The sequence below is a fragment of the Bufo gargarizans genome, chromosome 3 (assembly GCF_014858855.1).
Source record: "Bufo gargarizans isolate SCDJY-AF-19 chromosome 3, ASM1485885v1, whole genome shotgun sequence".
Lineage (NCBI taxonomy): Eukaryota > Metazoa > Chordata > Amphibia > Anura > Bufonidae > Bufo > Bufo gargarizans.
The window spans coordinates 316911767-317055945 of NC_058082.1; the positions used below are offsets into that span (position 1 = coordinate 316911767).

The 144179-nt window shown below is 44.5% G+C and overlaps 2 protein-coding genes across 3 annotated transcripts; one reads left to right on the forward strand and one right to left on the reverse strand.

Moving 5' to 3' along the window:
* Positions 1–6712: 6712 nt before the first annotated feature.
* On the reverse strand, positions 6713–51391 carry UTP11 (UTP11 small subunit processome component). Of its 2 annotated transcripts, none has more exons than XM_044287041.1 (9): positions 51293–51391; positions 24206–24399; positions 24067–24128; positions 18491–18593; positions 17175–17288; positions 12245–12338; positions 7944–8074; positions 7053–7163; positions 6713–6901 (listed from the first exon to the last, which is right to left on the reverse strand). In XM_044287041.1, exons 2-9 carry the CDS (start codon positions 24266–24268, stop codon positions 6818–6820), a joined length of 762 nt encoding a protein of 253 aa, XP_044142976.1. In that variant the 5' UTR covers positions 24269–24399; positions 51293–51391; the 3' UTR covers positions 6713–6817. The 2 variants fall into 2 exon arrangements, with proteins under 2 accessions (XP_044142976.1, XP_044142977.1); XM_044287042.1 differs by lacking the exon at positions 51293–51391 and adding an exon at positions 30340–30441.
* On the forward strand, positions 46184–105549 carry MANEAL (mannosidase endo-alpha like). The gene is made up of 5 exons (XM_044287040.1): positions 46184–46414; positions 86504–87071; positions 87497–87606; positions 99894–99970; positions 104697–105549. The coding sequence occupies exons 2-5, from the start codon at positions 86597–86599 to the stop codon at positions 105331–105333; spliced, it is 1299 nt and encodes a 432-aa protein (XP_044142975.1). The 5' UTR covers positions 46184–46414; positions 86504–86596; the 3' UTR covers positions 105334–105549.
* The last annotated feature ends 38630 nt before the right edge of the window (positions 105550–144179 follow it).

The following is a 144179-nucleotide window of genomic DNA, read 5'->3' on the forward strand; positions in this document are numbered from 1 at the left end:
CCCCCCCTCCCCTGTTAACTCGTTGGTGGCCAGTGTGCGCACCCCCCTCCCTCCCTCTATTGTTTTAATACATTGGGGCCAGTGTGCGTGCGCCCCCCCAACCCCCCCTCCCTCCCTCTATTGTTTTAATACATTGGGGCCAGTGTGCGCGGGCCCCCCCAACCCCCCCTCCCTCCCTCTATTGTTTTAATACATTGGGGCCAGTGTGCGCACCCCCCCAACCCCAACCCCCCCCCCTCCCTCCCTCTATTGTAATCATCATCGGTGGCAGCGGAGTAGAAGATTTTCATACTTACCTGGCTGCTGGCTGCTGCGATCTCTGTGTCCGGCCGGGAGCTCCTCCTACTGGTAAGTGACAGGTCTGTGCGGCGCATTGCTGTCACTTACCAGTAGGAGGAGCTCCCGGCCGGACGCAGACATCGCAGCAGCCAGCAGCCAGGTAAGTATGAAAATCTTCTACTCCGCTGCCACCGATGATGATTACAATAGAGGGAGGGAGGGGGGGGGGGGGGGGGGGGTTGGGGGGGGTGCGCACACTGGCCCCAATGTATTAAAACAATAGAGGGAGGGAGGGGGGGTTGGGTGGGCGCGCGCACACTGGCCCCAATGTATTAAAACAATAGAGGGAGGGAGGGAGGGGGGTGCGCACACTGGCCACCAACGAGTTAACAACAGGGGGGGGGGGGCCGCACAATGATATTCAAACTGGGGAGGGGGGGGGGGGGTGTCTGCCCCCTGCTGCCTGGCAGCCCTGATCTCTTACAGGGGGATATGATGGGGTTAATTGTACTATCATATCCCCCTGTAAGAGATCGGGTGCTGCCAGGCAGCAGGGGGCAGTCTTGTACAAAGTTTGCAGTGTATTCTAACTAGAAGCGTCCCCATCACCATGGGAACGCTTCTGTGTTAGAATATACTGTCGGAAATGAGTTTTCACGAAGTGAAAACTTAGATCAGAAAAAGCTTTTATGCAGACGGATCTTCGGATCCGTCTGTATGAAAGCAACCTACGGCCACGGATCACGGACACGGATGCCAATCTTGTGTGCATCCGTGTTCTTTCACGGACCCATTGACTTGAATGGGCCCGTGAACCGTTGGCCGTGAAAAAAATAGGACAGGTCATATTTTTTTCACGGCCAGGAAACACGGCTCACGGATGCGGCTGCCAAACGGTGCATTTTCCGATTTTTCCACGGACCCATTGAAAGTCAATGGGTCCGTGAAAAAAAACGGAAAACGGCACAACGGCCACGGATGCACACAACGGTCGTGTGCATGAGGCCTTAGGATACAGAACAGGGAAAACTGGGTGGGGGGGGAAAAAAAAAAAAGAAAAAAAAAAGAAAAAACATACGCTAACTTAGATAAAGCATAAAAGTGCATTTTGGGAATGATTTTAACGTTCATATTAAAGCAGAAACACTAGGACACACCACTGTTCACATAAAATGAACTTAGATAAACTACAGATATGGTGATCTTCGTTCAGTTAAACCAGGCATGCTCAACATGTGGCCCTCCAGCTGTTGCAAAACTACAACTCACAGCATAAACAGTCTACAGCAGTACAGTTGTTTTCCTTTCCTGGCGGAGACTCAGAGCTGTACTGGGCATTCACCAATATGTGACTGACCAGTGCATGTTCAAGAATACAGACCAGGCAAGATTATGTACCTACTGCCTGGCTCCGCCACCAGTCCATGCGAGGAGTTGGGCAGAGAAAGGAGAGGAGCTTGGGTGCAACAGCACTGCCTTTACTGCATAATTTGCATTTCTCTGCGGGGAGCCACAGATCAACAAAACAAAAAGACACCACTGTAATCAGGTAAGTCTATTTGGCCCCGGACATGGTTACAATAGGGATGTCACTGGTGACACACTCCATTTAGGGCCCCATGCACACGACCATATTTTTTTATCTGCATTCGTTCCGCTTGTGGATCGGATGCGGACTGATTCAACAGGGCCGCAGAAGATGAGGACAGCACACCACGTTGTTTCCACGTCTGTATGTCTGTTCCACTGCTGCGCAACATAGATATGACATTTCTGCAGGAGTAAAAATAAATAAAAAGCTGTAGCATGCGGATCACAGAATCGATACGGTCATGTGTATTAGGTCTGAGAGTTACTGTCCCACATGTTTGATTTATGTACCAAAATTATCTGTTTGCAGTGGATTCCCCTGGATCAAAAGGCCCAGGCAAATTCTGAATATGTTATTCTTACAAACCCTAAAACAGACAGCAGAGGTACCAGAAACTGATTGCAAGAAAAATATACACGGGGACCTATGGTCTTAGAATGTGCCCTCTCAGAAATGCATTTTTTTTTTTTTTGCAGTGATTAACCCCTTACAAACAACTTTATAGTGGAGAAAAATTTAGAAAAGTTTTGAAAAAACTACACATACTGTATTTTTGGCTTTACAAGGCTTATATCTTAACAGGGCTAATAGTTATTACTAAATCTCCTGCACAATGGAAATGTGACGGATACGTTATGCAGGCCATAGACTTCTATTATGACGTTATGCATTCCGTCATAGAATTGCGTTATGGTCCGTGGCAACGGAATCCATAACGCAATTCTGCTTTTACCACCAACAAAGCGTGAACTAATTTCATAACATGAAATTTACTCATCTCTATTAATAACTACACAGGTCTGCGACAAAAAAAACGGTTTATTTTCATCTAATTTCCATGTATTTTGGTGTGCTGAAAACAAATAAAATATTGAAAAAACTCCTAGACGTTATGATTTGCCACAAAATGCTAAATTGTCTTCAAATGTATCAATTTTTTTAAATTTTTGGTATTTTTTTTATATTATGGGTTTTTAACCAAATGTAAAGTCCAAATTACTATTAATGAATTCACATAAGTGAATTTAAGATATAAAATGCCCAAACAACTTAAAAGGTGTTGTCCAAGTTATGTAAAAAAAAAACGGTAAATCTGATGGTCAGCAATATATACATAAGCTAAGCAAGTTTTAGGGGGGGGAAAAAATTCTATTCATTTCCCTGGTTCTCTTCTTGGCCCTTTGTTGTTATTTGCAGGTAAACAATCTGCCCCTTCCCACCTGCAAAACGGGTGAATACAAGTGCTGCTCTGAGTAACATGTCTGAATACTGGGATACTCAGCAGCATGCTGTATGTGTAAGTCTCAGCCCCGAGTCTGTGCTTGTAATGTTAGAAGGGGTTAATCTTTCCTGAAGAACCCAGTGGGAGGGAGACACAGGGCAGATAGCAGCAGCTCCGGTCAGTGCAGGGGGGCGTGGCCAGCACTGTGACATCTCGTGTACAGACACAGAGCTGCTTTCTCCTGCAGTCCACACTTGTGCACAAATTATCCTCAGGTTCTTGGTTCTAGGCTGTTCATCGCAGTTAGTGTTAGCTCATCATTCTTCAACCGTTATGTTTCCACGAAAGTGAATTAATTCGCCAGATAGTTTCTGTTTCATCTGTGGCGAATATACAGTGTTGAAGCAACAGCAGAATATTACAGACTTTTTCACAAAGTATACTTCGCATACTTTTGACAAAAAATTGGAGATCAAGATAAAGTTTGGGCGCCTCAAAGTGTGCAAACTGTGTGTTGAGAACCTCCGAAACTGGTTCAAGGGTAAGAAAAAATCTTTCCTTTATGGGATTCTTATGGTATGGCGAGAGCAAAAGAACCATACTGACGACTGTTACTTTTGTTCATGCAATGTGAAAGGGTTTAATTCCAAATGGAAACATTCCATTTCATACCCCAATCTTCACTCAGCAATTCATCCCATCCCCCATGGAACAGATGCACCAGTACCCAAGCCCCCTGCTACCTTGGAAGAGATACCTAGCTCCGATGAAGGTGAAGTCATACCTGAACCAGATGACGAATCAAGTTCTGACTTTGAAGATGATACATGACCAAAATAGTTTTCTCAGGAGGAGATAAATGATTTGGTAAGAGACTTGAATCTTCCCAAAGATGCCGCTGAGTTACTCGGATCAAGGTTGAAAAGCAGGAATTTATTGTTGCCAGGAGTGTCATCTTCATGGTTTAGACATTGAGAAAAGGAGTTTGTTCCTTACTTTGCCCAGGAAGACAAGTTGGTTTATTGCATCGATGTCGAAGGTCTGAAGAAAAAATCCAATATGATTCAGCGCAATGGCGTCTTTTTAAAGATTCTTAAAAAATAGGTCTCAAAGCAGTTTTAATCCATAACGGTGGTTTTTACGCTTCCATACCTGTAGGTAATTCCGTACACTTGAAGGAAACCTACAAGAACTTGGAATTGGTTCTCCGTAAACTTAAATATGAAGACCATGGTGGGCAAGTGTGTGGGGACTTGAAGGTCTTGTGCATGCTGCTCGGGCAACAAGCTGGGTATACCAAATACCCTTGTTTTCTGTGTCTATGGGACAGACGAGACCGACAAAATCACTGGACCAAGAAGAGTTGGCAGCCGAGGGTGCTAACAGTCGGTGAAAAAAAATGTCCTCTTAGAAACTTTGGTACCTTCCCATAAAGTTCTTCTAACACCTCTCCACATAAAATTGGGATTGATAAAGCAATTCGTAAAAAACCTTCCAAGAGATGGAGAATGCTTCAAATACTTGGTCACTAAGTTTTCAGGCCTGTCGGAGGCAAAATTGAAGGAAGGCGTGTTCGTCGGACCAGACATTAGAAGGCTTATAGTTGATCAAGAGTTTGTCAGTACCATGATGGATCCTCAAAAAGAAGGGTGGATTGCATTTAAAGAAGTCATACAGAAATTTTTAGGCAATAACAAAGATCCTCACTACAAAAAGATCATCGGACGAATGCTGAAAGCATTTCAAGCTTTAGGTTGCCTGATGAGTTTGAAAGTGCATTTCCTCCAGTCCCACCTTGACTACTTTCCTGAATATTTGGGAGCTGTGACTGAGGAACAAGGTGAACGATTCCACCAAGACATTAAAGAGATGGAAAGGAGATACTAGGGAAAATGGAGCATTACAATGATGGCAGACTACTGTTGGATGCTTCAGAGAGACATTCCAGATGCTACTCACAAGCGTAAATGCACCAAGAGGAGCCTCACAGGGAGGAAGAATCGAGTTTAGTGTGTGTAGATGAGCTCATTTCAGTTCAAAAAAGGATTTTCATGAAAAAAATTGCAATAAAAAACGAATTTTAGAAGTCTATTTCCATTTATTTTGAGGTATTGCCTTATTTAACAGTTACCTAAATGGTCAGGAAACGTGATGTCCTATGACAAAATGGATATCATTTTCGGATTCAGCACACCAAAAAACATAAAGATTACGTGAAATAACCAAAACAGCTCTTGAATATTTTTTTTGCCATTAGCCCCGTTAAGGGGCTAGAACCTGGGATCTTTTGATCCCTGGTCCCATTCAACCTAATAGAGATCTATTAGGGCAGTGATGGCTAACCTTGGCACTCCAGCTGTGTTGAAACTACGACTCCCAGCATGCTCCATTTATGTCTATAGAGTTCTGAGAGCAGCCAAGCAAGGGGAGCATCTTGGGAGTTGTAGTTTTACCACAGCTGGAGTGCCAAGGTTAGCCATCACTGTATTAGAGTGAACAGGATTTGACGCACTCCATGCTGAATTGTGTCTCACGTACAGCTTAGCAGGGAAGTTACTATGACAGCCCTGAGAAGCCTCAGCAAGGCCCAAGCTGTCATCATAATCTATCAGAGCCCCGAAATTTCACTATAAGGGCTCTGACTGGAAGGCAAAGGAGCTGCATCCCTCTCCCTTTCCTCACAGATGCCGCAGTCGCTGTTGATCAAAGCATCTTAGGGGTTAAACGACAGAGTTTGGCAAGTCCATGTCATTGCAGCTGAGGGCCTGCCATATTATACAGCTGGCACCTACCGCGTATGGAGCGGGCTCACTGCAGCAGTCCACTCCATACAATTATGGGCGCATAATACCATACATGTCCTGCATTATGTGTTAAGGGGTTAAAAATGTGCTGTCCCCTCCTGACATGTAAGTTTTAATAACTGCTTGTATACCCCATGTAATACAAATTCTGCAGCAATTATTCTTGGGACTGTGTTGTTCAATTCCGTTTATTCCTGCTAGAAGTTATGAATGAATTGCTGATTATGGTAGCACTGATTGCATAATAGACTATGAAAGGACACGCACCCCTCTGGTAACACCCATCTGCACCTTCATTGCAAACTGCTAGTAATTCAGACTTCTAAAAAGAATAATAAAGGAATGGTACAGCACAGAGTCATAAGAAAAGATGCTCCAAAATTGCTATTACAAAAAGGGATGCAAGTAGTTGGTAAACATGTCAGGAGAGGTTACAGGTCCTCTTTCATGCCCAAAATAGGGTTAAACATAATCTGGAACAGGAGTCGCAAACCCCTGAAGTACTTATCTGCAGTCTGCAACCCCATAAGTTTATGGCAGGCCACGTAAGCTTATGGCTTTCGTCCCCACTGTCTAGTCTGATAGGCCACTAGGCCTGAAGCTTATGGGGCAGTAGAATGGCGCTGGAGGCTGCAATGACATCGTGACCACCTTTGCCATGCCTCAGGCAGCACAAGGATGGGGACACAGGCTTTTCTGATTGTTGGTACCACCTGCACTGGGACACAGCAACTTAGGCCACAGGCCAGAAGAGAAATATATACAAATGGTCATGATTATATAAGTCAATTGCAATGGGACAAACTGTACAGCAAATTAAAGTATACAGTGGCTGAACCACAGCTTTAATTTTTGTCTGAAATTTAACCCAAAAAAAATAAAAACAATTCACGTTCAGCGGCTATCTAGTCACTGCAGCAGCTATCTCGTTCGCTGACTTTTGAATTTATAAATAGGTGCGGAATTCACAGTTTCTTTCTTCACTTTAACTTTTTCTCTTTTTTCCTATTTAATAAAAAAAAAAAAAGACAATGGTATTAATAAACTTCCACAAAGATGCAAACAATGGCTGGTGTCATTTTTGGTAGTTGCACACTAATCGAGCACTCAACCCCACTAGATGCGTGAACCAGAAATAAATAGGACGACTCCTCACCATAATATCTTTACGCGCCTGTATTTTCTGAGAGATGACAAACATTTTCTTTTCTCTTTCGATTCTTTGATTTAACATTTCATACTGCCGTTGCCTTTGTTTAGCCAGTTTCTGTAGATGGAAAAGACCACGCGTCAAAACATGGAGGGTCATTTATCTGGATGAAGTTAAATACAAAAATACATGCCAGAAATACTGAAAGGCCATAAGAATAAAGCTTTGAAATATACAATGAATCCCTTCCTGACCGTTCTACATAAATATATGTGACAGGTGCAGGAGTGGTGAATACTGTACATTCAAAACTGTCCACAGCCTCTGAAAGGATAGTCAAAGACAGTGGGCATCCTCTGACATCCTGGTGCCACTCCAGCTGCAAAATTATGGGGTACCAATTGCTTGCTATGGCGGCCTGGGGTCTTGGTAAGGCTTCCAGGTCTGCTTCACACGAGCAGATGCCGTGCGTGTCATCCGCAGCGTGAATGACAGCCAAGCCCCACACTGGACAGCAGAGACACGGAGCATTAACATGATTGACAATGCTCCGTGCCTCTCTGTGACCTTTTTACTACAAAATCACGGTGAAAACTTTATCTCACTGTAATTTTGTAGAAAAAAGATGACAGAGAGGCACGGAGCATTGTCAATCATGCTGTCCAGAGCACGCCTTGGCTGTCTTTCACACAGTGGATGACACACACGGCATCCGCTCGTGTGAAACAGCCCTCAGGAAACTGCCTGTTAAGCCCTGCCTCCCCATTAGGAGCCTCAGTCACAGATTCATTAAAAAACACCTGAATCATTTTGTGCAGAGATTTCAGATGTGAACAGAGCCTAATACTGTTTTACAAAAAGATAAAATGGCAAAATCTATGCATAAAAATGACTTACTTTTAACACATTCATATTAGTGGGACCCGTTATTCTCTGCTTGTGTAAGGTTTCTAAGGTAGGTCTGTTATACACTCTGTTAACCAACTCCGGAGCGGTGTTCAATCGTTCTGCCAGGTCAAAGTTGAGCACTACATAGAAAACCAAAAAAGGACATAAAATAAACAAGACTGATAAGGGAGTCTGCCAGCAGAACTGACCATGCTATATTGCTGACAGTACTAGGTAGGGGCTGGGGAGTGCAGTACAAATATTTTTTTTGTTGTAGAGCTTTTGTTATCAGAAGTTGTGTGAATATGAAGATTTATTATTCCAGATTCTGGTCCAGCAAGTAAGTGCCCAGGAAGCAGATCTGTACTATGAAGTGCTTTCTGTTATGGGTCGTATCACAATCCATTGCTTCTGCTGAGTCACAGTGGTAGCATCCAACCAAGACAGAGAGATGGAGTTGGGAAACGGGTCAATTAAGGGTTGTTTCACATTAGCGTTAAGCAGATCCGGGCAGGTTGTTCCGGCCTGGAAGAGCCTGCCGGATCGGTGAACCACAGGCGCTGCTGTGATACCATCCGGCCCCATTCACTATAATGGGGACCAGCGAAGATCTGGCCACAACCCAGCAAACGTGCAGATGAGTGGCTCAATAAATACTGTTGCGTGTTGCAGTTTTCATCCGGCCGCCTATGTCCATATTTGCCAGGTAGAGGTCGAATCGCCGCTGGTCACCATTATAGTGATTGGGGACGGATGGTATCTCGGATGTGCATGGTAACACCCGGTATTAATGCAGATGTAAAAAAGCCCTAAGAGAGCATAATGCACCTCAATGGCACTCCTCCTCCAGTGCACTTAAATAGAGTTTGTCAATAGTTTCGACCATGCTAAACTGCTGAGATCGCTAAGTAGGGAATGTTGAGAGCAGTGCAATCATAACTTTGTAAAGCTTTTACACACAACGGACACTGAAACAAAATACGTTTGTGTGAATGTAGCCTTAGGCCTCATGTACACGACAGTATTTTTTCACGGTCCGCAAAACGGGGTTCCGTTGTTCCGTGATCTGTCTCCGTTTTTTCTTCAGTGTGTGTTCCGTGATTTTTGGAGGATCACCAGACATGAAGGAAAGTTAAAAAAAAAAAAAAAGTCGTTTTGGTGTCCGCCTGGCCGTGTGGAGCCAAACGGATCCGTCCTGACTTACAATGCAAGTCAATGGGGACGGATCCGTTTGACGTTGACACAATATGGTGCAATTGCAAACAGATCCGTCCCCCATTGACTTTCAATGTAAAGTCAGGAGTCCCTATCGGAGTTTCCTCCAATCCGATGGTATATTTTAACTTGAAGCGTCCCCATCACCATGGGAACGCCTCTATGTTAGAATATACCATCGGATTTGAGTTACATCGTGAAAACTCAGATCCGACAGTATATTCTAACACAGAGGCGTTCCCATGTATTAAATTAATTGGTGCGGCACCTGAGGGGTTAATTGTGTGGATCACAGGCCCCTGTAAGAGATCGGGTGCTGCCAGGCAGCAGGGGGCGGTCATGTACACAGTTCTTAGAATATTCTAACTTGAAGTGTCCCCATCACTATGGGAACGCCTCTGTGTTAGAATATACTATCGGATCTGTTTTTTCACGATGTGAAAACTCAGCTCTGAAAAAGCTGTATGCAGACGGATTTGCAGATCCGTCTGTGCTAAAGTAGCCTACGGATACGGATCACAGACGCGGATGGCAATCTTGTGTGCCTCCGTGTTTTTTCATAGACCCATTGACTTTAATGGGTCTGTGAACAGTTGTCCATCAAAAAAAATAGGACAGGTCTTAAGTTTTTGACGGACAGGAAACACGGATGCGGATGACAAATGGTGCATTTTCCGAGTTTTCAACTGACCCATTGAAAGTCAATGGGTCCGCAGAAAATCACGGAAAACGGAACAGACACGGAGGCACACAACGGTCGCGTGCATGAGGACTTAGGCTGCTTCACAGCCCTTTCCCCTCAGCTCTAAGCAACAGCTGTAGTATCCAACCAGAAGACCGCTATATCTGTCATTGAGAGGAAAGGGACTGGGCTGTGAAGCAGCTCAATTCAAAGAGCAGACCACCTTTCACAGCAAACCACATTCTGGGCACTTACAAGAGCAGAATTTCGCAAAATAAAACTTTATATTCTCACTACTCCTGATGAGAAAAGCACCACAAAAAGGCATGTTTGTACTGCTGACTGACTCCCTTTAAACGTGTTGTCCGGGTTCAGAGCTGAACCTGGACATATCCATAATTTCACCCAGGCAGCCCCCCAGATGTTAGCATCGGAGAATTTCATGCTCTGAAGCGCTCTCTTGCCCTGCGCAGGCCAAAGGCTCTTTTATTTACCATAACACACTGCCGGGCGGAGGCTTCCGGCCAGCGGTGTGTGCGGTGACGTTTTACAGGCTAGGGCAGCGCTAAAGCCCGCCCTTCAGTGCCGGTGACATCACCGGGCTCACTGCTGGGCGGAAGCCTCCGCCTGGTAGACCTAAGCAGAGCCCAGTACGTCACCGGAACTCTCGAAAATACCTTTGCCCTGCACGATTTAGCGCAGGGCAAAGGAGAGCATCGGAGCATGAACTGCTCCGATGCTCAAGTCAGGAGGGCTACCTAGGTGAAAATGGGGATATGTCTGGGCTCAACCCCTTTAAAAAGCAGAAATTGCCAGACTAAAACGTCAACTTCACACCACTCCTGATACCTACTGCCGAACTTATGTTTGCACTGCTGCCCCCTAGATAATGCTGTCAATAGTTTGTCAGCAGTTGTGACCATGCCGGATTCCTCTATGTGACTGTCTAGTCAGGAGCTTTTAGAAATAAATCATGACCATAATATGGTTTCATGCTGGATTAAAAGGTCTCGTCTCACTTTAGTAATTAACCTCAGCGGTGGCCGCGCAGGCGCACAGAAACACTCAGCAGCTCGGCGGGCTGCTCTGGTGGCCAGGAGCGCGCGCGCACATATTCTAGTGCATGCGCATTTACTCCCAGCCCCGGCCACCTAGTGAGTGCTGAGCAGTCTCTGCCCAGAGCTTAGGATGTATAGCACAGTTACAGGGCACGAGCTACAGCCATGTAGATGTGCTATACAGAGACTCTCCAACACAAAACAGATTTTAGGACTATCACAGCTGTGCTGGAACACTATACTGTCATCTCCTTATGCAAACACATAAGTAGATAAGAGAAAACCAGAGTAAACTGAATCCTGAAAGGAGGGGAAACTTTCACACATCACAGAGAGCAGATTGTGACAAGCAACTTATCATTAGATGTGAGGATCTGCTCTGCTCTCCCAGAGGCCGATACAGAATCTCCTACTGAGACAGCCTCGGGAGCGAGCACACACAAGTACGGCTGAATTGATTAGGCTAGTTTCACACTAGCGTTCGGCTGTCCGCTCGTGAGCTCCGTTTGAAGGGGCTCACGAGCGGACCCGAACGCTTCCGTCCAGCCCTGATGCAGTCTGAATGGATGCGGATCCGCTCAGACTGCATCAGTCTGGCAGCGTTCAGCCTCCGCTCAGCAGGCGGACACCTGAACACTGCTTGCAGCGTTCGGGTGTCCGCCTGGCCGTGCGGAGTCATGCGGATCCGTCCAGACTTACAATGTAAGTCAATGGGGACGGATCCGTTTGAAGATGCCACAATATGGCTCAATCTTCAAACGGATCCGTCCCCCATTGACTTTCAATGTAAAAGTCTGGACGGATCCGCTCAGGCTAATTTCACACTAGCTTTTTTTTTGCCAATATAATGCAGACGGATCCGTACTGAACGGAGCCTCCGTCTGCATTAATATGATCGGATCCGTTCAGAACGGATCCGATCAAACGCTAGTGTGAAAGTAGCCTAACTTGATTGAATCGAGTAATTCGACACCAAAAAAAATCCTCAATGCTCAATTTTTTGTCATGTGACATCAGAGCTGGAGTGAAGCGCTTGCTATTACTCACCGATCCGTGGTCACCCGCCGGCCCGCAGCACCTTTCTCCTGACAGATCATCAGAACATAGTGCACATAAGAGTGTCTAAAATGAGACCAAGTGGAGGAAAATACCCTACAGTCAAGGAGACCCATTTGAAGACAGATGTTTTCTGGGTGCTTACTCTGATCAATACAGAGTAGGGTGCTTGTGTAGTTGAGAGGTCTGCAACATGGGTTTTGGAGCCACAACGCGCACAACATAACAGTGGTGTAATACTATACAGCAATACGAATAGTGAATACAGTCATTGCATTACTGATGAAAGGTCGACTTGCCTTCTTTCTTGGTGTCACAGAAGAAAGTATGTTTATTCTTAGGCTTTCCTTTAGCATCCAGCAGATGGAGCTCAGACTTGAGGCGTTCAATTTTCTGTAACAAAAACACCATGCTTTGAGGCAGTACACTAGGAGAAGGTGCATTCATCGGCATGTACATATTCTATAACTGTCATAGCTACTCCAGCAGCATTAGGCTCAAGCTAAACTAGGTTAGCAACGGGTATCGAACTGTTGATATTTTTACACCCAGATCGATACGATACCGGGATTTGCTAGTTTCCAATAACAGGCTGCGCTACTGCACAGCCTAGTATATGTTAGAGAACATGGCGCGCGCCGCCCTCGGCACACTCCATGTTCTCCTGAGCCAGCACAGTGGAGAAGGAGGAAGGGCTGTGACGCTGCCACCAATGAAGATAATTAACATGATTATAATACTGAGGGGGGAGGTCACTGCTTCACCAATGCATAACCCTTAAATACAAATGTAGGCTGCGGGTGCCGGTGCAACGTTACATTACCCTACTTCGTGAGATTTCCCTACCTCGTAACTTCTGGTCGCACCGGAAATAACGTGAGGAGGCGTGCCGATCTGCACATGCGCAAAACGACGGTTTAGGGAAATCTCACAGCGGAGTTCAGCTGGACACCGGGACACTGCGCATGCGCCGGAGTGCCTGACCAGCCTTAGAGTAGTATATATTTAACAGAAAAAAATCTGATCTCCCTACCCCCACACAGTGCAGGTGCGGAGATCAGATGGATATTCTGTAGTTAGCCGCGCTTGCGCACTAGGCCGTAATTTTTCCCTACTCTAAGGCTGGTGAGGCTCTCCTGCGCATGTGCAGTGTCCCGGTGTCCAGCTGAACTCCGCTGTGAGATTTCCTTAAACCGTCGTTTTGCGCATATCGGCACAACTCCGGCACGCCTCCTCGCGTCATTTCCGGTGCGACCGGAAGTTACGAGGTAGGGAAATGTCACGAAGTAGGGTAATGTAACGTTACACCGGCCGTATCACACATGCACCTGAGGAGTTAATTGACGGGGATCACAGCGCCCTGCAGGGGCGGATTGGCCATAAACCTTACAGGGAAATTTCCCGGTGAGCCAATGCCCAGAGGGCTGTCTGAGCCCTCCGCGTGGCCAGCCAGTGGAAGCTTTTGGGGGTGTATTTTGTGATGGACTGTGGTATTTGGCTCTGTTGGGGTGGTATAAATGTGCCACAATATGGTATTGCTAGCCTTGCCTTCCATCAATTTGGACCCAACTACAAAACAAGGCCACTTTTAGTATTTTTTCCAGGGCCGCTTTAGTACATCCCTGGCACCCTGTCATAGAGGCCGGGTATGTGATACGGCTGGCACCCGCAGCCTACATTTGTATTTAAAAGGGACACTGACAGGCCCAAAAAGCGTGTGTGCGTGTGCGTGTGTGTGTGTGCGCGTGCGTGTGTGCGTGTGTGTGTGTGTATATATATATATGACAGTACAGGTCATATAAAGTGTATTATCCCCCCTGTCCACCAGTAAAAAAAAAAAAAAAAGTTTTATAACCTGCTTTCATCGTGTTCAATCTGCCCAAGAGGCGGTGTTTCATCTCAACTTGCGCCCAGCCAGCCTCGCCACAACTGCCGTTTGAAGCGCCGCCCAGCTAATCAATATTTACTTCGCTGGGCGGCTACTCTGAAGCGCTGCTGTGCCCGGCGCATGCGCATTAAGCAGAGGCTTCATCGGCCTCTGGGAATCAGACTGTGCGCAGGCGCGATGCGATCCCGGCCAGTGAGGGTGCCGGGCGCATGCGCTGAAGATGGCCGGGGACACTAGTAGCCGCCCAGCGAAGTGAATATTGAATAGCTGGGCGGCGCTTCAAACGGCAGTTGTGGCGAGGCTGGCTGGGCGCAAGTTGAGATGAAACACCGCCCCTTGGGCAGATTGAACGCGATGAAAGCAGGTTATAAAACTTATTTTTACTGTATTTAAAAGGTGGACAGGGGGGATACTTAGATGATTCTAATACACTTTATATGACCTGTGCTGTCATATATATACCTAAATATGCTTTTTGGGCCTGTCAGTGTCCCTTTAAGGGTTAATCATATGCATTGGTGGCGCAGTGGCCTCTCCCTTCTGTATTATAATCATGTCAATTATCTTCATTGGTGACACAGTGGCAACAGGCGCCCCCCCTCCTCATTGTTATATTCATTGGTGGCAGTGGCAGCTTCCGATCGAAGCCACAGCAGTGAAATCGCAGGGTTCCGATCGGTTACCATGGCTACTGAAGCCCTCCCTGTCACGGTAAGCTCCCTCTCTGCTGCTGTTGTCACAAAGCCCAGAGCAGCAGGGAGAGTGTGAAGTCTCTATTAGGGTGAATAGCACAATGGATCAAAAGATCCAAGGTTCTAGTCGCTTAAGGGGGGATAATAGTTAATAAAAAAAAAAAAAAAAAAAAAACCACACACATTTTTAGATCATCCCCTCTTTCCAAATTTAACCTATAAAAATATATAAACAATAAAAAAAAAAAGCATATTAGGTATCAATGCGTACGAAAGTTCAAACCATAAAAAAAAGTCATTTTTTACTCACCTCACACTACCCTTGATAATAGAAGCTCCACAAAAGGTATGTTTATCCTGCTCTCCCCAGCCCCTACCTACTGCTGGCAGCAGTTTAACATGGTCAGAACTGCTGACAGACCCCATTTAAAAAGGAATTACCACCTCTTGCATTCCACTTGTAATAACAATTTTGGAGCATCTATGCTTACAACTGTGCCGAGTCGTTCCTCGTTTATTCATACTAGAAGTTCATGAATTGATTGCCAGCAGTCTACAATAAAAGCCCCTCTGGATGCTACCAGTGGGGAGGGTATCCCCACACAGTACACCACTGCCAGCAGCAGCTGAATGATGTCAGACTGTGCAGGGACACACAGATGGAATTTTATTGTAGACTGCTGGCAAATCATTCATAGATATCTAACAGGAATAGAATGGCATAACGGTTCTATGAAAAGAGGCTTCAGAATTGTTATTACACAGAGGATGCAGGTAGTTACTAAAACAGACATCAGAAGATGTGACTGGTCTTCAAAATCGGCAGCTGCACCCTCCATCTGCTGTGGTTTGTCGAGCGGCACAGATTCAGATTGCACAGGCGCCGACAACCTCATTCTACTCTGAAGCGTACATCCTGTCTCTGAACAGGAGTACCTGGAATGACATTGCTGCACACTGTGAACCTGTACTGCGCAGGCACCGAGTATGTGAAAACAGAGCAGGCACAAGAAGACAAGTACTGGATGTGAGGTTTGGAGTTGATAAAGGGGGGAGAGAAGGGAGCACTAGGGGCATAGCTTTATTGGTGCTCAAAGAGCTAAAGCCAGCCCCTCTCTACTTCAACTGCCTAATTTAAATAAAAGATAAAAGTCAGCATAAAGCCTCATTCACACGTCAGTGATTTTTGGCCAAAACCAGGAGTGGAGCCTCCTCAGAGATAAGGTATAATGGAAAGATCTGCATCTGTTCTGCGTTTAGAGCTACACCTGCTTTTGGCTCAAAATCACTGACCGAATGCTGATGTGTGAATGAGGCCTAACTCAGCAATACTGCAGGCTAGAGAATAGAAATATATTGTTTCAATCAACATGATCAACCCTACCAAGCAATTTGCCTGGTTTAATAGGGTTGATCATGCTGACAGTTTATGCAATTAAAAGGTCTGTGCCACAAACTTTTCACCAATTACTCTAACGCCTCTAGGTGTAATGACAACGCCCCTGTTGCTCCTAGAGGCTCATTTGCATTTATTAAAACATCATATTTCTCAGCAGTGCAGGCACATATGAACATGGGACCAACACAGATGCCTTCAGCTAACAAAGTGCATGTGTAACAGGTCAGCCAGTGTCATAGGGACAGATCTGCTGATGCCCTTTAAAGCTGGTTCACTGTATAAAAAAAAATAATCTTATGGAACTTTCCGAATTTACATTGTGTTTTAATCTTCACCATTTTAAATATCTCTGTTGGAGGTCAGTGAATAGAAACACTGTTTACAAACCAGTCCCAACCGTGTTTAAATAACATTTGATGAAAAGTTCAACAAATGTATAAGAGCGCAATAAGCCCCGTTTCCAAACAATGAAAGCAAGCAGAGACCCGATTTGGTCAGAAATCTGTGTGTACATGCCCCTAGCCAGCATTAGCACATTTCACAACGCTGAATACAGTACACATAAATTCAAAGGGGACCTGTCATCGCTCCTGACATGCCAGTTTTAATAGCGTCATGCATTCCCCATGTAATAACAATTCTGGAACACCTATTCTTATAGCTCTATGTTGTGCCATTCCTGTGTTATTTCTACTAGAAGTTATGATGAAATGCTAGTAGTCTGCAGTAAGGGTACAGAGGGGAGGTAACCAGTTGGGGGGGGGGGGGTGAACTCACTCTATTCAATCAGTGCTGCCATTGTCAGACTGTGCAGGTACACCCCCCCCCCCCCCCCCCCCCAACTGGTTACCTCCCCTCTGTACCCTTACTGCAGACTGCTAGCAATTCATTCATTACTTCTAGTAGAAATAATAAAGGAATGGCACAACATACAGACATAATAGATGCTCCAGAATTGTTATTACATTGGATATGTATGAAGTTATGAAAACAGACATGTCAGGACAGGTGACAGGTCCTCTTCAAAGGGAAGAGACAAAAAAAAAAGCTGTGATTATTCTGTGATTACACAGGCAAGTTTTAACTTTAACGGCTGAGTAAGGTGGACAGTGGCCTGTACGCTAAAATGACATTTTTATACAATAGTCCGCGTGCATCCAGAGTGAGAATACAATTTACAGTTATGCAATTGTGTAAAAGAATTGTATTTTGTTAGTATAAAATACACTGCAGTATATGCAGATCCTTACCTTAGCCTCTGCTACTCTCTTCATCTCCACATACTTGATGTCCTGCGTCCTCATTATTTTCATCTGCTCATCAGTGACTTCTTCTGGCTTCTGCTTTATCACGTGGACCCCATCCTTCAGAAAACAGTAGAGACAATAAGCACACCATACATTTCAGGAAATATCAAGTGATAATTATATATAAACAGTCAAAATGAGCATCAGTGATAGTCCTCAGGATGTAAACACACATGCAAATCAGCTGATCACTGAGGGTGCACAGATTTCTGCAGGGGAAACGTAGCCTCACATGGTATCCACAGGAATGAAAGGGCAACTATGGCATCTGCAGGCGAGCCAAAGTCAGCCACATTGGGAGCAGCTCCATGATGTTGCTTAGGGGGTCAACTTTTTAAAACTATCTGCACTTTTATGACTTTTCCAACATGCCATAGGGGTGGATGACAGAAGTCACATGTGTATTTTATAGCATGAGACTTTCCCTGCGCTGAGGAGCACTCCAACCACCACAGCAATGTCCAACATAGCCAATGAAAAGGCTACCTTACCAAAGCCAACAATAGGTGGCGACAAGGAGCTAGTGTTACTAAGGAGGCTGTATCCGAGTGGGCTATTTGGATGGGGTTGCAAGACCAGAGGAAATAAGACAGCGATGGCCAACCTGCGGCCCTCCAGCTGTTGCAAAGCTACAACTCCCAGCATGCTCACACTGCCTACAGCTGGGCATAGTGGCAGTTGTAGTTTTACAACAAATGTGGAGCCGCAGGTTGGCTATCCCGACATAAGACATTGTACCAGTGGCAGATAGTTGTGGAGGAGGGGGGACACCGAGTATGGTCACACAACGGATTTAAAAAATTTGCCTACAAAATTCAGCATGAAATCCACGTTTTATTCAGCAGGTTTTTGTGTTTTTTATGCTTTATTTAACCAGTGGGTTTTTACTTCAATAAACTTGTGGTTTTTGGTGTGGATCAGCACCAAAAACTATGCAGAAAACATGTAAATAACGCATGGACATGTACGGAGCTGTTTTTTTATGCTTCCCATTCATTTCGATGGGAGATTCTGCAGGGATTCCTCCCCAAGATAGGTCATGCTGCTTCTTTTTTCCACGTTGAAAAATAAAAAAAATCTAAGTGCCACTTCCCATTGAAATGAATGGGAGGATGTTGAGGCATTTTTTTAAACCTGATTTTGAGGCGGAAACTCCCCAAAATGTGCACATAAACTCAGTGTGAACTGGACCTAAACGTAAATGCTAACGATTCTAAATCTAGAGCTAAAGGAACACTGCTCCAGACATTGTCAATCACCTGGAGTTTTGTTGAGGTCATTTTAAAGTAGAATTCATCGGGATTCTTTTCAAGGGCTTTCTTCCGCAAGGCATTGAGGGTTGTTCTTTTCTTCTTATAGTCCCTGGGTTAAGTATAAAAACATAAACACATCAACCTGTGTCCCATACATGAAAAAATAAAAAAAAATAAAAAAAAATACACAAAGCCAGAGTGGTCAACAATCTGTAAATTCACAACCAATATGCAGGACTTTTTAGTCCGGCGGCTTTCGCCGTGCACCGCCGTGCTGCGCCGGAGCTCAGCCCCCGTCCCCATTATAGTCAATGGGGACAGAGCGGCGGTCCAGCGAAACAGCGGAAGGACGAATCCGACAGGGAGACCAGCCTGTCGGATCCGTCCTGCCGCAAGTGTGAAAGAGTCCTTAGGAGCTTCAGCAGACTGGAGGCATCTGTGGCATCACAGACCCATCCCATAACAATCAGACGTTTTCATTCACCTGTCTCTGGGAAAGCTGGGTGACGACAACCAATATAGCGGCCATCGCAGCTCCCACCAGGGTATCTAGTGATCTAAGTACCATTACATAACAAGGCTGATTGTCATTCAGGGCTGTAGTAAAGCAGGGTAGCACTGCAGCCATATTTAATGTCACCCAGCTTTCCCAGAAACGGATAGAGCTAAGAAACTGATTATTTTGAATAACCTGACGTGAGAGGATGACTTACAGGATACATTGCTTGCCCTGTAGTGTTACTGCAGCTCTTTTTTCTTGTTTTAATTTGCCCCAATCAATCAGTGACCATACAGGGCAATTTACCACGCCCCAATGGTAATGACATTCTTATGTACGTGTATTCTCCCTGCTCCTCATGTTATTTATACCACACAGTCGAGTAGCCAAAACGGAAACAATTACAGATATACTGTAAAAACACTGACAGCAGGTCAGAGATCACAGGATCAGCTTAAAGTAGATCTACACAGTCCATAGGAGACATTTAGGAAACTGCCTAAGGGTACTTTCACACTTGCGGCAGAGGATTCCGGCAGGCAGTTCCGTCGCAGGCAATTCGGACGCAAACTGATGGCATTTGTCAGATGGATCCGGATGCGGATCCGTCTGACAAATGCATTGAAATACAGGATCAGTCCCTCCAGTGTCATCCGGAAAAACGAATCCGGTATTTATTTATTTTTTCATTATTAACCACTTCAGCCCCGCTAGCTGAAACCCCCTTCATGACCAGAGCACTTTTTACACTTCGGCACTACACTCCTTTCACCGTTTATCGCTCGGTCATGCAACTTACCACCCAAATGAATTTTACCTCCTTTTCTTCTCACTAATAGAGCTTTCATTTGGTGGTATTTTATTGCTGCTGACATTTTTACTTTTTTTGTTATTAATCGAAATGTAACGATTTTTTTGCAAAAAAATGACATTTTTCACTTTCAGCTGTAAAATTTTGCAAAAAAAACGACATCCATATATAAATTTTTCGCTAAATTTATAGTTCTACATGTCTTTGATAAAAAAAAATGTTTGGGCAAAAAAAAAAAATGGTTTGGGTAAAAGTTATAGCGTTTACAAACTATGGTACAAAAATGTGAATTTCCGCTTTTTGAAGCAGCTCTGACTTTCTGAGCACCTGTCATGTTTCCTGAGGTTCTACAATGCCCAGACAGTAGAAAAACCCCACAAATGACCCCATTTCGGAAAGTAGACACCCTAAGGTATTCGCTGATGGGCATAGTGAGTTCATAGAACTTTTTATTTTTTGTCACAAGTTAGCGGAAAATAATGATGATTTTTTATTTTTATTTTTTTCTTACAAAGTCTCATATTCCACTAACTTGCGACAAAAAATAAAAAATTCTAGGAACTCGCCATGCCCCTCACGGAATACCTTGGGGTGTCTTCTTTCCAAAATGGGGTCACTTGTGGGGTAGTTATACTGCCCTGGCAATTTAGGGGCCCAAATGTGTGAGAAGAACTTTGCAATCAAAATGTGTAAAAAATGACCGGTGAAATCCGAAAGGTGCACTTTGGAATATGTGCCCCTTTGCCCACCTTGGCTGCAAAAAAGTGTCACACATGTGGTATCGCCGTACTCAGGAGAAGTTGGGCAATGTGTTTTGGGGTGTCATTTTACATATACCCATGCTGGGTGAGAAAAATATCTTGGTCAAATGCCAACTTTGTATAAAAAAAATTGGAAAAGTTGTCTTTTGCCAAGATATTTCTCTCACCCAGCATGGGTATATGTAAAATGACACCCCAAAACACATTCCCCAACTTCTCCTGAGTACGGCGATACCACATGTGTGACACTTTTTTGCAGCCAAGGTGGGCAAAGGGGCACATATTCCAAAGTGCACCTTTCGGATTTCACCGGTCATTTTTTACACATTTTGATTGCAAAGTTCTTCTCACACATTTGGGCCCCTAAATTGCCAGGGCAGTATAACTACCCCACAAGTGACCCCATTTTGGAAAGAAGACACCCCAAGGTATTCCGTGAGGGGCACGGCGAGTTCCTAGAATTTGTTATTTTTTGTCGCAAGTTAGTGGAAGATGAGACTTTGTAAGGAAAAAAGAAAAATCATCATTTTCCGCTAACTTGTGACAAAAAATAAAAAATTCTAGGAACTCGCCGTGCCCCTCACGGAATACCTTGGGGTGTCTTCTTTCCAAAATGGGGTCACTTGTGGCGTAGTTATACTGCCCTGGTAATTTAGGGGCCCAAATGTGTAAGAAGTACCTTGCAATCAAAATCTGTAAAAAATGGCCTGTGAAATCCGAAAGGTGCACTTTGGAATATGTGCCCCTTTGCCCACCTTGGCTGCAAAAAAGTGTCAAACATCTGGTATCGCCGTACTCAGGAGAAGTTGGGGAAGGTGTTTTGGGGTGCCATTTTACATATAACCATGCTGGGTGAGAGAAATATCTTGGCAAAAGATAACTTTTCCCATTTTTTTTATACAAAGTTGGCATTTGACCAAGATATTTTTCTCACCCAGCATGGGTATATGTAAAATGACACCCCAAAACACATTCCCCAACTTCTCCTGAGTACGGCGATACCACATGTGTGACACTTTTTTGCAGCCTAGATGCGCAAAGGGGCCCAAATTCCTTTTAGGAGGGCATTTTTAGACATTTGGATCCCAGACTTCTTCTCACACTTTCGGGCCCCTAAAAAGCCAGGGCAGTATAAATACCCCACATGTGACCCCACTTTGGAAAGAAGACACCCCAAGGTATTCAATGAGGGGCCTGGCGAGTTCCTAGAAATTTTTTTTTTTTTTGCATAAGTTAGCGGATATTGATTTTTTTTGTTTTTTTCTCACAAAGTCTCACTTTCCGCTAACTTAGGACAAAAATTTCAATCTTTCATGGACTCAATATGCCCCTCACGGAATACCTTGGGGTGTCTTCTTTCCGAAATGGGGTCACATGTGGGGTATTTATACTGCCCTGGCTTTTTAGGGGCCCTAAAGCGTGAGAAGAAGTCTGGAATATAAATGTCTAAAAATGTTTACGCATTTGGATTCCGTGAGGGGTATGGCGAGTTCATGTGAGATTTTATTTTTTGACACAAGTTAGAGGAATATGAGACTTAGTAAGAAAAAAACAAAAACAAAAAATTTCCGCTAACTTGGGCCAAAAAAATGTCTGAATGGAGCCTTACAGGGGGGGTGATCAATGACAGGGGGGTGATCAATGACAGGGGGGTGATCACCCATATAGACTCCCTGATCACCCCCCTGTCATTGATCACCCCCCTGGTAAGGCTCCATTCAGACGCCCGTATAATTTTTACGGATCCATGGATCGGATCCGCAAAACACATGCGGACGTCTGAATGGAGCCTTACAGGGGGGTGATCAGGGTGATCACCCCCCTGTCACTGATCACCCCCCCCCTGTAAGGCTCCATTCAGACGTCCGCATGATTTTTACGGATCCATGGATACATGGATCGGATCCACAAAACACATGCGGACGTCTGAATGGAGCCTTACAGGGGGGTGATCAATGACAGGGGGTGATCACCCTCCTGTCACTGATCACCCCCCCTGTAAGGCTCCATTCAGACGTCTGCATGATTTTGACGGATCCATGGATACATGGATCGGATCCACAAAACACATGCGGACGTCTGAATGGAGCCTTACAGGGGGGTGATCAATGACAGGGGGTGATCAGGGTGATCACCCCCCTGTCACTGATCACCCCCCCCCCCCGTAAGGCTCCATTCAGATGTCCGCATGATTTTTACGGATCCATGGATACATGGATCGGATCCACAAAACACATGCGGACGTCTGAATGGAGCCTTACAGGGGGGTGATCAATGACAGGGGGGTGATCAGGGAGTGTATATGGGTGATCACCCGCCTGTCATTGATCACCCCCCTGTAAGGCTCCATTCAGACGTCCGCATGTGTTTTGCGGATCCGATCCATGTATCCATGGATCCGTAAAAATCATGCGGACGTCTGAATGGAGCCTTACAGGGGAGTGTTTAATGACAGGGGGTGATCAGGGAGTGTATATGGGTGATCACCCGCCTGTCATTGATCACCCCCCTGTAAGGCTCCATTCAGACGTCCGTATGCGTTTTGCGGATCCGATCAATGTATCCGTGGATCCGTAAAAATCATACGGACGTCTGAACGGAGCCTGACAGGGGGGTGATCAATGACAGGGGGGTGATCAATGACAGGGGGGTGATCAGGGAGTTTATATGGGGTGATCATGGGTTCATAAAGGGTTAATAAGTGACGGGGGGGGTGTAGTGTAGTGTAGTGTTTGGTGCGACTTTACTGACCTACCTGTGTCCTCTGGTGGTCGATCCTAACAAAAGGGACCACCAGAGGACCAGGTAGGAGGTATATTAGACGCTGTTATGAAAACAGCGTCTAATATACCTGTTAGGGGTTAAAAAATTCGGATCTCCAGCCTGCCAGCGAGCGATCGCCGCTGGCAGGCTGGAGATCCACTCGCTTACCTTCCGTTCCTGTGAGCGCACGCGCCTGTGTGCGCGCGTTCACAGGAAATCTCGCGTCTCGCGAGATGACACGTATATGCGTCCAGGAGGAGTAAAGCAACCACCTCCCGGACGCATATCTGCGTTAGGCGGTCGGGAGGTGGTTAAAGGTCTGCGCATTTTTAAAGAAAAACCGGATCCGTTTTGCCAGAACACTTAATACATTTCAATGGAAATTAATGCCAGGATTTTTGGCAGCAGCATGCTGCGGTATTTTCTCCAGCCAAAAAACGTAAGAGGGACTGAACTGATGCTTCCTGAACGGATTGCTCTCCATTCAGAATGCATTAGGATAACTGATCAGTTCTTTTCCAGTATAGAGCCCCCTAGGACGGAACTCAATACAGGAAAAGAATAACGCTAGTGTGAAAGTGCCCTAACAGAAAACTGTCTTTGTTGCCCATAACAACCAATCATAGCACACCTTTCATTTCCTGCTGTTAAGAAATGCACGCTGTGCTGTGATGGGTTGCCATGAGCAACAAAGCCAGTAATGTACAGCTCTCTATAATGACATCACATAGGAGTCTGGAATACTCACTCTGCTCTGAGCTTGTAGTCCTTCTTCTTCTCCAGAACCCCTAGGTTTTTACGGAAGCCCGGCTAGACAAAAAGAGACACGTTATTATGTTCTGGCCTACCACGTGTCACTAGATAGGCCAATAACAGCGCTGCCTCACCTGTGACCTCTCCTTATGGTCCTTTTGCCGGGACTTCAACGCTTTCCTAAAAGCTGCAGCCATTTTCACTTCGGGATTTCACAGCTAATCCACAGTCAACAGGAGAGCCACGCTTGCGTCTGCACTTCCGGCGTTTAGTGTGACGTTCATTAGTTACTTCCGGTCATACGTCTCGCGTTGCGTTTCACGGCTGCCTACAAAGTACAGAGTCTCTGTAGTTATAGTGAAGTGCCAACAGGTGGCGCTAGCGGCTGTAGGCGAGTTTTCTGACCTCTCTCCATTCAGGTCTTCACAGTAAAATATACTTATTTAGTAGCATAACTAGCATTTCCCTCATTGGAATGTACTATTGGAATTTCTGCAGGGGGAGTAATGGATGAGTTGAAACCAGCTCTGCTGATGGGAATGGGAATTGTCCCTCATTCCTGGGCGCTTATCGTAAGACAACTTGGAGAATACCATTCAGAGAGACATTAGGCATGGCGCACACAACACCCTTTTCTAATCTGCCCAGGGTTGCCACTAGAGATGAGCGAATTTCACATTTTGAAATTCGTTCACACTTCGTTTACTGGTAAAAGGTGAATTGCGTTATGGACCATAACGCAATTCTATGACGGAATTCATAATGGAATGCTTTTAGAGGCATGCCGTTATTTATTTCGTCATAATAGAAGTCTATGGGCTGCAAAGCCGTCCCGTTTCCATTATGCAGGGGAGGCATGTATTCCGTCACAGAATTGCATTATGGTCCATAGTAACGGAATCCATAACGCAATTTACCTTTTACCTGGAAACGAAGCGTGAACTAATTTCATAACCTTAAATTCGCTCATCTCTAGTTACCACCTTTCCCAACATATGGCCAAGTTAAGCCAAAACCCAAAGGGGGTGTGGTTGGGGCGTGGCTTAACACAGGGAATTAATAATGCCTCCATTAGTGCCCCCAGTAATAGTAATGCCCCATTAGTGCCCCCCAGAATTAATAATTACCCCATTAGTGCCCCCTAATAATATTAATGCCCCCATTAGCGCTCCCCAGAATAAATGCCCCCCCCATTAGTGCCCCCAATAAGAGTAATGCCCCCATTAGTACCTCCCAGTAAGAATAATGTCCCCATCAATTCCCCCAGTAAGAATAATGCCCCCATTAGTGCCTCCCAGTAAGAATAATTCCCCAATTAGTGCCCCCCCCAGTAAGATTAATGCCCCTATTAGTGCCCCCAGTAAGAATAATGCCCCCTCTAGTGCCGGCAGTAAGAATAATGCCCCCATTAGTGTCCCCCAGTAAGAATAATGCCCCCATTAGTGCCCCCAGTAAGAATAATGCCCCCCATAACTGCCCCCCAGTACGAATAATGCCCTATTAGTGCGCCCCAGTAAGAATAATGTCCCCATTAGTGCCTCCCAGTAAGAATAATGCCCCATTAGTGCGCCCCAGTAAGAATAATGCCACCCATTAGTGCCCCCATAAGAATAATGCCCCCCATTAGTGCCCCTTTCTCTGTCCTCCATTCAGCAGTGAGTGTTCCCTACAGCACGATCAAATGGTATATTGCCACTAAAATGCCGGCCTTGTTGGTGAGATACTGGCTGGGAGGCAACCCTAATTCTACCATGAGAGACAGAGATCACCATCAATAGATCCAGGCAGTGCCTGACAACAAGTGCCCTAACAAATCCTGCAGGCTGGAGAGTGTCCCCTCTGTGGTACTGTGTATAGGGCCATTAGCTGGCTGTGTATGGGGGCACTCTGGCTAGCATGACGTATGGTGGTAGACTAGCTGGCACTGCATACGGAAACCTGGGAGCCCCTGGCATGCACTTTTGTGGACATAGCTAGCAGGCACTATTTATGGGCGGTCAGGTGGTGCAGCTTGGCTGACTGGGTTGGATGGAGAAGACAAGTACAATTAGAGAAGAAGGTAAAGAGTTTATGAGAATTGCGAGTGCACCAGATTAATACTGAGCTGCCAACCAATTTCTGTATTTTTAGTTCAGCCAAGGTGGTTATTGGCTGCTCTGCACAGGAGATCCATCCCCTCATCCAGTCCAGACATTCTTGATGAGGAGAGATCTGGTGATCAGCTGGCCAGGAGAGCTGCTGGATACCCTAAGGAGAATGCGCACACCTCATCATAAATTCAGCGTATCCTTCTGCAGTCTGCCTAAACAAAAATCTACGACAGCTAAGAGCTGCTGAAGATTTATGGCTTCATTTACGCCAGTGTCCCTCAATAAGGCCTCATGCACACGACAGTATTTTTTCACGGTCCGCAAAACGGGGTTCCGTTGTTCCGTGATCCGTGTCTGTTTTTTCTTCCGTGTGTCTTCCGTGATTTTTGGAGGATCATCACACATGAAGGAAAGTTAAAAAAAATGTTGTTTTGGTGTCCGCCTGGCCGTGTGGAGCCAAACGGATCCGTCCTGACTTACAATGCAAGTCAATGGGGACGGATCCGTTTGACGTTGACACAATATGGTGCAATTGCAAACGGATCCGTCCCCTATTGACTTTCAATGTAAAGTCAGGAGTCACTATCGGAGTTTTCTCCAATCCGATGGTATATTTTAACTTGAAGCATCCCCATCACCATGGGAACGCCTCTATGTTAGAATATACCATCGGATTTGAGTTACATCGTGAAAACTCAGATCCGACAGTATATTCTAACACAGAGGCGTTCCCATGGTGATGGGGACGCTTCAAGTTAGAATATACTAAGAACTGTGGACATGACTGCCCCCTGCTGCCTGGCAGCACCTGATCTCTTACACGGGGCTATGATATGCACAATTAACCCCTCAGGTGCCGCACCTGAGGGGTTAATTGTGCATATCATAGCCCCGTGTAAGAGATCAGGTGCTGCCAGGCAGCAGGGGGCAGACCCCCCTCCCTCCCCAGTTTTAAATTCATTGGTGGCCAGTGCGGCCCCCCCTCCCCTGTATTAAATTCATTGGTGGCCAGTGCGGCCTCCCCTCTCCCCCCCATCATTGGTGGCAGCGGAGAGTTCCGATCGGATTCCCAGTTTAATCGCTAGGGCTCCGATCGATAACCATGGCAACCAGGACGCTACTGCAGTTCTGGCTGCCATGGTTACTTAGCAATTTTAGAAGCATTATACTTACCTGCGCTGTCTGTGACCGGCCAGGAGCTCCTCCTACTGGTAAGTGAAAGGTCTGTGCGGCGCATTGCTTATAGCACAGACCTGTCACTTACCAGTAGGAGGAGCGCCCGGCCGGTCACAGACAGCGCAGAAAAAAAATAAACAAAACGGAAGGAGGATTAAATAGTATTACTGTTTAGTAGCTTTTAGGGCACAGAAAACTTGCTGCCTGCCATACAAAAGGTTAGGAGTTTGATTCCTAGCAGAGACCTGATACCATAGCCCCCTGTAAGAGATCAGGTGCTGCCAGGCAGCAGGGGGAAGACCCCTCTCCCTCCCCACCTCCCCAGTTTTTAATTCATTGGTGGCCAGTGCGGCCCCTCCTCCCTTCCTCCCCAGTTTTTAATTCATTGGTGGCCAGTGCGGCCCCCCCTCCCCTGTATGAAATTCATTGGTGGCCAGTGCGGCTCCCCTTCCCTGTATTAAATTCATTGGTGGCCAGTGAGGCCCCCCCCCCATCATTGGTGGCAGTTTAATCGCTGGGGCTCCGATCGGTAACCATGGCAACCAGGACGCTACTGCAGTTCTGGCTGCCATGTTACTTAGCAATTTTAGAAGCATTATACTTACCTGCGCTGTCTGTGACCGGCCGGGCGCTCCTCCTACTGGTAAGTGACAGGTCTGTGCTATAAGCAATGCGCCGCACAGACCTTTCACTTACCAGTAGGAGGAGCTCCCGGCCGGTCACAGACAGTGCAGGTAAGTATAATGCTTCTAAAATTGCTAAGTAACCATGGCAGCCAGAACTGCAGTAGCGTCCTGGTTGCCATGGTTATCGATCGGAGCCCTAGCGATTAAACTGGGAATCCGATCGGAACTCTCCGCTGCCACCAATGATGGGGGGGAGAGGGGAGGCCGCACTGGCCACCAATGAATTTAATACAGGGGAGGAGGGGCCGGGGGGGCCGCACTGGCCACCAATGAATTTAAAACTGGGGAGGGAGGGGTGTCTGCCCCCTGCTGCCTGGCAGCACCTGATCTCTTACACGGGGCTATGATATGCACAATTAACCCCTCAGGTGCGGCACCTGAGGGGTTAATTGTGCGGATCACAGCCCCCTGTAAGAGATCGGATGCTGCCAGGCAGCAGAGGGCAGTCATGTCCACAGTTCTTAGTATATTCTAACTTGAAGCGTCCCCATTGTGTCAACGTCAAACGGATCCGTCCCCATTGACTTGCATTGTAAGTCAGGATGGATCCGTTTGGCTTCGCACGGCCAGGCGGACACCAAAACAACTTTTTTTTTTACTTTCCTTCATGTCTGGTGATCCTCCAAAAAACACACGGAAGAAAAAACGGACACGGATCACGGAACAACGGAACCCCGTTTTGCGGACCGTGAAAAAATACTGTCGTGTGCATGAGGCCTTACTCTTACTCCCCCTTCCTTTCCCTTATGTGTTCCCTTCCCTTGTGTTTCGTTGGTTGTCTTGTCCTTTGTCATGGGTGTTTGTATTGAGTTTTTGGTCATAGATATAGGATTTGTACTGCTGTATAGGCTGATTTTGTATTTCTTCCCATCCCAGAGGTCCTCTGGGTGGCACTGCTCATGCTTTAATGTACCATTTTTGTTCTCGTTTCTGTATTATTGAAAATATAGACAATTGTACTAATAAAAATCTACAGTTTAAAAAAAAAGATCGTAGTCAGGGACAGCCCGAGGTTCAGGCAGACAACAAAGGGTCAATATGGAAGTCAGGCACAAGGCAGGTCAGGCATTGGAGGGTCTGAATCCAGAAAACAAGCAGAGGTCAGTACACAGTCAGACAATGAGATATAGCACACTTTCACAGTGTATTGCACAGGCACCCTCCAAATGGATGAAGGCACCTTAAATACCCACAAATAACAAGCCTGTTGTTGGTGTGAACTAGAACGTCCACACTTTAGCCCTTTAAGAGTTGTGCATGTCCTATGGGCTGAGAAGGAGAGGTTTTGCCAGCAGAAAGCAGTCTGCAAGGGAAAGACACAGAGCTGGGAGGCAGAAGAAGGCCTGTGGGTCCAGAGAGACAGAAGGGTGAGTGGAGTGGCGCCTATGCCCACTTAGGAGAGTGGGACCGCGGGGAGCATGAGCTGCTGATGTAAAATGTGGATGTACATTTTATTCCTCATATAACGCATTTCGAGACCGTTCCGGTTCCCTCGTCAGATAGACACAACAATCATAGGTCAGTGGTACCAGTATGAGGTAGTAAGTTAATATTCTAGCTGTCTTGTTGGGAATTGAACCCCAGACCTTCTGCATGGCAGGTACCAAGTTTACCACTACACTATACACTAAATAGTATTATTGTTTATAGAGGCATAATATTAAATTCATAATGAAGGGGACAAAGTGCGCCATGTTTTATTTACAATGTTTGCTGATTATTATACAGTATATAACGTGTTCGCTATATTGCATGGGTTACTGTTTTGCAACATTTATTAGTAAGTATGTTACAAAAAGGTATTTATTGTAACAGTTTTTGCTCCATTATTTCTTTTAGTCACATTAACTTTGCTGAAAAATTTAACTTACCATTAAAGAATAGCTGGAAAGTGAAAGTGCCATGACTTTCACTTAGATTATTTTTCAGGTCTCTGCTAGGAATCAAACTCCTAACCTTTTGTATGGCAGACAGCAAGTTTTCTGTGCCCTAAAAGCTACTAAATAGTAATACTATTTAATCCTCCTTCCGTTTTGTTTATTTTTTTTCGTCTTAGTTTTTATTATTCGCTGCCTTCCCGGAGCCATAACTTTTTTATCATTATTTGTTTTTATTCACATAGCCATATGAGGTCTTGTTTTTGCCTGTATGAGGCTCTGAAATTCTTAAGTTCTGGTCTTATCCCTCTTGTCTAACTTTTTCATGATGTATCACAGCGAGGAGAGATGCCACCCAGTATTAAAATCAAAAACAATAGGGGGTGCACCCTTGTGAAATACCTTAGGGTTCACAGATAAGGACTCAAGGTGAGAATACCTTGCTGAATAATGTTGTGCAAATCCAGGCACAACACTAGGAAATAGCATGGTCTCGCCTGTACAGAGGATAGATCAGGCTGCTGCGCTTGTTCGCCGGGATCCTCCAGATGGAGTCTGGAATACACATAGGAACACGTTCGCTCAACAAGGAGCAGAAAAAGAAAAGCAAAAGTGTGCTGCTCTGCTATCTATAACATTATTTATTAAAAAAACATACCTAAAACACTATAAGTAAAAGGCTAGGTATGCCAGGCATGGCCAACCTGAGGCTCTCCAGCTGTTGTAAAACTACAACTCCCACCATGCCTTCTGTAGGCTGATAGCTGTAGGTAGCCTCGGCATGCTGGGAGTTGTAGTTTTGCAACAGCTGGAGAGCCTCAGGTTGGCCATCCCTGAGGTATGCGTTTCAGTGGCCGGCTGCCACCTTCATCAGGCTGTAAGGTCAGAAGAAAATATATACATTTAACCCCTTCAGGACCCTGCCATTTTTCACCTTAAGTACCAGGCGTTTTATGGAAATTTGACATGTGTCACTTTATGTGGTAATAACTTTGGAACGCTTTTACTTATGCAAGCCCTTCTGAAACAGTTTTCTCGTGACACATTGTACTTTATGATAGTGGTAAATTTCAGTCAATATTTTTCATTTTTATTTTAAAAAAATACCAAATTTACAAAACAATTGGAAAAATTCGCAACTTTCCAAATTTTAATTTCTCTGCTTTTAAAACAGATTGTGATACCTCATATAATAGCTATTACTTTACATTTCCAATATGTCTACTTTATGTTTGGATTATTTTGTGAATGCCATTTTATTTTTTGGGGACGTTAGAGAAGGCTTAGAAGTTTAGAAGCAAACCTTGAAATTTTTCAGAAAATTTTCGAAACCAACTTTTAAAGGACCAGTTCAGGTCTGAAGCCACTTTGTGGGGCTTACATAATAGAAACCACCTATAAATTACCCCATTTTAGAAACTACACCCCTCAAGGTATTCAAAACTGATTAACTTTGTTAACCCTTTAGGTGTTCCACAAGAATTAAAGGAAAATGGAGATGAAATTTCCAAATTAAATTTTTTTGACAGATTTTCCATTTTAATCAGTGTTTTCCAGTAACAAAGCAAGAGTTAACAGCCACATAAAACTCATAATTTATTATGATTCTGTAGTTTACAGAAACACCCCATATGTGGTTGTAAACTGCTGTATGGGCACATGGCAGGACGCAGAAAGAAAAGAAACGCCATGTGGTTTTTGGAAGGCAGATTTCACTGGGATAATTTTAAGTTGCCATGTCATATTTGAAGACCCCCTGATGCACTCCTAGAGTAGAAACTCAAAAAAGTGACCTCATTTTGGAAACTACACCCCTCAAGGTATTCAAAATTGATTTTACAAACTTTGTTAACCCTTTAGGTGTTCCACAAGAATTAAAGGAAAATGTAGAATACATTTCAGAATTTCACTTTTTTGGCAGATTTTCCATTTTAATCCATTTTTTCCCGGTAACAAAGCAAGGGTTAACAGCCAAACAAAATGTAATATTTATTACCCTGATTCTGTAGTTTACAGAAACACCCCACTTATGATCGTAAACTGCTGTACGGGCACACGGCAGAGCGGAGAAGGAAAGGAACGTCATATGGCTTTTGTAGGGCACATTTCACTGGGATAATTTTAAGTTGCCATGTCACATTTGAAGACCCCCTGATGCACCCCTAGAGTAGAAACTACAAAAAGTTACCCCATTTTTGAAACTACAGGATAAGATGGCAGTTTTGTTGGTACTATTTTAGGGTACATATGATTTTTGGTTGCTCTATATTACACTTTTTGTGAGGCAAGGTAAAAAATAGCTGTTTTGGTGTCGTTTTTAATTTTTGTTATTTACAGTGTTCATCTGATAGGTTAGATCATGAGCTATTTTTATAGAGCAGGTTGTTACAGACGCGACAATACCATATATGACTACTTTTTTTGGTTGTTTGTTTCAGTTTTACATAATAAAGCATTTTTTAAAATAAAAAGATTTTTAGTATCTCCATATTCTAAAAGCCAATTGTCTTAGGTAGGGTCTCATTTTTTGCGGGATAAGATGACAGTTTATTGGGTAGTATTTTAGGGTGCATATGACTTTTTGATCGCTTGGTATTACACTCTTTTGTGATGTAAGGTGACCAAAAATGACATTTTTTTTTTTTTTTTACGGTGTTCACCTGAGGGGTTAGATCTGGATCATGTGATATTTTAATAGACCAGATTGTTACGGACGTGGCAATACCTAATATCAACTTTTTTTCACTTTTAACACAATAAAAACATTTTGAAAAATCATGTTTCAGTGTCTCCATATTTTGAGAGCCGTAGTTTTTTTAATTTTTTGCACGATTGTTTTATATAGGGGCTTATTTTTTGCGGGAGGAGGTGACGGTTTGGTTGGTACTATTTTGGGGGGCATACGCCTTGGTGTTGCACTTTTTGCGATGTAAGTTGACAAACAAATGATTGTTTTAGCACAGTTTTTATTTAATTTTAATTAATGGAATTTTTATAGAGCCGGTCGTTACGGACGCGGCAATACCCAATATGTTTTTTTTTTTTTTTTTTTACAATTTTATGTGTTTTATGTTGGGATTTTTTTTCTTTTACGCGAAACTTTATTTTTTTCAATTATGAAAAACACTTTTATTAACTTTTTTTACTTTTTACTTTTGCTCCACTCTGGGACTTCAACAACTTCTGGGGTCTGATCCCCTCTGCCACCTAGCCTAAAGGCTCGATCTCACAGGCTTCCATAGAACACAAGCCCCAATGCCTATGGAAGGCCTCGGGCTTGCCTTCTCTGCCATCAGGTCCCCGCCACTGCAGCGCAGGGACCCGATGGAGATGTAGAGGGCACCCGTACCCTCCACAACCCTCTGCATGCCGCGGTCAGCTTTAAACGCAGCATACAAGGGGTTAATATGCCGGAATCTGTGTTTTCACCGATGCCGGTGTATGCAACTGGGGCCCGGTTGTCAATAACAGCTCCTGCAAATCAGAGGCCGGCTATGTACGGCGCTGGTCCTTAAGTCACGTCCACCAGCGGCGTACATGTACGTTGAGTGTCCTCTACGTGTTAAATATGGCTAACCACAACAGACGGTAATCAGGGCAATCAAAATGTAAAGACTTCCAGAATACATAGAGTCGACTCAAATGGATTGAAACAGAACAAAATATAAAGACATTTCATAATACAAGGAGTGGACTCAAATACATTGGGGAAAAAAATAGAGAAAAAGCATGATCCAAAATAGTAAAAACATAATCAGACCATACTTTTATATACCATAATTCATGTTGATGTTGGTTCATATAAATGCAAATATATAATTTGTGTGGATCCAGATATCCACAAATATACCTGTACATCTGCGCATAAATACATTCTCTACAATAATACATCTAGAAACAGTGGAACACTACTAATGTGTAAACATTTGTAATCAGTGGCGTCTCTAGCTTTCAAATTTTGGGGGGGCACACTGGGGGCCAGGACAAAAGTAGGGGGGGCAGCTATAACAACGATACATTTACACAAGTACACTTAGAAATGCTGCGATACTTTACCCAATACCTAAAACCGCAACAGGGAAGAAAAGTCCAGCTGTCTGTGGATGACACTGCTATGGGGGGGGATCTGTGGATGCCACATACCGTGTAATGTATAGCATCTTATGCTATATGTGTCATCCACAGATCCACCCCATGACAGTGTCATCCCCATTTCCCCCTCCATAACAGTGTCATCCACAGATCCCCCTCCTTTTAACAGTGTCATCCACAGATCCCCCTCCTTTTAACAGTGTCATCCACAGATCCCCCTCCTTTTAACAGTGTCATCCACAGATCCCCCTCCTTTTAACAGTGTCATCCACAGATCCCCCTCCCTATAACAGTGTCATCCACAGATCCCCCTTCCTATAACAGTGTCATCCACAGATCCCCCTCCCTATAACAGTGTCATCCACAGATCCCCCTTCCTATAACAGTGTCATCCACAGATCCCCCTTCCTATAACAGTGTCATCCACAGATCCCCCTCCCTATAACAGTGTCATCCACAGATCCCCCTTCCTATAACAGTGTCATCCACAGATCCCCCTTCCTATAACAGTGTCATCCACAGATCCCCCTTCCTATAACAGTGTCATCCACAGATCCCCCTCCCTATAACAGTGTCATCCACAGATCCCCCTTCCTATAACAGTGTCATCCACAGATCCCCCTTCCTATAACAGTGTCATCCACAGATCCCCCTTCCTATAACAGTGTCATCCACAGATCCCCCTCCCTATAACAGTGTCATCCACAGATCCCCCTTCCTATAACAGTGTCATCCACAGATCCCCCTCCCCGCCACTCACAGGAGTGTACATTTGACATTTCTAAACCGTAATCCATATCCTGCAGTAACTTTAACTTTAAATCAGGATTAAGCGGCCGCTCATCTCTACTAGTACCTTAACCTTACACCACTCGGCTAGCTTCGGAAACAGGGCCAGGCTACAGCCTACAGGTACTGCGTGTTAGTTCTTATCGAGCGAGTGCTGATTTCTGCAGGTCAGAGCATACGGATTACAGTTTAGAAGAAATGTACACTCCTGGGAGCGGCCCAGACCAGCGGCGGATCCAGAGCCTGGTCTCGGAAGGGGCGCTTCCAGATTAATTTCTGTCCACCGCCACAGAACAAGGGTGCTTATAGAACAGACTGCACAGTGTACCGGTATACTATATATTGTGGGGCACAGCGTGGCGGTATACTGTATATTGTGGGGCACAGTGTAGGCTATATGTGTATAACAAACATATTTGACATGAAGACTTACAGTTACTTGGCTTGGCCCTTGGGGGTCTCGGACGCCACTTCCACACTTTGGCCGGGGGCTCGGCGGAGCTGATGTGTTTTATCCTAATGAGAAAGATTTCATAATAAGGATTTGGAGAAGAGGCAGAGGAATAGCAGAGCAGGGAGAGGCTGGTGCTGCTACTAGGGGTCATACCATGGGGGAGTAATAACGCCCACCATAATGCCCCCCGGTAGTAATAATTCTCCTTATAATGTGACAATGCAAAAAATACCCCCTTATGCCCCCAGTTGAGCTAATGTCCCCCATAATGTGCCAGTATAAAATACCCCTATATAGTGCCCCCAGTAAATGCCCCATAGTGCTCCTCTCCCCCTTCCTCCTAGTGCCCCCATAATGTACCAGTATAAAATGCCCCAGTAGATGCCCTCAATGTCCCCCATAATTTTGCAAGTATAAATTACCCCTTCTTAGTGCCCCCGTAGATGACTCCACGTACCAGTAATAAGACCCACATTACGTGCCAGTAATAAGCCCCCCATCATGTGCCAGTAATAAGCCCCCCATCATGTGCCAGTATTAGGTCCCCCCATCATGTGCCAGTATTAGGTCCCCCCCATCATGTGCCAGTATTAAGCCCCCCCATCATGTGCCAGTATTAAGGCCCCCCCATCATGTGCCATTATTAAGTAAGTACCCCCCCCCTTCATGTGCCATTATTAAGTAAGTCCCCCCCAATGTGCCATTATTAAGTAAGCCCCCCCATCATGTGCCATTATTAGGTAAGTCCCCCCCCCCCCCAAGTATCACTATTGTAAAAAATAAATAAATAATTATACTTACCTCAGTGTCAGCGATGCGATGCAGGCCTCTTCTGGCCTGTGTCCCACGCTGTATGGCTCAGGCGGCGTGATGACGTCATCGCGCGCCTGCGCCGGCCTCTGATAGGCTGCCGGTCTAGTGCCTGCAGCCTATCAGAGCAAGGGGAAGGGACACGCCTCTCCCTCCCCTGCACCGCCGCTTAGTGATGGGAAGTTCGGATCTTTTAGGTGAATCGGTTCATTTGAATCAGCTCATTCAAATGAACCAATTCATGAATCGGATATTCGGTTCACTTGGTGAGTCAGACTGCTGAGCTGACTCGCAAGTGAACCGAAGACTCTAGGTGCCGGTGCGCATGCGCAGATGCTTGATACATTCGATTCACTCACTACTTGCTGCGCTGCTGACTCAGTGCAGTCGGCTCGTCTTCTTCAGCTCTCTCTGAACTCTGATTACTAGTATTGAGTGATTTATTATAGTAAAGGGAAGCTGAGGCTGACGCCGGACAGGAGGACTCAGGAGTCAGACAGGAGTCAGAAGCTGTCACTGTGGTGTACAATGTGAATTGTTGTCTGTTGTGCATTGTTACCCACAGTGACAACAGTCTGACACTGACAGTACAATCCATAAAGGTGATGTGAACCCACCCTTAGGGCTCTTTCACACCCGCGTTGTCCGGATCCGGCATAGAGTTCCGTCGTCGGGGCTCTATGCCGGAAGAATCCTGATCAGGATTATACCCATGCATTCTGAATGGAGAGAAATCCGTTCAGGATGCATCAGGATGTCTTCAGTTCCGGAACGGAACGTTTTTTGGCTGGAGAAAATACCGCAGCATGCAGTACTTTTTGCTCCGGCCAAAAATCCTGAACACTTGCCGCAAGGCCGGATCCGGAATGAATGCCCATTGAAAGGCATTGATCCGGATCCGGCCTTAAGCTAAACGTCGTTTCGGCGCATTGCCGGATACGACGTTTAGCTTTTTCTGAATGCTTACCATGGCTGCCGGGACGCTAAAGTCCTGGCAGCCATGGTAAAGTGCAGCGGGGAGCGGCATACTTACCGTCCGTGCGGCTCCCGGGGCGCTCCAGAGTGACGTCAGGGCGCCCCAGGCGCATGGATGACGTGATCGCATGTACACATCATCCATGCGCATGGGGCGCTCTGACGTCATTCTGGAGCGCCCGGGAGCCGCACGGACTGTAAGTATACCGCTCCCCCGCTCCCCACTACTACTATGGCAACCAGGACTTTAATAGCGTCCTGGCTGCCATAGTAACACTGAAAGCATTTTGAAGACGGATCCGTCTTCAAATGCTTTCAGTACACTTGCGTTTTTCCGGATCCGGCGTGTACCTCCGGCAAGTGGAGTACACGCCGGATCCGGACAACGCAAATGTGAAAGGGCCCTTAGTTATATAGCTACTGAATGAGATGCCTTTAACATATATATCTCCTGAGAAGCCAATTTGATTCTAAACGGTTAATTTAATTCAACCTGTAATCTAAACTCTTGTGTCATCTGTCACTTCTCCTGTCCCTTAATCTTATCACTGCTGCAACAAAAGCAGCCTCAGCCTCAGTGTAAGGCTACTTTCACACTAGCGTTCGTCGGTCCGCTCGTGAGTTCCGTTTGAAGGAGCTCACGAGCGGACCCGAACGCTTCCGTCCAGCCCTGATGCAGTCTGAATGGAGCGGATCCGCTCAGACTGCATCAGTCTGGCGGCGTTCAGCCTCCGCTCGCCTCCGCACGGACAGGCGGACAGCTGAACGCTGCTTGCAGCGCTCAGCTGTCCGCCTGGCCGTGCGGATCCGTTCAGACTTAGGCTACTTTCACACTAGCGTTCGATCGGATCCGTTCTGATCGGATCCGTTCATAATAATGCAGACGGAGGCTCCGTTCAGTACGGATCCGTCTGCATTATTTTAGCATATAAAAGCTAAGTGTGAAAATAGCCTCGTACGGATCCGTCCAGACTTTCAATGTAAAATCAATGGGGGACGGATCCGCTTGAAGATTGAGCCATATTGTGGCATCTTCAAACGGATCCGTCCCCATTGACTTACATTGTAAGTCTGGACGGATCCGCACGCCTCCGCACGGCCAGGCGGACACCCGAACGCTGCAAGCAGCGTTCAGCTGTCCGCCTGTCCGTGCGGAGGCGAGCAGAGCGGAGGCTGAACGCCGCCAGACTGATGCAGTCTGAGCGGATCCGCTCCATTCAGACTGCATCAGGGCTGGACGGAAGCGTTCGGGTCCGCTCGTGAGCCCCTTCAAACGGAGCTCACGAGCGGACCGACGAACGCTAGTGTGAAAGTAGCCTAATGTAAGTCAATGGGAACGGATCCGCTTGAAGAGGTCACCATATGGCTCAATCTTCAAGCGGATCCGTCCCCCATTGACTTTACATTGAAAGTCTGAACGGAATTTTTTCTAAGTTATTAATGCAGACGGATCCGTACTGAACGGAGCCTCCGTCTGCATTAATATGAGCGGATCCGTTCAGAACGGATCCGATCAAGCGCAAGTGTGAAAGTAGCCTAACCTGTTCTACCCTCTGACTCGCTGCTCTTTTAACTCAATGAATCGAATGAGTCACAAACTAAGTCGGATCTTTAGATTCTTTTAACTTGTGACTCATTCGATTCCTTTCTATTCTGACTCCCTGTACTTACTTGTGTGACTCAGACGACTCGATTCAGAGAGCTGCTGGTGTACTGTGCTTGCCTTGCCCCCTCAGCTCTGGTCGGTGATTGGTTGGTGGGCGGGGAGGGGTGGGGCTGGCAGAAGCCAGCTTCCACTCTGAGATCACATTACGCTCCTCCCCGTCCCTCCCTCAGGCTTCGGCTCCCTGCGTCCCTGCTGCCAGCAGCGTGAGGTGAGAGAGAGACTGTGACTGAGCTGAGCTGAACTCGGATCAGTCAAGTGAATGCTGCTGGCAGCAGGGGGGGGCGCATTTTAGTTGGGGGGGCACATGGGGGGGCCCAGCATGATGTTGGGGGGGCCGTGGCCCCCTCTGGCCCCCCCCTGGCGACGCCACTGTTTGTAATGCACACCCATATAATGGATGATCACCTAAAGTGCAATGTGCATAAAGTGACATACAAGGACATACCTCCACAAGGGAAATTCAATGACAGGCAGGTGAATCTAAAAGATCACCAAGTTAATTCATAATACATATATTACCCCCCCCCCCCCCCCCACCCCCCTAAAAAAAAAAAAAAAAAAAAAAAATCTAGCAGCATTCAAATTACTTGATTAGTATAATAGTTTCATTCAGACCACTAGGAAACAATGTATTTAGCTGAAATATCCAGAAGTATTCTCTATTTACCAGTCTTTTAAATCTAGATGGAGTTGATTCGGGATATGTTCAAGAATAGTTAGACACTCTGGATTGCTATTATGCACCTGAGAAAAGTGTTGGGACACACTATGTGTGAACAGGCCCTTTCTGATATTATAATGTTGTTTATTCAGCCTGGTTCTCATAGGATGAGTAGTGTGGCCAGTGTACTGGATATTACATGTACATGACAGCAAATAGTATTTCCCCGGTAGAAACCAATGTGTCCATGCCATCTGAGATACTATTACAGCAGGTGCACCATGGACTGCAGCACTTATAGCATCCTATAGGTCCCCCTGCAGGTGGGGAGGATGAGTTACATGTGGATCTCAATGCAGAAGGAGCCAGGAGGCCCTTCAGGATTTGAGATCTCCTGAATATAATCCCAGGTGTATCAGGTAACATATTCTTTAGGATTGGATCCTCAAGTAGGATGGGCCAGTATTTACATAGTATCCCCCTAATCTCTTTATGCGATTTATTGAAGGTGTTCAGAAATCTACATTGAAACTCTGGCGATGGATTTGGACTCTTGAACATAAGGCATTTTGAGGTAACCCTTAGGCCTCATTCACACATACATGGATTTTCACAGACCACAGTCCGTGAAAACCCGGCCCTATGATCTATACGAGTGTATTACTGTACAGCGACGGCAGCATGAAGCGCACGGCGTCATAGCAATCAATGACACCGTGCGCTCATGCACTCAGCAAGACAGCAGGCCGTGCTTTCATGGACCGTGGTCCGTGAAAATCCACGTATGTGTGAATGAGGTCTTATCCAGAAAGCTCTTCCTAATGAGCGCTGCCTATTGGTGGAAATCAGAGTCACGAGAACAATTACGGTGGATCCTCCGAAATTGTCCATATGGGACATTCTTTGGCCATGAGGCAAAGTATCCACTACTATACTGAATGTAGCTACAATCGTAAAATATGTACGGGTATTAATATCATTGAAGGGTCCTTTGATAATTTCCAAATCAAGAAATTCAACAGATAATGGGAAAAATTTGAGTGTGAAGATCAACCCCAATATCCACAAATGTGGACGTGACCACTATACCTCAGGTAACTTCTACTATTACACTTAATGCGGGCCGCCTTAAAGTTATGATTGACCTGTACCTTGAACTGGAGAATACCATGAAATTAGAAATTCAGCATGGTGTACTATATTTACAATTATACCAAAAAGAGGGGATTCTTCCCTGAAGATCAGTGCAGAGCAGAGACGCTGTTATTTCATGACTATAATCAAGATGTCCCTTTATGATTATCATCTTGTCCTCATGATCACAGTGTGAGCTGGGCTGTCAATTATGTTCGGATATTGTAATGTTCTTGCCCTAAGCATTTGGCTGTCCGACATACTTCTTGTCCTGCCCTTCTTCAAACATGCAAATTTGGTACCATATTCTTCTTCAGAGGATACCTGGTTAAAGGAGTTTTATAGTTATTTTATATTGATGGGCTATCTTCAGGATAGGCTATCAATATCTAATTGGTGGGTGTCCAACACACAGAACCTCTTCAGATCCATCCATTGTGTGTAGTAGGATGCAGCTGGTTACTGCGGCGCTGCTCTCTTTGCTCCAGCAACTATCTCTGTACCCAAAGCAATGAATGGAGCTATAGCTCCGGTACAAAAGCTACTGCACAACAGATGATCGGTGGGGTGTCAAACAGATATTGATGGGCTGTCCTGAGGATAAACCATTAACCCCTTCCCGTACCATGATGTAAATTTATGGCATGGCATTTATCACATTTCAGCAACATGCTGTACACTGTACAGTCGTGGCCAAAAGTTTTGAGAATGACACAAATATTAGTTTTCACAAAGTTTGCTGCTAAACTGCTTTTAGATCTTTGTTTCAGTTGTTTCTGTGATGTAGTGAAATATAATTACACGCACTTCATATGTTTCAAAGGCATTTATCGACAATTACATGACATTTCTGCAAAGAGTCAGTATTTGCAGTGTTGGCCCTTCTTTTTCAGGACCTCTGCAATTCGACTGGGCATGCTCTCAATCAACTTCTGGGCCAATTCCTGACTGATAGCAACCCATTTTTTCATAATCACTTCTTGGAGTTTGTCAGAATTAGTGGGTTTTTGTTTGTCCACCCGCCTCTTGAGGTTTGACCACAAGTTCTCAATGGGATTAAGATCTGGGGAGTTTCCAGGCCATGGACCCAAAATGTCAACGTTTTGGTCCCCGAGCCACTTAGTTATCACTTTTGCCTTATGGCACGGTGCTGCATTGTGCTGGAAAATGCATTGTTCTTCACCAAACTGTTGTTGGATTGTTGGAAGAAGTTGCTGTTGGAGGGTTTATTTATGGCTGTGTTTTTGGGCAAAATTGTGAGTGAGCCCACTCCCTTGGATGAGAAGCAACCCCACACATGAATGGTCTCAGGATGCTTTACTGTTGGCATGACACAGGACTGATGGTAGCGCTCACCTTTTCTTCTCCGGACAAGCCTTTTTCCTGATGCCACAATCGGAAAGAGGCTTCATCGGAGAATGACTTTGCCCCAGTCCTCAGCAGTCCATTCACCATATTTTCTGCAGAAGATCAATGATGTTTTTTTGGAGAGAAGTGGCTTCTTTGATGCCCTTCTTGACACCAGGCTATCTTCCAAAAGTCTTCGCCTCACTGTGCGTGCAGATGCGCTCACACCTGCCTGCTGCCATTCCTGAGCAAGCTCTGCACTGGTGGCACTCCGATCCCGCAGCTGAATCCTCTTTAGGAGACGATCCTGACGCTTGCTGGACTTTCTTGGACACCCTGAAGCCTTCTTAACAAGAATTGAACCTCTTTCCTTGAAGTTCTTGATGATCCTATAAATTGTTGATTGAGGTGCAATCTTAGTAGCCACAATATCCTTGCCTGTGAAGCCATTTTTATGCAACGCAATGATGGCTGCACGCATTTCTTTGCAGGTCACCATGGTTAACAATGGAAGAACAATGATTTCAAGCATCACCCTCCTTTTAACAGGTCAAGTCTGCCATTTTAACCCAATCAGCCTGACATAATGATCTCCAGCCTTGTGCTCGTCAACATTCTCACCTAAGTTAACAAGACGATTACGGAAATGATCTCAGCAGGTCCTTTAATGACAGCAATGAAATGCAGTAGAAAAGTTTTTTGGGGATTAAGTTAATTTTCATGGCAAAGAAGGACTATGCAATGCATCTGATCACTCTTCATAACATTCTGGAGTATATGCAAATTGCTATTGTAAAAACTTAAGCAGCAACTTTTCCAATTTCCAATATTTATGTAATTCTCAAAACTTTTAGCCACGACTGTAGATGTATGTGTATAAAAGAGTGCCTGCATGTGTAGAAATACAGTTAGGACTATATATATTTGGACACTGACACAAATTAAGTTTTTTTTTACCTGTTTACTAAAATATATTCAAGTTATAGTTATATAATGGACATGGACATGAAGTCCAGACTTTTAGCTTTCATTTCATTAAAATTGGATGAAGGGTTTTGGAGTTTCAGCTCTTTTACATGTGGCACCCTATTTTTTAAAAGGACCAAAAGTAATTGGACAATTGACTCAAAGGCTGTTTCATGGGCAGGTGTGGGCAATTCCTTCATTATTCCATTCTCAATTAAGCACATAAAAGGCCTGGAGTTGATTTGAAGCGTGGTGCTTGGATTTTGAAGATTTTGGTGAGAAGTAAACATGCGGTCAAAGGAGCTCTCCATGCAGGTAAAACAAGCCAATTACCATGGTGAATAGAAACCCCTTCACAACAGCCAACCGAGTGAACAACACTCCAGGATATAGGCGTATCAATATCCAAATCTACCATAAAGAGAAGACTGCATGAAAGTAAATACAGAGGGTTCACTGCACGGTGCAAGCCACTCATAACCCTTTAAGAATAAGAAGGCTAGATTGGACTTTGTCCTGCTAGTCATCCCCCTGTTTGTCTGTGCCTTCGGTGAGAGGGTTCCAGGGTTCCCTGTAGGGGGAACAACAAGTCAGTGAGCGGCTCTGTACAGATGCATGGGTTCCAGTCGTTGTTGCTGCGCAGGTAAGTGCTTGTTGTTCTGGGCTCTTACCTGCCAATCCAGTGGCTATTCTCTGTCTTTCCCTTTCCTTGCATCTAGGCCGGTGGAGACTCATATTCTTCTGTGTCTTGAAAGAACAGGTCATCTCAGTCCTGTCTCTATTCTAGGGATTATCAGGGCGACTCAGGGTCTGAGGTTCCTGTGTATTAGCCGTCCTACCATCTGGGTTCGCTCATACGGTTAGGAGTCAGGGTGAGGCTTAGGGATGCTCTAGGAGGTGCCTTGCGTTCGCATCCTCCTGCCAGCCCTGAGCGCATGGTAAATCTTGCGCCTGGTCCGTGCCATTGAATATTCAGCAAAGGTGCAGTAAGGAGTCGGCAGCCAGTGAGCGTCCTTCCTTCACTATGCCTGCGCTGAATACTGAACAGCATGGCGCAGGCGCGAGATTTACCATGTGCTCAGGGCTGGCAGGAGGATGCAAACACTGCCTGGTCCTGTCCATCAGGACTTGGAGGGAGGTGACAGAGGTGGGAGAATGGAGCCTCTAGGAGCAGGAGCAACGCCCCATACCCCCCCCACACACACACACACTGCTCCTAGAGGCTAATTTGCATATTAAAGTTACATTTATGGAGTAACGGGGGCAACTAGGAATAATCACCCGTTTTAATTTAAGCATTTCTGGTGACAGAAACCCTTTAAGGCCTAAGGCACACAACGTATTTTCTGTCCGCATGCGATCAGCTTTTTTTGCGTATCAGATGCCGATCCATTCATTTCAATGGGGCTGCAAAAAATGAGGACAGCATGCTGTGTGACATCTGTATGTCCCTTCCGCAGCCATATACACATGATATGGAATTTGTGTTTGATCACTGGGACTCTCAGAAATCATGAGAATGGGGGTCAGAAAGTGCCGCCAAACTGCCCCATGAGAATGCAACGGTGCTACACCACTCCATTCACTTCTATTGAACTTCCAGGAGTGCTGTACAGTACAGTCTGTGTTCCATATGTACAGCGCCCTGGCTTTAAAATAATGCCGCTGCTATGGGGTCCCTTGAGAGAGACATTACAGATTTGTTTTATCTCTGCACAGGTCTTTCATTGGTGCTGCAGTGTTAGGCTATGTTCACATCTGTGTACGGTATTCCGTCCCGGCATAGCCGGACACCGCTGGGAACCCAATCACTATAATGGTTATGACAGCACTGAATATTTTCAAGGTACACCTTATGGAGGTACAAGACTTATACTGAGATACTGGGTCCGCTATATGGGAACATACTTTGGGTAGACAATTTGAGGGCAAGGCTTATGTGCCATGGGACTTTCATCACCAATTTCTTCTCAAGTACCTGTACCTTGTGCCTCATTCACACCTAAGTGTTTGGTCAGTGATTTTTATAAGTGAATTTAAGCTAAAACCAGGTGCGGTGTAACGTTATATTTCCCTACCTCGTGAGATTTCCCTACCCTCGTCACTTCCGGTCGCAGCGGACATGACGTGAGGAGGTGTGCTGCGCAGGCGCACAACGACGGGGTAGGGAAATTTCACAGCAGAGTGCGCATGTTCCGGGAGCCTCGCCAGCGGTTAGGGTAGGGAAAAATTATGGGCCAGTGCGCAGGCGCGGTGATCGGATGGATGTTCTCAGCTGGACACCGGCCGACACTGCGGATGCGCTGGGAGCCTCACCAACGGTTAGGGTAGGGAAAAAGCACTGGCCCGTCCGTAATTTTTCCCTTCCCTAACCGCTTGGTCAGGCTCCTGGTGCATGCGCAGTGTCTGCCGGTGTCCAGCTGAGAACATCCATCCGATCACCGCGCACTGGCCCATAATTTTTCCCTACCCTAACCGCTGGCGAGGCTCCCACTGTGAAATTTCCCTACCCCGTCGTTGTGCACCTGCGCAGCACACATCCACACGTCATGTCCGGTGCGACCGGAAGTGACGAGGGTAGGGAAATCTCACGAGGAAGGGCAATATAACGTTACAGCGTTACAGATGCAGAGCTTTCCCTTATGTCTGTGGAGGCTCCAGGCCTGGTTTTGGCTCACAATCACTGACGTATGAATGAGGCTTTACTTGGTAGCCATGCCTTTATCAGTATGGTGCTATTTACATTGTGCTTTATGCACATTTTGTCACATAAACGATTACATGACGGCTGCCAGAGCACCTATGTCCACTGCAGCACTGAAGAGCTAAACCCTAACTGTGGGTAACTTGTCTATGACACCATCCAAGGGGTGCACCACCAATGAGGCCAGGCAGGAGGCAAGAGAGGGGCAGCCAAAGGGCCATGGGCTGAAGGGAAGGGGTTAGGATAAGAAATTGGCATTGGGGAGGGAAGGGCACCAGGCAGCAGAGAGGCAAGGTGCACCATCCCCACATATGAACACAGGGTCACAAGAAGCCCACAAGGCGAGCTGTGCCCGAGCAGGGAGCCCACACAGCTGCCTCCCGTTCACACTGCAGACAGCTGGCATGGCCTGTTCCACTGGCTGCATGTAGGGGTGTTCAGGAGCGCGTATTTCATGATAGCGCCATCCTTTCCCATAGAACGCTATATTTCACAGGATACTCATAGCTCCTATATTGTAAAATAACTCTCGGCAGTATAGAATCCCTGTCAGTAATTCGCCGTGTATCCGCCTATAAATATGCACCTGTTGACGTCCCCCCCCCCCCCCCTGTGAGCGATGGTAGGTCCCTGCCTGTTCCTAGGTTCCCTAGTGAATGCATTGTGCTGGACGGACAGTGCGGGATGAGCCGGAGTTGTAGTGTCGCCTCAGCGTGCCTGGTATGGAGTGAGGATGCGGTGTGGTCCCCGCAGCTCCTCCTCCACCACACTCCATGGTAACATGCGGGAGGAGGTCACCGGCCGTCAGCCTAGGACATAGGAGTCTTCTGTAAGCCTGGGCTGGACACAATGCACGCCATCTGCAGCCTTCGGGTTGACTTGGCCAGTCGTGGTCCCATCTTCACCTCCCCGTAAGGTAGGTACCGCCTCCATGAGACCCAGATACTGTGGGTATCGCCCTACACTTACACATTTTACATAGAAAATCACCCTAGCAATCCAACCACAATAATAGCATTAACCCTTCTCAACCAGTAATCTACCCGATAAGGAGAATGCCACATAGAATTCATGGCGCTGGGATCCAAACCCAAAGACCCCCACTAATATAAGCTTCTGTATATGCCAGAAGAGGAATACAAATGGAACTCCCCTTTAAGTACATTGTAATTGCTGCCCAGAACTTTACAATCCTTTGACCTCATGCACATTACCGTATTTTTGGTCCGCGTCCATTCTGCATTTTATGAGGTTCATACGCAGGCCCATCCCTTACTATGGGACCACAAAAATGAGGACGAACACAGAGGTTATCGGTGTGCTGTCTGTATCTGTGTGCCTGGCCCCCAAATTATAGAACATGGCAAATTCTTGACCGTTTGCAGACAAGGATAGGCATTTCTACTATAGGGCTTGCACATGGCTGGGATCCATATTTTGCTAATTTGCTGTTTTCGGACTGCAAAACACATATGTTCGTGCACGGGTGGCCTTAGGCTCCATTCACACGTCCGTGATGTATTGCGGGTCCGCAACACACCAGCCCGGCACCCCCATAGAAATGCCTATTCTTGTCCGCAAGCTGCGGACAAGAATAGGACATGTTCTATCTTTTGTGGAGCTGCGGACACAAAGATCGGGCCCGTGCTCCGCAATTAGACAGCACACTGTGTGCTGTCCGCATCCATTCCATCCCCATAGAGAATGAATGGGTCCGCACCCATGCGGACACATTCTGCGGATGTGTGAATGGAGCCTTAAAGGTGTATTTTTTTAATCTGTCTTCTGGATAGTTGATGAATTCTAGGGGGGTGGGGGTGGGGCTGACCACTGGGAACTCACTGATCACAAGAACGGAAGATCCCAGTCCTCCATTCACACTCGCTGTACAACCGCCACTAGGACTGGTCAACCATTCACAGTCGAGCTGTAGACCGAAATACTCGTTTGGGTTGTCTCATCATACTGCCGTCCTGCAGATCCCACTCCTGCCGCGTTCTCTCTGGCATTCTCCCCTGCAGGGGGCACTATAAGGGGCAGCCAAAAGTGAATGGTGGTCTATAATACATAGTCAGTTTGAGTCCACTATAACAGGAGCTGCTCTTACACAGCGCCTCTATGTTCTGTCTCATAGAAGAGTAGTCCTGAAAATCACCTCTAAGTCCTTATATGCCTTAACGAGGACCGGTCACATCTCCTGACATGGCTGTTTTAGAAACTACATGCATTCCCCATGTAATAATAATTCGGGAACCTCTATTCTTATAACTGTATGTTGTGCCGGTCCTTAATTATTTCTTTTAGAGGTTCATGAATAAAGGTACAGATGGGTGTTACCATTTGGAGGTGGCAGTCTGCGCAGGGACCCCCCCCCCCCCCCGACTGGTAACACCAATCTGTAACTTTATCCACTTTCAGCAGAAAAGATGTTCTAGAATTGTTATTTCATATGGAGTATCAGGAGTGGTAACAGTGGGGCATATAGACATCCCCTTTAAAGGGACTCTGTCACCACTTTCTAACCCCCACTTTTAAAACTATAGTTCTGTCCATGGAGCCCCTGTGATTTCAATGGTGTTGTTATATGCGAAATCCGCAGGCTCGTTTTGATAAAAAAACCTTTTATCTAACCTGTCACTCATGAGGATAAGGTGCCCAGGGCGTTTCTCCCGGTCTGAACATGCCGCCGTTGGTGCCCAGCTCCTCCTCTGATCCTTTCAGCGCCGCCTGAATGTGAAGAAATACGCCTCCGGCTCTCCCTCAGTCCCCCCTCCTTTTCTAAAATTTCGCGCGTGCGCACAGGCCTGTGCCTGATGCGCCCGTGCAGACTTTTCGATTCAGCCTCATTGAGCGAAGTGCGCATGCGCACTTCGCTCAACCTCCCGATAACGCGAACACTGCTGCACGCGCGGGATCTTAGAAAAGAAGGAGGGGGGACTGAGGGAGAGCCGGAGGCGTATTTCTTCACATTCAGGCGGCGCTAATTCAAGGCAGAGGAGGAGCTGGGTACCAACGGCGGCGGCGGGCGGCATGTTCAGACCGGGAGAAACGCCCTGGGCACCTTATCCTCATGAGTGACAGGTTAGATAAAAGGTTTTTTTTTATCAAAACGAGCCTGCGGATTTCGCATATAACAACACCATTGAAATCACAGGGGCTCCATGGACAGAACTATAGTTTTAAAAGTGGGGGTTAGAAAGTGGTGACAGAGTCCCTTTAAATTGTAATCAGTAGATATGTCTATATGTCTCCTAGAAATCTGGGTGATATGTAAAAGAGTTTTTCTTGGTGAGAAAGGCCCATTAATCTGCCATCAATGGGGCCTGGTAAATATTATCAGCTTTCATAGTAAAGAAATAAAATGTAAGTTTAAAATCTTTCATCCAAATAACATTGTAAGACAGTACAATAGATTTCTACTCATTTTCATTCTGTGAAATTCCAGAAAACTTCTTAAAGGCAGAGCCAGCTTGGGCCTTAAAGGGGTTCATGCCATATAAATTGATCACCTATCCACAGGATAGGTACGAATTGTATCATCACTGGGGGCCCCGTTCTGGGGCCCCCATGATCATTAGCACAGGTTTTCCAGTCCCCATGCAACCAGGGTGATGAGAAATGGATTGGAGCGGGTCAAGCCTGCACAATACCTTTTAGGGTCTATTCACACGTCTGCAAAATGAGTCCGCATCCGTTCCGCAAATTTTGCAGAACAGGTGCGGACCTATACATTTTCATTGGGGCCGGAATGTGCTGTCCGCATTTGCGGATCCGCACTTCCGTTCCGCAAAAAAATAGAACATATCCTATTCTTGTCCTCATTTACGGACAAGAAAAGGCATTTTCTATGAGAATGCCGGCGATGTGCGGTCCGCAAAATGCGGAACGCGCATTGCCGATGTCCGTGTTTTGCGGACCTCCGAAACACATACGGACGTGTGAATGGACCCTTATTCAAACTCATCAGGACTAACAAAAGCACAGCACATTTTCTGTCAATTGGTAGCAAAGGTATTTCATGGGGGAAAAAAACTAAGGACCAAGAGGATTTTTAGTTCTTTCCTCTCGACTTTCCACTCTTTAATTTTAAGTCTACAAAGCTATGTGCGCCCTTGTGTTTTCAAGATCAGTTATACTTAATTTTGGTTACAGAACGGATATGGAGGCAATTCATTGTGTATATAATGGATGCATAAAAAATCAATTACAACACAGATTTTTTTTTAGGTTGTTATTGTATTTATTATAATTTTTTCCATTATTTTTTATTTTATTCATTTAGTTTTAACATTGTGTTATGGGACCATTACTTTTAAACATTTTTATAACTATAGCGTTATATTAAACTGGCTATTTTCCATTTTCGTTTTTTCACTCCCAGCTTTCCCAGAGCCATACCTTTTTTTATTTATTTTTTCGTTCACATAGCCGTATAAGGATATGGTTTTTTTTTAGTTTTTTTCCCCGGGACAAGTTGTACTTTCTAATGCCACCATTTAATATTACATAGGATGTAGTGGGAAGTGGGAAAAAATTCCAAATGAGGTGAAATTGGAAACAAAAAACCAATTCCGCCACAGTTTTACTCAGTATGAATTCGGCAATACCATATATGTATCGTTTTTCTTGTGTTTTTTTGCTGAAAAAATATAAAAACTTTGGAAAACATTTTTTTTCTTTTTATTGCCCTATTCTAACCCCCATAACATTTTTATAGTTATGTCTACAGAGATGTGGGGAAGGGGGGTCATTTTTTTGCAGGATGAGCTGTCGTTTTTGACAACACCATTTTGGGATGCGTATGACTTTTTGATCACTTTTTATTACATTATTTGGGAGATAAAGTGAAAAAACAGCGAATCGGACATTTTAGTTCTTTTTTCCCATTATACCATTCACCATATGGGCTACTTTTTTTATATTTTAATAGTATGGGCATTTTCGCACGCGGCGATGCCCATGATGTTATTTTTTTAATAACATAATGGAAACATAATGGAAAGTGGGCGCCATCTTTAAAGACCCGACATGCGCCATACATGTACAGCGGATGTCGGGAAGGGGTTAATGGGGTTTTTCAAGATTTTGATACTGATGGCCTATCCTCAGTATTTGATTGGTGGGGGTCCACCGCCGATAAGGTATTTGAGAGCTGCGGCCAGTGACATCACGTTCATCATTTACATGACCTGAGCACAGTGAATGGGCCTAAGCTGTGATACCGAGCACAACTTTCTACAATATACGGCGCAGTGCTTGGGGAGCTGCGAGGAGGACCAGAGCGCTGCGGCCTCTTCGAGTAGCTAATCAGCGGCGATTCTGGGAGCCTTACCCCCACTGATTAGATATTGATGACCTATCCAATATCAAAATGTCAGACAATATAATATATAACTTTATTTTACTGCCCTTGCATGTAAAATGCACAATATCTGTGGTATCACCTCCTGCCAGATTTACATGTCTAGAGTGTGTATTCTGTACCCACTGCGGGTTTAATGACCCAAATTCTCTTTGGAATCCAGGGCTTGGCAGCTCTAAAAGTTTGTGGACAATTCTAGTCCCAGGACTGGTGGGCACAGAACAATGGGTATACACTCCCTTTGTCAGCACTGTGATCAGTACTGGGTTAAAAAGCTGGTCCCTGATATATTATATTACATTTCTGTATATATATATATATATGTGTGTGTATAGTAAACATCTGTAAAAAAGAAATTGGTCACTAGCAGTTTATTTTTCATGATGATAATACTGAGGCTTCACTATATATCCAGGCGGTATTGTAACTTACCTTGCGGTATAATTATTTTGTCTTACATACGCACAGAAGGAAGTGCAGGTCCTAGAATTATTGAGTGCTTGGCCGACTGGAACAAACTGTGTTACATTGTGAAGATGCTTTATATAAATGGAACATGACACACGCCAGTGTACTACCGAATATAGTCATACTGAAATGGAAAACGTACTGCTACGTCGTTTCTTTTAGGGCCATAGAAAAAATCAGCTTGCTCAGATTTCAATAGGCAGTCCCCAAATGACTAATCCTTCTTAGAGGGAAACCGCTACGGCAATGAGTTGATTCCCGCGTGCCCCCCTTCTCTAATGCATGGTTACGTCAAGCCTGCCAGAATGGTAGTCGTTTTTTGCAGTGACTTTCCACTCTGGTTCGTAGAGGGCTTTCAGCAGGAGAGCGGCTGTGATTGGCAGCCTAGATTGTCGAGAACTCAATCAATACGTATGGGATCTAAGGCGCACGAAGGAAGGGAGAAGGCTTATGTTGTAGCAGCCCTGTCAGCTTTGGCATTGTGATCCCTAGGACTGGCAGGTTTGCACTAAAGCCTTGGGTAGTGTTAAGGAAATTATCCAGCTTCTACTATGGATATAAAAGTGATTTTCATTTTATCTGTATACATGATATAATTTGCTGACATTTGAAAAGAAAACTATAGAAGAAGTGAACTGTGTGTGTTAAGATAAGATAACATTTGTACTACTCCTTGTAATTTTGCCTCTTTTGCTTAAAATTCTAAACCCATTAGTTAACACATTTTTTGTAAAGTGAAACTTGAAAAATAACTAACCAATCAATAGATGGATTCAAAAGCCATTATTGAAATGTCTGTAAACCAATCATGTTTTACTTTGAGGGGTTACACCCTGTGAACTGTGTATAAATAAAGGGTGCAGGACACTTTCACTTTAGGGTCCTGACAAGGTTTTGAACTATACTCAGACTTCTGTCATTTTCCTCCGTCGACGTCATTCACCTGAACACGAGGCAACGATCATCACGTGGCTGACCTTTGGCCTGCCGCAACATTTTCTGGTGGAGACTGCGGGCACCATAACAACACTCCTAGCTGCAGATCGCGACACGGAGACCAGGACCCAGGAAGACCGCGGTAAGTAACCCATTGTGTTACTACCTGTCTCCTGAGCTCTGCTCGCTGTTCTGCAGTGTGGTGTGTGAACGTGGTGCCTGTACCGTGTTCTGGTGAATGTAATATTTCCCCTATATGTGCTAAACTGTCTTTAGGCGTATGAATGCACGAATGTGTGAGTGGCTGAGATAAGCTGAATCTTGGAGGGGTCTGTCCCTGCTCCTCCTGAGCCAAGCTGAAAGTCTAGAGCTCGCTGACTGGCTTGTCCGGTCCCTGTCTCTGGAGGCCTCTGGTTCTGGTGGAGACAGGGTTGACAGACCTATACTGGAGGAGGCTGTGAGAAGTGGCAGTGTATAAAGCTGTCCAGTAAGTTTGGATAGGGGCCCTGCAGTTCCTTGTTGGTACCTGAAAAGGCGCCTGAGGTCAGGGGTTGTTCCAATGTTATGTCATACTGTGTGGTTTCACATGTACTGAGTGCCTGCTGATATTGTGTGAGGAAGAATTACTGCATTGCTGCCAATTCCTGTGCTGTACAGTGTATACATGCGTGGGTATTATGATTCCAGTTTGGATTGGGTGGTTGCAGTTATAATCATTTGGATTGCAGTATTTGTTTGCTTCCTGTGCCATAGAAAGAACGAAGAGGGGTTTAAGGGGTTTCCAGTGAGTAACCCCAGAGAGGACGTGTGAGTTACTCTGTGTGAGGGCAAGACTATATTGTAGTATTGCCAGACCAGTGGATAGTGCTGCCTCGGAAGTGTGCCCACAGCACCACTGGTAGGAAAATTGGTGCCGCCTCGGAAGTGTGTCCACGGCACCAATAGTAGTGCCGCCTCGGAAGTGTGTCCACGGCACTACTGATAGTGCTGCCTCGGAAGTGTGTCCACAGCACTGTTGTAATTCACCAGGTGTGTGAGTACCTGGATAGTGAATTACAAGGAGCCACCCACGGGATGGGGGCTACACAGAGTAAGCGTTCCTCTGAGAAGGGAGCAGAGAAATGGGTCTCTGCAATTGATATTATGCAATGCGCAAAGGGCACTGAAGCAACCAAAGACTGTAGACAAATGCTAAAGAAATTAGGAGCAGGTGTGAATGGAACATTGGATGAACCAGTATGGCAGAAATTTCTTACAAATTTTAAGGGGTGGTTGGAAGACCATAACAAATATGACCAGGCCACAATGTGGTATGATGTAGCCCAGGGAATGACTTTGACTGCCCATAAGGCAAAAGACACTGACAAAGGGACTATGTATGAAATATGGGATGAAATTAAATTGCCTACAAAAGAATTAAACATCCCTTCTGAAGTACGGTGTATTATCCCCCATAACCCACAAAAATCTCTCCCTCCCACAGCACCACCTCCATATAAAAGCCCGGAGGGGTGGACTTGTCCTAATTGTGGACAACAGAACCCAGACACAAGAGTGAGATGCTCAGCCTGTGGGGGGTCCAAGCCACACTCTCGTGTGGGCTTATACCCATTAGTCAATAAGACCCTCCCCACAGTGAAAGCTGGGCAACTGGAAACACATGATTATGAGGTCTATAGGCCATGGACTCCTAGTGAGTTACTGGCTATGTGTAATACTTTGCCAGACCCCCGTACTGTCCCCAGTACTTTCCTTCGTAAATTGGAAAGTATCCAGACCGCATATAAAGCCACTTGGGCGGATCTGGAGAGTCTTCTAGAGACTAAAGGAGGGGAAGTACTTAAGAATCAAATGATGGCAAAAGCCCCTGGTACTGTCCCAGTGGATAAGGCCACAGACCAGTCAGGCCAGGAATTTATCATGGCCCTTAAACCCTGGGTAAAAGAGCAACAGGACAATCAGACTGACACTTTTATGATGCAAACACAAGACGCTAAGCAGACTGTAGCTGACTATGCCACAGCTTTAGAACAGCTCTGGCTTGACTATGGGTATGAGACAGGAGACAGTAAGGACATGAGACTACTAAAACATACATTCATGTCTGGATTAAAAGCACCCATACAGGATGCGGTGAAGAAGGCTCGCCCTGATTGGCGGACCTGCCAGTTCCCTGACCTAGTGGCCATAGCAAAGGGAGCTGAGCTAGACTTACAAAATAAAAAGAAGCCAATAATGGCTAACCAACCTTTTAAACCTAAGGGCAGGTTTCACGAAAGAATACCAGGTGGGGATCAGTCTCCACGTAACTGGGACCAAGTAACATGCTGGAATTGTGGGAAAAAAGGGCATTTTTCAGTCAAATGTCCCCGGAGAGGTCAGGCTACTGCCCGGACCTCTCAATGAAGTGACGGCAATCCTGTGAGTTCCCTCAACGTTAACTACCCCCTTGACGCAATCCCAGGTCCACAACTAATCATCACATCCACATGTGAGGACACAGGGAATTCAATTGACTTTTTGGTAGACACAGGAGCAGCCCATACCCTAATACAAGAAAAATATGTGCCTGAGGAGCTTATCTCTTCAGATTACATCTACTGTCAAGGGGTTGAGGGGACAACTGTTAAACTCCCACTAACAAAGCCTGTAAAACTTAATATTCATGATGCTGCATCTATTGTCACGCGTGTGTTGGTAAGCTCAGATAGTCCATACAATTTGCTGGGGACTGACGTACTCAGTGCCATGAGGGCATCTGTGGATTTCTCTTCAGGAAAACCCCAAATTACAGCCCCTGTGTCTGAAGAGACTTTGTGTGCACTTATGTACTTAATGACATTTAGTGCCCCCTCTGCCTCTCAGAATACACCCCCAGATTGGCTGTCTGAAGTGCCATCACATTTGTGGGCAACTTCCAAGACAGATGTGGGCAGACTACCAGTAACTCCGGAGGTTGTGCAGCTGAAACCTGGCATTAAGCCGCCATGTGTGCGTCAGTACCCATTAAATTCTTCACAGGAAGATGCCATTGCAAATGATCTGGAAGAGCTGTTGGGGAAAGGGTTAATAATCCCTATAAAAAGCCCCTTTAATACACCCCTATTTCCTGTAAAGAAGAAACAGACTGTGAAGGGTCAGCCTCCAGTCTATCGTATGGTACATGATTTAAGGGCAGTGAATGCTGTAACTGTCATAAATACACCACAAGTGCCCAATCCACACACACTGTTAAACCAAGTGCCCATAGATGCCACATCTTTTTCTGTCATTGATCTTGCAAATGCTTTCTTCTCTGTCCCTTTAGATGAAGAATGCTGGCCCTACTTTGCTTTCACTTTTCGTCACAAGCAGTATGCATGGGTCGTTTTACCACAAGGGGCTGCCAATTCCCCTGATATTTTCTCCACTGCTTTACACTCTGTGTTGCAGTCCTGGCAGCCGGCCTATCCGGACACTGTTCTTTTACAATATATTGATGATCTGTTGCTTTGTTGCCACAGCTCTGAACAGTGTAAAGAAGAATCTTTCTCTTTGCTTATTTTCCTTGCTGAAAATGGTTGTAAAGCCTCCAAGGAGAAGCTGCAACTTTGTAAATCTACTGTGATTTTCCTAGGTCACTGTATTTCTCCAGGTACCAAACACCTCACGACTGAGAGGGTTACTGCTATCCGGCAGCACCCCCTGCCAAGTACTCCAAGGGCTCTGCGTGCCTTTATTGGACTTGTCAGTTACTGTCGCCCCTGGATTAAGGATTGCTCTCAGATGATGCAGCCACTATATGATTGCCTCAAAGGAGAGACCTTTGAACTCACACCAGGAGCTGTGAGTGCATTTCATACATTAAAACTCACTCTCACCACGACACCAGCATTGGGCATCCCCAATTACAAACAAACTTTCACGTTGTATTGTCATGAGCAAGGGGGATTTGCCTCAGGTGTACTGACGCAGAAACATGGGGATCGTATGCGGCCTATAGCATACTATTCTACCAGTTTGGATTGTATTGCCAGAGCACTACCCACATGTTTCAGAGCTGTCGCTGCTGCCTCTGAATTGGTGCTAAAGACGGAAGACTTGGTACTGCAACACCCTCTTACCTTACAAGCACCACATTCAGTTGCTGAATTACTACACTCCACCAAACTGAAACATTTGTCTCAAGCCAGGATCACAAAATATGAGATGACGCTCCTCAGTCCCCACATTACCTTACAGCGATGTACTGTTCTAAATCCAGCTACTTTGATGCCAGTGGATTTAGAAGAGGAGGGGGGAGTGGGAGTAGTAGACATGTCTGATCCAGTTGCAAATCATAACTGTCATGAATTGATGATTGCAGAAACAAAAGGGTTACCAAATGTTACTGAAACACCATTAACTAATCCTGATGCTGAGTATTTTGTAGATGGCTCCAGATGGTGGAATGACGAACAAGGACACTTTGTCACCGGGTATGCGGTAATCCAGGATGGTAAGGTAATCATACAAAAACCACTCCCATCTTGTGCGTCTGCACAGGAGGCGGAGTTGAAGGCACTCACTGACGCATGTACAATGGGTAAGGGACTGAGAATAAATTGTTACACTGATTCCAGGTATGCTTTCGGGGTAGCACATGATTTTGGTGTTATCTGGAAAACTAGGGGATTTCTGACTTCCTCGGGCAAACCAATTAAAAATTCAGAAGCAGTACAGAGCCTCATAGAGGCTCTAGAGCTGCCCACAGAGGTAGCCATTGTTAAAGTGCCAGCCCATGTGAAGCAAGATGATCCGCTGGCTGTGGGAAATGCTCAAGCAGACCAAGCAGCCAAACAAGCAGCCGGTCTGCCGCTCCTGACATTGTTTTTTCCAACTATGCCAGATTTGTCGCTCTTGCAGGAATTACAGGCCCAGATAACGCCTCAAGACAAAAAGGTATGGATGGAGGCGGGGGCTACGAAGACAGAAGAGCTCTGGCAGGTAAATGGCAGAACATGTTTGCCTCGGAGTTTGTATCCGATGATGGCCAATTTAGCACATGGCCCTACTCATTTGTCGAAAGGAGCTATGAGCGCACTAGTGTTAGAACATTGGTTTGCACCTGGAATTCAGACCCTCTTTGAAAAGTTTGTTCAGGGTTGTCTTACATGTGCCAGACATAACCCTGGGAGGTTTGTAAAGACCCCCAAGAAACACACTCCCAAACCCTTGTACCCGTTTCAAAGAGTGCAGGTGGATTACATCCAGCTACCCAAGGTGAGCACATATGAGTATGTCCTTGTAGCCATTGATGTATTCTCAGGCTGGCCAGAAGCTTGGCCAGTAACTACAGCTACAGCCAAAAATACTGCTAAGAAAATATTGTCAGAGGTAGTCTGCAGATATGGGATTCCAGAGGTAATAGAGTCAGACAGAGGTACCCACTTCACTGGGGAGATAATGGGACACATACTGAAGACCCTAGGGATCACACAAGCCCTGCACACTCCCTATCACCCGGAAAGCAGCGGAAAGGTGGAAAGACTTAATGGGACAATTAAATTAAAATTGCAAAAGTATTTAGACTCACACAGTTCTATGAACTGGGTAGAAGCTTTGCCAGTAGTATTATATGCCATCCGCACTACTCCTACTGGACAAGAAAAGCTTAGTCCGTTTGAAATTTTGTTTGGTTCTGCACCAAGGACAGGGTTATATTTTCCACAGCAGCTGCAAGCAGACTACTCTACCCTGACTTCATATTTGGTGGAATTGCATGAACATCTGTCAAAGGTGCATTCACGTGTTTTCTCTTCTATACCAGATCCTAATTCTCTTGAAGGTACACATTCTCTAGTTCCTGGAGATTGGGTAGTCCTGAAGAGGCATGTAAGAAAGACCCTGGAGCCAAGGTTTGACGGTCCATATCAGGTGCAACTGACCACACCCACCGCCGTCAAGCTGAACGGGAGACCAGTCTGGGTCCATGCAAGTCACTGCAAAAAGGTTCTGAAGACAGACAGTCACGAACAGGAAAGCAGCCCTACAGTTGTAAATCCAACCAGTTGTGAGAATAACGTGGATCAGTAGACCATCACAATGCATGCAATGCCTTGCCTGTTTCTTTATATTCTATGTTTTTGTGCGCAGGTGAAAGGAGGAAAACATACAAATTCCATTTGGCAACTACATCAACAGACTGCCAAGCAGCTGAATACTACTGACTGTTGGATATGCTCTCATATCCCTGCCAACTACAAGGGAATCCCTCTGATAGGTGTTCCAATCTCTATGAATGATTTGAATCTCACAGACTATAGCTATGATGTTCAAATAGATGTAGATCACACCTCACATAATGCTGTTTCTGATCAAGGGATATACTTAGAGATTACTGGTATAATCTCTCCGCCCACTATATGTTTGGGGCCTATGTTTGTGAACCATATAGCTAAGATAAAGGGCCGTTTTGTCAGTTTACCACAGATATATGTGGGGGAAACAGATTGTAGAAATGCTACTCTGATATTCAATATGGAATTTAGGAAGACTTCATGTGACATAGTTAATACTAACTGTAATAGTTTGTGTTTCTGTCCAACTATGAAAGTTTCTTGTGCCCCAAGGTGTGCCTGTCCAGAAAAGAAGGACAAGGACAAATGGACTTGTAAGACGAAATTGTATGATAATATGATATGGTTTCAGGGATGGCTGGGACATCACGGCAGGATGATTCCCAAAGTCCTGAAACAAGGACTATATTACATTTGTGGTAACAGAGCCTACTCATGGCTCCCTATGGGGGCATGGGGCAACTGTACCATAGGAAGAGTTGTCCCAGCCATCAGACGACGCACAAACATTTCACTTACTGATGCCCCTGAAACTCTTCTTGGGATGACTAGAAACAAACGAGAGTTATTCACATCAGCAGATAAAGCCTGGATGTGGTTCCCTTCTTGGACAGGTTGGGGAATTGAGTTAGCAAATAAATTAAACAAATATGCAAATATCATGGATGGAATTATTAATGAGACCACAAGTTCAATCCATGCCCTTAATGAGGAACTGGCACAAGTCAGGAAAGTGGCTCTCCAAAATAGGATGGCCTTAGACTACCTCCTAGCTATAGAGGGTGGGACTTGTGCTATCATAGGAGAAGAATGCTGCACCTGGGTTGAAGATTCACATGATCCCATAGAGGCCCACATGAATAAGGTAAAGGAATTGCAACAAAAAGCTAGAGACATAGCTAAAGAAGGATGGAACCCCTTCTCTTGGATGGGGTCTATAGGTGTCTGGTTCAACAATATGATCTCTGATTTACTGAAGCCCATAGTGGTAGTGATAGGCCTGGTTTTGATACTGCTAATTGCTTGGAAATTACTAATGTTGTGTATTTCTCATTGCAGTAGGGGAAATTCCCTCCCTTGAAAATAGATGACACAACAGCCCTGGAGATGACAGTCTGAAGCTCCTGTGCTGCGATGTATCCCTAGTTGCTGTTGTCATCCACTTAGATAGTGTGTTTGTGTGTAGTATGTGGTTTTAATAAAATGTATGCTTAATCAAATGACAACTACTAGACAGGCTGGAATCGATGCTTGCATCGCATGGTCTATGCAGCTTATCTGTATACTCTGTGAAGTACGGGCTGTCTAAGGGGTCATTTGTTTGTTTAGGCAGGTTAGTAGTTAGCAAGACACACATGATACAATGAAGCCTTCAGAAGGAAGAAAACGTCTACCACGTGAACAGAAAAATGAAAAAAAGGAGGGAAATGTTAAGGAAATTATCCAGCTTCTACTATGGATATAAAAGTGATTTTCATTTTATCTGTATACATGATATAATTTGCTGACATTTGAAAAGAAAACTATAGAAGAAGTGAACTGTGTGTGTTAAGATAAGATAACATTTGTACTACTCCTTGTAATTTTGCCTCTTTTGCTTAAAATTCTAAACCCATTAGTTAACACATTTTTTGTAAAGTGAAACTTGAAAAATAACTAACCAATCAATAGATGGATTCAAAAGCCATTATTGAAATGTCTGTAAACCAATCATGTTTTACTTTGAGGGGTTACACCCTGTGAACTGTGTATAAATAAAGGGTGCAGGACACTTTCACTTTAGGGTCCTGACAAGGTTTTGAACTATACTCAGACTTCTGTCATTTTCCTCCGTCGACGTCATTCACCTGAACACGAGGCAACGATCATCACGTGGCTGACCTTTGGCCTGCCGCAACAGTAGAAATAGAAGCAGTCAGAGCTGGGTGACAATCTATGTGGGAACTGCCGTTATCAGTCCTCACTGTTTTCCATGTGGAAAACCGAGAGGACACTGTAACTGTGTATAGGGATCCGAGGATTTACATAAGAAGAGGACACAGGACGTCTGCTGGAGATGCGTTTTATCACTGAAGACTTATTTCTATGGATGATGTGACCCTTAACCCCAAATCCTACTCTCTGTTTTTCTTTAGACCTTCATTTCATTTTGCATGTTTCGTCATATGGTTCCTTACCTGGGGGGGGGGAGTCTTCTAGGCCAGGCACTAACGTTCCACCTTCTGTCTTGCTTTTTCTATTCCCAATTTTGTCTCACACCTAGGTTTCATCCAGGCAGACCCAGGTTTGGCTTCTCTTTGCTGTACTTTGTTATCCAACCCCTATAATGACCCCCCCCCCCCCCCCCCCCCCTGTCAAGGCTGCACTGAGACACACAGTCAGGACTGCTGTGCCATCTTTAACATTGTATAAGGCTACTTTCACATCAGTGTTGTGCTGTCCAGTTTTGAGATCCAGCATAGGGTCTCAAAATCGCAGCACAACACTTGCCCCATTCATTTTCCTAATGCATGTAAGCGCGCAATATGACCCGATGCTGTCTGACGTCAGGACGACAGTAAAGCGTGGAAAAGGAGATGGAGAAGCTGTGGAGTGGCGCCCCTACAGGAGAGGTAAGTATTTTATTTCACTGGTGCTGGGGACATGTACTGGGGGCAAGCCGGTGGCCCTGGTGGGCAAGATGGTGGCACTGGGGGGCAAGATGGTGGCACTGGGGGGAGCCTGATGACTTTTATAAAGAAAATTTGTTTTTGGGGAAAAAAAAGTGTTATTAGAGTACCCGATTAATCGATAGAATACTCGATTACAAAAATAGTCGATAGCTGCAGCCCTACATGTGACCACAGAGCAGGAGTGAAGCGCTTGCTATTACTCACGGCTCCGTGGTCACCTGCTGGCCAGCACCGTGCTGCACTGTCCCCCTGACACATCGTCAGGACATAGTGCACGTAAGCGTGCACTATAACCTGACGCTGTGTGACGTCAGGATGACACTGCAGCACGGAGAAGAAGATGGACGAGCTGTGGAGTGGCGCCCCTACAGGAGAGGTAAGTATTTTGTTTCACTGGTTCTGGGGACATGGCTAAGAGGGGGGGCAGCTGATGGCACTGGGGGGGCAGCTGTTGGCACGGGAGAGAAGCTGATGGCACTAGGGAGGAGCCTGATGGCACTAGGAGGGACAGCCTGATGGCACTGGGAGGGACAGCCTGATGGCATGAGGGGAAGCTGATAGCATGGTGGGGCTGATGAGTTTTTATAAAGAAAAACTCTCTTTTAATTAGATTTTTGTTATTAGAATACTCTATTACAAAAATAGTCGATAACTGCAGCCCTACTGGAGAGTGTATAGGGACACATTCCTATTGACAAGGGGATTGGTGAGACCCAGTCGTCAGTGTATAACAGAGGAATGGCGTGATACAGAGCTCTGAGATCTCTGGATTCCATCTATATGTGATGCATATACAGGGCTCGCCCAGATCCTTTGGAGCCAAGACAGCTGGGCCCAATACTAAGAGATAAAGACAAAGTTAAGAAAACCCCTCATAGGAGAGATCATACATTATGCCTGTATGGAAGCCGCTCGTGATGTGGGCCCACCAGTCTTGGAGCACTTGTGAGACAGGTTCTGTTAGCCTGCAGACTTTAGGAACAGTCAGCACATCCTTAGCAGATGCAGAGAATGTGATGGCTTCAGCTTTGCCCGGCTGGCTGTGCTAATAGAAGCTCGAATCATCCACATAAATATGTTCCTGATTTTATTGATTTTGCATTTGAAAGCAGTCCGGCAACACAAAGCGTTGACTGGGAGGCCCTACCCGCCGCGCTGCAGTGAATGCTGATTAGCAGTGACAATGACTGGAGGCCATTTCCAGGACCTGAACGTAGATCCATGTGTTATGTATGGATCGCCACAACAGTCTTCATATTCTCCTGCTCGCATATTCTAGATATCATTTTTATACAGAAAACAGAGCACCAGGAACTCCACTGCGCAAATGTGTAGGTATGTAGCTGTCAGGATTACAAGAGGACCTATACCAGAAATCCACGGCTGATGTTTGTATTTCTGCACTGGAGGGGCTTAGATACCCCATTCACTGCCCTTGGATGTGGAATGTTAGCAGATTTGACGAGGATTAAGGGGCGGAATATCTGCGCCTAAATTCTCATCAAATCCAGAACGTGTGAACATGTCTAACTATTCCGGACCCAAATCTGCACCTAAGTTTTCAGTGGAAATTAGTGCTGCTGTTTGTATGGCGCTGATAGGAAATCCACATCAATGAATCTCGTCACTTATTGATGAGGATTTCATGCGGAAACAGCCAAGAACTACATCACATGGATTAATGGAGCTAATCCATGTGCGGACACGGCCATTCAAGCTACAAAGCTGTGGCAGTAATATAAAGGTCAGCTACAATCAGATTTCCACAGGAATATTAAAGACTATGAACACCTTCAGGGGCAATTTCTAATCACTGCGGTTTATTCATTTTTGGTCAATTGGTCTTTATTAAAAGTGTACAACAGTTTTTGTTGTGTAGCCTTCACTTTCCTCGTATCTGAAGACTATCTTTCTTTCTGTTTTAGAGATAATCTGTTAGGCAGCTGCACTGAGGGCTGGATGTATGCACTCCTGACATCTTAAGGCCCCATGCACACGGCCGCGTTTCACAGCCGTGTGCGGGCCGTGGAACCGCGGCCTGGATCCCTCCTGAGAGCAGGAGCGCACGGCGTCATTGGTTGCTATGACGGCGTGCGCTCCCTGCTGCCGGCACAGTACAGTAATACACTGGTATAGATCATACCAGTGTAATACTGTATTGCGGCGGCAGCAGGGAGCGCACGGCGTCATAGCAACCAGTGACGCCGTGCGCTCCTGCTCTCAGGAGGGATCCAGGCCGCGGTTCCACGGCCCGCACACGGCTGTGAAACACGGCCGTGTGCATGGGGCCAAAGAAATACTAATTTAACCCCTTAAGGACTCAGCCCTATTTCACCTTAAGGACTTGGCCATTTTTTGCAAATCTGACCAGTGTCACTTTAAGTGCTGATAACTTTTAAACGCTTTAACTTATCCAGGCCATTCTGAGATTGTTTTTTCGTCACATATTGTACTTCATGACACTGGTAATCATTTTTATTTATAAAAAAATACAGAATTTACAATTTTTTTTAAAAAAATTGCAGATTTCCAAGTTTCAATTTCTCTACTTCTATAATACATAGTAATACCTCCAAAAATAGTTATTACCGTATTTTTCGCCGTATAAGACGCACCGGCGTATAAGACGCACCTAGGTTTTTGGGGAGGAAAATAAGAAAAAAAATATTTTTAACCAAAAGGTGTGCTGTGGGTTTGGAACTAGGTGGTCTGTGGATGGCACTATTACTGGGGATCTGTGGATGACGGACACTGTTATGGGGGGATCTGTGGATGACGGACACTGTTATGGGGGGATCTGTGGATGACTGACACTGTTATGGGGGGATCTGTGGCTGACGGACACTTATGGGGGGGATCTGTGGATGACGGACACTGTTATGGGGGGAACTGTGGATGACGGACACTGTTATGGGGGGAACTGTGGATGACGGACACTGTTAGGGGGGAACTGTGGATGACGGACACTGTTAGGGGGGAACTGTGGATGACAGACACTGTTATGGGGGGATCTGTGGCTTTCACTGTTACAGGGGGATCTGTGGCTGGCACTGTTATAGGGGGGGATCTGTGGATGGCACTGTTATACATGTGTCATCCACAGACCCTCCCAGCCCATAACTGTGCCATCCACAGATCCCCCGCCGCTCCTGTATACTAATATCATATGTCTTATTCAATTAATAGTTTTTAAATATGCCTCTTTATTCCTAAAAGTACCTTAAATCCGAAGCGCTTCAGTACAATGCCGGCAGGCCGGGCAGCCGGCGCGGCGCGTCACTCACTGACGTCACTTGCCTGCGCCGCCTGCTTCATTCATAAAGTAGGCGGCGCAGGCACGTGACATCAGGGAGTTACGCTGCCGCCCGCCCAGCCTGCATACTACTGAAGCGCTAAGGATTTAAGGTACTATTAAGCATAAAGGGGCATATTTAATAACCATTCATTGAATATGACATTTTATTAGTACACCGGAGCGGCGGGGCGGGCCTTTAGTACAGTGACTGCACCGCCCCGCCGCTATTGCCGGCCCCAGCTCCTCCTCCCAGTCCCTCCCCGAGTCCTCGCTCTCTTTACATCGCTGCCAGCGATGTAAAACTGACTGCATTCGCCGTATAAGACGCAGGGGCATTTCTCCCCCATTTTGGGGGAAGAAAAAGTGCGTCTTATACGGCGAAAAATACGGTACTTTACATTCCCCATATGTCTACTTCATGTTTGGATCATTTTGGGAATTATATTTTATTTTATTGGGGATGTTCAAGGCTTAGAAGTTTAGAAGCAAATCTTGAAATTTTTCAGAAATTTTCAAAAACCCAATTTTTAGGGACCAGTTCAGGTCTGAAGTCACTTTGCGAGGCTTGCATAATAGAAACCACCCAAAAATGACCCTATTCTAGAAACTACACCCCTCAAGGTATTCAAAACTGCTTTTACAAACGTCGTTAACCCTTTAGATGTTCCACAAGAATTAATGGAAAATAGAGATACAATTTCAAAATTTCACTTTTTTGGCAGATTTTCCATTTTAATAATTTTTTTCCAGTTACAAAGCAAGGGTTAACAGCCAAACCAAACTCAATATTTACGGCCCTGATTCTGTAGTTTACAAAAAAAAACACCCCATATGTGGTAGTAAACCGCTGTACGGGCACACGGCAGGGCGCAGAAGGAAAGGAATGCCATATGGTTTTTGGAAGGCAGGTTTTGCTGGACAGTTTTTTTTTACACCATGTCCCATTTGAAAGCCCCCCTGATGCACCCCTAGAGTAGAAACTCCATAAAAGTGACCCCATCTAAGAAACTACACCCCTCAAGGTATTAAAAACTGATTTTACAAACGCCATTAACCCTTTAGGTGTTCCACAAGAGTTAATGGCAAATGGAGATGAAATTTTAGAATTTAAATTTTTGGGCAAATTTTCCATTTTAATCTATTTTTCTCATTAACAAAGCAAGGGTTAACAGCCAAACAAAACTCAATATTTATGGCCATGATTCTGTAGTTTACAGAAACACCCCATATGTGGTTGTAAACCGCTGTACGGGCACACGGCAGGGCGCAGAAGGAAAGTAATGCCATACGGTTTTTGGAAGGCAGGTTTTGCTGGACTGTTTTTTTTTACACCATGTCCCATTTGAAGCCCTCCTGATGCACCCCTAGAGTAGAAATTCCAAAAAAGTGACCCCATTTTAGAAACTACAGGCTAGGGTGGCAGTTTTGTTGGTACTAGTTTAGGGTACATATGTTTTTTGGTTGCTCTATATTGCACTTTTTGTGAGACAAGGTAACAAGAAATAGATGTTTTGGCACGTTTTTATTTTTAGTTTTTTACAACATTCATCTGACAGGTTAGATCATGTGATATTTTTATAGACCAGGTTGTCACGGACGCAACGATACCTAATATGAATACTTTTTTTTTTATTTATGTAGGTTTTACACAAGAATTTCTTTTTTGAAACAAAAAAAATCATGTTTTAGTGTTTCCATAGTCTGAGAGCCATAATTTTTTCAGTTTTTGGGCGATTACCTTGGGTAGGGTATGATTTTTGCGGGATGAGATGATGGTTTGATTGGCACTATGTTGGGGGTGCATATGACTTTTTGATCACTTGCTATTACACTTTTTGTGCATGTAAGGTGACAAAAAATGGTTTATTTAGCACAGTTTTAATTTTTTACAGTGTTTATCTGAGGGGTTAGGTCATGTGATATTTTTATAGAGCCGGTCGATACGGACGCGGCAATACCTAATATGTATACTTTTATTTATTTATGTAAGTTTTACACAATAATATAATTTTTGAACCCAAAAAAATGATGTTTTAGTGTCTCCATATTCTTAGTCATAGTTTTTTTTATTTTTTGGGCGATTGTCTCAGGTAGGGGCTCATTTTTTGCGGGATGAGTTGACGGTTAGATTGGTACTATTTTGGTGGGCAAACGCCTTTTTGATCGCTTGCTGTTGTACTTTTTGTGATGTAAGGTGACAAAAAAAATGCTTTATTTTGCACAGTTTTTTATTTTTTACAGTTGTTCATCTGAGGGGTTAGGTCATGTGATATGTTTATAGAGCCGGTCGATACGGACGCGGCGATACCTAATATGTATACTTCCCCCCCCCCCCCCCCTATTTTTTACCAATTTATTTTAACTTTATTTGGGGAAAATGACATTTTTGTTTATTTTTACTTGAAAATTTAAGTTTTTGGGGGGAAAACTTAATTTTTTCAACTTTTTTTTACTTTATTTTTTGTCCCACTTTGGGATTTCAACTTTTGGGGGTCTAATCCCTTTTTGCAATGCATTCCAATACTTCTGTATTGGAATGCATTGGCTGTATGAGTAATACGTGTGTATTACTCATACAGCTTCCGGCCTGTGAGATCCAGGGGGCTGGATCTCACAGGCTCGTCACCGGAAGGCAGCGCGATGCCTTCCTTAGACATCGCACTGCCTTCCATGCCATCGGGTCCCCCCTACAGCCGCATGGGGACCCGATGGCACTGCCGCCCGCAACCTCCGGATAAGGTAAAAGCCGCAAACCGCAGGTCTGGATTGACCTGCGGTTTGCGGCGATCGCCGACACGGGGGGGGGGGGGTCACACGGGCCCCCGCCATTGTGACAGGACATCCTGTTGCGATTAACCCCCGCCTCGCCGCAATCACGATTTAAACTTAGGACGTACCGGTACGCTCGGAGTCCTTTACCACGTACGAGTGGAGCATCAGAGCATTTCCTTGAAGTACGCAACTCCAAAACCTCCCAGGACAGCACTATACACCAGAGCCGAATGGACAGATCTGTTTGGCTCAGTTTCGTCAAGCGGACAGCAAAACGCTGCAGGCAGCATTCTGGTGTCCGCCTCCAAAGCGGAATGGAGACGGAACAGAGGCAAATTGATGCATTCTGAGCGGATCCTTTTACATTCAGAATGCAGTAGGGCAAAACTGATCCGTTTAGGACCGCTTGTGAGAGCCCTGAACGGATCTCAGAAACGGAAAGCCAAAACGCTTAGAATATACATGTCGGATCTGAGTTTTCACAACGTGAAAAATCAGATCTGAAAAAAGCAGTTATGCAGACGGATCCGTTCTGAACGGATACTATCGTTTGCATTATAGGAGTGGATCAGTCTGTGTAGACACCAGACGGATCCGCTCCGATCGCAAGTGTGAACGTAGCCTAAAGTAAATTTGAGAAATGTTCCCTGTCACTGTCCCTAGACAAAAAAAATTAAACGTCAGTAACGCTTCAATCTTTGCACTTTAGAGTAATTTATTGTATGGTTTCACATCAGGAAGGTTTATGATCCAGTTACAGAGACCCTGCAGTGTGAGGGGACAGCAGCTGGATCCAGCCTCCATTTTGACCATATGCAAGACCACAGAACCAAAAGCCGCTGAAGAAGATCCTCTAGGACCGAAACTTTCAGTTTTACAACATGACAAGCAGTTGTTTATTCATTTATTTTCTGTAACTGGATCATGAACCTTCTGATATGAAACCATACAATAAATTACTCTAAAGAATAAAACTGAGTGCCGCATATATATATTATATACTATTGACTGCCAAGTCCTTGCTGGCACCAGTACTATTCAGTGTGCGGTACTCCACCATTCAATACAACTTGTTAAACAAGCACTGCATAGTCTCCAGTGTAGTTCTATGGAATATAGCTTGATTGATGATGGAGAGACAGGCTCAAGCTACATCACATCGGAGAACATGGAGACCCTGCAGTGTGAGGGGACACAGAGCAGTGCAGTGTGGTGACACTTCTCCCCTTCTGTCTCTGTAAGGCTACTTTCACACATCCGTCATGAATCTGCAAAAACGGATCCGTTACAATAATACAATCGCATGCATCCATCATGAACGGATCCGTTTGTATTATCTGTAACATAAACAAGACGGATCCGTCATGAACTCCATTGAAAGTCAATTGAGGACGGATCCGTTATCTATTGTGCCAGATTGTGTCAGAGAAAACGGATCCGTCCCCATTGACTTGCATTGTGTCTGGACAGATCCATTCGGCTCAGTTTCGTCAAGCGGACAGCAAAACGCTGCAGGCAGCAGTCTGGTGTCCGTCTCCAAAGCGGAATGGAGACTGAACAGAGGCAAACTGATGCATTCTGAGCAGATCCTTTTCCATTCAGAATGCATTAGGGCAAAACTGATCCGTTTAGGACCGCTTGTGAGAGCCCTGAACGGATCTCAGAAACAGAAAGCCAAAACGCTAGTGTAAAGCCACATATGATTGCAAAAGTAGGATTCATTGGGAAAACAATATCTGAGGGGAGAAGGTAATCCAGATAGCAAAGAAAAAAAAGGCTATGTACACCTTCTGGGGCAATGTTATAATGATTGCATTTTACTCATTTTGGGTTCAAATATTTTTTTTAATTGGTCTTTATTTAAAAAAAAAATTCAGCCAAGGGTTAACTGTTTGTCCAGCTGTGTGAATCGTACTTTCATTTTAGCTTTTTGGTCATCTAATAAACCTTATCTATAAATTACTATTAATCAGTAAGATAAGAATTGAGCTATAATGAGTATTTAAGAGGTCAAGGAGACATCAGCTGAGCTGCCTGATGGGAAACAGTAAAAATACAGAGCCTGCTACTAGTCTCAAGACTGTACAGAAATAGGGGCTCAACAGTTTTAATACAGATTGGGAAATTGAAAAAATGATTTTTAGCTCAAAATGATTACAATGCAATAATTTTTTTTGAATTATAAATTTCTTTATTAATTTTCTCAGAATCAAAATAATATACAAATATATATAAAAAGGCGGGAGCATAATGCGTATACATATTACATCTTCAAGTGTGTAATTTTAATAATATACCTACTGATAGGATTCTGGCATGGCACATTGGCCTGCCAGTCAAACTAGCATATAAAAAAACGGGGATGGATGCTCATCTTTCTCCTTCCATAGCAAACAAACCCTGCCCAACCTCGCCCCCCCCCCCCCCCCGTTCCCACCCTTCCAGGCCGGGCCACGGCTGTCACAGGTGCGGCGGGCGACTCCCACCACCGTTCCTGGTTATTTCCTACTGTCACATAGTGCACTGTAAAACGTACCATTCTCACCATATGTACGAGAATGCTTCCACCTGGGCAATAATTAAAAAAGCCCCCAAAGGTGTACATAACCTTTAAAGAGAACCTGTCACCGGGATTTTGGGTATAGAGCTGAGGACATGGGTTGCTAGATGGCCGCTAGCACATCTGCAATACCCAGTCCCCATAGCTCTGTGTGCTTTTATTGAGTAAAAAAAAACTATTTGATACATATGCAAATTAACCTGAGATAAGTCCTGTATGTGAGATCAGTCCGGGACAGGACTCATCTCAGGTTAATTTGCATATGTATCAAATCGGTTTTTTTTACACAATAAAAGCACACAGAGCTATGGGGACCGGGTATAGCGGATGTGCTAGCAGCCATCTAGCAACCCATGTCCTCCGCTCTATACACAAAATCCCGGTGACAGGTTCCCTTTAAACCTCTTGTTCAGGCTCTTATAGGCTTACAGCTGCTTCCTTCATGTGTCTGCAGTACAAACTGCTTTCTGCCCCTGTCTGCTTGACCTATATTAGTTGACCAGGAGTCAACAAAAGCATCTTTCTTTACTTGGAATATAGCCTATAACACTGCGTACACAAAGCACATCTAATCTACCTAGGGACCTGCTGAGGCGTCACCTGTAAATCAGGATTTGAAAAACCCTGAGGAGGCAGGTAGCCAGTACAAACCTACAGTTGTGTTTAAAAAAGTGAATAAAGCTCAAAATCCTTCTAATAGCTTTTATTTCCATACACACAAATGCATTAGGAACACTTCACATTCTATTCCAAATCAAAACATGAAGAAAAATATATCAAATTTGTGTTGTTTCTCAAAAAAAATTAAGAAAAGTGAATATTAGACTGTTCAAAAAAATAGCAGTGTTTGTATTCTTTTTTACAAACTCAAGCATTCACTATATAAACTGAAAACTGTTTGAAGCTTTTGCTTTCCTTTGAATCACCTAACTAATATTTAGTTGTATAACCACTGTTTCTGAGAACTGCTGTACATCTGTGTTGCATGGTGTCAGGTATTCCAGCCCAGGATGATTGGACTACATTCCACAGTTCTTCTCTATTTCTTGGTTTTGCCTCCAAAACTGCATTTTTGATGTCACCCCACAAGTTTTCTATGGGATTAAGATCCAGGGATTGGGCTGACCACTCCATAACGTCAATCTTGTTGGTGTGGAACCAAGATGTTGTACGTTTACTGGTGTGTTTGGGGTTGTTGTCTTGTTGGAACACCCATTTCAAGGGAATTTCCTTGTCAGCATAAGGCAGCATGACCTCTTCAAGTATTCTGAAGTATTCAAACTTATCCATGATCCCTGGTATGCGATAAATAGGCCCACCATCATAGTATGAGAAACATCCCCATATCATGATGCTTGTGCCACCATGCTTCACTGTCTTCAGTGTACTGTGGCTTGAATTCAGTGTTTGGGGATCGTCTGACAAACTGTCTCCGGCCACTAGACCCACAAAGAACAATCTTACTTTCATCAGTCCCTAAAATGTCTCTTTAGGCCAGTCAATGTGCTCTTTGGCAAATTGTAACCTCTTCAGCACATGTCTTATTTTCAACAGTGGGACTTTGCGGGGGCTTCTGGCAGATAGCTTGGCTTCACATAGGCATCTTCTAATTGTAACAGTACTCACAGGTAACTTTAGACCTTCTTTGATCTTCCTGGAGCTGATTGTTGGCTAAGTCCTTGCCATTTTGGGTATTCTTCTATCCATTTAAATGGTAGTTTTTCGCTTTCTTCCACGTCTTTCAGAAATTTTAAAGAAATTACTATCATTTTAGCTGAGCAGTCTATCATTTTATGCACTTCTTTATATGTTTTCCCCTCTCCAATCAACTTTTTAATCAAGGTACGCTGTTCTTCTGAACAATGTCTGGAACGACCCATTCTCCTCAGAATTTCAGAGAGAAATGCATTGTAACCAGCATGTACAACATTGGCTGCCTTCCTTCCTTAAATAAGGGCAATAATTGCCACCTGCTTTTTCAATGAATGAATGACCTCACTCATTGAACTACACACTGCTATTATTTTGAACATGCCCCTTTCAATAAGTGATTCAATTACGCAGAATCAGCAGCATGCATATGATGACCGTTGGGTCTGTTGGATTTCTATTACTCTACTACACCTGCTAGTAAATTATTTGCCATGTAGAAATATAATTTCTACCAAAAACAATGATTAATCAGGCTAGTGATGTCTGATTGCTATTATTTTGAACACAACTGTACATGATCACAAATAGCGGCATGTGAAGAAAATATCATGCGTAAAAAGAACACTGATCCCATGTGTGTATTTTGGGATCTCATACGTCTTCTGAATTTCTTCTTATTAATTATATCAGGATCCTTACATTTCTGACATTCATGGAATCAGGTGAGGTGTTCTGTGAAAGAGAGCAGAGGTATAAGGAAGGAAAGTTATCTCAGTTTGCTGAATGACACATGGCATGGGGGTGAGCAATGCAGTGTACAAATCCTAGCTCGAAAATAGGCCATGAGGATGCTGGGGTAGGAAAACAATTTTAGCGCTTCCCACAGGATAAGAAAGCTGATCATCACCGATCTAGTTCTTTTAATGATAAGCATGATGACCTATTTGGCTTACTCATTTTGCGGTGAAGAACACCATCAAGCACTGCTAATGGAAGGCTGATTCTGCCACACAGCACTAGGGATGAAAGCTCCTATGATAAACCTGACCTAGATGATTACACATTCTGTAATATTCTGTACAGTACACCCTACAGTTTGTGACAGGGAGATGCCGCCATCCTATGCTGGTCACACATTTGATAGAAATATAATTGTGAGTTGCTATGGGGATAAGCTCTACATGTCTTCCAAGAGCTTAGGAAATGAAATACTTTAGTGTAAAAAAAAATCTGCCAGTGTAATGTTGGCAGTCGTCCATTTTGCAATTAGCTGGTAAGATACAGATTGCGTTTTTTATAGGACTCAGAGATGAGTCGGATTTGCTTAAAGGTGAATGTGAAACAGCATTTTAATGCTAACTATTGCTTCTTATATTACCATCGGTGATGATCAGTTCACCAACCTTTAGGCCCATCTGCTGTTTGTCTATGTAAACACAAACACCCTCATTTATCAAAAGTGGCATTATTTTAGCCTATATTTAAGCTTGGAAAATTTACTGAGGTATGTCCTCCTATGGGTGCGTCTGCACAGGATTGTTTCCAGGTAATGTTTGGCAATCCAGAACATTATTGGACCAAGTGTACAAACAGTAAAATCCTTGAAACAATCTCCCTTTAGAGGAGTGGACTCTCCAGCCATCCACACATTTGAAATACATGGTGATGCCCGAGCAGGAGCTACTCATTTCCGCACCTCTCCACTGTAATATTGTCGGGGCCCTTCTTAGTCATCCATTTACTATAAGACAGCATTTAGGCACGGGTTGTCAAGTTGAGGCCCCTTTTATTTCCATCTAAGATTTATGATTGGTGGAGGTCCGACCTTGGGACCCTCCACCAATCCAGAGAATAATGTAGACGCAGTGCTAATTTTTCACTATTTTCCCGGCACAGTACAGCCCCAGCCAACTGCATTTTTCTGCACGGCCATGTAGCCAGGAGCACTGGCTTTTGGACCCCCACCAATCATTTAGTGACGCCATATCCTAGAGATATGCCTTAACTTGGATGGGATGGGAATTACTCTTTAAAGGGAATCAATCAGCACAGACGACCGTATTTAACTGTTAGTATGGCACTGTAGCTCCTCTATAGCCAATTGTAAATATATCTTTATGTCCAAATCGATCTTCTCTATTCCCTAAAAAACATGTTTTTATAGAGCTGAACCCGGACATACCCACATTTCTACCGAAACAGGCCCCCTGATTATAGCATCGGAGCATTTCATACTCCGATGGTTTCCCTTGCCCTGTGCTGTATACCGCAGGGCAAGGGCTTTTTTGTTTGTTTTTAGACTGCTAGGAGGAGGCTTCCGCCTAGCAGTGTTTCCGGGGACGTCACCAACTCTGATGGGCGGGCTTTAGTGCTGCCCTCGCTGTTTTAAAGGCTAGGGCAGAGCTAAAGTCCAACCATCAGTGCCATTGACGTCACCAGGCTCACTGCTGGGCGGAAGCCTCCACCTATCAGTCCCTATGGAGAGTTTGGTATGTCACCAGATCTTCCAAAAAAGCCTTTGCCCTGCACGATTCAGCGCAGGGCAAAGGAGAGCATCGGAGCATGAAATGTGGGTATGTCCGACTTTAGCTTTGAATCCTGACAACCCCTTTAAGGTAAAAATGTGGTGTGGTGACGTCATCATGCTGCCGCTTCAAATCTCATATAGATGCACCTTCCCTTTCTGTGTGTGCACGTGTGGTCTGTAATTTTCTTTTGACAGTGGCTTCAACTGAGCATGCGCCAGTGACATTTGGGCAAAATTTAGAGCTTTTTTTTTTTTAAGAAGGTAGTGTCCTAAAAAACGGGAGCGTAGTGATTTAAAAAAATTCTCTTATTTTCATAAAACCCAAGTAAAATACTGGGGAGACCAGAGACTATGAATATTGATGTTATCTGGACAGCTATACATAGAGCCAATCACTTGCATCTGTTGATTATATAAAGGTGACAGTGTAAGTCCCTTTGAAAGATATAAATAATATATGTACATGTACAATACATGGAGGAGGATGGATGAACGCTATGTGATCAGCTTTCAGTGTTCTGCCGTGTCTCCCACATTGTGTCCTTCTTTGTGACTGTTCAGTTTCCCTCCTGTTACTTAAAGATTTAGTGAAATGTAATATCCCAAAGAGAACTTTAGGCCTTTCAGATGAAATTCAAGTGGCTATAGCCAAACAGATGTCCTTTAAAAGTACGTATGAATGACAAAATATATAGTGTTATATAGCAAGCAAGGTAGACCATAAAAGGTTATTGATAATCGGTAGATATGAGCTAGGTTTTGAAAAATTCGATTTGGTAAGTTCGCCAAGAAATTGTATTGATTTGATCCGAATTAATTCCCCACAAATCATTATAAATCAGGTATACCCAGGCTACTCTGACTTAGGGTATGGCCATTCGGAGCAGCCGTGCCGCGGGCAGGTTGCGGCCATGGTACGGTGAACCACCGTGCGGCCAATTAGCCTGCAGCTGCCTTTCTTTTAATGATGAAGGCTGCACTGTATAGCCCTTCTTTATTGTTAATGGCCGCACGGCACCTTTAACCCTTTAACGCGTTTTCACATACATGGGGGAATGCGTGCAGAGTTTACACAGGCATGAGAGCCTGCCATCAACGGAAGCCTAGGCAATTGTCAGCGTCTTAAACTGACAGTTCAATACAGCATGTATTGTACTGCATTGAAACAGGGATCAAACCCTAAAAAGTTTAAGTCCCCCAGTTGGACAAAAAAAGTGTTTTTTAATAAAAAATGAAAGATTTATATAAAAAAATAACGCCCTTGCACCTTATAAAATCACGTACAATAAAAAAATAAAACTGACATATTAGGTATCGCATCTACCATAACAACTGGCTCTATAAAAAATGTGACATCATCTACCCCGTCGGATGAACGCCGTTAAAAATAAATAAATAACTACTGTGTCACACCATGCCTCACAAAAAAGTGTAATAGTGAGCGATTAAAAATTCGTATCACTACAAAATGGTACCAATGAAACCATAATCACATCCGGCAAAAAACAAGCCCCCACATAAGACAGTCACCATAAAAATTTTAAACAAATGGCTTTGAGAAATAGCAACTCAAAAACAAGATTTTTTTTCTTTAAAAAAATGCTTTTACTGTGTAGAACTTAACAAAAATAAAAAAAGATACAAGTTAGGTATCACCGCATGACTAGCCCTATAAAAATGTCACAAGATCTACCTCGTCAGGTAAACGCTGTTAAAAAAAAAAAAAATAATTGTCACCTTTCCCCCAAAAATGTCAAATTAAAAAAATATTATTTACCCAGAAATTGTACCAATAAAAATTAGCCCCTACACAAGACGATCGGCAGAAAAATTTAATAAATGTAGCTTTCAGAAAATTAAGACACAAAAACATGATTTTTTTTTCCTAAAATGCTTATTATGTAAAACTGAAATAAATAAAATAAAAATACACATATTTTGTATAGTCAAGTCCGTACCAACCTGCTCTATAAAAATTACACATGATCTATCCTGTCAGGAGAACTCCATAAAAAAACTAAAAATAATAACGGTGCCTGAACAGCTATTTTGTGGTTACCTTGCCTCACAAAAAGAGTAATATTGTATCACATATTAGTACCAATAAAACGGTCACCTTATCTTATAGTTTACAAAATAGGGTCACTTTTTGGGTGGTTTCCATTCTAGGGGTGCATCAGGGGGTCTTCAAATGCGACGTGGCAACTTAATCCCAGTGAAATCTACCATCCAAATTCCATATGGTGCTCTTTTTTCTTCTGAGCCCTGCCGTGTGCCCATTCAGCAGTTTACCACCACATATGGGGTGTTTCTGTAAACTGCAGAACCAGGTTAATAAATATTGAGGTTTGTATGGCTGTTGAACCTTGCCGTGTTACAGAAAAAAAAAATCATAGAAATTGAGAATTTGCAAAAAAAAAGTGAAAATTTGAAATTTTACCTCCCTTTTCCTTTAAGGGCTCTTTCACACCTGCGTTATTGTCTTCCGGCATAGAGTTCCGTCGTCGGGGTTCTATGCCGGAAGAATCCTGATCAGGATTATCCTAATGCATTCTGAATGGAGTGAAATCCGTTCAGGATGCATCAGGGTGTCTTCAGTTCCGGAACGGAACGTTTTTTGGCCGGAGAAAATACCGCAGCATGCTGCGCTTTTTGCTCCGGCCAAAAAAACTGAAGACTTGCCGCAAGGCCGGATCCGGAATGAATGCCCATTGAAAGGCATTGATTCCGGATCCGGCCTTAAGCTAAACGTCGTTTCGGCGCATTGCCGGATACGACGTTTAGCTTTTTTAGAGTGGTTACCATGGCTGCCGGGACGCTAAAGTCCTGGCAGCCATGGTAAAGTGTAGTGGGGAGCGGGGGAGCAGCATATATACCAGTATACCGCTCCCCCGCTCCTACTATGGCAACCAGGACTTTAATAGCGTCCTGGGTGCCATAGTAACACTGAAAGCATTTTGAAGACGGATCCGTCTTCAAATGCTTTCAGTACACTTGCGTTTTTCCGGATCCGGCGTGTAATTCCGGCAAGTGGAGTACACGCCGGATCCGGACAACGCAAGTGTGAAAGAGCCCTAATTCATATAGAAAACCTAAAGGGTTAACAAAGTTTGTAAAATCAATTTTGAATAATTTAAGGGGAGCTCAACTCTAATAATCAGAAGTGAAGATAACAGATGTACCTACAACTATGATATCTTAAAGACTTCTGTATGATTGTGTTTTAATTAGGGATCGACCGATATTGATTTTTTAGGGCCGATACCGATAATTTGTGAACTTTCAGGCCGATAGCCGATAATTTATACCGATATTCTGGGAATTTTCATTTTTGAAAAAAAAAATAAAATTCCCACAAATCTGCTGAAAATTAATGTTTATTGTTAATGTGTATTTTTATTTTTTTTGTAAATCTTTCTTTTTCATTTATATTTAATATTTTGGTGTTTTTATTTTTATTACTTTTTTTTTTTTTTAAACTAACTTTTAGCCCCCTTAGGGACTAGAACCCTTGTCCTATTCACCCTGATAGAGATCTATCAGGGTGAATAGGAGCTCACACTGTCCCTGCTGCTGTGTGCTTTGTGCACACAGCAGCATGGAGCTTACCATGACAGCCAGGGCTTCAATAGCGTCCTGGCTGCCATGGTAACCGATCGGAGCCCCAGCATTACACTGCTGGGGCTCCGATCGGAGGAGCAGGGGAGAGGGAATCCTGTGGGGGGCGCACTGCGACTGGGGTGGGGGGGGGCGCACCACTGCTTAATACTGGGGGGAGGGGGGGCGCACTGCGCCACCAATGCTTAATACTGGGGGGGCTTGGGGGGAGGCGCACTGCGCCACCAATGCCTAATATTGGGGGGGGAGGGGGGGCGCACTGCGCCACCAATGTCTGATATCGGGGGGCTTGGGGGGGCGCACTGCGCCACCAATGAAGCTTAATCTCTAATTTATTCATATACAGGAGGCGGGAGCTGGCTGCAGAATCACATAGCCGGCTCCCGACCTCTATGAGCTGTAGCTGCGATCCGCGGCACCTGAGGAGTTAACTACCGCAGATCGCAGCTACAGCTCATAGAGGTCGGGAGCTGGCTATGTGATCCTGCAGCTCCCGCCTCCTGTATATGAATTAATGTGAGATTAAGCTTCATTGGTGGCGCAGTGGCCATAGCTCCTCCCCTCCTCTTGTCCCCTGTCCTCCCATTGGCTGGAGCGGCAGCAGCAGCACAGGGGGAGGAGACACTGCTCCTTCTCCCCTGTGCTGCTGCTGAGGGAACACGGAGAGCGCTGTCAGCAGCGCGATCTGTGTTCCCAGGACGTTATCGGAATATTGGCAAAATAAATGCCGATACCGATAACGTTCAAAATCCTGAATATCGGCCGATAATATCGGTAAATCCGATAATCGGTCGATCCCTAGTTTTAATGACATTTTTGATCTTTTATTGGGACTCTATCACCTTGGAAACTCCAACCAATCTACAGTAATCTGTGAATAGCTTCAAGGAGGCTGACTTCCAATCTGTATTTTTATCATTATACTTAGGGACTCAGATGGGCCGGCGCTGAGACATTGATCCACTGCACAGGCGCAAGAATACAGGGTTAGATGAGATGTCTAGCCCTGGCATTCACAGGGTTGGGGGTAGTGCACAGAGGAGATGAGGAGGTTTCTGGACGGCTCTTTGGAGTTTGAAAGAGCTAATTTATATAATAATAAAAAAGCTGATATCTCTGGAACACTTCTACAAAAATTACTAAAGTATCATTTTAATCAGCATGATTAACACTACCAGGCAATATGCCAAGATTAATTGGGGTGATCATGCTGACAGATGCTCTCTAAAGGGGTTATCTTATGACTAAGGTAAAAAATAAAAATCTGACATCATACATTACATGACAATCTCTTTCTAACAAAGCTAGAACCTGCCCTGTACCTCACATGGATCTGCTGTGTGGAAAGTCTTTTCTGCTGCAGCTAAGTGGGCGTGTCTGGAGTTAGTTGAAGGATGAAACTGAGCATGTGCGGCCTTCTCAATGAGCCAGTCAAAGAAATAAGAAAATGACACAAACAGTAGGTGGCGCTATACAGATACATTTTATTGAATTTCTAAGTGGCTACATTTTTCATTGCATGCAATTAGAAAAGTATTCAGATCCAGGTGCTGGTTTGAAAACTAGAATATTTTTCATGGGGCTACCCTTTAAGGCTTCTTTTACACTAGTGCTATTAGTTTACATTATTCTGATCCATTATAGTGCTAGATCCGGGACATAACTGAACCTAATGGCGCCAGGCAGACCATATTGACCATAATGGAATCCATCAGATTTCCATTAGCGATCCGTCATTTTGCTGGACAAACTAGGCTTTTTTGTCTGACCTTTTTGAAGGAACTTGTGTGATGTGACTCTAACATTGCTGAACCTTTTCTCAGTAGAAAAGTGAAAATAAAGCAATAATTATTAAAAATGAAAACTACCATATATTTCGCCCTATAAGACACACACCCAAAGTGGGGTGAAAATTATTGTGCGTCTTATAGAATGGCCGGCGCTTTGCATGTTGCGGATACATCACAGGGTGTACTGCATAAGGACATCAGCCTGTGATGTACTGGACATCGATCCTGGCATGTACAGTACCTGCTGAGAAGAGGGAAGAGCCCAGCACTTCTACATAGCATAGATAATGGGACAGACTCGCCGGCATTGTTCCTGCCCATCTGCAGCATGTGGGCGGTGCGCTGCTTGGCGCGCATCATGTTCACTTCGGAGTCCCTCCTATGATGCGGCCACCATTGGCCCAATAAAATCTGCGGGCTCTGAAGCTGCCCGCACCACTGCCACCAATGAATGTGATGATAATTAAAGGAGGAGGAGGAGGGACTGGGAAGGGAATAAACTGCTGTGCCGTCTGAACTTGCGAGCGTGAGGAAAAGCAGCAGCAGCCTTCCCTCCTGACTGTCCTGTCCTCATCAGCCCAGGCCCCAGTGTGCACCTAGCAGCATAGCAGGTATCTATGCCACAGCCATGTTTTAAACATGAATGGGGGTCATTTATTTTTAATGTCAGGCTGGGCACATGCTTTTCGAGTGGGCCCCATGTGCCTCACATTAATAGTAACTGACCCCCAAAGTACTGTACCCTCTCAAATAATGGGCAATACAGAATACAGGCCACTTATTGTTAATGTGAGGCACAAGAAATGATGGAAGGCAAAATTCATAAGACTGTGCCGATAACATTAATAGCAAGTGACTGTTCATGTACCTCATGCTTTAACCCCATCTTGCCCATTATTAACACACCTTTTGTTCAAAATATATTTTTTTTTTTTTCACCCTCTAAAACCTAGGTGCATCTTATGGGCTGGTGCATCTTATCGGGCTAAAAATATGGTAAATATATTTAACCCAACAATTCAACAAAAAATTAAAGCTTTAGGCCTCATGCACACGACCGTAGTTATGGTCCGCATCCAAGCCGCAGTTTTTTCAGGATTCGGGCACTGCTGCTGCTTGCACAAAGGAGGAGGTAGCGGTCCTGCTGTAGGGTTGTTTGCCCCTCCACGTCTCCTGGTGTACTGGCCTGTCTCCTGGTACCTGCTCCATACTTTGGACATTGTGCTGACAGAAACAGCTAGCCTTCTTGTCACAGCTTGCAATAATATGCCATCCTGGATGAGCTGCACTACCTGAGGAACTTCTGTTGTGCTACCTCTAGTGGTGAGAGCAGTGACACAATGTAAAAGTGACCAAAACAACAGCCAAAAAGGATCAGAGCAGAGAGATGTTCTGTGGTCACCACCTGCAGAACCACTCCTTTATAGGGGTTGTCTTGCTAATTGCCTATCATTTCTACCTGTTGTCAGTTCAATTTGCACAACAGCAGGAGAAATTGATTCACAATCAGGTTGATTTCACAGAAGTGTGATTGACTTGGAGTTGGGCCTCATGCACACGGCCGGCAAACAGCGGGTCCGCTATATGCGGGCACCAGCTATGTGCTCACCACATCACGGATGCGGACACATTCATTTGAATGGGTCCGCAATCCGGAGGTGTGGAACAGAGGCACGAAAGCACTACGGAGTGCTTCCGTAGTGTTCCTCTCAGTGCCTCTGCACCGCAAGGAAATAGAACTTGTTCACGGACCACAGAGCCATTCAAGTTGAATGGGTCTGGATCCGTTATGTTAGCTGGCCAACGGCCGTGTGCAAGAGGCCTTACATTGTTTTGTTTAACTGCTCCCTTTATTTTTTTCAGCAATATATATATATATGATTTTAATGGTGATAATATAGTGTGTGATTATACTTACTAAATAATGTCCTTGTGCTGGATAATGAAACCTCTGGTGGACGTGACTTAAGGACCAGCGTCGTACATGTATGGCGGGCTGCTCAGTGGCAGGGGTCCGGCAGTCACTGATAGCCGGACCCTTGCTGCACGTGCGGGATCCTGCGGGATTGGCCATGGAGTGGTATGTCCCCGAAAATAGTACCAATCTAACCGTCATCTCATCCCGCAAAAAATGAACCCCTACCCAAGACAATCACCCCAAAAAAAAACTATGGCTCTCAAACTATGGAGACACTAAAACATGATTTTTTTTTGTTTCAAAAATGCTGTTATTGTGTAAAACTTAAATAAATTAAAAAAGTATACATATTAGGTATCGCCGCATCCGTAAAAACCTGCTGTATAAAAATATAGCATGAACTAACCCCTCAGGTGAATACTGTATAAAAATAAAAACTGTGTAAAAAAAATGTTTTTGTCACCTTACATCACAAAAATTGCAACACCAAGTGATCAAAAAAGCATATTCCCCCCAAAATAGTACCAATCAAAACGTCATCTCATCCCGCAAAAAATGAGCTCCTACATAAGACAATCGGTCAAAAAATAAAAAAGCTATCACTCTCAGACAATGGAGACACTAAAATAAGATTTTTTTGCTTCAAAACTGCTATTATTGTGCTACAGTGAAATAAATAAAAAAGTTGACATATTAGTTATTGCTGCGTCCGTAACAACCTGCTCTATAAAAATATCACATGACCTAACCACTTAGGTGAACACCGTAAAAAAATAAAAAATAAAGTGTCAAAAAAGCCATTTTATGTCACCTTACATCACAAAAAGTGTAATACCAAGCGATAAAAAAGTCATATGCACCCTAAAATAGTACCAATCAAACCGTCATCTCATACCGAAAAAAAATTAGCCCCTACTTAAGACTGTCTCCCAAAATGTTAAAAAATTATGGCTTTCAGAATATGGAGACACCCAAAAATCATAAAAATAAATAAATGCGATATTATGTAAAACAGAAACAAACAACCAAAAAAAGTCATATTTGGTATTGTCTCATCCGTAACAACCTGCTCTATAAAAATACCACGTGATCTAACCTGTCAGATGAACACTGTAAATAACAAAAAATAAAAACTGTGCCAAAACAGCTATTGTTTGTTACCTTGCCTCACAAAAAGTGTAATCTAGAGCAACCAAAAATCATATTCACTGTAAAATAGTACCAACAAAATTGCCACCTTATCCCGTAGTTTCCAAAATGCGGTCATTTTTGGGGAGTTTCTAATCTAGGAGTGCATTAGTGGGTCTTCAAATGTGACATGGCAGCTTAAAATTATCCCTGTGAAATCTGCCTTCCAAAAACCATATGGCGTTCCTTTCCTTCTGCGCCCTGCCGTGTGCCCGTACAGCAGTTTACGACCACATATGGGGTGTTTCTGTAAACTACAGAATCAGAGCAATAAATATAGAGTTTTGTTTGGCTGTTAACCCTTGCTGTATTACTGGAAAAATTTATTAAAATGGAAAATCTGCCAATGGGGTCACTTTTTTAGGGTTTGTACTCTAGGGGTGCATCAGGGGGTCTTCAAATGTGACATAGCAGCTTAAAATTATCCCAGTGAAATCTGCCTTCCAAAAACTATATGGCGTTCCTTTCCTTCTGCGCACTGACGTGTGCCCAAATGTGACAAGGCAACTTAATCCCAGTGAAATCTACCATCCAAATTCCATATGGTGCTTTCTCTTCTGAGCCCTACCGTGTGCTCATTCAGCAGTTTACAACCACATATTGGGTGTTTCTGTAAACTACAGAATCAGGGCAATAAATATTGAGTTTTGTTTGGCTGTTAACCCTTGCTTTGTTAGCGGGAAAAAATGGATTAAAATGGAGAATCTGCCAAAAAAGTGAAATTCTGAAATTTCATCTCCATTTTCCATTAATTCTTGTGGAACACCTAAAGGGTTAACAAAGTTTGTAAAATCAGTTTTGAATACCTTGAGGGGTGTAGTTTCTAAAATGGGGTCATTTCTGGGTGGTTTCTATTGTATATATTCTATATATCTATATGTAAGCCTCACAAAGTGACTTCAGGCCTGAACTGGTCTTTAACCACTTCCCGACCGCCCATTGACTATAAACGTCCTTGGGCGGTCAGTTAATCTCTGAAAGGACGTTCTGGAAAATTTGATCTCCAATTCTTCTGGAACGCCTAAAGGGTTAACAAAGTTTGTAAAATCAGTTTTAAGTAACTTGAGGGGTGTAGTTTCTACAATGGGGTCATTTATGGGGGTATCCACTATGTAAGCCCCACAAAGTGACTTCAGACCTGAACTAGTCCTTGAAAAGTGGGTTTTGGCAATTTTCTTAAAAATTTTAAGAATTGCTTTTAAAATTCTAAGCCTTCTAACATCTTAAAAAAATAAAATGACATTTCCAAATTGATGCCAACATAAAGTAGACATATGGGGAATGTTAAGTAATAAATATTTTAAGGTATCACTTTCTGTTTTAAAAGCAGAGAAATTAAATTTGGAAATTTTTCCACATTTTTGGTAAATTTTTTATAAATAGAAATTAAATAAATGTTTTACTAAATTTTACCACTGTCATGAAGTACAATATGTGACGAGAAAACAATCTCAGAATGGCCTGGATAAGTAAAAGCGCTTTAAAGTTATTACCACATAAAGTGACACATGTCAGATTTGCAAAAAATGGCCTGATCCTTAAGGTGAAAAATGGCAAGGCCCTTAAGGGGTTAAAAAAATAAGAATGATGCCACCATTCTTATTACCCATGCAGGTTTTCTGTGCATTGGCTGTAGATTTGCAGTAGAAATCTTTTCCCTGCCCTGAGTGTACCTACCCTAATAGTTTAAAAGTATGTGGTCATTAAGACCGAAAATACACCTGGTATTAAAGGTTTAATACTACTGTATATTCTGAGATCAAAATCATGCCTAATAATTTTCTGACCAATATGCTGGTTTTAAAGGGGTTTTACAGGATTTTAATACAGATAACTTATCCTCAGGAAATGTCATCAGTATCTGATCGGTGGAGTCCAACACCCGGGACCCCCGCCCATCAGCTGTTTGAGAAGGCACCAGTGCTCCTGTGAGTGCGGGGGCTTCCCTGTGCTTATCAAGCACAGCTCTGTACATTGTATAGCAGCTATGCTTGATATTGCGTTAAGCCCCATTGAAGTGAATGAGGCTGAGTGCCATACCAAGCACAACCGCTATACAATGTACGGCACTGTGCTTAGTAAGCAAGAAGAAGGCCCTGGTGCTCTTTATTTTTCTTCTCAAACAGATGATCAGCAGGGGTCCTAGGTGTCCGACCCCCACTGATCAGATACTCGGAAAACCCTTTAAGTGAAATCTGACTTTTTATGGGATGGTATTTTGCTTTATCTAAAAGACAATCTATAAAAAGAACAGGTTTCCTGTGAGAGACATTTGTGGTATCTTGGGTCTTCTCATCGGACAGGCAGCGGTGTATGCATCATCACTGACCATATTAATCTGTATGACAATTGAAAGCTTGCCGACGACGAGTATGTCATTTCAACTATTACATTCCTAAAGCTTCCCCTGTCATATTGCAGCATTAGGGAAATGCTTTCTATTCAAATACATAATAAAATAGTGCTTCTGAAATTGTGAGGTGGGCCTCACTGGTGATGTGCCCACCATTTGTTTGTTAGGCATGACTAGGGAGGCAGTTATGCCAAAGGTGATCATAAGCCGCACAGGTCTTTCTGTGGTTGTAGCAGTTTCTGTTTTTTTAACGAACATAGGGGCTTATTTATTAAGACCAGCGTCTTCTTCTATAGTGGCGTATATCAGTTCATAGATGACCCCCATAATTTACTTTTCATGTGCCTATTTGGGATTAAGAGACAAGTGAGATTTAAATTGAGTAATATACAGTATTTTAACTTGGCATGGACATATCTGGCGGTGAGGCCCATGCATCATCTTGCTTTGACGAATGAGACCCCAGTAGAAAAAGCCAATGTATATTAAAGGGAATCCTCCCAGTTATATAACCCCCCAGTGGAATTGCTAGTGGTATGGCTGGTGAAACAGCTCAGCATTTTGTTCCTTCAGGGTAAATGTAGTATTACTCAGCACCCTGCAATGTATGAATAGACCAAGTATTTGTAGCTGCTGTCTGCTTTTATTAATAAAAGGATCTTATAGATAGATGAATAAATAGATACACAATAGGTTCATTATGCAGACACATTTGGAGGACAAAGAAGTACAATATTGAAACCACAGAGCATACTTGTGAGTGGAGACCAACCTTTTTATTCGCATCAGCTTCTTCACCAGAGATGGCATCTGCATCTATCAGGTATCCTGTAGATATGCCATCAATGTCTAAGATGTCAACCATTTTAAAAGGAACCAGTCACCTCAACCAAGCCCTATTAATTGAGGTACATACTGCACAGTGGGGGAACAGGCATCAGTATGGGCATAGAAATTAGTGATCTGTAGTATTGTGAGCAGTACTGTTTATGTAGTACTGTACTTACTGGGCAATTACAGATTTCCCTAAAATTAAATTGAGACATGGTGATAGTTCCCATTTTATATACAATATCAGGACATTTCAAGTTAATATAGGGGTTGCTCCTCCACACAGGACTCCACTTGTTAGCCAGAACCTGCCACAAAGAGCAGCCCTCCCTGTGGTGTACCCAGCACGTTCTAGTATTTATGATGCTGAAAGGATAATTAAAAGAAAATAACTTTTCCAAGCAACCCTGGAAAGGGTGGGTCTCATCAACATCACAGAGTCGGTCCCCACTCAGTACCACCTCTATAAACCAGAATAGAGCATTGCTGCAGGAGAAATGAATGGCCAAAAGCAACTTCCCCTGGTGCTAACAGGTAATTGACTAAAAGTTGAGAAACTAGCTTACCAGCTTCTAATTAACAAAGGGTTATTTAGGCGAGACAGACTCTTTAATCTTCTAAAATGTAACCACAATTTGATGCCCAAAAGAAGCATATAAAAGTGAATATTAGAATGCCAAATGTATTTTGTGGGGTCAAGTTGTGCAGCCTAAAATTTTCATATATATATATTTTTTTTTTACAGATTTGTCTCCACAGAACCTGATTGGGTAATATTAACCTGACACTGAAAGAAGGACATTCCAAGGGTTTATAGATCCAAACAGTTTTATCTGAGATGGCAAGACTTCGGAGGAAAGCATGTATTGCTCTTTTCCTTTTTACTCTTTTTATTTTTGGAACGATGATGGGCTTGCGAACTTTGAAGCCCACTGATGGCTTTTCAGCCCTGGCTCCTGGCCTAGAACTTATGCCCTTTGGTGAACAATCCGAGAAAAGGTCTGTTTCCAGTGACGTTATTTCTCATCCACAAGGCACTGCAACTGCAGCAGACCAAACAAAAGTGTACTATGATCTTCATGTTTTCTACTACATGTGGTATGGGAATCCGAAGTTTGATAACAATTATATCCACTGGGATCATGTGATGGTACCTCATTGGGATCCAAAAATATCAGCAAGCTACCCTAAAGGTAGACATAGTCCACCTGAGGACATTGGTTCCAGCTTTTACCCTGAGTTAGGACCCTACAGTTCTAAAGACCCAGCGGTCCTCGAAGAACATATGAGGCAGCTGAGGGCAGCTGCTATAGGTAAGCTGGGGGATGGGGTTCTTTTTAGGGCCTGTTCACACAACAGTTTTTTGACGCTGTCCACGTATATCAGCTGTTCAGTTTGGATGCAGGCAGACCCACTCACCGCTTAGCTCCATTGAATGGAGCTAAATTGTGCATGGACGTCCACCGTGGAGGCTGTCCGCACACCGCTCCAGTAAGGAACATGTCCCTTCTTGGTGCGGTCGCAGCTTTAAAATGTCGGGCTGCGAAGTGCAGAGCTGCCTTCCATTGAAAACGATGGGAGGCAGACACCACGTGGCCGCCAGAGGGATTTTGTTGCAGTGTGCGCTCCAGAATTCCTCTGTCAAATTCAAACATGTGAATGCCCCCTTAATATCATTGTGCTGTTTTTCATGAATGTAACCAATGAAAACTGATCTACATAATTATTTAATTTAAAGGAGTATTAGTGCTGTCATGGTATCCCCCTGGCACAGCAGATGAAAATGGGGAAGCAGTGGAAAACCTGGTACCATTGGTCCTGGATGCTGCCCACAGATATGAAATAAAGGTAACAGAAATGCTGTGTTCTTAAACTGACCTTTATACAATAACTGTAAAAACAATTCTACGTAAATGCTATTTACTTATATAATAGTATATAATAGAATAACTTAGTGATCCAAATGTTTACTAAATGTATACAAAGTGTATATTTTTTGTATGCACATGATATAAACAGCCCTTAAAATGTAATCTTATGCCTAAGTTAATTGTATGCATGTATCATTTGTTTTTGGAGTATGTTTAAAAAAAAATTGGGCTACAAGTGGAGTGAAGAGTATATTAGCTGTATACATGTACGTGTTAGATTTCAGTTTATTCTTTTAAGTTATTTTTTCAATTTTAAACTCTGATCTGCTATCATAAACTCAATAATTGATGGTTAAAGAGGATCTGTCACCAGATTTCACAATGCAAACTGCATACATTATTAAAGGAAATCTGTCACCAGCAACTACCCTGTCACGCTTAAGAGGGAAGGTGGAAAAGGGAATCAGACCTGAGAACTAGGGAAGGAAGATAGACACCTTCTAGTAAAACCCTAACCAAAATCCTGACTGTCTATCACTATGAACAGACCCCAGAGGTGGGTGTGTTCATACGCAGGAATACCTAGAGTCCTATCTAGCCCTATAGGACCCTGTTACTAATGGCAGTGACGAAACTACCTGTTCCTCCAAAAGGAAGGACAAACAGGAGTCTCCTTCAGGCCTAATACAAACAATAGGAAATGCAACACACAGAACCCAAACAAAATACATCCGGGAAAAGAAAGACTTAACTTCAAAGGGGCTATGGAAACACCAGGAACTCCGCCGAGATTCATACACCAGCTCTCCACAACTGAAACTGAAGCTATAAACCGCACAGCATTGTGGGACAAGCAACAATATATAAGGTAGGTTAAATGACCACATTAGCAACACCTGAGGCACACCTGTGGCCATTACCAGAAACAACACAGACGCCTATTGATCCACAGGGAAAACCTGTCAGATGAAACTACGTGTTGCCAGTCTCACTGATCTCCTGCCACTTGTCGTGGGAATGTCCGTGACACAGTCTGTCAACAGTGACTTCCCTATCCAACTGTTTGCATAGCTGTAGTTCACCTGATTAAAACTGTTTATTTTCTTGATACGAGGCTTCTTTCCCGAGTTATGATACTTTTTATTGATATGCAAATTAGGTGCAATAGGGGCATCACCGTTGCTCTTATTGCACCCAAGCTTCACTTATTCCTGTGGTCAGGCCCTCCCTTGCTGCTTTGCCACTGTAAATTTGTCCTATTAATCAAAGCAGCCATGGAGGCGCTGGCCCCAGAAAAGAGTGGAATTTGGGTTCAGCAAGAGCAACGATGACACCCTCATTGCACCAAAGATATTCTATATTAAGAAAAAGTATCATAATTAGGGAACTTCTGATCAACAAAACAGTTTTTAGTTTCAAAGGTTATTTATTGAGGTTTTAGGACAGTACAGCTAATGATGTCACATAGGAATCATCAAGTTGTACAATAAAAGATACAAAACAATACAAAAATAAAAAAATTATTATTGGGTAACATACCAAGAACAGTAGAAATATAAGTACATGAAGAAATAACGGGGTTCAGTATTTATGCAAGTCACCAGACAAGGCTAGTATATGTAGATGTTAAGATGGCACAAAGAAAAGGAAGCAAGCTATAAGGTAATACAATAGCAAAGATCAGTAGAATGGGATGAGGACAACCAGGGCTCCCAGATCTTCTCAAAGGCCACAAAGGTATCTGTGCGGATGGCATTAAGCCTTTCGTAAAGAAGTATCCTATTGACTCTGTCCAGTACTGCCTGAAAACGAAGTGAAGTCAACCGCCATTTGATAGCTTAAATTTGGCATAAGTTAACCAAGAAAGTTTGTCCCCCAGGAGACTTAAAGAGGACCTTTCACTAGAATAAAAAATCTAAACTAAGCATACAGACATGGAGCCCAGGGATCTCCCTGCACTTACTATTATCCCTGGGCGCCGCTCCGTTCTCCCGGTATAGGCTCCGGTATCTTCATATGTTTGGCTCAACTGGGTGGAGCCTAACGGCGTCTCCTTCTCCCAGGCTGTAGCGCTGGCCAATCGCAGAGCTCAGCCCATAGCCTGAGAGTTTTTTTTTTCTCTCAATATTGTGCCCTTCTCATCACATCCACGGAAGCACCGTGAAAAGACCTCAGGGTATATGCGGTGTAGTCTAGTTGGGACCATGTAGGTCCTATGCAATATCTTTATTGATGTTTCTGCTAGAGTGGTCTGCCAAGATCCCTTAGTGAGAGTCTGGGAGCACTGGTACCACCTAGAAGCTGAATATTCTACCTCCAAGTCCTCCTCCCATGCTTTCATATATGGTAGTTTAGATTCTTTCGTTACACCATTAAGTGTCCCATATATCCTAGATCAGTGATGGCGAACCTTTTAGAGGCCGAGTACCCAAACTGCAAACCAAAACCCACCTATTTATTGTAAAGTGCCAACACAGCAATTTAACCGGAATACTACAGACCAATATAATATAACTTCCATGTACTTTATCATTTAGCTATAATAGCCTGCCTACATTCAGTGTGCTGCCTGTGCTGTGCATAGTGTGCCCTGCGCTGATGAATGGCAGGAGAAGTCTAAGGCATATTAGTACACCATAGACTTTTTCCAGGGTGCGGGTGCTCACAGAGAAGGCTTTGAGTGCCGCCTCTGGCAGCCGTGCCATAGGTTCGCCACCACTGTCCTAGATAATAGACCTTGTTTGTATAAAGAATAAGTTACAGAGCGTTCAAAGGAGCCGTTAGACGTCTGAAGGGAGTGTAAAAACGAGAAGATCCGGTTAGCAGTAAACATTTCCCTCGTGGGGAGGTCATATCTGTCCTTAGGGTCCATTCACATGTCCGTAGAGTATTGCGGATCCGCAATACAACCGGCCGGCACCCCCATAGAACTGCCTATTCTTGTTCGCAATTGCGGACAAGAATAGGACATGTTCTATTTTTTTCCGGAGCCGTGGACCAGAAGATCGGGGGCGTGCTCCGAAAATGTGGATGCGGACAACACACTGTATGCTGTCCGCATCCATTCCTGCCCCATAGAGAATGATTGGGTCTAGAGTTGTTGCGATACCAAATTTTTGATTCGGTTTCGATACCATGAAAAAGTATTGCGATACTCGATACCATTCGATACCACGCGAAAAAAAAAAAAAAAAAGCAACATGCATTCTGCATTTTAGAAAATGGCGAATCGCGCACTTTTTATTTATTTTTTCTGTTCCGGCGTTCACCGCATAGATTTTTTTTATATTTTAATAGTTTGGACTTTTCTGACGTGGCGATATGTAATTTTTATTTATTATTTATACATTTTATATGTGAAATTGGGAAAGGGGGTGATTTATACTTAATATTTGGTGTTTTTTGTTTTTTTTTTACTTTTTTTAATAAATTTTTTACACTTTTTATTTAATAACTATTTCCCCCCTTTAGGGGCCAGAACCTGGGATTTTTTTCATCCCTTGTCCTATTCACCCTGATAGAGCTCTATTAGGGTGAATAGGACTTCACACGCTCCCTGCTGCTCTGTGCACACAGCATCAGGGATGTTACCATGGCAGCCAGGGCTTTAGTAGCGTCCTGGCTGCCATGGTAACCGATCGGAGCCCCAGGCTTACACTGCTGGGGCTCCGATCAGAAGCTGCCACTGCACCGCAAATGAAGGGAAGGGGAGAGGACCCTGTGGCCACTGCCACCAATGATTTTAATACTGAGGGGGTTGAGATGGGCAGGCGCACTGTGCCACCAATGATTTTAATGGGGTGGGGGGTTGAGGTGAGGGGGTTAACTGCCGCTGATCGCAGCTCCCTGTCAGAGGCAGGGTGACGGCTATGCGATTCTGCTGCCGGCACCCGCCTCCTGTATTATGCGTTAAAGACTACTTTTCCTGGGTCCAGTAATGGGGCTCGTCAGTATTAGGCTACGCTCTGTTCACCTGACGAGCCCCATTACTGTCTCCTGCTCCATATGCTAATTACTAACGGAGCAATGGGGGGGAGACATCAGCTTCTCTAGTGGGCGTTCCTTCCCCCTGGCTGTAGCGCAGTCCAGTCGCAGCGCAGGGAGAAGGAATGCCCACTAGAGAAGCTGATGGCTCCTCCCCATTGCTCCGATAGTAATTAGCATATGGAGCAGGAGACAGTAATGGGGCAAGGCGGACGAATGGAGTGGCGCCCAGGAATAATTGTAAGTGCTGGGACATCTTTGGGCCCGATCTGTGTAGGAAAAGTCCTATTATTGGTGGCGCAGTGCGCCCGCCCCTCTCTTCTCATTGGTGGCAGCAGCAGCATAGGGGGAGGGAGACACTGCTTCCTTCTCCCCTGTGCTGTTGAGGGAACATGAGCGTGCTGACAGCAGCGCGCTCATGTTCAGAGATACTAGACTGCGCAGCAGCGCAGGCCAGTATCGAAAAATTGTCTGCCCTAAATAAAAGCTTTATGAGTAAGCCATAATAACATAGGATTGACCTCAGTTGTAGCGTACTCAGTGAAGAAGGTCTGCAGCTCAGCTTGGAGTTGATGATATATTGCCAGGCGGGTTAGAAGAGACTCATACAATCTCCGTGAATACGGAGCATGACTAGGGCCAGTGAAGGCGAACTCCGCCAAAGCCACATCATGATCAGACCAATATGATACAATATACCTAGAGTATAATAAATAGGGCAGGCTAGATGTAGAAGTAAGGATCATATCAATACGGGTATATACCTGGTGTGCCGGGGAGTAATAGGTATAACTCCTTTGTGAACCATTGTGCTCTCCATGTATCAGCTAGGGAGAGAGATTCAAGCACTCAACGTATATCGGGCAGGGATGATGGTGGGGAGAGGAACGGTCTAAAATAGGATTGAGGACAAAATTGAAGTCCCCACACCACAGAAGGCTATGGTAAGTGAGGGATTCAATAATCTGTCTTCATTTGGGGCATATACATAACTATACATAAAATATCATCCCTATAAGTGGCCACCAAAATCACATATCAACCTTCAGGGTCAATAATAGTTTGAGATACAGCAAATGGTAATGAGTTTTTAAGCAGAAGAGAAGAATCTAGTGCATTGAGGGTATATATATTTTGGGTGAGAGTTGGGAGTGAAGTGTGACTCCTGCAGGCAGAGGACGTCGGGCGCATGTTTTAGGTAAGTGGAAAAAGCCATTTTACGTTTCTGTGGGGAGTTAAATCCCCTTACATTATGAGTGAGGATTTTACACATAGTATATTAATAAATAAAAGAGCTTGGATGTGGAGGGGCGCCCGCCGACATCTCTCACAAGAAAGAGTCCATCAATGAAAGTCCATCAATCTGAATCCCTGTATAGGAATACATTAGAAAGAGGAAAAGAAAGAAGTGGGCAGGTCCCATGAGGTAGACGGAAAAGGTAGAGACTTGCGTCAGGCCATGTAGGTTTAGTCCGCTCTTCATCCTTGTAGGCTTGGTGGAGTGTGCGATGATCTTCAAGGGTCGGGGCGGAGCCTGACCGCGCTAGTTGGTGGAAGCTCGTGTGTAGCGCTCCCGCCACCAAGCCTTTCTAAAGGCTTATATTCAGCACACTAACCCATCAGGATGGTCAAGATCCAACTGAAGAACTCCCAGGGTCTCACTGTGCCCCTTTCAGAGGGTTCCTCTCATCAGAAAGACATGGAGAAGTTTGTAAGCCGGCAGTCGCTTCCACAGACCGGGCGTGCTAACAAAATGGCACCGCGACTAAGAGACTCAGCGCACTCTCTCCCTGACACCCAAGCGCCAGATACTGGCGAAGCGGAGGACACCTCTCCTGAGAGACAAGAGGTGAGCGTCCCCACCACTATTACCAGATGTTATCTGGATGAGGCTCTTAAAAGGGCTCTGGCCCCGATAGCCGCTGACCTAACGGTCATTAAAACGGAGGTCCGCCATATTGGAGAGAGAGTAGAGTCTTTGGAGCAGAACCAGGAAGAACTGCTCACATTCAGTTCGGCAGTCAGAGTTACTTTGGACACTCACCGCACGGCAGTTAATAATTCTCTGCTGCTTCTTGAGGACCAGGAGAATAGAAGTCGCAGGAAAAACCTGCGAATCAGGAACCTGCCTGAGGCTGCGGATAAAGAAGACCTATTCGCAGTCATGAATGAAATGAGCTGTTTGGGCTATTGTTGGGCCCGGAGCGGGTAGCACAAGTGGTAGTTGAAAGAGTACACAGAGCATTGCGCCCTAGACCTCCCCCCTCTGATAACCCCAGGGACATAATATGTGGCTTGTTAAGCTTTCGGGACACTGAAGCTATATTACAAAAATCCAGATCCATGTTGGATATTCAGCTCCTGGGTTCCAAAGTACAAATCTTCCAGGACATTGCATCCTCTACTCTGCAGAAAAGGAGAATGTTAAAACCTCTCACAGATGCATTACGTGCTTCCAGGATAATTTACCGTTGGCTGTTCCCCTTTGGCTTCCTCATCACGCATGGGAATAAAAGGTACACTATCCGTAGACCAGAGGACTTAAGGCAAATATGGGAACCCCTGTATCTAGAACCTATGGCTTTATCTTCCTGGATGCCGATCCCTTTGGAAGAGGACTTACCTCCGTTACAAATACCTACCAAGTGGTCCACTGTGAAGAGACAGAAGAACAGGAGACACGGCGGTCCCTCCCAGATGGACTCTAATGATTGAAAGGGATTATGTCCCACACCAGATGGCTTCATTTCTATTCTCTTTCTCCTAACAGAAAGTATACTGATGATAACTTGTGATGTCTGTCCTTCATATCCCCTTTACTTCTGAAGGGTAAGGTGAGTGGTATAGAGGTTACCTTGTGCAACCTTTATGCCCCTAACAGAAACACTGTTAAATGGCTGAACAAGATCTTGCAAAAAATTTCTATATTTTACTCTGGGTTACTGGTTATAGGGGGGGATCTCAACCTCACACTTAACCCTGTATTGGATGCCTCCTCTCGCAGGTCCATGGTCTCTCAGGGTGCACTGAGGGGTATTCTTAGCAAACTAAGTGACATGGGTGTATGTGATGCTTGGCGATCCCTGCATGCGGATAGAAGGGATTATTCTTACTATTCTCATCCGCATAAATTCTATCAGCGCCTTGCCCCATTACAAGTCCATATTGCTGAAATCCACAGGATCACTATTTCTGATCATGCTCCTATTTCCCTATATTTCAATGTTCCAGGGGTGGCTGGTAGGGAATGGGTTTGGTCACTAAATCCTACACTCCTTGATACCCAAGCTGAGTCCAAGGCTTTTAATGACACTTTGACAAACTACTTCTCTTCTAATTTGGGCTCTGAAGCCTCCCCGGCTTCGATCTGGGAAGCTCATAAAGCTGTAGTTCGTGGTGAGTTTATAGCTCTGGGTTCCCAATTAAAGAAAACACGAGAAAAACGTTTACACTCCTTACTGTCCCAAATTGCAGTGTCGGAGCAGGCTTATAAAAGATCCATGGCCACCAAGGATCTGGAAACTCTATCAACTCTTGGACAGGAATTGAAGGATTTACTAAATGTAAAAGCAGCCAAGGCACATGTAAAAATCAGGCACAAACAATATGCCCATGGGAATAAGGGGAATAGAATGATGACGGCCCTCATCAAAAAGCATAAAGATCAGTCCCATATTGCCAAAATGCACAGTGACAAGGGGGAACTAGTTTCTGATGCCCAGGGTATTGCTCAAACTTTTAACGCATATTACGCCACTTTATATAATATACGTACGGACGAGCCCTCTGACTCTAGTCAGTAATAAGTTACTGACATCTCTCAATTTACCAACACTTTCACAGGCGCATAGAGATTCCCTATCTTCTCCTATAACACTTATGGAAGTTCAAAAAATACTAAATTCTACCCCCTCGGGGAAAAGCCCAGGACCTGATGGTCTACCGATCACATATTATAAAAAAAAATTCCATCTACTAGGTCCACATTTGGTCACATATTTCAACACTTTATTGAATGGTTCTCCAATGGCAAGACAAGCGTTAGAGGCCCACATAGTAGTCCTCCCTAAACCTAACAAGGATCCTGAACTTCCGTCAAACTATAGGCCTATATCCCTTCTAAACACGGATACCAAGTTGTGGGCCAAGTTATTAGCACATAGGATCACTCCATTCCTGCAGACCCTCATTTCCCCTGAGCAGACTGGCTTTGTTGGGGGGGGGGGGGGGGGGGAGTGCAGGGACAGCACCTTCAGAGTCCAAATGTTAATACAGCATGCTATGTGTAATAGAAGGGGCCTGACTCTGTTGAGTACAGATGCAGAAAAGGCTTTTGATCGGGTGGATTGGAAATTTATGGAAGCTACTTTACACAGATTTGTTTTTCATCCTAATTTTATTAGAGCGGTGCTGTCCCTGTACTCGGCTCCTCATGCGAGAGTGCGGGTTAACATTATACTTTCCCCACATTTTGATATTTCCCATGGAATTTGCCAGGGTTGCCCTTTGTCCCCTACTATTTTTATACTATGCCTGGAGACCCTTATTCAGGCCATTAGGCAAAATGATAATATTAAAGGGGTAAAAATTGGTTCTATTACTCATTCAGTGGCAGCTTTTGCAGATTATATGCTGCTAATCTTGTCAGACCCTGTCACCGCCTTCCCAGAAATATTAAAATTATTGCAGGAATTTGGCCAACTGTCCAATTTTAAAATCAATTTCCCAAAATGCTCAGCCATGGGTGTCAACGTTCCTCCTAGCATCATTTCCTCGCTGTCTTCCTCCTTTCCATTTACATGGGCAACATTGCATATTAAGTACCTAGGAGTTAACTTAACTAGAGATCTTAACCAGCTTTTTCACTCAAACTACTCAACCCTGTTATCTGAAATTCAGGCACAACTGGTAGGCTTAAAAATCCCATATATGTCTTGGATAGGCAGGAAAAATCTGTTGAAAACCTATGTTCTCCCCAGACTGCTCTATCTTTTTCAGACCCTGCCGATCCCCCTTCCCAAATCATATCTGCTTCAGATATGTAGACTTTTCTCTTCTTTTATTTGGAAGAAGACTAGGCCTAGATTAGCATACACTATCTTATCTCAACCAGTCTCTAGGGGTGGTTTCGGTCTTCCGGATGTGCAGGTATACTATGTAGCTAACCTATTGAGGTTACATTCAGAATTATTGAATCCCTTTTCTAGTAAGCTGGGATGTCACGTGGCTAACGCTACCTGGGACCCTTCTGAATTAGCGGGACTTTGGGCATCCCCGCTATCTGTGGACACTGTGAGACATAAATCAAACCCTATATTTTTAGGTGTCAGTAAGGCCTGGAACACAGTTTCCCCTCTCCAGAAACTGCCAAGAGGTCCATCCCCCTTCATGCCTATCCGTTTAGTTCCTTATTATCTAAAGCACAGCTACAGAGACGACCTTAATTTGTGGCCTTGTTTCAACAGTGCAGTTGTTGGAGATGTGTTACAAGGTGGTGTAATTACCCTTGCATTATTGTCACTTTAGTAGCATTTGTAAGGATTATCTGGCCAGGGTTCAAAAAGATTATATCTCCTCTTGGTATGATATTGTCCCCCAATCCCCTGTCCCCAGGCGTAAACTGCTCTCCAGTCTTTATAACAAGATAATTGATTCTAAGGCGATAGAGAGGCCAATCAAACAGTGGGAAGTAGACTTGGGAGAAAGTCTCACAGACTCAGAGGTCGATAGGATACTCAGTCACTCACATGGATATTCTCGCTGTATAACTATACAGGAGAATTCCTTTAAGGTGGTCACTAAGTGGTACTGCACCCCAGATGTATTGCATAAAATGTTTCCTTCAGTGCCTGAGACTTGCGGGAGGTGCCATGTAGCCAGGGGAACAGCTTTGCATTTTTGGTGGTCGTGCCCTGGGATTCGTCCTTTCTGGGAAAATGTGACTAATGAGATTAAACGGCTATGTCCGGGAGGTGTGGTTTTGTCGCCCAAAGCTGTTCTCCTAAACTTACCAGAATTGCATTGCCCTCTCAGCAAACACTTGCTTCTTTCGCAACTAATTGCTGCGGCAAAACTGTTGATCCCTCTCAAATGGCTATCTGATGAGGCCCCTACAATACACATGTGGGAGGATAAAGTTCGGGAGATTTGCAGGTTTGAGGAGTTATCCAGCTGGGAAACCCTGTCCCACGAAAAGTACTTAGTTACCTGGTCATCATGGCTTAAAAGCCAGACGGGTGCTTCCTCTTGATAGGTCCTTGGCCTATGTCTCATCCCTTCCTTTGCTATTTTGGGTTTATGACTGTATGATTTTACCACCCATTCACTGTAATACTGGATTACCATAAATTCTAGTAATTTATTTTTTGATTGTATCAAGCAGCCTAGTGTGCAATTTAGTGATGTTTTTTACTATGCTCTTGTAAACATGTATCAAACGCTCTTGTGATCCTGGGGCTTGTTGCCCTCCTTTCATATATTTACATTTATGTTGTTACATATGTCAAATATTTCAATAAACAGAAATTTGAAAGATCTTTAAGGGTCACCGCTCAGGAAACAGGAGGGATGCCGAAGAGGTGGTAACTGGTACTTTGGTCCAGACTCTGGCTGGGCGCTGAGGTTTAGGCGGTGCTGTAGATGGAGGTGGGAACCCCCACCTGTAGCGCACTTGTGCCTTTTGCAGGGCCTGTGTCACCGGTCTCATCTCCCTGTGTCTACGGAGCGTTGAGGGAGCCAGGTCAGAATAAAGATGGACTGATGATGGAAGACCAGGTAAGTTGGACAAGTTCCAAGCTGCCGATAGGATTTGGTCTCTCACCTCTGGGTAATGGAATTTTAGTACAATGTCTCTGTAGATCCGGGGAGCAGGGTTTACCCAGCGCCCTGTTGACCCTATCCATTCTCAGCTAGGGAAGTAGCGCTTCAAATAATGTGAGCAGGGTGGTTGGTAGATCAGAAAAAGTTTCTGTCAGGCCCCTGATCCTCAGATTTCCTTTCTGTGACCTATTTTTTAGGTCTTCTATTTTTAGTTCAAGGGCAGCCAGCTGGACTGCATGGGAGTTTAGATCTTCTCTGTCTGCGCCTATGGCGTCTGATATATCATCCGTCAGCGTCTCCGGGTCAGACACTCTGTTCCCTATGTCCTGGATTTGGCAGGAAAATTCCGCCACTGCCTGTGAAAGTTCAGAACGGAACAGTGTGGCTATATTCTTGTATAGGTCCACCTAATCTTGTTCCGGGGCTGCAGCCTCCGACGGGTGACCACTCTCTGTGAAGGAGGCAGGGCTAGCAGGAGATGCCACTGGGTCCGCCATTATGGAGTTCCGGGTGAGTCGGAATATCTCCGGCAGCGTCTGTGAAGGAGTTGATGTACCTGCAGGTTTTGATTTGCCCTTGGTGCGAGTCATCCTTTGGGACCCAAGCATGAGTAATAGGTGCTAATGGAGCCGTGAGGACGGCGCTAATGTCGGGATATCTGCGGCGTGGAGCTCACAGAAGCATGTCCACGCCCCCTTAACAAAACAGCTTTTAATCCGGTGAACTACAACTATGTGTCTATGAAAACAGTTGGATAGGGAGGTCACTAGTGACAGATATCCTGTAAATAGATCTATTAGACCTGATGAGGCTGTTGTACTTACTATTAAAATATATGTCAGAGTGGCATTTATAATCCTTTTTGAAAGTTTACCTGCCTGGTATTAAGTTTAGCATTTTATGAGTCTATCTGCTCATTTTACTATAAGATTGCCTCCTCTAACCCTCCTGAATGTTTGTCTCTAATATACAGTGTTCAGATTTATGACTTCATTATAAGGTTTCCAGTGGATAACCAGTATGGAGGTGCAGACAGGCTCGGACTGGCCCACAGGGGTACAGGGGAATCCCCCGGTGGGCCCCTGAGCAAGGTGGGCCCCTAGTCTTCCACTCCCTGCATAAGTGGCACATAACACATTAGATTTAGTACACTACATACATATATTCAATGTACAGCACCTCAACCAGCTTATGTTCATATAAAAAAACTTGTTAGATTATTTATTATATTTGAATGTATCTGTACAGTGGGCCCCCAAAATAAATTTTACTAGTGGTCCCTAGGTACCCCAGTCCGACACTGAGTGCAGATTACCCATATGTAAGCCCCCCGAAGATATTGCTGAAAGCAATATTAATTAAAATGATTACCTGCAATATAATATCTCTTGATTTCATCATATAGTGAGTGTTTTAATAACTATATTAGCATTGTTGTAATACATTTTCTTTTCATTACAGGTGGCATTTCATATTCAGCCATACAAAGGACGTGATGACCGAACGCTTCATGAAAATGTTAAATACATCATTGACAAGTAAGTTTTAGATTACCATTATTTGTTGCACTCCTGAAAGCATGTTGACTGCACTTTCAATTAGGGCTCATGCACACAGCTGTTGCCCAGCCATGCCCGTATTGTGGCCCACAAACAGCAGGTCTGCAACATACGGGCACTGGCCGTGTGCTCACCGTATCACGGATTTGGACCCTTTCACTCGAATGGGTCTGCAATCCGGAAGGAGCGGTGTGGAACACAGACACGGAAACACTATAGAGTGCTTCCGTGGGGTTTCTCTCCATGCCTCTGCAGCGCAAAAAAATAGAGCATGTTCTATTTTTTTTTTCAGTGCGGATGGATCACGGACCCATTTAAGTTGAATGCGTCTGTATCCGTCTGCAGCAGCCGGACAGATGATGCCCATGCAATGGGGATCACAATGCACAGAACGGCATGAGCCCTTATACAGTATATTATTTGTCTGAATGTGCCATCCCCGCTTCCAGTGACTGAGAACTGGCTAGGCTTTCCTTTACACAGAACAAAGATTCATTGTCACACCTGCAACCACACCCAACCCCCTTCTGTTCCTGCACACAGACCTAGAACATTTTAAGGAATGGTAATCCAAATGTAAACTAAAATAAAGCTTTATAGAGGAAAGACAGCAGTTACGATTTTAAATGGCAGTAACACTTTAAGCGGTTGTTCTGGAAAATCTAACAGGGTGAGTAAGTGGACCATGACAGAACCCAGCCCTCAGTCTTGGCTCATAACAAAGGTTTTGTATTGCTGTATGCGCATGCGCATGCTCCAGGACTGAGGATGGATTCCGTCACCACCCACTGACCTGTCCAAATCAGTTAGGCAGTGACACAGTTATAGGGCCTGATTTATCAATATTTTTCTCCAGTTTTAGGGCATGTTTGCAACTTTTTAAACACCACTTGCGCAAAATTGTGCAAGTGTCGTTTCTCTTCCACCTTTGCCATTTTCCCCAAAAAGTTGGTGTAGTGAGGTGGTGTGGCCAGCAGCCCCACCACATTTATCTTCTTTTACGCCAGTTTTCTGGGGTAGAAGAAGACTAAAATCTGGTCAACCAGGGGCTGGAGTAGATTTAATTTCAGAAAGCACAGACTTCTAAAGGCTGTGCCTAATTTATAAGGAAGCATATGCCTTATAAATTAGACTCAGCCTCCAGCAGTGCAGGAGGTTATCCTAGGCCGGCGTAAAACACTATTTTATAATAAATCAGGCTCATAGTCTCTTCCTCGACTGGAAGAGAAAAGAGCTAAGCAATAGACATGACATTGGTGAAAGTGCTGTGTGGAGCAGTGGAGAGGGTCACATTATCTGAATTTGGATCTTGAGATACAGGAATCAAAGGTGAATGAAGCAAAGTAGAAAATAAAAGCGGTGGGCAAAGTGGGTGTTTTCCTGGACAACCCTTTAAAGTAGTGTTGGTATGCCACACATACATACACATAAATAATATTACTGTACAGTATACATAAATAGCACAACTGTAGTGTAGACATAAACTTCAATGACATATTGTACACACTAAATGTTACACGAAATATACATGCACACTTTACATAAAAACACACATATATACACATTGCACACATATGCAAGCACATTACATAGCACATTTATACACATTACACACATATACAGTGGATATAAAAAGCCTGTTAAAATGTCAGGTTTCTGTGTGTGTAAAAAAAATCAGACAAAGATAAATAATTTTAGAACTTTTTCCACCTTTAATGTGACCTATAACTGTACAACTCAATTGAAACAAACTGAAATCTTTTAGGTGGAGGGAAGAAAAAATATTAAAATATAATAATATGGTTGCATAAGTGTGCACACCCTTAAACTAATACTTTGTTGAAGCACCTGATGATTTTATTTTTTTGAATCAGATGTTTCTTTATTATCAATTTTCATTCATTTTTTATAACAATAACATGACCTTTTGTAGACCACTGACATATACAATATCAGTCATAAAAGATATATATGATATACACATTATAAGACACATATCTACAAAGACATAGCACAAGTCTACATAAAGACACAGATATCAAAGCCATCTCCAATGTGATTACAAATATTCTCCATAAACAAATAAACCCATAACCCCACCCCCCTCCCAAACCCCTATAAGAGCAGGACACATTTATAACAACCCATCTTAATCATCATTCCTGGGGAGTCGGCACCACAATACCCATTAGTAAACCATCCTCCAGTATCATCTTCCAACCACCAATATGTCTATAGAACATCACCATCCAGCATCCATCTTTTCATACAGCCACATTTCAATTCCAGACAGACCAATCACCAACAGGCTTCTGCACCTACCCCACACACCTACTACCATCTGTAGCTTCTCCCCTTTCCAAACTCACTGCATTATCATATGTATCCTCCATCTTCACTGCACTCACCTCATCATATAAAACTCCTTGTGAGCGCTAATCAGGAGCTACAGCACCCAGAGTTATCGATCCAGCTGCCCCAAATCGCTTCAAATTTAGACAGACACTTCCTTTTTTGATACACTCCCCTTTCTAAGCGAATCACCACATTTAATCGAGCAACATACTCTGATATATCAGGGGGTATGGACTGAATCCACTTTGCTGCCAGTGTTTTCCTAGCCTGGTATAACATCCTCCCTATTCCAGTATTAGTAACAGATTGTAGATTATTTTCTGGTAGCAAGCCTAGTACACACAGTTTGGGATCCAATTTAAGATTAGCACTATACACCTTGTTCACTAGGTGTAGTACCGCCTTCCAGTAGGATGTCAGTGATGAGCACGACCACAGCATGTGCAATAGATCAGCCTCAGCACTGCCACACTTCGGACAGGCTGGGCTATCCCTGGACCCTATTTTATGTAAAAACATTGGGGTCTTGTACACCCTATGTATTAAATACAGGTGGGATAGACGTGCTGCTTCACTAAGGGATAAAGTAGGGGTAAGTTCCACTACCTCCATCCACTGCTCATCTGTAAGTACACCTAGATCTCTTTCCCAATGGCGCCTACTTGTTAGTGGATAACCCTTAAGAAAATCTTCCAATAGGGCTTGATATACCATAGAGATTGCTCACCTGATGATTTTATTACAGCACTCAGTGTGTTTGGGTATGAGTCTATCAGCATGGCACATTTTGACTTGTCAAGATTTGCCCACTCTTCTTTGCAAAAACACTCCAAATCTGTCAGATTGCAAGGGCATCTCCTGTGCACAGCCCTCTTCAGATCACACCACAGATTTTCAATCGGATACAGGTCAGATACCTTTTAGCAATGAGATCCCTCTGATGTTTTGGAAGCTCTCTGTGGACCATGACTTTTGCTGTGGGATGCGACTAAGAAAATTTCAGGAAAGACCAACCAGAGCAGCTGAACTTTAGTTGGGGTTAATCAGAGGCACTTTAAGTGATGGCAGGTGTATGCTGACTCCTATTTAACATGATTTTAAATGTGATTGCTTAATTCTGAACACAGCTACATCCCCAGTTATAAGAGGGTGTGCACACTTATGCAACCACATTATTTTTTTGTTTTCTTCCCTCCACCTAAAAGATTTCAGTTTGTTTTTCAATTGAGTTGTACAGTTTATAGGTCACATTAAAGGTGGAAAAAGTTCGGAAATTATTTATCTTTGTCTCATTTATTTACCTGACATTTTAACAGGGGTGTGTAGACTTTTTATATCCACTGTATAGATATAAAAGAAACATACATAAATATTTCTACTCACATTACACACGCATATATCTACATGCAGAGAGTTGTCTTATCCAACCATAGCCATGGAGATGAAGCCTTGGTGAGTAGAACACAAAGCCTGTTGTGCTCTTCCTGAATTGCTCACTGTACAATTGCGGCACTTACACCTCCTTTTGGTTCTGACAAATGAATACAGACAATTCTATCACAACCGGTGAATGGCTCTGTGATGTAACTGAAAGAGTTAGTTCTCTTTCATAAAACTTTTGCCAGAAGTTTTGATTAGTAAGATTCTGGGGGCTGAGATCCCCAACATATTGCTGAAACAAAGGGGCAAAAGAGCACCTTGCCCATTTGTCTCCTTGGAGAGGCACAGTTAGCTGAAGACAGGCTCATAGGCTTATTTTCCCCTTCATTTCAGCTATCATTGGGGATCTCGGCACCCAAACCCTCATTGTTTAAAACCTCTGCAATACAAGCAGAGTGAAATAGAAGGCAGGATCTCGTTGAGTTGTGCAAATGAGAAGGAAACCATAGAAACACCACATTCTGCAGCCCTCCATATCCCTTCCTAATGACAAGTGCCTTGGCAGCCCCCTCTCACCAGCTAAGCACCTGCATTATAGTGGGGGATGTGTCACCCAGGTCAGAAGGGTTTGTTTTTCCCATATTCCTGCTCCCTGCTTCCATGACCCTTGAGCCAATACTTCATCTCCTTGCTTGCTAACATTGCATTTACAATAAAGCAGATCAGAAATGATTGAAATCAGTGTTAGCCATAGCCAGTTAGAATAACTGCTTTTGTGTTGGTTTACATCTGAGTCCTTATTTTGATGACCCTGTGGCACATGCCTGACAGCCTTCACACCACATGATGTTCAAGCTGAGGAGCATAATTACTTGACTAGGCATCTGTACTATCTCATCATGTTTAACACTACTGTTGGATATCCCCTTGTATGTTTTTTTTCTTATGTAATATTCCTCTCTCTCTTTAGTTTTGGATCCCATGCAGCATTTTACAGATATAAAACAAGTACCGGTAAAAGCCTTCCTTTCTTCTACATTTATGACTCTTATCTAACACCACCTGAGTCTTGGGCAAACCTGCTGACCGTGACTGGCTCACATTCTATTCGAAACACCCCTTATGATGCAGTGTTTATTGGCCTGTTGGTAGAAGAAGGACACAAGCATGATATCCTTACAGCTGGTTATGATGGCATTTACACCTACTTTGCCTCCAATGGTTTCTCATTTGGTTCCTCACACCAAAACTGGAAAACTATCAAAAGCTTTTGTGATACCAACAATCTCATGTTTGTACCAAGTGTTGGTCCTGGTTACATAGACACGAGCATCAGACCATGGAACAATCACAACACCAGGAATAGAGTTAACGGAAAGTATTATGAAACAGCTTTTCAAGCTGCCCTCACTGTCCGACCAGAAATAGTTTCTATCACATCTTTTAATGAGTGGCATGAAGGTACTCAGATTGAAATAGCTGTTCCAAAGAAAACCGCCACACGTCTCTATTTAGATTATCTGCCACACCAGCCTGATCTGTACCTTATTCTTACGAGGAAATGGGCAGAACATTTTAACAAGGAGAAGGAACAATGGCTTATGTGAGCTCAAGAATTAACATTTATGGCCTGGATGAAGTTAAAACAATTGTTTGAACCTTCTCTAGACAAACCTGTCAGCCTCTCAAGGTGTACCAGAGTTGTGCTGCTCACCATACTTTGATGAAGCATGCATCTACGACTGGCACTTGCTGGAAGAAATATTAGTGGGCAGCTTGAAAACAAAGCGGGGCGTGTGTGAAATTGTATGATGGAAAGTTTACAATAAAAAAACTTGTGAGGGAAATTTATAAGGCTCCACAAGACTGAATGTTGGCTTAATATTGTAGCAGATGTTCCATTCATAGCATGACACAGTGCCCATCACAATCAATGGGCTGTCTAACAGAGGGAGAGGTGCACCTTGTAGCCGTTTAGTGTGGTTGAAGGGGTTCAAAATTCATTGCTTATCCTTAGAGTAGACCATTAATCAGATCAGTGGGGGTCCAACTTATGAAATCCCTGCTGATCAGCCAATTGAAAAGGCTGTGGTGCTCTAGTGAGCACTGTGTCCCCTTCATTATTGACTAGACACAGTTCTGTATTCTTGAGTATTGGCTGTGCCTGGTATTGCAGCTCATTCATATTCAGTTAAATGGAGTTGAGCTCCAATACCAGACACAGCTGCTGCTGAAGGTACACAGCAGTGCCTGGTAAAAAGGGCGTAGCGCTCAGCCTTTTCAGTTAGTCGATCGTCAGGGGTTACGAAAGTAGGATCCCTCCACCGATCAGATATTGAAGGCCTATCCAAAGGAAACACCTCTTTCACAATTTACTAAAGCGACACGGATACCATACCATCACATTTTGACATTCATTAACTCCTTTGACATTGTTCCCCAAGATGCAAAACCAGGACTATCTTGTTGAGGTTGTCCCATCTGGGATATTGATAGCATATTGATAAGATTTGCCATCAATGTCAAATAAGTGCAAGACTTACCCCTGGGACCCGCTACTATCTCCAGAACGGGGCCCCTCAAAGTGAACAGAGAGCAGTTACGAAAATAGACGAGCACCGACTTAGCTATTTCTGGCAGTCCCATAGTGGTCAAAGGAGAGGCGGCTTAGCTTGCATAGTACGCTCTCCATTCACCGCTAAGGAACAGATGAGTGCGCTAAATAGCAATGATGGAGAGCACTCTGCACAGCCTTTCCTATATGACTGTGCATACAGAGATAGCTGTCAGTCACTGATAGGGGCGTCTCCTTGACTTCAAAGCCAAAAATCTACAGGAATTTAACCCCTACACGTACGGTGGATGTCCGGTCTTTAAGGATGCTGCCTGCTCTGAAGCGAGCTCCAGAGCTACCGGGTCCCTGCTGTTTCACACAGCAGACACTCGGGCTAATGTCTGCAATAATAATGCCAATCACAGACTTTTAACCCCTCAGATTCTGTGGTCCAATCTGACCATGGCATCTGAAAGGTTGAAAACCCAGAAGCGCACGCTTGCTGGGCAGGAACCCTCCCCTAGGCGGAGATCAGTGAAGGCATTTCATGAAAGTAATGAGCCAGAACCTGTACTAGGCTTCTATGCTCATTACTTGTATATTGCAATTCAGGCCTGCAGGTGGTAGCACTGAATTCTAATACAGCGATCTATGTATAGGGTAATGGATAAAATTCCATTACTCTATATAAAATGCAGTCTAATAATTGATTGAGGGCCTAAAAAAGTTTAATAAAATATATAAAAATTCAAATAACCCCCTCCTTTAAAAAAAAATAAAAAATCATGGACATCTCCACATGCGAAAACCCCTGTGCTATTAAAATATAAAAACAAGTATTCCATATGGTGACTGGCTTAACGGAAAAGGAAATCGAAATGGCCAATTTGCCATTTTTTCATAATTTCACCTCCCCAATAAATTTGAATAAAAAGTGATCAAAAAGTCATACACATCTCAAAATGGTATCAATACAAAATACAGTTTGTTCTGCAAAAAATGAGCCCACACACAGCTCCGTAGACGTAACTATAAAAAACAGGGGTCAGAATATGGCGATGAAAAAAAAAATGAAACCTTTTTTTTTGTTTTTTTCCCAGTATTAAAACACAAGAAAAACCACACATATATGGTATCACCGTAATTGTACTAACCTGTAGAATGAAGAGCACAAGTCAATTTTACACATAGTGATGTCACGGACGTACCGAGACATATGTACGCCCCCGTGACAGTGAGTGGCAGGAAATCATTGAGACTGGAAACATGTGGTTTGATTTGACATGTTTACCTTGTGGATCAATAGGCGTCTGGGTTGTTTCTGGTACTGGCCACACCCTTAAAAGGGTTCTGCAGTTTGTTTAAACTGATGATCTATCCAGATCATCAGCATCTGATCGGCGGGGGTCCGACACCCGGGACCCCCGCCGATCAGCTGTTTAAGGAGGCAGCGGCGCCCCAGGTAACCCAGTTGGCAATTTTTCCATAAAATTTCTAAAATAGAAATGACAGAAAAATAACACAACATGGAGTCATAAGAAAAGATGCTCCAGAATTGTCACTTCATGTGAAATACAATTATTTACTAAAATAGACAGAAGTGGTGACATGTCCTCTTGACGTCTGAACATGCAGTCAAATATTTTTTTTTCACTACATCGTAAGGTGCATAAAAATCATTCTTAAAGGCCCCATTCACTTGACCGTATGGCCGCCGTGCCCGTGTTGCAGATCTCAAACAGCGGGTCCGCAATACACGGGCACTGGCAATGTAAACAACGTATCACGTTGCGGACCCATTGACTGGAATGGATCCACGATCGGCAACATATGGTAAAAGATAAGACATGGTCTATGAGTCACGGACCTGGAAGCCCACGGAAGCGCTTCAAAGTGTTTGCGTGGGCTTCCAATCCATGCCTCTGCACCGCAAAGGATAGAACATGTCTTACCTTTATCTGTATGTTGCAAATCGCGGACCCCTTTCAAGTCAATGCGGACCTGCTGTTTGCAACACTAGCATGGCGCCCATATGGTTGTGCGAATTGTGCTTTAGGGAAAGATAGGGGCCTGGAAACCATTAAAAAAGCTTTAAAATGCCAGGTATATGGTATGCATCAGGGCTTAAAAACTGCAGCAGTTTGTGACTCCAATTAATAACATATAAAGCACCACATATTCTAAGCCTCTTCGTGGCAAAACTGACTGTTATCTGCTTTATGTGATCAGTGGTTTATAATAGCATTTTGGTAAATTCCTACTCCCACCCGTTATTTACCCAGAACTCGACCTCTAGGGCCTCTGCCAATCCAAAGAACAAAGGTATTAAGGTTTCTTTGTCTTTTCTCCTGAACCTGCTCTGTGGGAAATTGCAACACAGATAATTTGAAGTGAATGGGGGTTGTTGTAGTTCCTTCCATATCGGCTGGCCTGGAGCGTCATTGTCCAAGGAAACACAATGGCCCTTTCATTCCAATGATCAGCCCCTGATAGCATATCATTTATTCATAGGAAAATCCCTTTAAGATGTACATTGCATATTTTTATGGAATGTTCTTCCATGTATCTTTCTACATTAAGGAATGTGAATATATTGTAGTTTGTAAAGATAAGATATTCAGGAAAGCACAGGAGATCCACACAGTCAACAAATATACCAGCAAAAGTAAATATAAGAACAGAAAATGGGCCCTTGGAAATCAAGTCACTTGAAGAGTCGCTACAAATGAACCCATCAGAGGAGATGCAAGGTCCTGAACAATTGATGCCAATTGCAATATACTTGTCAAAAGTATATCATTGCTACCTATATTTTGGTTGTTTTATTATTTCATTTTGCTTTTAGTTTACTTGAGATTTTTTATTTCCTGCTTTCTTTTGTTTCTTAAATGTATTAATAGCAAGGAAAGGTACTCTTTATCGGAGCTGGACTGCGGATGTTGACCGAGAGCTTTGAGGCCTAATATTTACATAGGATGTGCTAATTTATATTACTGTTCTACGCAGAAATGCATATGATTATTCTCTACATCATCTACATCTCTACAATTGTTTCCGTTTATGAAGAAAACTCCATGTAATCAACTATAAAGTTATGAAAATTGGGGATGGGGCAGCCAGCCATGAAAATTAGGAGAGCGTTGCAGCAGCGATTTAGTGCTGTGACCACTTCAAGGTTTTTCCCGAATGAATAGAACTTTGCCACAGTTTCCTGGACAGCTGGTGACCTGGAGCACCATTGTGCAGGGAAAAACTGTGAAGTGCCCCCCTTAATTTCCTCAATATATCTATTATAGAAGGATTCCAGCATAATACCTAAAGCTCTCTACTGGCCAGTAAATGGTTAAAAAAAATGAAGGGACTTATAGCCGCCTCACTGTTCTCCCCATGCCCCTATTCCAATGGTGGCAAGGTCCCTGCTATTCTTCACTTCTACCTTGTTTTGACACGGCAAGAAATTGCAAGGAATGCTGCCCATTGGCTGCAACCATGACCTGTCTCAGTAATTGACTGAGCAACATTCCCAGCCATGTCTACAGAAAGTGGCACCATCGGAACTGCAGGAGACCAGCAAGGTGGGTATAAGCGCTTCATTTATTTATTGTTTAGCATTTTCAGTCCATGGGAGAGTTTTTGTATTTTGTTGGAATACCCCTTGCATAGAGTTGAGAGTGAGCGAGGAAGACAAAAATGCAGACATAGAAGCTGGAACATAGGATTAAGTGGAGAACGAGCTATTGCTTCACATGGAATGCCTACTGAGCTCTGAATATGCAGCATCACATGCAGGCGCGTCAGAGGAAGCAACCTTATACCAAGCAGCCAGAAAAATAGCGAGGCCTGAAAATCCCTGCTACACTAATTGAGTTCCATTACAAAGGTGCTCATACCCTATAGTGAGGGGATTCAAATCGCAATCTTTGGAATCCTTTACATGATGCGGCAAAAAACTCAGCATATTGTATTAATGCAATAGGGGACATGGTCGCTGTGCCTCATCATCTCAGCTTTCTGACCCAAGCATTGTCACATGAACAGTACATGACACCACTGGGGTTGGGAAAAAAGCATGATGAAATAGTTCCTGTAAGCCCACGCTAGAATTATAATGGAAGCAAGTGTTGTGGTAGTCTAGGTGGCCACAAGACATCTCATACTTTTCATTAGTCAAATTCCTAGAGATACAAACTTACAAATGTGTTCTTACTTAACCACTTCAGCCCCGCTAGGTGAAACCCCCTTCATGACCAGAGCACTTTTTACACTTCGGCACTACACTCCTTTCACCGTTTATCGCTCGGTCATGCAACTTACCACCCAAATGAATTTTACCTCCTTTTCTTCTCACTAATGGAGCTTTCATTTGGTGGTATTTTATTGCTGCTGACATTTTTACTTTTTTTGTTATTAATCAAAATGTAACGATTTTTTTGCAAAAAAATGACATTTTTCACTTTCAGCTGTAAAATTTTGCAAACAAAACGACATCCATATATAAATTTTTCGCAAAATTTATTGTTCTACATGTCTTTGATAAAAAAAAAATGTTTGGGCAAAAAAAAAAAATGGTTTGGGTAAAAGTTATAGCATTTACAAACTATGGTACAAAAATGTGAATTTCCGCTTTTTGAAGCAGCTCTGACTTTCTGAGCACCTGTCATGATTCCTGAGGTTCTACAATGCCCAAACAGTAGAAAACCCCCACAAATGACCCCATTTCGGAAAGTAGACACCCTAAGGTATTCGCTGATGGGCATAGTGAGTTCATAGAACTTTTTATTTTTTGTCACAAGTTAGCTGGAAAATGATGATGATTTTATTTATTTATTTTTTTCTTACAAAGTCTCATATTCCACTAACTTGCGACAAAAAATAAAAAATTCTAGGAACTCGCCATGCCCCTCACGGAATACCTTGGGGTGTCTTCTTTCCAAAATGGGGTCACTTGTGGGGTAGTTATACTGCCCTGGCAATTTAGGGGCCCAAATGTGTAAGAATAGTTTGCAATCAAAATGTGTAAAAAATGACCGGTGAAATCCGAAAGGTGCACTTTGGAATATGTGCCCCTTTGCCCACCTTGGCAGCAAAAAAGTGTCACACATCTGGTATCGCCGTACTCAGGAGAAGTTGGGGAATGTGTTTTGGGGTGTCATTTTACATATACCCATGCTGGGTGAGAGAAATATCTTGGCAAAAGACAACTTTTCCCATTTTTTTATACAAAGTTGGCATTTGACCAAGATATTTTTCTCACCCAGCATGGGTATATGTAAAATGACACCCCAAAACACATTCCCCAACTTCTCCTGAGTACGGCGATACCAGATGTGTGACACTTTTTTGCTGCCAAGGTGGGCAAAGGGGCACATATTCCAAAGTGCACCTTTTGGATTTCACCGGTCATTTTTTACACATTTTGATTGCAAAGTTCTTCTCACACATTTGGGCCCCTAAATTGCCAGGGCAGTATAACTACGCCACAAGTGACCCCATTTTGGAAAGAAGACACCCCAAGGTATTCCGTGAGGGGCATGGCAAGTTCCTAGAATCTTTTATTTTTTGTCGCAAGTTAGTGGAATATGAGACTTTGTAAGGAAAAAAGAAAAAAAAAGAAAAATCATCATTTTCCGCTAACTTGTGACAAAAAATAAAAAATTCTAGGAACTCGCCGTGCCCGTCACGGAATACCTTGGGGTGTCTTCTTTCCAAAATGGGGTCACTTGTGGCGTAGTTATACTGCCCTGGCAATTTAGGGGCCCAAATGTGTAAGAAGTACCTTGCAATCAAAATCTGTAAAAAATGGCCTGTGAAATCCGAAAGGTGCACTTTGGAATATGTGCCCCTTTGCCCACCTTGGCAGCAAAAAAGTGTGACACATCTGGTATCGCCGTACTCAGGAGAAGTTGGGGAATGTGTTTTGGGGTGTCATTTTACATATACCCATGCTGGGTGAGAGAAATATCTTGGCAAAAGACAACTTTTCCCATTTTTTTATACAAAGTTGGCATTTGACCAAGATATTTTTCTCACCCAGCATGGGTATATGTAAAATGACACCCCAAAACACATTCCCCAACTTCTCCTGAGTACGGCGATACCAGATGTGTGACACTTTTTTGCAGCCTAGATGCGCAAAGGGGCCCAAATTCCTTTTAGGAGGGCATTTTTAGACATTTGGATCCCAGACTTCTTCTCACACTTTCGGGCCCCTAAAAAGCCAGGGCAGTATAAATACCCCACATGTGACCCCACTTTGGAAAGAAGACACCCCAAGGTATTCAATGAGGGGCCTGGCGAGTTCCTAGAAATTTTTTATTTTTTGCATAAGTTAGCGGAAATTGATTTTTTTTGTTTTTTTCTCACAAAGTCTCATTTTCCAATCTTTCATGGACTCAATATGCCCCTCAGCGAATACCTTGGGGTGTCTTCTTTCCGAAATGGGGTCACATGTGGGGTATTTATACTGCCCTGGCTTTTTAGGGGCCCTAAAGCGTGAGAAGAAGTCTGGAATATAAATGTCTAAAAATGTTTACGCATTTGGATTCTGTGAGGGGTATGGTGAGTTCATGGGAGATTTTATTTTTTGACACAAGTTAGTAGAATATGAGACTTAGTAAGAAAAAACAAAACAAAAACAAACAAAAAATTTCCGCTAACTTGTGCCAAAAAAAATGTCTGAATGGAGCCTTACAGGGGGGGGGGTGATCAATGACAGGGGGGTGATCAATGACAGGGGGGTGATCACCCATATAGACTCCCGGATCACCCCCCCCGTCATTGATCACCCCCCTGGTAAGGCTCCATTCAGACGTCCGTATAATTTTTTCGGATCCGCAAAACACATGCGGACGTCTGAATGGAGCCTTACAGGGGGGTTATCAATGACAGGGGGTGATCAGGGTGATCACCCCCCTGTCACTGATCACCCCCCCTGTAAGGCTCCATTCAGACATCCGCATTATTTTTTACGGATCCATGGATACATGGATCGGATCCACAAAACACATGCGGACGTCTGAATGGAGCCTTACAGGGGGGTTATCAATGACAGGGGGTGATCAGGGTGATCACCCCCCTGTCACTGATCACCCCCCCTGTAAGGCTCCATTCAGACATCCGCATGATTTTTTACGGATCCATGGATACATGGATCGGATCCACAAAACACATGCGGACGTCTGAATGGAGCCTTACAGGGGGGTTATCAATGACAGGGGGTGATCAGGGTGATCACCCCCCTGTCACTGATCACCCCCCCTGTAAGGCTCCATTCAGACATCCGCATGATTTTTTACGGATCCATGGATACATGGATCGGATCCACAAAACACATGCGGACGTCTGAATGGAGCCTTACAGGGGGGTTATCAATGACAGGGGGTGATCAGGGTGATCACCCCCCTGTCACTGATCACCCCCCCTGTAAGGCTCCATTCAGACATCCGCATGATTTTTTACGGATCCATGGATACATGGATCGGATCCACAAAACACATGCGGACGTCTGAATGGAGCCTTACAGGGGGGTTATCAATGACAGGGGGTGATCAGGGTGATCACCCCCCTGTCACTGATCACCCCCCCTGTAAGGCTCCATTCAGACATCCGCATGATTTTTTACGGATCCATGGATACATGGATCGGATCCACAAAACACATGCGGACGTCTGAATGGAGCCTTACAGGGGGGTTATCAATGACAGGGGGTGATCAGGGTGATCACCCCCCTGTCACTGATCACCCCCCCTGTAAGGCTCCATTCAGACATCCGCATGATTTTTTACGGATCCATGGATACATGGATCGGATCCACAAAACACATGCGGACGTCTGAATGGAGCCTTACAGGGGGGTGATCAATGACAGGGGGGTGATCAGGGAGTGTATATGGGTGATCACCCGCCTGTCATTGATCACCCCCTGTAAGGCTCCATTCAGACGTCCGCATGTGTTTTGCGGATCCGATCCATGGATCCGTAAAAATCATGCGGACGTCTGAATGGAGTCTTACAGGGGGGTGATCAATGACAGGGGGGTGATCAATGACAGGGGGTGATCAGGAAGTGTATATGGGTGATCACCCGCCTGTCATTGATCACCCCCCTGTAAGGCTCCATTTAGACGTCCGTATGCGTTTTGCGGATCCGATCCATGTATCCGTGGATCCGTAAAAATCATACGGACGTCTGAACGGAGCCTGACAGGGGGGTGATCAATGATAGGGCGGTGATCAATGACAGGGGGGTGATCAGGGAGTTTATATGGGGTGATCATGGGTGATCAGGGGTTTATAAGGGGTTAATAAGTGACGGGGGGGGGGGTGTAGTGTAGTGTGGTGTTTGGTGCGACTGTACTGACCTACCTGAGTCCTCTGGTGGTCGATCCTAACAAAAGGGACCACCAGAGGACCAGGTAGCAGGTATATTAGACGCTGTTATGAAAACAGCGTCTAATATACCTGTTAGGGGTTAAAAAATTCGGATCTCCAGCCTGCCAGCGAGCGATCGCCGCTGGCAGGCTGGAGATCCACTCGCTTACCTTCCGTTCCTGTGAGCGCGCGCGCCTGTGTGCGCGCGTTCACAGGAAATCCCGGCCCTCGCGAGATGACGCATATATGCGTGACTCTGCGCAGGGCCGCCACCTCCGGACCGCACATCTGCGTTAGGCGGTCCGGAGGTGGTTAAGAAAATGAGAATACAAACAGACTTCCAGTACAAATACATTTTTATGAACAGTTAAAGTGAACCTGTCACCAGGAAAATGCAGTGTAAGAGCTTATGCACGCGAACGTTGTTTTGGTCTGCATCCGAGACGCATTTTCTGCGAATAGGATGCAGACCCATTTACTTCAATGGGGCCGCAAAAGATGCGGACAGCACTCCGTGTGCTGTCCGCATCCGTTGCTCTGTTCCGTGGCCCAGCAAAAAACATGGAACATGTCCTGTTCTTGTCCGTTTTGTGGACAATAATAGGCATTTCTATTATGGGCGCAAATTGCAGAACGCACATGGAGGGCATCCGTGTTTTACAGATCCGCAATTTGCCGAACTCAAAACACAGCATGATCGTGTGCATGAGGTCTAATCTGCAGGCAGCATGTTATAGAGCAAGAGGAGCTGAGCAGATCGATATATATTGTTTTCACAGAGTACCACCTATTATAAAACGTAGCCTTTATTATATTTTGTATAAAAACAACCCCACAGAAAACACAAAAAGAACAACAAGTGCACTTGGATAAATAGCAATAAATACAGTATGGATCTTGTGGTCCTGAGTCTTCCAAGATATTGGAGGGGACTGTTCTTTAGGTAGGGTATGGCATTCGATTTGGGACCTGTCCCTAATGCTCACCCTTTTCTTGATAATCCCTGCCTAAAGAACGGAATGGCCGCCCCAATAGGGGCGATCCCGTATTCAGGAACCTCCTGTGTGCCCTGGCACAGGCAGAACCAAGTGGTATGCCCAATATTAATATATTGTGGCCTATTCTAGGTACAAAAAAATAAATAAATGCTGAGTACACACAGTTATAGTAGATATTAAATAAATGCTGAGTACACAATATCGTTCTTCTAGATACAAAAATGATGATGATGCTCAGTACACACGGTTATCATTATAGATATTAAATAAATGCTGAGTACACAATGTCGTTCTTCTAAAGTATGCAATAGAAAATATAACCATCATCCAGTGGATGCCAAGTACACTGTTCGCCAGTTTAGATTCAATGATATAGGTACCTAAGCCATTACAGTTGGCAACACAATGCTTTAGGCCCCTAAACCCCGACGCGTTTCGCCCAAAACAATAATTTGGGCTCTTCAGTGGACACCTAATACAGTGTCCCAATAGGCATCATATATAGATAAAAATCAATTATCCCATCGATGACAATGATAGATTTGTCATTTTCAGCAAACAATTATAACAAAAGACCATATATCTAGTCCGACATATGGACCATGACATGCCCCTCCTCTCCTCATTTTCAATCCAATGAGGCATCGATGCAGACTATCGGGAATGCGGCCAGATTAATGTGGTAACCATACTCATTAGTTACTCCATAAGATCATCTTGATCATCTATCCTGGGGAACGCAAGTACCACTGACATATGAATACGGTGTAATATCATTTGTGCACCACATTTTCCTGAAGCCTATGTGAACCTTATTCACCAATACTGATGTGGAGGGGCATGTCATGGTCCATATGGTTTATTGTTATAATTGTTTGCTGAAAATGACAAATCTATCATTGTCATCAGTAGGATAATTGATTTTTATCTATATATGATGCCTATTGGGACACTGTATTAGGTGTCCCCTGAAGAGCCCAAATTATTGTTTTGGGCGAAACGCGTCGGGGTTTAGGGGCCTAAAGCATTGTGTTGCCAACTGTAATGGCTTAGGTACCTATATCATTGAATCTAAACTGGCGAACAGTGTACTTGGCATCCACTGGATGATGGTTATATTTTCTATCGCATACTTTAGTAGAATGATATTGTGTACTCAGCATTTATATAATATCTATAATGATAACCGTGTGTACTGAGCATCATCATCATTGTATGTAGAAGAACGACATTGTGTACTCAGCATTTATTTAATATCTACTATAACTGTGTGTACTCAGCATTTATTATTTTTTTGTACCTAGAATAGGCCACAATATATTAATATTTGGCATACCATTTGGTTCTGCCTGTGTACCCTGTCTTCAGGGCCATCCCAGGGCACACAGGAGGTTCCTGAATACGGGATCGCCCCTATTGGGGCGGCCATTCCATTCTTTAGGCAGGGATTATCAAGAAAAGGGTGAGCATTAGGGACAGGTCCCAAATCGAATGCCATGCCCTACCTAAAGAACAGTCCCCTCTAATATCTTGGAGGACTCAGGACCACAAGATCCATACTGTATTCATTGCTATTTATCCAAGTGCACTTGTTGTTCTTTTTTTCTTTTTGTGTTTTCTGTGGGGTTGTTTTTATACAAAATATAATAAAGGCTACGTTTTATAATAGGTGGTACTCTGTGAAAACAATGGATGCATATATATCGCCCAAAAATCTTCCCTCTGACGGGCAATTGTCTTAGCTGTGAATTCCAGATTGATATATAGTTTTATAAGAAAAGATTCAATATAACGTGTATTTCAGTCATTTGAATTCCTGCTCATTCTGGGCTTTGCAGTCAAGGAGGTCCTATCAGTGACTGACAACCTTTCTTCTATGACTGTGTATACAGAGAGCTGTCAGTCGCTGATAGGACCGCATCCCGGACTTCAAAACTCATAATGAGCAGAAATTTAAATGAATGAAATACAAGTTTTACTGAATCTGCTCAGCTCCTCCTTCTCTATAACAAGCTGCCTGCAGATTACACTGCATTTTGATGGTGACAGGCTCCCTTTAAAAATAGTGCTGGACTGAATATTATTGGATATTCTAAGGCCCCTTTCACACGGGCGAGAATTCCACGCGGGTGCAGTGTGTGAGGTGAACGCATTGCACCCGCACTGAATCCGGACCCATTCACTTCAATGGGGCTGTGCAGATGAGTGGTGATTTTCACGCATCACTTGTGCGTTGCATGAAAATCGCAGCATGTGCTATATTCAGCGTTTTTCACGCAACACAGGCCCCCATAGAATCGAATGAGTTTGCATGAAAATCGCAAGCATCCGCAAGCAAGTGCGGATGCAGTGCGATTTTCACGCATGGTTGCTAGAAGATGATGTAAGTAAATTGATACAAGTCAATTTACTGTATTATTTTCCCTTATAACATGATTATAAGGGAAAATAATAGCATTCTTAATACAGAATGCTTACTAAAATGTGGCTTTAGGGATTAATAAAAAAATAAAAATATTAACTCACCTCATCCTGTTGTTCGCGCAGCCGGCATCTTCTTTCTTTTTCTTTCAGGACCTGCCAAAGGACCTATCTTCATTAAGCAGGACTTGTGCTGACGTCACCATGTGGTGAGCGCGGTGACGTCATCAAAGGTCCTTTTGCAGGTCCTGAAAGAAGAAGATGCCGGCTGCGCGAACAGAAGGATGAGGTGAGTTAATTATTTTTCATTTATTAACCCCTAAAGCTAGTAAGAATTCTGTATTAAGAATGCTATTATTTTGCCTTATAACCATATTATCAGGCAAAATAATAAAATATACAGAACACCTAACCCGAACAGTGAAGAAGTTCGGGTTCGGGTCTGGGTACACAGTCTGTTTTTTATCACGCGCGTGCAAAACGCATTGCATCGGCACGATAAAAAGTTAACATCGGAACGCAATCGCAGTCAAAACTGGCTGCAATTGAGTACCTACTCCCTGATTTACTGATTTCCGCATAGTTATCAATAAACTTATGTGAATAATTCATCATACTCAAAAATGACCTCAGTTCACTGACATTGGTAGGCATTTTAGACTTCATCACAGCCTCCACTTTCTTCTTTTGGGGATTTAGTCCTTTGGAAGTAACCTCATGTCCCAGGAAGTTGACATTGGTAGGACACCATTGGGCTTTCTGTAATGAGATTTTAACACCTGCCTCTCTCAACTGATTAAGCACATGCCTAATCTCTTGGACTGTCACGGCCTATGGTGTGTTTAGTGACACTTTCCTTCACTTGTGGTTGCCCGTGGCAACGTGTGGTGTGTGCATGTGGTGGCAGTGTCTCGGCCTTTTGGCTGATCTCCAGGACATGGTTGCCATGCATGCCGTTGCCCGCGGTAACAGATGGAGTGTGTGGTTGTTTGTGCTTTTCCCCTTTAAGTAGCTTCCATACCTTGCCTGGTATTGGAAGGGTTAATTCCCTTCCTAGTGTGTGAACACTGGGTGTGTCTCTGTGTGGGTGTGTCTACTTGGGGCTATTTAGCTCCTGCTGGATGCCAGAAGCTGAGGAGTACTTCAGCCATGCAGTTTGCTGGAGTCATCCTCCTGGTATTATTCCAACTGTCCACTGAGGGCCACCCTTGTGGTCATAAGTTATGTTAGACATTATTGTTCTTGTATTATTATATGTCTAGTGGTGTCTTTATCTTTATTGCAGCTTATGGTCCTGGGTTCATGTGTGGTGTGGGCTGTGTCCGTTTGTGTTCTTGTGGACAGCAGCACTCGTGCATGGGTTGCAGGCTGTGTGTCTGTGGTACGTGTGATACTTGTCTACTTACCTGCTATTGCCATATGCTGTACATGTTCCTTTTTCCTTGCAGCTTGGCCAGTGAGACTCCGGTTCCTCCGTGCTGTGGAGGAACAGGTCGTCTTACTCTGCTCCTAGTCCAGGGCCACCCTGAGGGCTAGTAGGGATCTTAGGTTCCTGAGTATGAGCCCTCCTACCATCAGGGTTGGCTCATACGGCTAGGAGACAGGGTCAGAATTAGGGATGTGAAAGGAGGTGACCTGCTCCCTGATTCCTGGCCTAGCAGCTATCTTTCATATTGACATCCCACGGATTAGAGTTACCCCCAATCTGATCTGTGACATGGACATGCTTTTCAAACGAGGTACTTTTCAACAAAATATCATCCACGTATGTTAAATTTCCTCTTTCAGTTGCATCGGGCATAGTCTTATGTAAGAACACAGCAAATTCATGACCTGAGTTTATATAACCAAAGGTCAGTCTGATCCAGGTGTACTGCTCCTTACCAAATGTAAATGCCATTTTATATTGGTCTTCAGGACTTACCTTCATGGTCCAATATCCCTGAACACAATCCAGCGTGGTAAAGATCCTGGCGCAATGCATTTGTACCAAGCATTGGTCAATATATGGCACAGGCCAGCTGGACATAAATACTCGTTTATTGAGCTGTCTGAGATCAGCACATAAACGCCACTGACCATTCGGTTTAGGGATACCAAGAATAGAATTATTATAAGAACTGTGCACCGATCGATCTCTTTCCTTGAGATTCTTTAATATTTCCGCTAGCGAATCATAACATGCTAGTCGAAGACGATATTGCTTGATATAAACAGGAGGTGCCTTAGGATCAGTCTGAATTCTGGCAATGTGTATGTCTGTTAGACCACTATCATAGGAATCTTTAGCAAAGATATCCTTGAACTCCAGGAGGATTTCTTTTAATTGTTGGCGCTCTAGATCATTGGAGCACCCATTAGCTAAGGATATTTGTTACTGGACCATTTGCAAAAATCCAGGAAAAACTTCAGGTTGACCTATTTCATAGGCTTCCTCAAGGTTGTCAGTGAGATCATGATGTGACTTACTAACCTTTTCGGTAAACTCACGATATTAGTCAGCTTCCTGCTCATTAAATGCATGATCAAAGGTAAGGGAGGATTCCTCCACCTTGCAGGTTCCTTATTTGGGATTAAAAGGATAAACTGGATTGATGGTGAACAATCCTTCAGGAGAAGAATAAACTGTTAGTTCAACCATTTGCTCCTCGGTGAGATATGATTCAGGTATAAGGCCAATAATTACCGTATTTTTTGCCCTATAAGATGCACCGGCCCATAAGATGCACCTAGGTTTTTGAGAAGGAAAATAAGAAAAAAAATATTTTGAATCAAAAGGTGTGCTTTTGTTGGTTTTTGAACTAATGGTGGTCTGTTGATGACACTATTATGGGGGATGTGAATGACACACTGTTATGGGGGTCTGTGGCTGACACTTATGGGGGCATCTTGGATGGCATGACACTGCTATGGGGGGGTCTGTGGATGGCACTGTTATGTGGGGGGATCTGTGTATGGCACTGCTATGGGGGCATCTGTGGATGGCATGACGCTGCTATGGGTGGGTCTGTGGATGACACATAAATAGCATCCACAGATCCCCCCCCCCCCATAACAGTGTCCCTGTGTAGTGTGAATGACCCCCAATACAGGGGGTGAGGGCCGGCATCTAGTTTTGTAATGGCAGCGGGGCCCCGGTGCAGTCACTGTATTCTATTGCACCAGGCCCCACTCACTGTAGTAATCTTATCGAAGTGTAGGCATTTTTTAACAATAGAATTAATCTTCATTCCTGCAGCCTGTACTACCGTACTTACTAACTTCAATAGCAGGCAGGAGGGCGGGCCGCTGTAGCGTAACTGACTACATCACGCACCCGCGCCACCTGCTTCATCCATAAAGTGGGAGGAGCAGGCACGTGACGTAGCGAGTTACGCTACAGCTGCCCACCCTCCCGCCTGCTACGGAAGTTAGTAAGTACGGTAGTACAGGCTGCTGGAATGAAGATTAATTCTATTGTTAAACAATGCCTACACTTAGGATTACTACAATGAGCGGGGCATGATGCAATAGAATACAGTGACTGCACCGGGACCCGCTGCCTTTGGCCACCAATGCTGTTAATACTGGGGAGGGAGGGAGGAGGGGCCGCACTGGCCACCAATGCTTTTAATACTGGGGAGGGGGGGGGGGGGCGCACTGGCCACCAATGCTTTTAATACTGGGGAGGGGGGGCCGCACTGGCCACCAATGCTTTTAATACTGGGGAGGGAGGGGGGTCTGGCCCCTGCTGCCAGGCAGCACCCGATCAGGGGGCTGAGATCCGCACAATTAACCCCTCAGGTGCGGGGGTTAATTGTGCGGATCACAGCCCCCTGTAAGAGATTGGGTGCTGCCAGGCAGCAGGGGGCAGTTATGTACACAGTTCTTAGTATATTCTAACTTGAAGCGTCCCCATCACTATGGGAACGCCTCTGTGTTAGTATATACTGTCGGATCTGAGTTTTTTACGATCTAACTCAAATCCGATGGTATATTAATAGGGACTCCTGACTTTACATTGAAAGTCAATGGGGGACGGATCCGTTTGCAATTGCACCATATTGTGTCAACATCAAACGGATCAGTCCCCATTGACTTGCATTGTAAGTCAGGACGGATCCGTTTAGCTCCGCACGGCCAGGCGGACACCAAAACGCTGCAAGCTGTGTTTTGGTGTCCGCCTCCCGAGTGGAATGGAGGCGGAACGGAGCCAAACTGATGCATTCTGAACGGATTCTTATCCATTCAGAATGCATTGGGGATAAACGGATCAGTTCGGGGCCGCTTGTGAGAGCCCTCAAACGGATCTCACAAGCGGAACCCCAAACGCAATGAAAAGAGCTCCTCGGAAGATCCGAGTGTAGGATCACTTGTTTGCCAAGACTCTCCATGGTGGGAGGAAGGAGGATCAGGGTAAAGATTCTGTTTTCCAGACTTTTGGCTACTGAGACTGGACTTTGTGGAAGACAGGGTGGTACTTAACCAACTGGAAACATCTGCTGCAATCTAACCGACCACCTGGTCGCACTGGTGTGACTTCAAGAGTGGTGTCCTGCAAACTGGGACAGCTTGGTATTGTTGATAAGTGCGTTTCTTGTGCTCTTGCAGCAGGCACAGTTTCGCCACGGCCTCTGCGTGCACTATCAGCAGCACAGCCAATTCCCGTCCCTTACTGCTCACCTTCAGCATATTAAATGGTATATATGCTTGGAAGTATGTCACACGTACAGTAGCGCAGGTTTTGTATGTCACAGATATTTAGGATGTGCAAATGTTATACAGGAGATGCAGCGCAGGTAATGTCGCTGTCACCAGCGGGTAAGAAAAAATGACACTGAATGTCACAGATATTTAGGATGCGCAAACATTATACAGGAAATGTAGCGCAGGTAATGTCGCTGTCAGCAGCGGCCAAACAATTGCGCTGAATGTCACCGATATTTAGGATGCGCAAATGTAACACAACAGATGTAGCAGAGTTGTGTCACTGTCAGCAGCGGCCAAACAATTGCACCCAATTCAGCGCAGGTTGCGATAATAATATATATTTCAACACCTTTCAACACTAAGCTCTGCCTAAAAAAAAAAAATTCCTGTCCCTACATTATCTGTCCCTTCTGCTGCAGCACGCCCTGACTAAGACTGAGCTGGGATGGTGATGCTGGACCTCAGTCCGTGGAAGACTTGTTTCAGCAACGAGTTAGAGAGCGGTTGGCATTATATGGTGCCAACCCATCTGAGACCGCCATACAGAATGCCATCAGAGACATCCAGCTGCAGGATGAGCGGCAAGAGAGAGAACTAGAGCGACAAGAGAGAGACAGCACCTAGAGATACAGCACCTGTCCATAAGTTGCCTTTTCGCGCATTCAAATTATTTAAGGAAGGAGAGGAGGAAATAGAAGAGTTCCTCCAGGACTTTGAGAGACTGTGCCAGATACATAAAGTGCTGTCCCAAGATGTGGTTGCCTTACTGGCGAGTAACCTAACTGGCAAAGCTGCGGATGCGTATCAGGCCATGGAGGATGAGGACGCCATGGATTATAACCGGGTGAAAGAAGCCCTGATAGCCCGATTTGCCATTACCCCTGAAGCCAGCCCGATTAAGTTTCGAGAATCCCAGAAACAAGGCAACTTAACCTACGTGGAGTGGGCACATCGTCTGCAGCGGAACCTCAAAGGCTGGTTCCAGGGAAGCCATGCTCATACCATAGAGGACATCACCCAGCTAGTTCTCTTAGAGCAGTTCTTTGACCACACCCCTCCGGTAGTACGGGATTGGGTGCGAGATAAGCGGCCACAGACGGTACAGCAAGCAGCGACTTTGGCCGATAAATATCTGGACTCTCGGAGATCCATTGGAGGCCAGCGCTATCCACTACCGCGGCCCAGTGTACCGACCTCGAGCCCAACTCAAGTATCTGAGTGGGCTGCCTCTAGACCCTTAGCCCAATCAAAACCTTCTACCGGGCCTAAGTGCTATACATGTAATCAGACGGGTCATCTGCAGCATTATTGCTCTAACCGATCCCCGAGGTACCAAGAGACTGCCCAGTTATCCAGGTCGGCGACTTGATGCCTCTAGAACGAGGCCAACCCTCTAGATGTTCAGGAAGAGTTTGGTGAGCTGTTCGAGGCTGATCCCATCCAGGCCGCAGCTGAAGATAATCGGCAGCACCATCGTCAGGCGGTATGGGTTAATGGGTAGCCGGCCCAGGGACTTTGTGATTCCGGGGCTACGATTACCCTTATTCAGCCTCACATGGTTCCTCAGTCGCCCCGAACGGCCAGACTGTGGAAGTCAGGGTAGCAGAGGGCAAGGTGCTGCGTTTATCCACCGCCAGAGTTCAAATGGATTGGGGCTCAGGGAAGCGACAAGTCTGAGTAGGGATACTCCATGAGTTACCCGCGGAAGTACTTTTGGGGAACGACAAGGGGCATTTGACTTCTTCATTTGCACCAGAGACCGCCATGGCCGTGACACCCGACAACAAAGCCAACTACAAGGCAACTCCACTCCTATGGGGACCCAGGTAAGACCAAATCCTCCCATGTTACCCCCGACTTGACAACCCCATGTCCTGGGATTCTACTTCCGACATTTGGCAAGAAACCCTACTTTAGCGTGCTATCGGGACAGGGCGGGCAAGGATCCAGGGGGATTAGGGGAAGACAGAATAGAGTGGGAGGGAGGGCTTCTTTATCGTTACACTGAAGGGGTGGGCAACGGGAAGTCCGAGGGCCCCCACAAACAGCTAGTCGTACCCCAGAAGTACAGACAGGAGCTATTGAGACTGGCTCATGATATCCCCTTGGCCGGACATTTAGGGATAGCTAAGACCCGGAGTCGGTTGTCTCGTGCTTTCTTCTGGCCTAGGTTACATGCAGAGGTACGAGAATACTGCCGGACCTGTGAGACTTGCCAGAGGGTAGAAAAGGCGGGGGATCATCCAAAAGCCTCTCTGCACCTCATGCCAGTGGTGGATTACGCCACCCGCTACCCGGAAGCTATTCCCCTATCCAATATCCAGGCTGACACGGTAGCTGATTGTTTACTAGGGTAGGATTTCCCCAGGAGATATTGTCTGATCAAGGAAATCAGTTCACCGCCGAGCTGACCCAGCAGCTCTGGCGCCTCTGTGGAATTAAAACCCTCCAGAGCGCTGGGGAAGACCTTCTTAGATGAGGACTGGACTCTAGCTATTAGGTTTCTGGCTTCTAATTTTAAATGTATCACCCATTACGAAGCAGGGCTTAAGACCCTATTACAATGGTACCTTACTCCACAGAGACAAAACATAATTTACCCCTCATCCTCCCCACATTGTTGGCGAGGATGTGGCGCTAAAGGCTCCCTACTTCACGTTTTGTGGGACTGCCCAATACTCACCCCCTATTGGCACAGTGTTTTTGACTTGATATCAGGGTTGGCAGCCCAGAATATAAAACCTCGCCCGGAGCTGGCTCTCTTGTTCCTGGGTATACACACTGTCCCCCCAGTATGCAGGAATATCACAGGACATGTTTTACTTAGTGCTAAGCTAATTATCACACGTCATTGGAAACAACCAGCCTCACCGACCTTAGCTGAGGTCATACAAGAGGTTAACACGTCTTGTAGGTATGACCATTCAATACCTTACACAACTATTTCTCTTAAATCCACAATCCTAATTACTCACCCTAAACTTTAGGATAGCTATGTACTACTCAACGCTGTTGGACAATACCAAATATTACTTTAAGGCCCTTCCTTCCCTCTCCCCCGTTCCCCTTGAATGTTATGGTCTTTTTGTTGTAGACCTTACTGTACTTTGTTCTTACTACGCAAACCATCTACGTATTACGCTGTTCTAGGAGCAGGCCTATTGTGTAAGCATTTACTAATGCTATTTCAGTCAAGAATTTTTAGATGTATGGCTTATTTTTTACTAAAATGCCAATAAAAATTATTTACTCTAAAACCCTCCAGAGCGCACCCTACCACCCCCAAACTAACAGGCTGTGCAAGAGATTTAACGGGACCCTAAAACAGCTACTTCGGGCCTTTGTGGAGAGTAGGAAGGATTGGGAGAAATATCTTCCCCACCTACTATTCGCCTACAGGGAGGTACCTCAAGAGTCCACAGGGCTTTCACCATTTGAGCTGTTGTATGGGCGAAGGGTTAGGGGACCCTTAGACTTAGTGAGGGCCCAGTGGGACGGGGGAGAGGATCCGGAAGGCCTTCCCATCCTTAGTTACGTCTTGGAACTCAGGGATCAACTGCGGGAACTTACCGAGCTAGTCCATGAGAATATGCAATCAGCCCAGAGTCAGCAGACAGTTTGGTATGATCGATCTGCTCAGAATCACACTTTGTGTCGGACAGAAGTTCCTAGTACTAAAACCCTTTAAGCAAAATAAATTACAGGCCTCCTGGAAGGGCCCCTATCAGGTGGTAAAACAGCTGTGCGACACCACCTACGTGGTCGCCAGCTGTGAAGACACAAGAATTAAGAGGACATTCCACATCAATATGATGAAGGCCTATCACGAGAGGGCTGAGGCAGTAGCCGCCATATGCGCTCCTGCCACCGGGGACTCTGAATACCTGACGATGCTGGAGCTTCCTGAATTCAGTAACCGTTCTGGGGGGGGGGGGGGGGGTGGAAGATGTTCAGTTAGGAGATGGGTTAGGACCCCAGGAACAAGAACAGGTCAGGGAATTACTCCAAGACCGGAAAGAGATGTTCTCAACACTCCCTGGATACACTCACTTGGCAGTGCACAAGGTGGAGACCCTTGGGCAGAAGCCCCTGCGACAATCAGCCTATAGGATTCCCGGAGCTGTGCAAGAAGGCATGAGAGCAGAGATTAGGGAGATGCTTAAGTTAGGGGTGATCGAACCATCAGCAAGCCCCTGGGCTTCCCCTGTAGTATTAGTCCCAAAACGGGATGGCACGACCCGATTTTGTGTGGACTATAGGCGACTGAATGACTGTACTGTGACAGACGCCTACCCCATGCCCCGAGTGGACGAATTGTTGGACAAAATAGCTCAGGGAAATTATCTGACAACTATTGACCTGTGTAATGGCTACTGGCAGATTCCCCTGGAGGCGGACGCCATTCCAAAGTCGGCCTTCATCACCTCGTTTGTCCTTTACCAGTTCCGGGTAATACCATTCGGGATGAAAAATGCTCCGGCTACCTTCCAACGAATGATAGATCAACTCCTCGGTGGTCTGCAGGATTTTGCATGTGCATATCTTGATGACATCGCAATCTATAGCCAGACATGAGAGGAGCATCTCAGACACCTGGACATAGTGCTAGACAGAATCAGAGTTGCAGGCCTGACCCTGAAGCCAGACAAGTGTAATATCGGGATGTCTGAGGTACAATATTTGGGACATAGAGTGGGATGTGGGAAGCAGAGGCTGGAGCCTGCAAAAATCGAGGCCATCCTAAATTGGCCGGTTCCCAGAACCAAGGCCCAAGCACTTGCATTTTTAGGGACAGCCGGGTACTACAGAAAGTTTGTACCCCACTATAGTGACATAGCCAAACCACTGACAGACCTGACCAAAAAGAATCTCCAACATCCTCGAGTTGACCCGGTAAGGGTCCCACTGTGGCTGTTGGACTGTTTCCCGGGAGGGGGAGTAATGTCATGGTTTGAATCTCTCTGTGACAATGACCACACCTATCTGCCTCCCAGCCAAGCTCTTAAATTAACCCCTGCTTACCTAATTTGCATAGCCAGAGGGGGTTTAACAAATTTACCAATTGAAAGAGGTGTTCCAACTGTCAATATAAATATATGTGATGCATTTAATAAAGATTTTGGTCAGTTTGCACTCACATACAGCCTGACTGGTGTTAGTTCTGTGAGAATTAAAACGACACGAGCGGTCGTTTGAGGCCGGATCATCGACGGCGGAACCAGCAGATATTGTGGTCACATCAGGGAGTGCCGCGAGAGCAAAATAGAGCGAGCGTTACAATGTCTTTTATTTTTTCTATTTTTAAGATTTATTTTTAATTACTTAATTGGGGAGATGTTTTCACATGTGAAACTTTTATTTATTTTTTACACTTTTTTTTTATTTTACACTTTGCGTCCCCCCTAAGGTCATACAAGACCTCTGGGGAACATTTAACAACTTTTTTGTCCACTATTGATTTCTCCTGTAACTAGGGCTGACATAGTAGCCCCAGTTACACGGGAAATACAACCCCCAGAGAGGCTGTATAGCAGAATACAACGCTGTACAGCCTCAGTGCAGGGCTGATCGAGGTCTATGGAAGACCTGTATACACAGCGATCTAGAAGGCAGGGACACCTGGAAACTGTCCCTGCCTTCTCTCTGGGTTGACTTGCTGTCACTGACAGCGGGTCCCCCGCTCGCCTGCTGCACGATTAGCGTGCAGCTGCCATCTATGAATGGACGTTTCAGAACATCCACCCATAGGACCAGGGGCGGACTGAGAACCCTCAGGGCCCCCGGGCAAAATAAATCAAGGGCCCCCTTACAGGCCCCACCCATGTTCTGCTGCAAGCCCCACCCTTATCCCGCCTCCAGCCACACCCTACACAATCTTTAATAAGATTTCAAAGTTAAAGTGACACAAAAGGCACCCAGACCACTTCAGCTCATTAACGTGGTCTGGGTACAGTGTCCCTTTTGCAAATCGAGCTGCAAAGTTATAGAGAAACTGCATTGTTTACATTCCAGCAATAAGTCAGCCTCTAGTGCTGGCAGCCACCTGAGGGCTTCCTGGATTAAAACAGACCTTTGGTCTGGTATCTGACACTGGACGTCCTCACACCCTGCATGATTACCTCCAGGGTCAAGTTTTTCCCCATAGGAAAGCATTGATTCAATGCTTTCGAATGGGGTGATCTAATCTCAGCGTCCATTAGTGAGCCTCTGTTAGAAGTAGTGTGGGCATAACTACTGTGAAGGGGGCACATATCTGGGCATAACTACTGTGAAGGGGGCACATATCTGGGCATAACTACTGTGAAAGGGGGGGGGTTTAATTATTAATCCCTTTCAGCAGTCCCCCCTTCAGAGAAAGGGGGACTGCTGAAAGGGGTTAATAACTACTGTGAAGGGCCTAGCTGTCTGGGAAACCCCACAGATCATCCCCCACCCACCTTGTACTTGTTCCACTGATCCGCTACTTGCGGGCTACATGGGCATGAGTTCAGTCACTTCGGTGCGCAATCCCATCCTGCGGCGCGTGATCCTGCGAGACCCGTAACCTACAGCGGCAGGTCATGCGGGATCACGCGCTGCAGGACGGGATTGTTCACCGAAGTGACTGAACTCATTCCCACGCAGCCCACAAGTAGCGGAACAATTACAAGAGGGGTGGGGAATAGCCAAATAAAAAAATATTTTGACCCAAAAGGTGTTTAGGGGGGGGGGGGCCTCTGTGGATGGCACTGTTATGGGGGGGCTCTGTGGATGGCACTGTTATGGGGGGCTCTGTGGATGGCACTGTTATGGGGGGGCGCTCTGTGGATGGCACTGTTATGGGGGGGCGCTCTGTGGATGGCACTGTTATGGGGGGGCGCTCTGTGGATGGCACTGTTATGGGGGGGGGGGCTCTGTGGATGGCACTGTTATGGGGGGGGGGGCTCTGTGGATGGCATTGTTATGGGGGGGCTCTGTGGATGGCACTGTTACGGGGGCTCTGTGGATGGCACTGTTGTGGGGGGGGGGATCTGTGGGTGACACATATATAGCACCTTATGCTATATATGTTTCATCCACAGATCCCCCCATAACAGTGTCCCTGTGAGTGAATGATCCCCAATACAGGGTCTGGGGGCCATCATCTGGTGTTGTAATGGCAGCGGGGCCCGGTGCACTCACTGTATTCTATTACACCGGGCCCCGCTCACTGTAATACTAATATTCATATGTGAACAACCTGAAATCCTCTGCGATCCTCTCCCTCTGAGCTCTCTGTACTCACAAACTCAGTAGCAGGCTGGGCGGCAGCGCAACTCACTGACGTCACGCGCCTGCTCCTCCCACTTTATGAATACATCGAGTGCACCGGGTCCCACTGCCATTACCAGGCCAGCATAACTTTCGGAATCGGGGTGCTGGGCATAACATTAACACATTATGTTATTCTGCGGCGGGCCCCCATCCCGGCCGGGCCCTCGGACCATGTCTGAAGTGCCCGACCGGTCAGTCCGCCCCTGCATAGGACGTTTATATCCCATGGGCAGATGTGAAGTGGTTAAAAAAATCTACCAAATCACTTAACATTATTTTTCCACATACTTTGAAAGTGAGGTAATTAGTTCACACACTAGCTTTTTACACTTAACAAAAATACATTGTATATACCACCTAATTCTTTGTATTTGAAAAATATAACTCCCCCCCCCTCAAGTAAATATACATACCAATACGTTTCCATGGGTACTCTCAAACAATATATAATGAATATAGTTTGGATATGATAAAAGTACGGTTTTATATTTTACTTCAAACTAGTCAATAAAATAAGTATACAGATGTTGCCTATAATACCATAATACGATAACAATATCGCTAATATCACTGCTATGAATAGTTAAGTTACATCAGGTAACCCTTAAACAGAAAAGAATAGAATATTCTCCAGCATCCATCAAGGTTGATCGTCTTTATTGTAAGTCGGTATAAAAGCACATACTTCAATCTTCACCACCCTCCACCACAGGTTAACATGTTTCAAACTCGGAAGTTACCTGGTTAGGATTAAGAACTTCCGAGTTTGAAACATGTTAACCTGTGGTGGAGGGTGGTGAAGATTGAAGTATGTAATTTTATACCGACTTACAATAAAGACGATCAACCTTGATGGATGCTGGAGAATATTCTATTCTTTTCTGATTATACAAGGGACGGGTCCGGTCCTCTCCGTGCACCGAACGCTTATGGTGAGCTGGATATTTTTCTCTTTGATTTACGAACCCTTAAATAAACCCTTTCTATTCAGTGTGAAAGGAAAAAAAAAAAAAAATCTCTAGAACAGTGGTCCCCAACCTTTTTTGCAGCAAGGACCAGTTACATGCAAGACAATAAGAAATAAAATTAAAATATATAACACTATGAATGAGGCGGCTGGGGCCAAGGTGACACTATACTGTATGGGGCCACAAGGTGACATTATACTGCATGGGGTGGGCCACATGGTGACATACTGCATGGGGCAACAATCTCCCCCCCCCCCCCCCCATACAATATCTATTCCGTGTCAGCATGGCATAAATAGCTGAGGGCTTGCTTTGCTTTGTAGTGCACTTCAGGCCATAACTAACTTATTGTATGATGCAAACACAAAGCATCACCTACCTCAGGCAGTAACAGTGGCAACCCCATGACAGCAGCTAGGGCCCACACAGGGTGATGCACTGTAGTCACCAGCCCCAGTAATGAACAGAAAGCCACACTAACCTCAAAACACTACACTTCCAACTGAGCTAAGCTCTGCCCCCAATCCATTTATAGCCAATCAGCATTTGTCTTACCACTAACCAATCAGTGGACCGGTTATAGCTGCTCTCACATCAGGTGTACATGAAAGAAGCACTGGGAGCAGCTGCCTGAGGCATGGTCATACTGGTATGGAGATTGCCGGCTCCTGCATTTCCCCTCGTCTGTATTGCCGTGGCCCGGCAAACAATCGTCCAGGGCCCGGTCCTGGGCCGCGGACCGGTGGTTGGGGACCACTGCTCTAGAAGACATCTTTTGTCCATTGTCTTTTGTAGAGGCCTGAAGGATCTTTATGGTACCCGTTTAAGACCCCCACAATTTATGACATGAGAATGTTTATGTTGAGGTTCTTGACTCTTCTCTGTAAGTCTTTGTCCAAAAAGAATAAACTCACATTAACCTCCTAGCAGGCAGACAAAATGGTTACCTTGATGTCCATATACCAATCTGTACAGCAAGATGTATAGGCCTTTAAAATATTGATTCTTTTCTGCCCAATATTTCGACAGAACAATGTATGATGCCTGGGAGGCTGTCAGACGACAACTGCAGTTTAGCATTGTGTGACTGGACCCATGGTTCTATTGGACTACATTTGAGAGCTACCACCTTCTGAAGAAACAATAGTTTTAACTCTGGCCCGTGACTCACAGTAAGCCTAATGGGGGTACTGGACGTGCCAGTGGATATTTGCTTTCAAAGCAGTCACATAACATTGGCTGCAAGCCAAAAGGTAAAAACTATCTGTTTTCAAGATACCCCTCGGTGCAAAACTTAATAGAATTGTGGGGCCTGTACAGTTACGGTAGGTGGTGCTTGTAAGACGGTTTTCATGGAGGCTCCATCATAGAATTCTAACACAAATGCTCAGATTGTATTTTTGCAACATGATTTATTAAAGGCGAGCATACCAGACATCATAGCGATTAAACTTTGTTTTCATCGTTAAAGGGGTTGTTCAGTTTCATCACATAATATCAAAATTGGTGGGGGTCCGACTACTAACAGCACTGCCTATCAGCTGTTTGCGGGGGCTGCGGTCCTTGTGCGAACGCTACAGCCTACTCAATATTTACCTGCATGCAGTCAGGACATAGTGTTCGCACTTTTGGGTACAAATGTAATATTCAGCACCTACAAGGTTTAGCAGTAAAGAAAATGCATAAAAGTGACAATCCCAATGTGGAAAGGAGTTTTGACAGCTTTTATTTTATTTAAAGAAATTTTACTTTTTAAAATCATAAGAAAAAAAAATCCTTGAAGGGACACCTCCATCAGAAAGGGTTATTTTTCTTAAACTCAATATGCACAGAAAATGGCTGCTTTGAAGGGAAGGGGTTATGTCCAGTGTAATCGTAATTCTAGGTGAAGAATTGGGATAACAGTTGGACAGCTCTACTGATCGGCGTAGATAAAGATGACCACAGAAGAGCATTGCATTGATTAGTGTACTGTGTGATGCTCTAATGAGTCACTTATAGGGGGCTTCTCTCTGGTCAGAGTGAATGGTCCGACTGAAAATGTAGGCTAAACGGGCACGCAATCCATGCTGTGCCACATTATTCACATGCGTACCTTTTGTGTTCACAAGGCTGACTGTCCATTGTGGAAGCCATAGGAACCAAAATGGCGGGAGTCATGTGGTTTGATCACGAGACCGCTTACACATCCATGGCTTCAGGCAGTCGCTGGACAGGTTCAACTACTGTTCAGCACCTGCACAGAAGAGGATGCGGCAGTGGACAGATAAGAAAGCAGTCACGTGATTAAACCAAGTGATTAAACTACATACAGGTGATCAAAAAAAGTTTAGGGGTCAATAACACTGCACTTCTGTGGTTACAAATAGTCCTTTATTCAGTAGACATTAAAAGCTGTTGCATCCTGAATGGGTCGTCTGTAGATGCTTTAACAGCTTTAATGTCCACTGAATAAACCACAGAAGTGAAGTGGACCACCTGCTCTTCTATAGGATATTAGACCTGTCGACATGCTGGGATATGCAGGCATAATATCAGTGAAGAAATACACGTGTCTGGCCCTTTAAAAGCAAAGCATACACCAGTAGAAAACAATGACTTGGACACTGTTCTACTTCCTTTTAACATTAAAGGTGCAAAACAGGTAATCAATGTAACAGTGTGTCTTTCAAATAAATAATTCATTTTCCTAGTGTTCAAAGTTTCCTTCTCGTGGAAAGTATTAAAAGGTCCCACGTATTAAAACGTCTACTAAGACATGCCACGGTTTTCAGGCAACCGCTTTTCACCAGTACTTGCAGCCTGTGACATCAAAAGTGTATTGGCTTCTTGTCACCACATGGATTCCCTCCCAGTCTGCCCAGCAGAGAGGACGTTAGGACGCAGATGACAAGCCGTATTTGTTCTTCAAGATCTCCAATGTTGGAATCAGAGCGCTGCGATGACAACAAATTAGAGAAGGTGACATAGTATTATGCTGTTTTCACTGAAGCCACTACAAGAAATAAAGTGCATCCATTGCTTCCAGACTAAGCACAGACAACAAGTAAGCAGTTTGCTTGTTTATACAACAACTGCACCAATTCTCAACAGTTTGGTATCACACTCCCACTTATAAAAGGACTTTGATGTATCTGAGCGGGCACACGTGTTTGGGTGTGGAGAAGGAGGGATTAACTATGGATAAAGCTGTCAAGTGACCCGTAAAGCTATGATGCCTCTATATCAGGACATCCTAGCACTATAAGGCTCCATTCAGATGTCCGTAACGGACGGCGGCAATGTGCGTTCCGCATTTTGAGGACCACACATTGCCGGCACTAATAGAATATGCCTATTCTTGTCCGCAATTTTTTTCGGGAACAGAATTGCGGATGTGTGAATGGACCCTAAGAAATGTACCCACCCTTTCTAAAAGCAGTAATATGGCAGAACGCCTATTGTGTCCATTGTGGGGGTATTCATGTATACTGCACAGAGAAGTCCTGACACATTATAGTCTTAAAGGACGCAGCCAGCTTCCCTGTGGGATACAACCTTTTTCAGCCTAAGAGGTGACTGTACGTGTGCATTTACTATCCATCAATATGGAAACAGCTCAGCATGCTCACTGGCCGCTTATCTTCCATTCATTGCAATGCACGTTAACCTTGCATCTACTTTCCAACCGGGAACATGGACAAGGCCCAGGGTTTTGTGGATTAGATAGAGGGTATCGCTGCTGGCTGGTCTAAATGGAAGCTAAAAGAAAATCAATGTCCTCCAAAACAACAGAGAGCACTGTAAAATAAGAAGCTCAGAGGAAGAGTTCATACATTGGGGGAGAATTTATCCAAACTGTAGTCAAGGAAAACTGGCTTAGTTGCCCATATCAAACAATCAGATTCCACCTTTTATTTTTCACAGCTCCATTGGAAAATGAAAGGTGGAATATGATTGGTTGCTATGGGAAACTAAGCCAGTTTTCCTTTACACCAGAATTGATTGTGTATTTGGTCCAAAATGTCAGTTGGAGAATCTGAACTGCAATGCTGCAACAAAGTACAGTACAATACAAGTGAATAGGCTATAATACACCACTCACAGGGTAAAAGGCTGCCGATTCAGATTCAAGGCAGGCTGTGAAATTCTCAATGAGTGGGAGGCAGAGCGCAACCTGCACCAAAATCTGCCCGTAACACAAGATGGTGTTGGGAATTTACCAATGGGAAAAATGACTCACCGAAGGTGCTGTGATATTAGAGAACATAGGGAGCTAAAGAGGTTTATTCCAGCACCAATTCCAACACGTATAGCACTACCTACTCTACTGTACACTTTGTGCCATGACGGAAAGAGCACTGAAGATTCATATGCCCCACATAGATCCCCGTGCTGTCAGATGGTGGTGACAGGGACCAAAGACGGATATCTATTGGAGACACTTATGAAGGATTATGCAAAAATGGGATGAATCTTGTAAATGTAATGTTCGGAAGCCAAGATAATAGATTTCGGAAACGCAATATGCACAGAGGCCTACATAATAGATGTTAAAAACACAATACACACTTATTGAAATCGACCTATGTAATTAGGATCAGATTAATCCAGAGTATCAAAGCCATATAGGAGATGCCTTTTACACAGATGGTTATCATTTTTGTAACCAAGATATATCAATAAGGGGCTAATCTTAAAAAAAAATAAAAAAAAAAAAAGGCTCGGGACCGATTTTCTATGGTGATGAACAGGCAATATCATCTACTCCATCACAAGTACAGTGTGATGAAGGCAGAAACCAAGCCTCAGATAGTGATATCAAAACATCCTCTCAATTGATTTATTGTAGCCCGATATCATCAGTAACCCCACATTGAATGTAAATGAAGAAGAAACCTCCAAAAAAGGTGCAATACAAATCCATATCGATTCTTGGTGAGATGTCACGTAAGGAGCCCAGAGACTGACCTACAGGAAACACAGATTGGTCTCAATAATCATATAGCCTCTCGGTCGAACAGTATTGAGCCGAAAGGTCCACTGTGCCCCCTTCTGTAGTACAGGTTTGTCTCTCCCCCTCTTGAAGAAGGTCGAATGATTTCAGTACCCTGAAAGTCAATGACCTTGGGGTCAGTACCGTGGCATTCCACCACATGTTGTGCCACTGGAGTATCCACCTCATTCTTGATATCATTGAGGTGTTCCCCAACTCCCTCATAGTCTTACCCACATTCACATGTAATTAAATACACCAGATCCATGGAATGACAATTTATAAAGGATCTGATGTTGTAAATGCAGCCAGTTGTGGTGCTCGAAAACGTTCTTAAAAATCGATCCACATGCAATGCAGCCTCCACATTTAAAAGGTGCCCACAAAAGCTGGTCCCTAAAAAGGTTAATGGGCTGAACAATGGGGGTATGGAAACTATGGACAAGTCGGTCCCTCATGTTTCTACCCCTTCTATATGTAATTGAGAGGGTACTGCCCACAAGATGCTCTGCATCGGGGTCGGCGTGTAAAATCCCCCAAAATCATGACAACATTTGCCTAATAGGGCCGTGGGCTTCATCATAGTCCCTTATAATCCGAATTTGATCAGATCCATCTGTCCTCATGTGGGGGTTCAACAGAGCTTCTCTATTGCTACTCAGGGCAAGATGGTAAGCCTGATTTAGGACATGTTTAGGATACCCCTGGCTTTGAAATCTCAGTCTAAGGTCACCAGCAGCTACTCGAAAATCCAGCATATTTGAACAGTTACGGCAGAGGCGCAAGTACTGTCCCTTCGGGATCCCCTGTTTCAGAGCCCCAGGGCGACAGCTCCGCCAATTGAGCAGATTGTTAGTGGCCATGTTTATCCTAAAAAGGTGTGCGCCTTTATTGCTATTAGGATATTTAAAGATGTGAGATCCAAAAATGTAACGGCAAAGGAATGAACCTCTGATGTGAAATACAGCCCCCAACTGTTGATATTGAGGCGTTGAACAAACGCCGCAAAAGTATCTTCATTGTCTCTCAAAAAAATCTGTATACCTCAGCCACATGATTATCAATGATGCGAAAGCACTCATGTCCTCACCGAACACAACTTCCATTTTCCAACCACCCAAGTAAAGATTTGCATACGTGGGGGCACAACGGCTCCCCATTGCAACTCCTTTCATCTGGAGGTAAACCTTGTTGTTAAAAAGGAAGGAGTTGTGTTCAAGGATGAACCGCAGCAATTTCAACACTAATACATTGTGTGGCCATAGAGGAGTACCTCTCTCCTGTAAGAACGTGGCAACTACCTTGCAGCCCTTATTGTGCGGTATAGAATTATAGAGTGCTTCCATGTCCAAACTTGCTAATAAAACAAACGGTCTCAAAATTAGGTCGACATAGGTACTGATTAGGTGTGTCAAGCTGTTAGTCCCTGACACAATGGGCCTCCCTTTTAAAGGCTCTAGTCCCTTGTGAACCTTAGGGAGGCCATAAAAACATGCCATTTGTGGAAATGGTGGTAAGAGAAACCCTAGTTCAGAATTAATGGTAAAGTTTGTGATGGAGGGCTTCAGTCAATAGATCACCGAGCTCCTTTCGGTCTGTTTAAGGTTTGTTAGGGAGGATATCATAACACGACTTATCATTCAAAATCCTCAGATACATCCCAGTGTATTGATCATAGTCTAAAATTACTATATTGTCCTCCTTATCTGAGGATTTTATCACAATTGATTTATCAGTTTCCAGGGCTAGCAAACCCTTCCATTCAGCATGTCAGATTGTTGTACCCACAATTGTGTACACTTAGGGTGGCCAATTGGTCAGTGACCACCCTAAGGAATACATCTATTGGCATATGATCACCAATTGGTGGATTTTTGGAGAAAGGCGGTCTCAATTTGGTAAATAGACCCTCCCCTGGACCCCTAATACTCTCTTCCCATAGTTCAGCAAGAGCTTGCACATCCGCCAAATCCTCCACTTCAATCCCCAATTCGATGCACTGCCTTCTGTTGTGCATGGCGAAGAATTTCTTCCACTTCAACCAATGCACGAACATATTAAGATCTTTGACCCATCTGAAGAGATCAAATTTATTCGTGGGTACAAACGACATACCCTTTTTCAGTACCTTAATCTCATCCACACTAAGTGATCTCTGAGATAAGTTGATCATTTGCATCTCATCACATAGACTTGAGGACCGAACTGGTTGTACATACAGGGATTATTTCCTCTCCCTGAGCAGGTAATCGTATAGTGGGGGACCCCTGCCTAAAAAATTTCCCCTTGGGTATGTACCCCTTTCCCTTCGTCCTCTGCCCCGGCCAGAAGTAAACACCTAAGGTTGTATTGAAACCTGTCTGGTAGCTTCCGCCTCAGTTTCACCTTCAGAGGAAGAGGGTTCCGTCTCTGACTCTAGCACCTTAGGCTACTTTCACACTAGCGTTCGGCTGTCTGCTTGTGAGCTCCGTTTGAAGGGGCTCACAAGTGGACCCGAACGCTTCCGTCCAGCCCTAATGCATTCTGAGTGGACGCGGATCCGCTCAGAATGCATCAGTCTGGCGGCGTTCAGCCTCCGCTCCGCTCAGCAGGCGGCCACTTGAACGCTGCTTGCAGCGTTCGGGTGTCCGCCTGGCCGTGCGGATCTGTCCAGACTTACAATGCAAGTCAATGGGGACGGATCCCTTTGAAGATTACACACTATGGCTCAATCTTCATACAGATCCGTCCACCATTGACTTTCAATGTAAAAGTCTGGACGGATCCGCTCAGGCTACTTTCACACTTGGCGGTTTTCAAGCTCTTGCTGAACTATGGGAAGAGAGAGTAATAGGTGTCCAGGGGAGGGACCATTTAACAAATTGAGACGGCCTTCCTTCAAAAATCCACCAATTGGATCGCAAGGAACTCAGTGATCCATCGACTGAATCCCTCCATCACAAACTTATCACTAATTCTGAACTAGGGTTTCTCTTACCACTATTTCCACAAATTGCATGCTTTTATGGCTTCCCTAAGGTCCAAAAGGGAGGCTCATTGTGTCTGGGACCAACAGCTTGACGCACCCAATTAGTACCTACGTCAACCTAATTCTGAGACCGTTTGTTATCTCTCTCCCTTCTTACGTTCGTGACTCCATGGAGGTGATTAAGAAGGTTGATGGCCTCCATGTTGAGCAGAACGTTTTATTAGCAAGTTTGGACGTGGAAGCACTATAATCCTATACCCCACAATAAGGGATGCGAGGTAGTGGCCACGTTCTTACGGGAGAGAGGTACTCCTCTATGGCCTCACAATGTATTCATGTTGAAATTGCTGCGGTTCATCCATGAACACAACTCCTTCCTTTTTAACAACAAGGTTTACCACAAAGTGAAAGGAGTTGCGATAGGGAGCCCTTGTGCCCCCACGTATGCAATTCTTTACTTGGGTAGTTGGGAAAGGAAAGTTGTGTTCGGTGAGGACATGAGTGCTTTCGCATCATCAATAATCATGTGGCTGAGGTATATCGATGATATACAGATTTTTTGGAGAGGCAATGAAGATACTTTTGCAGCGTTTGTTCAACGCCTTAATATCAACAGTTGGGGGCTGTATCTCACATCAGAGGTTCATTCCTCTGCCATTACATTTTTGGATCTGACCATCTTTAAAGATCCTAATGGCAGTATAGGCACACACCTTTTTAGGAAAAAGATGGCCACCAACAATCAGCTCAATTGGCGGAGGTGTCATCCTGGGGCTTTGAAACAGGGGATCTCGAAGGGACAGTACTTGCGTCTCCGCCGTAACTGTTCAAATATGCAGGCTTTTCGAGTAGCTGCTCGTGACCTTAGACTGAGATTTCAAAGCCAGGGGTATCCTGAACATGTCCTAAATCAGGCTTACCATCATGCCCTGAGTAGCAATAGAGAAGCTCTGTTGAACCCACATATGAGGACAGATGGCTCTGATCAAATTCGGATCATAGGGGACTATGATGAAGTCCACGGTCCTATTAGGCAAATTTTGTCACAATTTTGGGGGATTTTACAAGCAGACCCCGATGTAGGGCATCTTGTGGTCAGTACCCCCTCAATTACATATAGGAGGGGTAGAAACATCAGGGACCGACTTGTCCATAGTTTCTATACCCCCATTGTTCAGCCCATTAACCCTTTTAGGCACAAGCTTGTGGGGACTGCATTGCATGTGGATCGATTAAGAACGTTTTCGACCACCACAACTGGCCGCATTTACAACATCAGATCCTTTATAAATTGTCGTTCCATGGGTCTGGAGTATTTAATTACATGTGAATGTGGGTTACAGTATGTGGGTAAGACTATGAGGGAGTTCAGGAGGTGCATTGGGGAACACCTCGATATCAAGAATGAGGTGGATACTCCAGTGGCATGACATGTGGTGGAATGCCACGGTACTGACCCTAAGGTCATTGGCTTTCAGGGTATTGAAATCATTCGGCCTTCTTCAAGAGGGGGAGAGACAAACCTGTACTACAGAAGGAGGCACAGTGGACCTTTCGGCTCAATACTGTTCGACCGAATGGTCTCAATAATCATATAGCCGGTGTTTCCTGTAGGTCAGTCTCAGGGCTCCTTACGTGACATCTCATCAAGAACCGATATGGATTTGTATTGCACCCTTTTTAGAGGTTTCTTCTACATTTACATTCAATGTGGGGTTACTGATTGGCCCCTTATTGATATATCTTGGTTACCATTTTTGTAACCATCTATGTAAAAGGCATCTCCTATATGGCTTTGATATTCTGGATTAGCCTCATGCACACGTCCGTGGAATACTGACCGTGTGATACTGGCCTGGATTTCTTCTGAGTGCAGGAGCGCACGGTGTCATTGGTTGCTTTGACGCCGTGCGCTTCCTGCTGCCACTGCAGTACAGAGATACACTGGTATAGATCATACCAGTATATAACTGTACTGCGGCAGCGTCATAGCAACCAATGACGCCGTGCGCTCCTGCACTCAGAAGAAATCCAGGCCGGTATCACACGGTCTGTGTTCGATGGACATGTGCATGAGGCTTTAATCTGATTCTAATTACATAAATCGATTTAATAAGTGTGTATTGTGTTTTAACATCTATTACACTGACCAAAAATATAAAAACACAACACGTTTGGTTTTGCTCCCATTTTGCATGAGCTGAACTCAAAGATCTGAAACATTTTCTACATACATAAAAGACCAATTACTCTCAAATATCGTTAACAAATCTGTCTAAATCTGTGTTAGGGTCCATTCACACGTCCGCATCCGTTCCGCAAATTGTGGAACGGGTGCGGACCCATTCATGCTCTATAGGGCAGGAATGGATGCGGATAGCACACTGCATCCGCATTTCTGAAGCACGCCCCCGATATTCGGGTCCGCGACTCCGGAAAAAAAATAGAACATGTTGCGGACAAGAATAGGCAGTTCTATGGGGGTTCAGGCCGGGCGTCTTGCGGAACCGCAATACACTACAGACGTGTGAATGGACCCTTAGTGAGCACTTTGCTGAGATAATCCATCCCACCTCACAGGTGTGGCATATTAAGGTGCTGATTAGACAGCATGAATATTGCACAGGTGTGCCTTAAACTGCCCACAATAAAAGTCCACTCTGAAATGTGCAGTTTGATCACACGGCACATTGCCACAGATGTCGCAACGTTTGAGGGAGCATGCAATTGGCATGCTGACTGCAGGAATGTCTACCAGTTTCCCGTGCAATGAATGTTCATTTCTCTACCATAAGCAGTCTTCAAAAGCGTTTCAGAGAATTTGGCAGTACATCCCACCGGCCTCACAACCGCAGACCACGGGTAACCACACCAGCCCAGGACCTCCACATCCAGCATGTTCACCTCCATGATTGTACGAGACCAGCCACCCAGGATTTCTGCACAAACTGTCAGAAACAGTCTCAGGGAAGCTCATCTGCATGCTCGTCATCCTCATCGGGGTCTGGACCTGACTGTAGTTCGACCTCGTAATCGAATTGAGTGGGCAAATGCTCACATTCAATGGCGTCTGGCACGTTGGAAAGGCGTGGGGCAGGGCAGATGGCAGACAGCGTGTGTGGGTGAGCGGATTGCTGACGTCAGCATTGTGGATCCAGTGGCCCATGGTGGCGGAGGCGTTATGGTATGGGCAGGCGTATATTATGGACTACAAACACAGGTGCATTTTATTGATGGCATTTTGAATGCACAGAGATACCGTGACGAGATCCTGAGGCCCATTGTTGCGCCATTCACCCACGACCATCACCGCATGTTGTAGCATAATAGTGCAAGGATCTGTACACGATTCCTGTAAGCTGAAAACATCCCAGTTATTGCATGGCCAGCATACTCACCGGACATGTCACCCATTGAGCCTGTTTGGGATGCTTTGGATCGCCGTATACGACATGTTTCCAGTTCCTGCCAATATTGTGGGCAGTCTAAGGCACACCGGTGCAATATTCATGCTGTCTAATCAGCACCTTGTGAGGTGAGATGGATTATCTCGGCAAAGGAGAAGTGCTCACTAACACAGATTTAGACAGATTTGTGAACAATATTTGAGAGTAATGGGTCTTTTGTGTATGTAGAAAATGTTTCAGATCTTTGAGTTCAGCTCATGCAAAATGGGAGCAAAACCAAAAGTGTTGCGTTTATATTTTTGGTCAGTGTATGTAGGCCACTGTGCTTATTGCGTTTCTGAAATCTATCATCTCGGCTTCCGACGGTTACATTGACAAGATCAGTCATCCCATTTTTGCATAATCCTTTATAAGTGTCTCCAATAGTTATCCGCCTTTGGTCCCTGTACTACTCTTGGAGCGCTGTCTCCTAGTGGACTTTCTGAGGACACAAAGGTAGGTGGAGCTATCCAATTTAAAATAGCCGTTTTTTGGGCGGCCGCTTCATGGCCATCATAGCACCGGAGCACTGACCCTGTGTGAGAGGGTCCATGCACTGTTATTGCCTGCTCATACTTGGTTTTGGCTTAGCTCACATCGTAGGCTCCTGATGAGGCATTAGTAAGATGTAGAAACGCGTTGAACCTGCGATAATAGATGTGTAGCCTTTTAGAGTAGTATGGGCAACTTAAGTAGTAACATTTCATTGTAGGTCTGTTGTGGCCATTTACCAGCTGCGTGAATTGCAGTAAGAGTGGCAAATTGGCTGCTGTTCGTATTATTAACAAGAGATAAGCAGGCACAACCTATTAATGCAGTCTCCACTGAAATAGTTCTCACCTTGGTAGTGGTCTGGGACGTTTGGGTTTGGAATTATAACCCTAAGAGTTGTTTACGTCCGCTTCCCAGTATCATTGAACCATCCATGGCTCATTTAGTCTGAGGGATAGCTGTCTAGAGGGCCATTTATCTTCAACCTCTGGGCTTTGAATAAGTGGATCCCCGGTTTTGAGTTAATACATGAGCAAGATTATTTGGTGTGAACAAAAATTGGGTTTGTATTCACCTATTCCTATACCGATTATTGTTCAATAAATATTTTTTGTTTTGTGTTTTTAGCCTCCCCTCTCTTTGTAATTATCAGTGAAGCATTAAGGGTTTGTTAAAGTCTATATGTGAGCCCTAGAAACGCAAGACCACAAAAATAGGCTTCAGCTTACCATCCAGGTCTGATGATGGTAAACTTCCCGGAAACAGAAAGATCCATTACTGTTGATCCTAATCTGCATTCTGGACTGGACACATCTCCAATAGGCCCTCCATCCACTACTAGAGACAACAGGGGCCACAGGTCTTTAAACTCCTACAGCCAGGAAGAAAATCAAGTTAGATGCCTTCTGAATACATAGCAAATTACATAAAAGTCAACTAAATGTGTAAATAAAAGCTTTGTAACTGTACAAGTTTAACCCCTTAATGACAGGCTAACCAGGTGAGTGTCATTTTTTGTGTTTTATGTCACATTCCAAGATCTATAACTTTTTTTTTCAAGGTAGCTATATGAAGGCTTGTTTTGTTGTGGGCGGAGTTGTATTTTTGGGGCACATATAAATGATTGATTACATTTGATTATTTTTCTTTGAAAGGAAATGCAAGAAGAAAAACAAACAAAAACATTTCCACCACTTTTCTTTACATTTTTTTTTGCTGTTTACTTAAGACAGGTCACCTTTATTCTACTAGTTAGTATCATGGTAATGCATCACTACTTTC

Excerpts from the sequence above, each read along its gene's own strand:
- UTP11 (XM_044287041.1), bottom strand. The coding sequence starts at position 24,268 with ATGGCTGCAGCTTTTAGGAAAGCGTTGAAGTCCCGGCAAAAGGACCAT. Across the intron at positions 17,289-18,490 it reads TGACCTCAACAAAACTCCAG|GATGGGGTCCACGTGATAAA; the intron begins GTGATTGACAAT and ends TGTTTTCTGAAG. Across the intron at positions 12,339-17,174 it reads AGAGAGTAGCAGAGGCTAAG|AAAATTGAACGCCTCAAGTC; the intron begins GTAAGGATCTGC and ends TTTTTGTTACAG.
- MANEAL (XM_044287040.1), top strand. The coding sequence starts at position 86,597 with ATGGCAAGACTTCGGAGGAAAGCATGTATTGCTCTTTTCCTTTTTACT. Across the intron at positions 87,607-99,893 it reads CCCACAGATATGAAATAAAG|GTGGCATTTCATATTCAGCC; the intron begins GTAACAGAAATG and ends TTTTCATTACAG. Across the intron at positions 99,971-104,696 it reads GTTAAATACATCATTGACAA|TTTTGGATCCCATGCAGCAT; the intron begins GTAAGTTTTAGA and ends CTCTCTCTTTAG.